Source organism: Chiloscyllium punctatum, chromosome 29 (genome assembly GCF_047496795.1).
Source record: "Chiloscyllium punctatum isolate Juve2018m chromosome 29, sChiPun1.3, whole genome shotgun sequence".
NCBI lineage: Eukaryota > Metazoa > Chordata > Chondrichthyes > Orectolobiformes > Hemiscylliidae > Chiloscyllium > Chiloscyllium punctatum.
This window is the reverse complement of record NC_092767.1, coordinates 20320741-20464919: the sequence shown is the minus strand read 5'-3', so window position 1 is coordinate 20464919 and position 144179 is coordinate 20320741.

Below are 144179 nucleotides of genomic sequence, written 5' to 3'. Positions count from 1 at the left end.
GTCTGCTGTCGGGATTATGGATAGCATGACCTTCATTGCAGGATCACGCACCAATTTAACTGCATTAATGTTGGGAGAGTTTATTAAAAAGCCTGAACATCTGTCTGACTGTCTGTCTCTCTCTCTCTGTCTAAGTCGAAATAGGGAATGGGGGTGGTTGAGTGGAACGTTCTCAGAGGCTCTTGAACTATCGAGAATCATGTAACCCCAGTGAAAAATAAGCCATGAAATTTATCAGCCTAACAGTGTCTTTTTAGAACATCATGAGTGATTGTCCACCCCCGTTAAGGTTCAGTGCAATCACCTTTTATTCTCTCACTGAGCTTCACTCACTGCTCAAGGTGCCATCACCCCAGGGATTAGTCTGATGAAACTTGAGAGATGGTATATCCACAGGTCCCCAAATACTGCCTCAACTACACTGTCAGGGATGATCGCAATAATCCTTTTCTCTCACTTTGTCATCGCATTTTCTTTCCTGAGCCACAAAAAGTCATGTCTTCTTTATGCACTACGACTAACATGGAATTTGTAAGTTCCTTACATCTGTACGTCATCAGCAATAAAACCATCACCAGAGATGCCTATGGAGATATTTATTACTTTCGGGGAGAATTTCAATGCGATTGAATACACCTCCAATAGGGGATGATCACCGACCTGAATAGAAATGAGCTGTATGAATACGGGAAACAAGCAGAGGAAGGGAGCCACCTTTACTTTTGTTCTTCTCTCACAGGTTGTATGCAGCCCTGTTCAGGGCAGCATGTAATGCTGACCTTGAACTGAGTGGCTAGTTTAGCTTTTCCACATGACCTTAAAGAGTAAAACACATTCCTGTGGATTTGTAGCATTACAACACAGGATAAATTATCCTGCTCAAGTAAAACTAGCAACAGAGAAAACGTTTTGTCCCATGCAGCAATATGTAATTCTATAGTCCAAAAGTATTTCATGTAAAAATTACAACTTTATATGTTGAAGTATAACAGAGAACAATAAACGAGCGACTATTTATAATTTCTTCCTCTAACCTATCTTTTACTTTCGCCCGCCACAATACTAGTCTGATAAGACTCCTAATCAAGATTGATAAAACAAAACTTGTTACCTCAAAACCAGAAAGGTTTCGGTTCTTCTCAATATTCCTGTCTTCTTTTCTTCTTGGGCATCCTGTTTCACCAGTTACTAATCAATAAAGGTACCTTTAACAGAACTATTTTTCAGGCAGTCTTTGCATGCCGATAACTTGGCAGTTCTCCTCTCACCTTTCAATTTCCCAGGGTCTTGTACTCCCCCCAAACCATAAGATTTTGTCATTGGCTTTTAAGTTTGTCAAGAGACTCAATTCAAACTTCATTGGAGATGGATATTTTGGATTATAATTAAAACTGTTTGGTTGAATTTGGTTTTATCTCGAGACAATGAGCGAATCGAGTTATTTGACCAAATGTTACATTATATCTATTATTCAGAACACTTGGTGCTGTGATGTAGTTATTGCTATTTCTTAATTCTCTTAAAGGTACATTACACACACATGTTCATCAAAGAAGTCACACGGAAATCTGACTACGGAAGCATGACACATTGACTTCCCTAAAGGACTTGAGGCAAGCAGATGGGTTTTTATAACAAATAATAATGGTTGCGTTTAAATTCCACGAAATTCCTTCATGAGATACTAACAGACCATTATTCTGTGTCTCTAGATTATGAGTCAATGGCTTGACCACCATAAACTGTCTTGCTTTATGTGCCGAGAACAAGTCAAACATTCGCAAGGGTAATTATTTAGTAACAGGCATGTGGTTAGAAGGAACTTGAAACTGTTGCATTCGGATTGAACAAAGGCGCAAGTCATGGTTTATTCAGAAGTTGCACTGAGACTGAGAAGGAGACTGGGATATCATGGTGGTGGTATTGGACAAGATTGGTGAGTTGGGAGGACATGGAGATTTAAATTTGTGGAGGACAAAATGGATTATGGAGTTTGAGAACAGTCTGTTTCAGTATCAGTGAGTAATTTATAAATAGTAGTTTCATAGTTATAATTTATAAGGGAAGGAACTGAAGACATTGAATTGCACTTTCCAAAATGTATATATCATGAGCAGAAATTCAGTTCAACCCGGTTTAGTAGACAAATATAATGACTTACCAGGAACACCAACTATAGCGAGGATGGGATAATAACCACCTTGAATAGTGAAAAGGATAGCCCGGATCCGATTTGTTAATGATAACCTAGGCAGGGAAAGCCAGAAAAGACCGAAAGATAAACTCCTGTCCATTGTTGTAACATTCCAGTCTAATGTTCTCAGATTCTGATCCATTGTTGGAACATTCCAGACTAATGTTCTCAGATTCTGATCCTCTGTTCGAACAATCCAGTCTACTGTTCTCAGATTCTGATCCATTGTTGGAACATTCCAATCCAAGGTCCTCAGATACTGAACCATTAATGTAACGTTCCACTAAGATGTTCTCAGATTCTGATCTCTCCTACCATTCTCTCTCGAGTTGCTGATCCCTGTTTGAGTCGTCAGTGTTCTCTTACTCATACCATAGAATAACACATTGACAGAGCCCATTTATCTTTCAATGATGGAAATTCTCTACTGGGATAACTAGGATCCACGGAGATTGACATTAATCACAGTCACTGAACAAATAGCTCCAGTTAACCCCTTTCAATTCACTACTGATTTTATTAAAATTCAAAGGAACGTTCAAAATGTATCCATTTTGCATGGGATATGTGGGGTCAACTGCGGGGAGGAATTTGGAGATAGTAGATTGATTGTGTGCAATCATTCAATCTGCCTTGGATATGGGAGTAATGTCAAAGGATTGTCAGAACATAACCAAGTTACTCCTTTTATGAATGGAAACATACAGCCTGTAACTACTGATCAGTGATTATAATGTCAATAAAATATGGAGAAACTTATTCTAGTCCATAATCTTCGACAGTAAAATGTGCCTATGACAGCATGAGTTATAACAGACAAATGGCATGGATATGTGAACAGAGAATATAATGTTACACACAATTCAGATGGTTACTGGAGGATCAGAGAGGGCAGGTGAGGATCATGCTGTTAATGTTATCGATGTCAATCAACTGTGATTAAGTACCATTCACTGGACTTCAATTGCAGTGTGATTATGATATTGGGAACATGGTTGCTCAGACTGGAGGGAGGGGATATGATATTTCCCAGTCATCAGTATTGGAATGTTGTTCTTTATAAATCATATGAATATTAAATTCCAGGATACATCTCCAATGAGGAATGAGGAGAGCCAATATTGACCATACGACCAGAAGACATTGTAGCAGAAATGTGGCCACTCAGCACATTGACATTGCTCCGCAATTCAATGATGGATGTTAAGCTTCTCAACCCCAACCTCCTGCTTTTTTGATCCCAACTTCAATCAATAATGTATCTGTCTCACTCTTAAATATAATCAATGACCTGCCCTCAACAGCCGTCTGTGGCAGTGAATTCCATAGATTCACCACTCTCTGGCTGAAGACGTTTCTCCTTATCTCTGTTCTAAAAGTCTCCTCTTTACTCTGTACCCTCGGGTCCTAGTCTCTCCTACCATTTGAAACATCTCCCAAAAATCCACACTGTCAAGCTCATTCAGTATTCTGCAAGTTTTAATTAGATCTCACAACATCCTTCTGAACTCTATCAAATATAGACCCAGCACCCTCAAATGTTCTTCATATGTTAAGCTTCTCTCTCCTGGGTCCACTCTCGTGAATCTCCTTTGAAAACACTCCAGAGCCAGTAGATCCTTCCTGAGATATGGGACCAACAACTGTGCACAATAATTCAAATGTGGCCTGACCAAAGCCTTATAAAGCCTCAGAAGTACATTCCTGCTTTTATATTCAAGCCCTCTTTAAATAAATGCCATCATTGTATTCATCTTCATAACTACTGACGACCTGCAAGATTACCGTTTGAGACTCCTGGACTAGAACTCCGTAGTCTTTTTGTATTTCAGACCTCTGAATTTGCTCGCTGTTTAGAAAATAATCCATGCCAGTATTCTTCCTGGCAAATTGCACGGCCTCACACTTTCACATGTTATATTCCATCTGCCACTTTTTTGCTCACTCCTCTAACCTGTGCACATCCTTCAGCAGAAGAAACTGAGGACCGCAGATGCTGGAGATCAGAGTCAAAAAGTGTGGTGCGAGAAAAGCACAATCAGGCGGCATCCGAGGAGCAGGAGATTCGACGTTTCAAGCATAACGTCTTCTTCAGCAATGACGGGGGTGGGTGAAAGGAGGCTGAGAGATAAATGGGAGCGGCTCTGGGCTGGGAGGAAGGTAGCTTGGAAGGCGATAGCTAGATGAAGATGGGTGGTGATAGTGATAGGTCAGAGTGGAAGGTGGAAGGAAGATGACAGGTATGACAGTTCGAGAGGGCGGGGGTGAGTTGGAGGGTTAGATCTGGGATAAGGTGGAGGGAGGGGAGACGAGAAAACTGGTGAAATTGCCCTTGATACCGTGTGGTTGGAGAGACCCAAGGCAGAAAATGGTGTGTACTTCCCACAGACGTCTGGTGAAAGAATTGGGCAGTGGAGGAGGCCAAATACTGGCATGTCCTTGGCGGTGTGGGAGGGTGAGTTGAAGTATTCCGCCACAGGGCAGTAGGGTTATTGTGTGTGTGTGTCCGAGAGTATTCCCTGAACCATTTTTCAAATCGACTTTATGTCTTCCCAGTGTAGAGGAGACCAGGAGCAATGGACAGAGTCGATGAGGTATTTGAATGCACAGGATGTTCTCTGCCTGATGTGGAAGGATTCTTTGGGGCCTTGGATGGAGGTGAGGTGGAAGGCGTTGGCACAAGTATCATACCTCTTGCAATGGCAAGGGAAGGTGCCGGGAGTCGATGGTGGCTTGTTGGGTGGGGGGGGGGGTGGAGGGAGTAGCCAGGCGTGAACCTAAGGAGGGAGTGGTGAAGGGAATGGTCTCTGTAGAATCCTGATGGGGTGGGAGGGAAGTATATCTCTGGTGGTGGAGTCCGACTCTTGGTGGCGGAAATGGCGGAGGATGATGCATTGTATCCTGAGGTTGGTGAAATGGAAGGTGAGCACCAGAGGGATTCTGTCTGTGTAGGAGCTGGAAGGTTGGAGTTCAAGGGTGCAGGAGTGGGAAGTTGAAGAGATGTACTAGAGCACGCTCCTGCAGCTGAACCACCGCTCCAATGCTACCTATCACTCTATTTTGCGCTGTTTGAAAACTCAGCCAGAATGCCGTCAGTTCTTTCATGTAGGTCATTAATGCACAAAGGGAATTGTTGTGGTCCCAACACTGAGTCTTGAAGAACACCACTTGTCACTGTCTGCCATCCTGAGAAGGAGACTTTTATTCCCAGTTTCTGGTTTCTATCAGACAGTCATGCTTGTATCCATGCTAACACCTTGCGTCTAACTCCAGGGGCACTTATTATTCTCAATAGCCGCCTGCGTGGCACCTTGTCAGAGGATTTTTGAGGAGCAGGTGGATAACATCTATTGGTCCTCCTTGGACTAGTCTGCTCGTTACTCCCTCAAAGTATTCTAGCAGATTTGTCAGGCATGACTTCCCCTTGATGAAACAATGCTGACTTTGCAATATTTTACTAAATACTTCCAAGTATTAAGAAATCCCATCCTTCACGATGGATTCCAGGATGTTACCCCAACCAAGGTTAGGCTAATCAGTCTGTAACTTTCTATCTTCAGCCTAACTCCCTTATTAAACGGGGTGTGACATTAGCAATTTTACAGCCTCTTGGCCCTTCCCTGATTTTAGTCATTTCTGAAAGATTACTACTTACACTTGCACTATCTCTTCAGCTATCTTCCTTAAAAGGCTGAGGTGTAGTCCATCTGCTCCAGGTCATTTATCCACATTCAGGCCATTCAGTTTTCTAACATGATCTTCTTGATGATGGCCGCCATACTCAGCTCTGCCCTCTTACTCTGCTTTTTTGGGAAATTACTCGTGTATTCCAACATGAAGACTGATGCAAATGTCCTTATTCATTTCTTTGTTTCCCACGACTGTCTCTCCAGCATCATTTCCCAGTGGTCCATATTCACTTATACCTCTCTTTTGCACTTTATATATCTAAAGAACATCTAACAATCTCCTTTCTATTACTGGTTAGCTTACCCCCAAATTTAATCTTCTTCATCCTTTTTTTGCCCTCTGTTAGTCGTTATAAATTTCCAAATTCTTTAGTTTCTCACTTCCCCTGACTACATTATACGCTTGCCCACTTGCTTGTATGCAATCCCTGACGTCCCTCGGCAGCCCTGGTTACTCATCCTCCCGTTACCATGCCTGTATTCCTCGGCAATAATCTCTGCTCTGGCTCCTGAATTAATCTTGGAATCTGCTGCCATTGCTGTTCCCCTGTCTTTTCTGCTTGATCCCTCTCCCAGTAAATTCGACCCAACTTCGCCCTTATGCCTCTGTAGTAGACTTTATTCAGCTGAAATACTGTTACCTCTAATTCTATCTTCTCTCTGTCAAACTGCAGAATAAATTCAACCATGTTCTGATCACTACTTCTGAAGATTTCCTTCACCCTAAGCTCCCTTATCTAGCCTGCCTCATTAAATTCAAGATCATTTGTTCCCGAATGGGCTCCACCATAAGCTGCTCCAAAAAGCCATCTCATAAACATTCCTGAAATTCCTTTTCTTGCGAACCACTACCAATCTGATTTTCCCATTTCCCTTGTATATTGAACTCACCCACGATTACTGTACTTTCCTTTCCAACACATCCTTTCTATCTCCTGGTGTATGTTGTGCGCCAGCTCCTGACTACTCTTTGGAGCCCTGTACAAGACTCCAACTGTGGTTGTCTTATCTTTGTGGTTCCTCAAATCTACCCACGCAGATTCTACTCCATCTGACCTTACTTCCTTTCTTACTATTTATTTAATTTAATTTCTTACTAATAATGCAAATCCACTCCCTCTGCCCATCTGCTTATATTTTCAGTAGGATGAATGTCCTTAAATATCCTGAGCCCGTTGCAGCCACTTCACCGTGACGCTCATCACCTCATACCTGCCGATGTCAATCTGTGCCACAAGCTCATTTACCTTATTCCTTATACAGCATGCATTCAGATATAACTCTGTCAGTCCTGTATTAACCGTTCCTCTTCTCATTGGCATTTGTTTGTCCAGTGTGCTTGAAGTTTAATTATTAAACATTTCCAGATGCTCTATCCTATTTGTGTCTGTGCTGGAGATTTTAATAACCTCTCCTGAATTCTGTACTCTTACTTCCTCTTTTAATTCGGCTTTTTTAATTAAACCCTATTACTGAAATCCCACTCCGCAGACACGCACTCCTGATCAGTTTAAAGCTCTGTCTATAGCCCTGGTTAGGATTCACTCGGACTCTGGTCCCAGCACGGATCAGATGAAGACACGCCATCGGAACAGGCTCTTTCTTCCTCCGTAATAAAATGTGTTTATTCAACACAAAATGCAAGAACAGAAAAAGCTTTTCTGTACACATCAAAATATGGAAACTACAAAAAGACAATATTGTTAATGCGCACTTACTATGTGAAGCTATATAAATTAAAATGTGAATTACAAAACCATGGAAGTGGTCGGCAAACTTTATAAATCACTATTTGACCCCCAGCTAAGTTCCTGATTTCCCCTCTGTCAGTGATCCCCCTCACTGAGATTCTCTCGCCCTGTCTCTCACGTATTGTCTAGCGAGGCTACAAGTTGATGTTGGCCCAGAATGTTTAAATTAATCCACCTTCTCCCTGGAACCAATCTATTGGTCTATTAGATTGTGGTTAGCTGTCAGCAACTCAGCTCTGGGATGTTATTGGTGATAAATGATCTGGGATGACAGCCAATATCAGCATGGTGCTCACAGGGTATGGCACTAGGCAAAGGGCTTACAGTCTGTGAGATTTTCTCAGAAAATTTTCTGTGTATTTCTCCTCATGCTGACTCCGTAGCTAACTTCACACTCGTCTGACCCCCCTTGTTCTCACTCACTCTGTCGCTTCTTTTTTTCACTCTGTTTATCTCACTTCACTTTCTTTCTCTCTGTTTATTTCTCTCTCTCCCTCTCAGTCTATCTCTGATCATTCTCTTTATTTTCAAGTTGTCAAGTTGGAGAGCTCGTGGACGCACGGTAGGCTGAATGGCCTCCTTCTGTACTGTATTAATTCTGAACTTCTCTGACCCACAATAAACACTTTAGGTGCCTGGAGAGACAAGCTGGTCCAGCAAAGAACACAGTGGACAATTAACCATTATCTCTTCCTGTTTTCTGACATGCAAAGACCTCGAATTATCTGTTCAAACAAACAGACCCCTCACATAAAAATCAGCACATTTCAGACTGCCAGGCCTATTGTGTTCAGTACCCTCTGCCTGTTTTTTGTTGGTCTTAGCTATACTGGTCTTAGTCTCCAACTTCTCCTCAGTCGATGCACCTATGGGCTTACTGCTGCGGTTCCCCACACCCCACCCAACAACACCCCTCCCACCCACCGCCAAACACTTGTTTAAAGCCTCATAAAGGACAATAGCAAACCTGCCTGCCAGGAGATTGCTGCCAGTTCAGGTCCGTCCTGTCCTTCTTGTGAATATCCTAATGAACTGGGAATCCCAATGATCCACATGTCGGAGATTGCTACCAGTTCAGGTCCATCCCGTCCTTCTTGTGTATATCCTACCGACCTGGAAATCCAAATGATCGACATATCGGAGGTATCTGCCAGTTCAGGTCAGTCCTGTCCTTCTTGTGTATATCGTATGGACCCGTGAATCCCAATGACCCACATATCAGAGATTGCTGCCTGTCATCCCAGATCTTTGGCCATTTATTTAACTGTGCTACCTTCCCATTCCTAACCTCACTCGCATGTGACATATTCCAATGTCTCCAAAATTCAAATATTCTTTAGCACAACTCCATCAAGGCCTTTTTAAAGTGGATAGACTGACTAATAAAAACTTAAGTTTGACGTCAGGAACGTGAGACTACTGAATCAGTCCAATGACTTCCGTATCTGATATCTAACCCCGCCACCAAACCTGTTTGACAAGGCCATCTATTGGCAGATGGACGATGATAAACAGAAGATTAGAAAATGTCAGAGCAGATGGATGTAATTCAGCCTGTTTACTCAGCTTTGCCATTCAACTGGATTCTAGTTATTCTCTTCTTTTTAATGCCAGGGTGTTTACCCAGCATCCCCAGCGGGTCAGAAGGTGCTCAATGTCATTGTGTGCACAGTCCTGCGAAGGAAGTATCCAGTACCAGGCAGTGGGGTGTGGGGAGTCCCAGGGGTGGCACAAGGAAAGGCTGTATGTAGTGAAGATGGACTGAGGGACTGAAAGAGATGGAATGGTTATCAAGGGACACTGCACTCTGACAAGTGACCGGGTAAGATTCCTAAACACCCAGGGAACCCGAGAACTACGGCTGCGTTTTCAAATACCTGTCACATTTGCTGCATTTCTCCATCAAACAAAAGGAAAAGATTCTGTAGATGGTAGAAATTCGAAGCAAATACAGAGACGTACTGTGGAGAGAGGAAGGTGTTAATGCTCCCACTGCAGACACGGGAAGAAAGTATAAAGTCCACTCAGACAGGTTCCAGAGATTGGAATTGAACCCGAGTCCCAAGTACTGTGAGGCAGCATTTCTGTTTCACCATGCTGCCCAATGATGGATAATTGGGATAGTATAGTTAGGGCATAGATACTGTTCTCCGTGACCGGGATTGAAAGTCCTGAAGGTTGTGTTTCCTACCTGGTACTCGGGTTTGGGATATGTCATTTGGTTTGCAGAACTTGGAGCAGGAGTTGAATGATCCAGTGGTCAGGGTCCATGTAGGTACCAACAACTAGACAAACATATGACATTGAGAAGAGCGATGGGTAATACAGGACTGAACAATTGTATCGGAATGCATACAGTATAAGGAATAAGGTAAATACGCTATGACTCATACACAAATTGGCAGGTACGACATGGTGGGCATCACAGTGACATCGCTGGAAGAGGATCAGGATTGGAAGCTGAGTATTGAAAGATACTCATCCTGTCGAAAAGATAGGTAGGTGTGCAGAGAGATAGAATTGTATCATTATTAAGGACAGGATCGAATCAGTAATCAATAATAAGAAATGAAGTAAGGTCAGACGGTGTAGAATCTGTGTCGGTAGAATTGAGGAATCAAAATCGAAAAAAAATGCAGTTGGAGTTATGTACAGGGAGATGTGGTGCAAGATACACCAGGAACTAGAATGATCTGTAGGAAAGACAAATTTACAGTGATCCTGTGACATTTCATTATGCAGGTGGACTGGGAATTCAGGGTGATAGTGGTGCGCAAGGAAAGGAATTTGTGGAATGGCTATGAGATGGCTATTTGGAGCAGGTTGTGCAGGCAGACTAGATGAGGAAGCTTCAAGGTGAAGGAAATCATAGGAGGCAATGATCATAATGTGATTGAATTTACTCTACAATTTCACATGGAGAAGTTAGAAACAGAAGTGTCGATATTACAGCTGAATAAAGACAATCACAGAGACATGAGGGAGGAGCTGTGTAAAACTGACTGACGGACCCAGCAGGAAAGACAGTGGAACAGCAATGGCAGGAGATTTTTGGAGTAATTCAGGATACAGCAGAGATTTATCTTGAGGAAATAAGTGGCATGTTATAGGGAGAATGAGACAACCACGGGTGACGAGGGGATTCAGGTATAGCACAAAGCAAACGAGAAAGGATATAATGTTGCAAAGTGCAGTGGGAAACCAGAGGATTGGGAAACTTACAAAGACAAAACAGAGGGCAAACAAAAACAATAAGTAGAGTGGAGATTATTGGATATGGCGGTAAACTCGCCAGTAATGTAAGTGAAGTCTTTAACAGTTTCTTTCGATATATAAAGTACAAAAGAGCGGCAAAAGTCAACATTGGACTACTGGAAAATGATATTGAAGCGATAGTAGTGGGGGAACGAGGAAATGGTCAAGGAATTGAATACTTACTTTGTATCAGCCTTCACTGTGGAAGACATGAATAAGAGCTTAACCATTCAAAAGATTTAGGGGCCAGAGCTGACTATGATGGCCCCCACATGGAGATCATGCTAGAAAAGATTGAATGGCTGAAGGTGCTTAAATAACCTTGACCAGATGGACTATCTCCCAGTATTATAAAGGAGATAGCTGAAGAGGGAGTGGATGCAATCGTGGTGATCTTTCAGGAATCACGAGAATAAGGAACAATCTCAGAACACTGAAAACTCATGAATGTAACACCCCTTTTTAACAAGGGAGTAAGGAAAAAGACAAAAATTCCACAATGATTACCTTAACCTCGGTCGTGGGTAAGATCCTGGAATCCATTGTGAAGGATGTGATTTCTGAAAACTGGGAAGTGTTTGGTAAAATAGGATAAAGTCAGCATGGTTCCATCAAGGGAAGGTCATGCATGAAAAATTTGTATGAATTCTTTGAAGAGGAATGAGCAGACTTGACCAAGCACAGTCAATGGATGTTATCTCCCTGGACTTCAATAATGCCTTGGATTAGGTGTCACACAGGAGATGACTGAGTACGATAAAGGTCCGTGGTGTTTGAGACAAAATAGTGGCATTGGTAGAAGCTTGGCTGTCTGGCAGAAAGCAGAGAGTGGGGATGAAATGGTCCTTACCAGGATGACAGTCGGTGACAAGTGGTGTTCAACAAGGCTCAGTGTTGGAATTGTAAACTTTTAGTCATTACATTAACAGTCTAGATCAGGGAATTGAGGGCACTCTGGCTAAGTTTGCAGACGATACAAAGAAAGGCTAATGGACAGGTCGTATTGTGGAGGGTTCCAGTGCAGGCTTCTCTCAAGGTAAGCTTGCAGGTTCAGGCAGTATTTAGGAGTGCAGCTGCATTTATTATGAGAGGATTTGAATATAAAACAGGTTGTATACGGCTCTGGTCAGACCACATTTGGACTATTGTCTGTAATTTTGAGCCGCATATCTAAGGAAGGATTACTGGCCCTGGAGTGTATTCACAAGATCTTCACGAGAGTAGTCGTAGGAATGAAAAGCTGATCGTATGAGGCATGTTTGAGGACTCTGGGTCTATACTCGATGAATTTTAGAAGGATGAGAGGGATTCTAATGGAAGCATGCAGAATACTGAATGATCTGGACAGAGTGGATGTTGGTAAGATGTTTGCCTTGGACGAGAAGCCAAGGGCACAGCCTTAGATGAAAGGGATCACCTTTTAGAACAGTAATAAGGAGAAATGTCTTTTAACAGGGAATGCGAATCTTTGACATTTATTGTTGAGACAGAGATGGATAAGTTTTTGATTATCCAGGGGATCAAGGGTTATAAGGAGAAGGTCGGAGAATGGGTTTGAGAAACCTATCAGATATGATTGAATGGCGGTGCAGACTCGATGGTGTAATGGGCCTAATTTCTGCTCCTATGTCTTATCGACTTATGGTTTAAACCTCAAGGAGACACCTTGCATCCTTGAGAAGATGGATTCATGTTCTTCCTGAAGGTCAGAAGTTGATGGGAATAGAACATAGAACATAGAACAATACAGCACAGTGCAGGCCCTTTGGCCGTCGATGTTGCGCCGATCCAAGCCCACCTAACCTACACTAGCCCACTGTCCTCCATATGCCTATCCAATGCCCGTTTAAATGCCCATAAAGAGGGAGAGTCCACCACTGCTACTGGCAGGGCATTCCATGAACTCACGACTCGCTGAGTAAAGAATCTACCCATAACATCTGTCCTATACCTACCACCCCTTAATTTAAAGCTATGCCCCCTCGTAATAGCTGACTCCATACGTGGAAAAAGGTTCTCATGGTCAACCCTATCCAAACCCCTAATCATCTTGTACGCCTCTATCAAGTCAACCCTAAACCTTCTTTTCTCCAATGAAAACAGCCCCAAGTGCCTCAGCCTTTCCTCATACGATCTTCCTACCATACCAGGCAACATCCTGGTAAACCTCCTCTGCACCCGTTCTCGTGCCTCGACATCCTTCCTATAGTATGGCGACCAAAACTGCACACAATACTCCAGATGCAGCCGCACCAGAGTTTTATACAACTGCAACATGACCTCAGGACTCCGGAACTCAATTCCTCAACCAATAAAAGCCATATGTCTTCTTCACGGCACTATTTACCTTGGGTGGCAACTTTCAGAGATCTGTGTACATGGACACCAAGATCCCTCTGCTCATCCACGCTACCATGTATCCGACCATTAGCCCAGTAGTCCATCTTTTTGTTACTCATACAAAAGTGAATCACCTCACACTTACCCACATTGAACTCCATTTGCCACCTTTCTGCCCAGCTCTGCAGCTTATCTATATCCTGCTGTAACCTGACACATCCTTCCTCACTGTTAACAACTCCACCGATTTTCGTATCATCTGCAAACCTGCTCACCCAATCTTCTAGCCCCTCCTCCACGTCATTTATAAAAATGCCAGCAGCAATGGTCCCAAAACAGATCCTTGCAGAACACGGCTATTAACTGCACTCCAAGATTAACCTTTACCATCAACTACTACCCTCTGTCTTCTTCCAGCCAGCCAATTCCTAATCCAAACCTCCAACTCACCCCCAATGCCATACCTCCGTATTGTTTGCAGTAGCCTACCATGGGGAAACTTATCAAACGCCTTACTAAAATCCATATACACCACATCTCCCGCTTTACCCTCATCCACCTCCGTGGTCACCTTCTCAAAGAATTCAATAAGATTTGTGAGGCACGATCTGCCCTTTACAAAACCATGCTGACTATCCTTGATCACATTATTCCTATCCAGATGTTCATAAATAGTTAACTGTTTTAGAATGAAGGTATTGTGGCTGCTGTCAGGGTGGTGGATAATATGATATTCAGTGCAGGATCACACGCCAACTGCACTGTATTAATGTGGGGACAGTTTGTTCAAAACTCTCTGTCTCTGTCAATAAACATGGGGAGTAGGGGATGGGGTGGGAGGGCGTAACGTCCTCAGAGGCACTTAAATTATCCCGAATCATGCATCCTGAGTGAAACACCAGACATGGAATTTATCACCTTCCCATTGTCTGTTTAGAATATAATGAATGTTTGTCCATCCCACTCAGTGTTGAATGCAATCACCTCGTATTCTCTCACAGTGCTCCCGATCAACTTTCACTCACTCCTCATGGCGCCATCATCCAGGGATTAATCTGATGGAACCCCGTTCACTCTGTCTGTGGTAAGGAGATCACTCCTTGCAAAGGAGAGAAAAATCTGCCCACAATGCCCCAAATACTGCCACAACTGCACTCACAGGTTTGATCGCAATAATTCATTTCTCTTACTTAGCTGGCTCCGGTTATTTTGTGCGAAATGGGAAAGCATTCATTTCCGATGCACTGTCACTGAGTCCGAATTTAAACCATCCTTACATCTTTAGGTCAGCATCAATAAAGGCAGCACCGGAGGTGCCTATCGAGAGGGACATCACTCTAGGCGAAAGACTCAATCGTAAAGAATCCATCTTAAACAGTGAATGGCCACCAACCTGAATGGCAATCATCTACAGGAATATCGGATACAGGTAGAGGAAGGGAGCTGTCTTTCCTTTTGTTCTGACCTCATGGGATGTGTGCAGCCCTGGTCAGGCCAGCATGTTATGCCGAGGTTGAACTGAGTGGCTAGTTCAACTGTTCCACTGGATAATAAAAAGTAGAACACAGTGCTGTGTGTTTACAATCACACAGAACCTGACCAGGGAAGGATGACCCATTGCTTTCTCTACTGGGCATGAGCAAAGGTGGTATCAACAGATTATTATTCTGTGGCTCTAGATTATGAATCAATGATGTGACCACCGTACACTGATTGTTATTCCAGAATCAGAGAGGGCAGGTGTGGGTCATGTTGTTGATGTTATCGATGCTAAAGAACTGTGATGAAGTGTCATTTACTGGACTTCATTGACATTGTCGTTATGACATCGGGGAAAAGAGAGAAGATGGAGAGGACTCCGTGACATGGCTGTTCAGTTTGGGCGGAGGGACAGTGATGTTCCCCAATCACTAGCATTGGAACGTTACTCTTTATAACTCATATGAAGAACAATGAGGAATTAGCAGAGACAATGTTAATGAGATGCTTTATGCAATACAAAATACAGGGAAAAAGAATGATTTTCTGTACAGACCGAAATGTGCAAACTGCACTCCTGATATGGAGCTATAAAAACTGAAATGTGGATTACGAAACTATGGAAGTTGTGTGCAATATTTATCTAACATTATTTGATCCACAGCTGAGATTATGATTTCCCCTCTGTCAGTGTAATGGAAAACTAACAAAATTAACGTTTTCTGAGAAACCTGAAATAGAATGTTCTGCTAATTCTAAAGCCTTTCTGAACTTTGCGAACAGTTTGCTGAATTCTACAGTTGAGGAGACACCTTGCCTTTGCTGAACTTTTTAAACATTCAAACTGGCCTGGCGAGCAGTCGAATTCAGCAGAAAAGTTAAGGAAAACATAAAGACAATTATGTGCACGGCAAGGGAATGAGAACTCTAATGTTTCCCAGCCCTTGTCCTTGAGTGTGTGATAAGAATAGTACAAAAGGAATACATGAATTTTGTTCAGGGCCCTTACACAAGTCGTTTTTGCCAAGTGTATTGGCTCCCTGCAGTGGTTAAAAATAAAGCTTTTTCTTTGCACTTGCTATTATCTGAGTTCAGTCAGCTTAATTTCCACGACAGTAAACTTGGGACTCGTCCAGGATCCCGCATTTGGGTGAGATTCTGAAGATTCCCAGGAGACACAGGTGCCAACGCATTCCGGTCTTTCGCCTCATCTCGAGCACTGAATTGGTCCCATTGCGTGAATGGACTGGGAATCTAGATTGTCCCTGCGATGGGATTCGAATCAAATGGGGTCGGGGTAAGGGTCGTGGCTTAAGTAATCCTATGTAGAGACTCACTCTAAGAGAATAAATGGATCAGGAAATGGGTTAAGTAAACCCTCGCAACATATTCGAGCAAAATTCAAGGGAAAGGATTGCTGTCTCGAGAGTGGTTAAGAGACAGTAGATTTAAGGGTGGTTTTAGACTTGGAACCACCATTGGCTGAGTTGGACTCGCCTAAGATGTACCAGGTACAACGTCATTTGGTTTACAAAAACCAAGGCATTGAGACGGACGCGCCCAATGCGAGAGGAGACCTCTGGAGGTAAAAGCAAGGCAAATGTAAAAGATAACGGTACTGCGCAAGACAACGAGAGCAAAAGATTTTTCCAGTAATGCAGAAAATTGGCTCCAGCAAGAGTAAACAAAAAGAGGGTCCACAAAGGTCTTCGAATGGCCAACCGAAAATACAGTACATGTTAACTAAATACGGTCCAGAGTCTGTACAGCAGTTAGAATTGTGGATCAAGGAATGTGGTTTTAGTAAAAGGCAGTTGGAAGTACTGAGGTTACAGTTGGAGGAGAGAGAGAAGGAGAAACAGAAGGGGAAAATAGAACCTGTGAATTGGAGTGCGTATAATATGTGCAAGGCTGATGCTGATATCAGAGAAAGGAAATTTCAAGTAAAGGACATATCAAATAGGCGTACAAACACTCGTGCACATGCAGACGTGTGCAGAAAACAGCCTAGCGAAGCTGTACAGTGACTTACGTCTGTTTCAGATCCTGACCGTGATGGCTGCCCTCCGAGACCATTAGTCCCCCGATGAGATCCGCCTGGCAAAGATCCCAAGTCAACGACCGTCGCTTCGGGGTCTGCTGTGTCACTGATAGCATGCCATAACCGCAACCAACTGAAGCAATAAACCCAAAAGAAGGACGGCCACTCCACGATGGGAAGGCATCCAGGATTTGTCCACCATCACCTCATGACGGATGATGAGTCAGACAGTGAGAGTATTGGCGGACGATCATCTAACCAGGTATTTCTGCAAGCATCAATGGTTGAAGTTGCAGGCCCAGAAGGGTGCCCAGTGTTCGTCCATCGACCATAGACCTCCTCATCTCCCACTCAGTTAGTCGCTGCTTTTTCTATTCTCTCTCAGATTTTCTCTCTTCACTTTCTTTCTCTCTGTTTATTTCTCTCTCACACAATCTATCTCCATATACTCTCTCTATCTCCATTTGTGCAGTTGGAGAGCTTGTGACCCCATGATGGGCTGACTGACATCCATTTGTGCTATAATGATTCTGAGGATCCCTGACACACAATGAATCTTCCAGTGCCTGGACAGACGCGCTGGACACGATTGTACCCTGCACAATCACCGATTATCTCTTCCTGTTCTTCTCTGATGTGCAGCTACCTTAAAATGTCTGTTCAAACAAAACAGACTGAATGAAATTCGGACAGTGGAGAGGACGATCTTCACCGTGTATTTCAATCAGGATTTACTGAAGGATGAGGTTCCAGGGTAACATAACAATGATAGAAAAACAGGGTAACACAATGAATAGCAGTTGAGTACACCATGTTGTTCCAAGTAGCCTCATGGTATTACCGCGAGATTATCAATCCAAAAAATCAGCTTCTGTTCTGTGGACCTAGGTTCGAATCCCGCCACTGCAGAGGGTGGCAATTCAATTCAATGTTTTAAAAATATCCCTGAAATTAAGAATCTTCCTATGAGAATGAAATCATTGCGGATTGTCAGAAAAATCCATCAGATTCACTGATATCCTTCAATGAAGGAATATTCAATCCCTCACCTGGTCTGGCCGGCAGTTGACTCCAGACCCAAAGCAATGTGATTGACTCTCAATCACCCTCTGAAATGGTTGAGACAGTCTTTCAGATGTACTACAAAATCGCAAAGAAATGAAACCGTATGAATTGACCTGGGCACTGGAGAAAGGAACATTAGAAACATCATTGTCGAGCCTGCAAAGTCCTCCTTACTAACAAATGAAGGCTCATGCCACAATAGGGACAACTGTTTTACAGACTAGTTAAGCAACAGCCTGACATATGCCTACTCACGGGATTTTACCTTACAGATAAAACCCAGACAGCACCATCACCATCCCTGGATATGTCCTGTCCCAAAGGAAGGACCAATCCAGCACAGCAGGCAGCTCAGTGCGATAGAGTCGGGCGGTAGATGCTATGGGAGTCCCTGTAACTTGTAATGTCATATGCCCATCATATCCCCCAATCAACCATTACCATCAAGGAGGAGGATTAACTCTGGTTCAATAGAGAGTGCAGGGGGGCAAGCCAGGAGCAGAACCAGTCATACATAAACATAAAATGTTAATCTGCTGAAGCTTCCAAACAGAACGACTTGCATGCCAAATTGCATAAAAAGCAAGGGGCAGAAAGAGCTAAGCGATCCCAGAACCAACAAATTAGATTTAAGCTCTGCCGTCCTGCCAATCTGATCGTGGATGGTGGTGGACAATTAAATAACTCAACGGAATAGGAGGCTCCACAAATATCCCCAACCTCAATGAAGGAAGAGCCCAGCACATTTCATAGAATTCTTCAGTTGGAAGTTTCGAGTGATGATCCATTTCGGCCTCCTCCCGTGGTCCCCATCATTACAGATAGCAGTCTTCAGAAGTTCAATTGACTGATACCAAGAAACAGAAAAAGGCACTGGATACTGCCAAGGCTATGGGCCCTGATAACATGTTGACAATAGTCCTGAAGACTTGTGCTCCAGAATCTCCCGCTCCCCGAGCCAAGCTGCTGCAATACGATTACAAACCGACAATGGGGAAAAATTGCTCTAGTGTGTTCTCTACATAAAAAACAGGACAAAGTCAACCCAGCCAAATACCACCTCATCAGTCTACTCCCCATTATCAGTAAAGTGATGGAAGCGGACATCAACAGTTTTATCAAGCAGCACCTGCTCAGCAATAACCTGCTCAGTGACATCTAGTTGGGGTTCCACCAGGGCCGCTCAGCTCCTGACCTCATTACAGCCTTGGTTCAAACTTAGAAAAAGGAACTGAAATCCAGCCCTTGACATCAAGGCAACAATCTTTCAAATGTGGTATCACAGAACCTGAGCAAAAAGAGTATTGCGGGCAAATACTTCATTAGTGGAGTCATACCTGACAGATAGGAAGATGGTCATTTCAGCGCCGGACCATTTCTGCTGTAGTTCCTCAGGATAATATGAACGTTGGTTTGCTCGCTGATCTGGAAGGTTCATTATCAGATATTTCATCACCATACTAGGTAACATCTTCAGTGACTCTTCAGATGAAGCCCTTCAGATAAAAGCATCTTCAGCTGCTTCATCAATGACCTTCCCTCCATCATAAGATCAATGTGGGGATATTCGACAATGACTGCACAATGATCAGCACCATTCACAAATGTTTAGATATGGAAGTAGTCCATGCCCAAATGCAACAAGATCTGGACAATATCTAAGCTTAGGCTGCCAAGTGGCAAGTAACATTCGCACCACACAGATGCCAGACAATGACAATCACCAATAAGAAACAATATAACAACTTGGTGTTCAGCAGCAATATCATCACTAAATTTCCCACTATCAATATCCTTGGGTTATCATTGACCAGAAACTCAACTGCACTCGCCACATAAATATCAGACCAGATCAAAGGCTAGGAATACTGTGCGAGTAACTCACCTCCTGACTTCCCAAAGCCTATCCACCATCTACAAGATCCAAGTCAGGAATGAGATGGAATTCTCCCACTTGCCTGAATGAGAGCAGCCACAACAACACTAAAGAAGCTTGACACCATCCAGGACAAAACAGTCCATTTGATTGGCATCACATCCACAGGCATTCACTTCCTCCACCACTGTCGCTCAGGAGCTGAAGTATGTACTATCTACAAGACACAATGCAGAAATTCTCCAAAGATCCTCAGAGAGCACCTTCCAATCCCACGAACACTTACATCTAGAATGACAAGGGCAGCAGACGTATGGGAATACCACCACTTACAAATTCGCTTCCAAACCAGTCAACATCCTGATGTCAAAATATATCGCCATTCCTTCACTCTTGTTAGGTAAAAACCCGTGAGGTCCCTCCTTAAAACACAACAGGTGGACTGTAGCGATCCAAGAAGGAAGCTCAGCACCACTTTCTCAAGGGGGCAATGAGGAACGGACAAGAAATGCTGGGCCCATCCAGCGGTGCCCACATCCAATAAAAGTTCCAAGTTGAGCCTCTCAATGAGAAATGTTATCTGATTTGAATATGAACAGAACATTATAGACGTTTATGTCATTAGAAGGGTGTTCAGTGTTCGATGACGTATTGTTGCTGTGTGCTGTGATATATTGCATCTGTTTTGTTAAATTCAACAACACTAGCTAACAAGATCGAACCTTCGAAAATATCAGACTGAAAATGACAATCATCGGAGAGACAATGCATTCCCGCCAGATGAGACTCACAGATACCTGTTTATATTCAACGTTTAATGGACTACTGGCCGACACTGAACCCTCCCACCGTGCATATCACAGGGGTAACTATTAAACAGAACGTGAAGTAAAATCAACGTACAAATACAAGGGTTAGAAGCGCAGGTCAGAGACTTACAATTCTGCACTGAATAATAGACAGTATGACCATAAATGCATGAGATCTGGCTATCGATTTAGGCCATTCTGCCCATCCCTTCTCTCTGAAACTGTCATTTTATCATAGTGATATGACTATGATATATCACTATGATATATCATATGACTAGTGGACATATCTTCTACACACTGACTGTATCAATCTTTGCAGTAATCAATCAGTTTCTATCAGATACCTCGCCTCTCCTTCTTCTAAATTCCATCGAGTACACACACTGCCACCCATATGACAAATCACCATCACCAGGATGGATCACCTCCAACACCAGCAGATCTTTCCCCAGAGATAGTGCCCAAAACAACTTCGAATATTCCAAATGCTGTCTGACCAAAGCCCATTACATTCTCAGCAGTATGTCTCCTCTCTAATATGCTAGCTCTCTTGAAATGAATGCTAACATTGCATTTGTTTTCCTAACTGCCATCTGAACCTGCACATTAACCATTAGAGAGGGCAAGTGCTTCAAAATCCTTTTGTACTTCAGATTCCATAGATCCTATTAGAACATAGTGTCTCCATCTATTCCGCCTACCAAAGTGCATAATCTCACACGATCCCATATTGCGTTCTATCAGCCACGTGTTTTCCCACAGTCCTAAACTATCTAAGCTTTTCTGCAGCCTCCCCACTTCATGAATATCACCTGCCCATCCAACCATCACTGTATCATCTCCAAACTTAGCAAACTGCCTTCAGGTCCTTTGTTCAGGTGGTTCATGTAAATGGCACATCCTGACTCCCTCAGGACTGTCCACATTGAATGGGCACAACACTCAACGTCCTTAACTCCATTCAGGTGAAAGCAGTGGCTTGACTGGAATTATACCTTTACAATCTTCACTTACCATGCACCACTGACACCCAGTAGAAGCAAACCCTGCCCCGTTTTGTTGTGAATTTGCCCTGTTATGGTGACACAGAACTTGATGGCGCACAGTCCCAATCTCATGATGTCACTCTGTCTCAACACTAACTGTGTGTTGCTCACAACAACAAATGACACTCTGTGTTGATGATGACGGAGGGAGGTGGGGGAGGGAATATCGATGATGAATGATTGTGACTGCCAGCATGAAACCTGCCCCGACAGCCTCGGATGGACTTGTGCCCGCTGTCAGCACTGCAGGCATGATCATTCTTCCTGCAGGTCAAGTCAAGGAAAGCGACAGGCCTGGAGAGTGTTCCCGGCTGAGCACTCAGATCCGATGAGGACCAACTGGCAGAGGTATTTACAAACAACTTCAACCTCTCCCTCCTGAAGCCGAAATCCCAACCTGCTTCCAGACGACCACCATCATCCTTATGTGAAAGCACATGCAACGTTTCTTAATGACTACTGACCAGTGGCTCTGACTTCAATAAACATGAAGTGCTTTGAGACTCTGGTTATGGCCCACACCACCTCCAGTCTCCCAGCCTGATCTGCTGTCATATAATGTGCCATCTGATGTAACGGGCTCATCATGGATGCCATATACCTGCCCGGCCTTCATCCATGGAACATCTGGACAACAAGGATGCCTACACCAGACTCCTGGTCATTGAATACAGCTCGACCTTCAACATTATTATCCCCACCAGGCTGATCTCAATTCTCCGTGACCTTGATCAAGGCTCCACACTCTGCAACAGGATCCCCCGGTTTCTGACAATCTGTGAAGATAGGTATTTGCACATTCTCCACAATAAAACACAACACTGGAACTCCTGGAAGATGTGTTCTCAGCCTCCTATTGTACTCCCCGTGCACACACAGCAGTGTCCTCAGCCCCCTACTGCACTCCCTGTATACTCACGGCTGTGCCCTCAGCCCCTACTGTATTCCCTGTACACCCATGGCTGTGTCCTCAGCTCCCTACTGTACTCCCTGTACACCCATGGCTGTGTCCTCAGCCGCCACTCTACTCCTGTATACCACAGCTTTGCCTTCAGCCCCAAGTGTACGCCCTGTACACCCACAACTGTGCACTCAGCCCCCTACTATACTTCTTGTACACCCACGGCTGTGTCCTCAACCCCCTACTGTACTCACTGTACACATGCGGCTGTGCCCTCAGCACTGGATTAGTGGTGCTGGAAGAGCACAGCAGTTCAGGCAGCATCCAACGAGCAGCGAAATCGACGTGTCGGGCAAAAGCCCTTCATCAGGAATAAAGGCAGTGAGCCTGAAGCATGGCGAGATAAGCTAGAGGAGGGTGGGGGTGGGGATAGAGTAGGATAGAGTACAATGGGTGAGTGGGGGAGGAGATGAAGGTGATAGGTCAAGGTGGAGAGGGTGGAGTGGATAGGTGGAAAAGAAGATAGCCAGGTCGGACAAGTCAAGGAGACAGTAACTGAGCTGAAAGTTTGAAACTAGGATGAGGTGGGGGAAGGGGAAATGAGGAAGCTGTTGCAGTCCACATTGATGCCCTGGGGTTGAAGTGTTCCGAGGCGGAAGATCAGGCGTTCTTCCTCCAGACGTCTGATGGTGAGGGAGCGGCGGTGAAGGAGGCCCAGGACCTCCATGTCCTCGGCAGAGTGGGAGGGGAAGTTGAAATGTTGGGCCACGGGGCGGTTTGGTTGATTGGTGCGGGTGTCCCGGAGATGTTCCCTAAAGCGCTCTGCTAGGAGGCGCCCAGTCTCCCTACTGTAGAGGAGACCACATTGGGAGCAACGGATACAATAAATGATATTGGTGGATGTGCAGGTGAAACTTTGATGGATGTGGAAGGCTCCTTTAGGGCCTTGGATAGAGGTGAGGGAGAAGGTGTGGGCACAGTTTTTACTGTTCCTGCGGTGGCAGGGGAAAGTGCCAGAATGGGAGGGTCGGTCGTAGGGGGGTGTGGACCTGACCAGGTAGTCACGGAGGGAACGGTCTTTGCGGAAGGCGGAAAGGGGTGGGGAGGGAAATTTCCTGTACACCCACGTCTGTGTCATCAATCCCCTACTGTACTCCCTGTACACCTACGTCTGTGTCCTCAGCCCCCTACGGTACTCCCTGTGCATCCACGGCTGTGCCCTCAGCCCTCTACTGTACTCCCTGTACTCCCATGGCTGTGTCCTCAGCCCCCTACTGTACTCCGTGTACACACACGGCTGTGCCCTCAGCCCCCTACTGTACTCAGTGTACTCCCACGGCTGTGTCCTCAGCCTCATACTGTACTCCCTGTACACACGCGGCTGTGCCCCCAGCCCCCTACTGTACTCCTTGTACTCCCATGTCTGTGTCCTCAGCCCCCTACTGTACTCCTGTAATCACATGGCTGTGTCCTCAGCCCCCTACTGTACTCCCTGTGCACATGCAGCAGTGTTGCCAAATTCTGAACAACGCCAGCTACAAGTTCGCTGATGACATCACCAAATCAGGAGGGATATCAAACAACGATGAGTCAGAATACAGAAAGGAGATCAAGGACTTGGTGGCATGGTGTAATGATAATAACTCTTTCAAATTCGGCAATAGTAAGGAACTGATCATTGACTTCAGAAAGAATGGAGAGGAACACACCGTCATTTACAGCAATGGTTGGGAAAGTGCAGAGATTCAGGTTCCTCGGAGTGATGATAACTGTCAACCTACCCTTGATTTCTCATATAGGTGTGACAGTCAAGAAGGCTCAACAACGTCTCTCCTTCCTCACTCGGCTCAGGATGTTTAGCATGTACTACTTCTACAGATGCACTATTGTGAACGTACTGTCTGGGTGTGTAATGGCCTGGTACAGCAACACTCTGCCCAGGACCATAGGAAACTACAGAAGATTGTGTTCACAGTTAGACTATGACGGGCTCCAATCTCCCAACCATTGACTCTATTTACAAGGCTCGTTGCCATAGAAAGGCTGCCAACATCTATCCAAAATTACTGAGGGAAGGGAGAGAGGAAATAGCTGGGGCCTTAACAGATATCTTTGTAGGATCCTTGAACACAACTGAAGTCCTGTAGCTTAAAAATGCGTTGCTGGAAAAGTGCAGCAGGTAAGGCAGCATCAAATGAGAAGGAGAATCGACGTTTCGGAAATAAACCCTTCTTCAGGACTTGAAAGTTGCTAATCCCTTGTTTTAAAAAGGGTAGCATGAAGAAGCCAGTTAATTGTTGACCAGTGGGAGCTTGTCATCAGGGGTAGGGAAGTTGCTAGAGAAGATACTGAGGGATAGGATTTATTCTCATTTGAATTAAAATGGTCTTATCAGTGAGAGGCAACATGGTTAATGCTGGGAAGGTCATGTCTTTCCAACTTAATAGAACTCTTTGAGGAAGTGACAAAGTTGATTGATGAGGGAGGGGCAGTAGATGTCATGTACATGGAATCCAGGAAGGCGTTTGATAAGTTTTCCCGTGGTCGTGTTATGGAGAAAGATAAGTCACATGGTTTCCAGGGTGTGCTGGCTACAAGGATAAAGAACTGGCTGGGCAATAGGGCACAGAGCACAGAAGGGGAAGGAAGTTTCTGAAAATGGAGAACTGTGACCAGTGGTGCTCCATTTAAGATGTTTCTGGAAAGATACATGAATGGGTCAGGAGCAAAGGGCCACAGACCCTTAGAAAATAGGCGACGGAATTTGATAGAGGATCTGGATTGGCGCAGGCTTGGAGCGCCGAGTAGCTTGTTCCTGTACTGGAATTTTCTTAGATCTAACATTACCAAAGACCCATCACATGCCTGTGAAGATCTCCCACAACCTCTTCCATCAGGCTAAAAGGTACAGAAGCTTGAAAACGCAGATCAGCTGGTTCAGTAACAGCTTCTTCCTGGCTGTTATTAGACTGATGAATGGACTCTTTAATCTCAGATAATGCTGATCTTGTACTTCTTGATCTCGCCTAGCGAACACCGGTGCAGCATAACCTATATGCCTCCCAGACATGTTTTACAGCCATTGTTCTGTACATTATTGCTTACTATGATCTGTCTGGACATCTTGGTCCAGGTCAAAATAAATCCTCACCTCCCTCCTCCCAGCTCCCACCAGTGTTCACTCCCAGATCTCTCTGGTCCTCACCCTCAGCACCTCCAATTCCCCACCCCAGCTCACTGTGACCCCATCCCCAGCTCCCTGTGTGCTTTGTATCTCACTTCCCTGCTCCCTGCCCATGTGACTGTTTATTTCCTTATTTTGTTTCCATTCTCTCTTTCACTGACTGTCCATCTGTTTCCCTCGCTGCGTTCTCTCTCTCTCCTTCCCTTTGTGTCTGTCTCTTTCTCCAGCGTTGAGATAGTATTGGCTTCTCTATTCGTTTGACGCAGGTGATGGCTCATTGGCTCGGTGTTGGCGATACAATTAACTCAACTAGGATTTGCTATCGTGGACACAATTTAAATTTATCGGTAAAATTTCAATTGTTGTCAAAACAGCAACCAGAACGTGGGTATCCATTTAACAGCCAATTGTTACATCTAACTATTTTGGAACCGCCCGTCTCCCACATGCTCTGTATACTGGCAACTCAAAGCATTCTATTCGGGTGCATATTGGACTTACATGGTAACTGCTCTGCCCAGGACCATACGAAACTACAGACGGTTGTGTGAACAGCCCAGACCATCACAGAAGATAGCCTTCCATCCATTTATACTTGTCATTGTCGCAGAACGGCTGGCAACATCAAAGATCTCTTCCAAACCAGTAATGATCTCCGACAACCTCTTCCAACAGGGAAGAGACACAGAGGCTTGAAAACATGGACCAATATGCTCAGGAACACTTCCTTCCCTCCCATTATTAGACTGACGAATTAACATCTCTAACTTTTCATGTAATATTAATCTTGCTTTGTCCACTTCCTGTGAAGCTGCAACCTTGTATGAATCACTCTGCCTAAGTACCCGATGATCTCTGTTTTCTTGTTTACCATCATCTACCTGCACTCTTTGCGAAACAACCCTTTCCATTGTACATTTGATTACATTGAATCAAATCAAACACGTGGACTGCAGTGGCTCACGGTCTTCTCAAGGGCAACTGGCAAAGTGGACTAATGCTGGCACAGTCAGAGAACCCATATCCTATTAATGAATATAAGAAGATGACCACACTCAGGGAAGACCGACAGGGGTGTCAAATCGATTTAAACATGATCTTAGATTAATGCAGGTTTCCCTCGCTATCTGTAAGTAGAGTAGAGTGTTCCTAAGATATGGTGAAAAGAGCAGTTGCACTAATTTGTATGGGAAAAATTCGCCTTTCTTCGTAAAAGTGAAAATCCTCTTCGGATTTCTTTTGGTTAACAAAACAAGGCTCTGATGTAGGTCATTCAGAAAGGGAAATGGCGAAAATCAAACTTTTGAAAAGCAGGAGGTATACCTGTATTTACGGGGAAAGTGGGGAAAGCAGCAGTAGCCAGATTGGTGGTACTACCACTGGCTCTGGGGCACAGCGGGAAAGGGTAAAGGTAATCAGAACGTTCGAGATAGTAGGGTAGATTGTTAAAGAGAGGCAGATCGGAGATTCTGTGGCCACAAACGGGAATCCAGGATGGTGGGTTACCTCCCAGGTGCTAAGGTCCAGGATGTCTCCAAGTGGCTGCAGAACATTCTCAAGGGGTTGGGTGAGAATCCAGAAATCATTATGCACGTTGGCACAAATGATACCAGTAGAAATAGGGACGACGCCAGGCGGAGTGATTGCAGAGCTCTATGAGAAACATTTTTTAAAAAAAACCTTAACAGTGGTAACCTCCGGAGAGGGAGATTACTGTCTGAGACTTGCACTGGAGGGGGCACCAATATCTTGGCGTCCAGTTTTGCTGGTGTTACAAGGGAGTGTTTAAAATAGATTGGCAGGGGGTGGTATGCTCAAGAGCAGGGAGGCAAGTGCAGGGCTGAAAGGAGATACAGTAATCCGAAAACAGTAAGATTAAGCTCGAAAACGAATAAGAAAAAGTACAGCCTTTTGGATTAACTTGCATCTATTTCAATGCAGGAAGGCCTACAGGTAAGGCCGATGAACTCAGGACGTGGATAGATAGGTGGGACTGGTATATTATAGCCATTACAGAAATATGGCTAAGTGGTGGATAGGACTGACCGCTTAATGTGCCAGGGTACATGTGCTTGAACAAGACAGAGATGGTGGAAGGAGGGGAGGGGAGTTGCACTTCTGATTAAGGGGTGTACAACAACAGTAATCAGAGATAAAATAACTGATGGATCACCCAGTGAGGCTTTGTGGGTGGAGGTAAGAAATAGGAAGGTGATGGTGACGTCATTGGGGTTGTACTATCGGCCCCCAAATAGTCAACAGGAATGAGAGTAACAAATATGCAGGGAGAGAAGGGAGACCTGCAGGAGCAATAGGGTTATCCTAATAGGAGATTTTTTTTTCTAACATAGACTGGAACTGCCTGAGCGTTAAGGGATTTGATGAGATAAAATCTGTAAATACATCAGGAAAGTTTACAAGCAGTATTTAGAGTGTCCTACTCGGGAAGGGGCAAAATTCAAAATTTTCTTAGGAAATAGGGCAGGACAGGTAACTGAGTTAATCGTGGGGGACCACTTTGGGACAGTAACTACAGTTATATTAATCTTCAAGTAGTTATGGAGAGGGACAAAACAAGTCCACAGATTCATGTTCAAACTTGGTGCGTGGCTCAGGTACAAGCAGCTTGGATCAAGGGAACCACTGGATGTTTATAAGAGATACAGGAATCTATGGAAGAAGGATATCAGTAGGGTGAAAAGGGGGCAATAAATAGGCTTGGCTGAGAAGATTAGAATGAATCCAAAAACGTACTTTAAATATATTAAAAGAAAAAGCAATAGTTCCAGAGAAAATAAAACCCCTCGAAGATCAAAGTGTACAAGTACATGTGAAATGATAAGAGATGGGTGAAGTCCTCAATGAATATTTCTACTCTACGGTTACCGTGGAGAAATGCATGAATACTTGGGAACTTGAGGAAGTTAGTCGTGATATCTTAGGGACAACCAATATCAAAGTAGAGAAGATTTTGGGAGCAATTTCTCTTTAATGCCCAATTCCTTGCAGCCCTCGGCTCTCAGATGTGTCAAAATCCATTGACACCCACTCGCAGCCCCCAAACATTTCAGTGATGTAGTCTCCCCTAACTGTCTGGTTCCAACCCTCACTACCCTCTGAGAAAAGGAAACACTCCTCACACATATACCTTGGCCAATTGACATGAACAGAAGATGTGAACACACCATCAGAGTGAATGGCCCTGATATCATGGCAGTAATTGACTGAGCAAGGTGTCAAGGAGACTGAACAAAATTGAATTTGATGGAAATCAGTTGTAAACTCCCCACTGGTTGGATCATTCAGAGCACAATGGGGCTGGTGGATATCAATCCTCTCAGTCCCTGAATATCTCTGTGGACAATCGCAGGCTAGCTTCTTCGGCACAAACATCGTCAGATGCTTCATCAATGTCTTTCTCTCTGTCATACAATCAGAGATGGGGATGTTCTGTGAAGATTATATAATGTCCAGAACAATGAGTCACCTCCTCAGGTATGAAAGTATCAAATCTGACCAACATTCAAGCTTGTGCTGTTAATGTATAGGTAACATTAATCAAAAGTACTGCTGGGCACTAAACATTTCCACGGTTAAAAAGATGGAACCCTTTTTGCAACTCTAGCTGGTTTAACAGTAATATAAGAAAGCCATTCAGCCCATCAAAACTATTGGATAAAAACACAGGTGGACCACATTCCCTCTCTCCTGCCTCTTCCACAAGAAGACAATTTAAAAAATACAGCTTCTGTTGGAATCCAAAATAGACACGCAGGAGGCTGGAAGAAGAGAATAAGCAAGGCAGCGTCAAGATGTTGAGAAGTTAAAGCCTAGGATATAACCCTTCGTCAGGACTGTGCTTAGGAGTAAGGGAGTCTATAGATAAAGGGGAGGGTGGGGGAGGAGGAGGCAGAGTGGCGAGATGGGCATAAGTGAACACAGATAAAGGGTATCAGCCGGTTGGTGATGGGAGGACTGAATCCAGTTGGTAGCTGGATCAAGTGTTGATCAGAGGAAGGCAAGGAGGGGAAGGCCTGGGAAGGGAATCTTAGGATTAGAAGGAAGGTTATTTTAAGTTGGAGAATTCAATGTTGAGTCCCCGGGGTGTAGGCTGCACAGGTGACAAATGAGGTCTTGTTCCTTTAATTTATGGTTTGGTTCATTGTGGCAATGGACGAACCAAGGATGGCCATGTCAGAAAGGAATTGGGAGGGAGAACTGAAATAGGAAGTAATTGGGAGGTCAGGTCAGCGCTTAGAAGCCTGTCTGCAATATTCAGCAAATTATTCACTTAATTTACATTTGGTATTCCTGATGCAGTGAAGACCACATCGAGTGCACCAGATGCAGTAAACTATGTTTGGATCCCACCACCTGGCACATCTCACACAAGACTGTCCCCTTCGTTATCGTGCAACACTCCCCACCAATCTCCCCCTTAACCCCCAGGTACCTTCTCTTGCAACCGTAAAAGATGCATCACCTGCTGGCACTCCACCTCCTCCACCTCTTTATAGGGCTTCAATCAGTACTTGCAGGTCAGACAGAGGTTCACCTGCCTTTCTTCCAACTGGGTTTACTGGACCAGATGCTCCTGATGTGTTTTTTTCTACACTGGGGAGACCGAACATAAACTAAGGACACATTTCACTGAGCATCACAGCTGGGCCTGCATGGGCCAACCTGACCTCCCAGTCACCGCCCATTTGAATTCACCTTCCCACTCCCTTTCCGACATAACCACCCCTATCCTCCTCCGTTGCTTTGGTGAGGCAGACCACAAATTGGAGGAACAACACCTCATCGGCCTGTCAAGCCTATCACCTGGAAGATGTAACATTGAGTTCTCCAATTTGAAATAATCTTACTACCCATACCCTTACTCCATTTCTGCCCATACTACTCCCTTCCATTCCACCTATCGACCCCGCCTTCCAGCTCCCAACTGGATTCATCCCTCCCAACCAGTTTGCATCCACCACTTGTGTCCACGTATCCGTACCTCACCACCCCGCTGCTCTCCCGGCTCCAACCACTCTCTTCCCTCTTTATCTGCAGCCCCCACTACCTCGCACTTTCAGTCCTGAAGAACTGTTATACCTTAAACGTTGACTTTCATACCTCATGATGCTGCCTGGCTTGCTGTGTTCTTCCCACCTCCTGTTTGTCTCCTGTAACTCAGGAAGATAGAATCGAGTCAGCACAACGTGCTGGTAGGCAGGAACCATGGGTTGCCCATTGAAGTCCTTGAACCTCTGCCCTCAGGCCAGGAGTAAGACATTTAGTCACTCGAGACACTGACTCATGAGCAGAAGAGGCCATTCAGTCCCTCCTAACTGTTACATGGAAATACGAGGATGTCATTAATTCTGCAACATGACAAACCAATGAGGCATAGACTGCAAAAACAGACTGCTCCATGTTTTCCGCCTGGCTCCATTGCCATTGGTACACATGTGTTATGTTAACATGGTTTGCTGACCACGAGGGGGGAAAGTGATTGGCTTGTATCAAGTCCCAACGAGGCATCTTCCATCTTCGAGATATTATGGACTAGGCTAGACCACTCAGAACATTTTTAAGCAGGCAGTCCAGAGCATAACTTTAAAAATTGTGTCGTTAAGTGTACAATGAAAATTTCCCGGAGTACTTGAACTAGGTTGACTACCAGATTTTAAAACAGACAAAAACTTTATTCATAAAATTACACAATGAAACACAAAGAGCAGAATAAAGAACCCCGACAGAATTCAACCTATTCAACGAGACTTAATTATGCTATTCAGAATATACACAACTCCCATTGCAATAAGCAAACTCCCATTAAAAACCAGTACAAATGGAACACATGCTTCCAGGTTGAAGTTGAAGGTCAGAAAAGAGAAACAGTTTCCACACAGCTCCCATTTGAACTTCCCAGTTCAAGACTCAGCTGAAAACTGCTCAGTTCAGCTCAGCTAGTTCAGCTAAAAAATCTCACGGCTCTGTCGTTCATTATACAGGCCACTTATAAAGCACGACCACTTTGGCCTGACGTCTCATCTGTTTACATTTTCTGGCAATAGTCCCTCAGGAGTGCATATCTCCTCCTCCCTCAGCATTACAGACTGAGAAGATCCTGTGCCCCTTAATATTGAACCTCCTTAACAATTACTGCTGGCCTATGTGAATAAACTTTACCCTTGCATGTATATTTGTTAAGCAGATCTGGCACGTCTTCCTTGAACAACTCCTGATCATCCTGTACACTCTGAGGCATTTGTCTAACTTCCCTTGTGTTTTTTGTTACTTTCGAACAAAACTCCCAGGCTTGACTGGTTTTCCGACATCTGGTTTTCTCCTCGCCCACCAACATTGTGATTTTGTGTCGTCCACTTTATTACAATGAAAACACCGGAGCCTTTGAACTTCTTTGTCCCCATCAAGGGTTTCTTTTTTGACCCTGTGGTAATTATCCTAATGATCTTCACTGTGATCTACTTTTCCCTTTCCACGTGAGGATATCTCTTTGCTCCAATTTGTATTCCTCTTGGACTGAAATCGAGTCTGGAAGCCAAGCCGAGTTTATGGACCAGTTCATAATCATCAGCCCGTCAGCTGCTAACCTTGATGTTATCACTCTCTGCTCTTCCACAGGAGTTCGCATTACTTCAGGCAGTGAATTTTTGAGTCCATCCAAAATTTTTTCCTCTCTGAGGGCATCGTGGGTTTGCTTGATTTTTAAAGCTCTTATCCATCTATCGAAATTACGCTGTTTGATCCATTCAAACTCAACAGAGTTTGACCAGGATCCCACCTTAGATTCCTGAAAGGTAGTCTATAACCTTTTGGTACAAGCTCAGTTAAAATGGGCTTTTTTACCTCCTCATACTCCCCAGATACCTCCACTGATCGAGATACGAATACCTCATTAGCTCTACCTTCAAATTTCATTTAGATCATTAAACCCACATTGCCTCTGCCCTCTGCATTTGTTTAGCCACCTTGTCAAATGATTTGAAAAATACTTCCACATCCTTCTCATCAAATTTAGGCAATGCTTGAACACACTTAAACACTAGGCTTCTGACTACCAGTGTCTTGCTCATCCTCACTCTCTAAATGACGAAGTATAACCTCAGCCTTTAACTCCAGCCTTTTAAGCTGACTTTCCTTTTAAAGTGTTTTTTTTTTGCTGTTCAAAAGCTCTGTCTTTCTTTCTCCTCTGATGCTCTCTCTTCTTGTCTCTCTTCTGCTGTTCTCTTTTTTTTACTGTTCTGCTGCTCTCTCTTGTTCCCCCTCTTCTGCTTTTAATCGTAATTCAAACTGTTTCATTTCTGCTGCCCTTTCCTTATCCCTCGCCGCTAACTCATGCCGCTTCATTTGCAATTGAATTCTTGCTAGCTCTTTAGATTCTGATGGTTTCTTCAGCATGTTTAATTGATGATCTCCTGCTGTAATTATCTCTCCTTTCCTCACAGAAGCAGTCAGTTCCAATTCCAGCTTCACTGCCAATTCTTGCAACTTTGTCTCATTCACCTATTGTAAAACTTTCAAAGTCACTGCGCCCACATCCAGAAAACTTTTGGCGAGTGAAAGAACCAATTACTATCCCAAGCTTTGTCTACTCAACGAAACCAATACACGAAATAAAGACACTAGCACCCACCATTCACTGTTTAATATACCACAAAGAGTCCCCAATATGTTAAGGAGTCGGCTAGACCACTCAAAACATTTTAAAGCAAGCAGCTAAGAGCATAACTTTGCAACTTGTTTATAAGTTTCAATGAAAATTACCCGGAGTAAGATAGCTAGGTTGTATACTAGATTTTAAAACAGACAAAACCTTTATATTCACAAAATTATACAATGAAACACAAAGAACAGAATTTAAAAAACCCGACGAATCTCAACCTAACCAGCTAGACTTAATTATCCTGTTCCGAATACACCCAACAGTCCCAATAATCAAATTCCCTTTAAAACCCAGTATAAATGGTACACATGCTTGCAGTTTGAAGTTGAAGAGCAGAAAAGAGAGAGAGTTTCCACATAGCTCCCTGTTGAACTTCCCAGTTCAAGACAAAACGGAAAACTGCTCAGCTCCGCGAGTTCAGCTGAAAGAGCTGACCACTCCTCTTCCGTTATCTCGGTCACATCTAAGGCATAACCAATTTGGCCTGAAGCCTCTTCTGTTTACATATAAACAGAAGGCCTCTGGAAATCCTTTTCATGTATGTACCAAACCAGACTGATCGGAGTCAGGTCCTGTTTTATTGCCCCTCCGAAAAAAGACAAGGACACTGTCTCCTTGAGCCAAGGAACACCTTTTATATATAAAAAAGACTAGCTTTGTGATAGAGAAGACAGGCTAGTGTTCTGTATGGAGGTCAGAAGCTGGTGGGAATGGGTAACAGTATCACAGGGTGGCTGCTGACAGATTTGTGAACAACATCACGTTCAATACAGGGGAACACATCAACTACACTTTGAGACGATGAGAGTTCATTCAGAACCTTGAGCTCTCTCGCAACCAACATGGGGGCTCCACAGAGCTACATAAACTATCATAGTGTCAAAGAAATGAATTGACAACACATACCATCCTTTAGCCCAAACTGGTTCATGTTGACCAAAATGTTCATCCATGCTCACCCCGTTTCCCTGCACCTGGCCCATATCCTTCTAAACATTTCCTATCTATATATTGCCCAAATGTAAAGACATGTATCGCGGAAAACATGTTATATTTGTTTTGGAAATAATGAATGTTGGTCCATAACGCTCAAGTTTTAATGCAATCAGTTTTTACTCTTTTGTAGCATTATAGATTAACACTCATTTCCTTCACACATGGTACCATCACTGCAGGGATTAGTGTGGTGTAACTCCTTTAAACTGTCTCTCTGTATCAAGGAGATCATTCGTTATATTGGAGAGAAAATCTCTTCACAGTGACCAAAGTAATGCCTCAATAACACTCTACAACTGCAGGAAGGTATCTTCACTCTTATACTTTAATCACTTTGCATGAAGGACACCACACATTAACTGAGCTGATTACTTTCTGCTCCGTATGAATTCTGTCAGTGACTGATGACCAAGGACATCCAGCTCCTTCTCACCAAGAGCACTTCCCACTTTCTCGCCTTCTCATAAATACAAAATGAGAAGGATGGTATGTTTTGTCAATTCATTTCTTTGCCTTATGAAGCAAAGCCACACCAACGGCAACATTACTATTGCCAGTGGAGACGGTTGGAGATGCTGAGGAGGTGATGGTCAAGCTGTATTGTCTCTGGAATATTAATCCAGGGACCCAGGTGATGACCAAGACCCCGAATTCGAATCCCACCACAGCAAGTGTTGGAATTTGAATTCAATAGAATATCAGGAATTAAGCATCAAATAAAAGAATGAAACCATTGTCAATTGTCATACCTGGCACCCTCATTCCCTTCAGGGAAGGAAATCTGCCATCTTCACCTGGTCAGGCCTACGTGTGACTCCAGGCCCACAGTAATGTGGTTAACGCTCAGTTGCAGTTTGAAATGGCCAAGCCAGCCACTCAGTTATATCACTCACTATAAACTCCCAAAGAAATGTAACCAGTCAGAAGTAAGCACTGACTACTCTGAGCCCACAGACACTGGTTCATGTTGACCAGTGTCAACATCTTCTCAAGGACAATGAAGAAAGGGAATTAAATACTATCTTTGCATCCATTAATGAATAAAATTGGCTTATCCCACTCAGAGAAGACAGACAAAAGGACATAACTCACTTTAAACTGTGACTTTGATGTATACACTACAGGGTTACGATTTTAAGCAATATGGGAACAGGAGAAAAATAAATAAGATTAATCTCTTTTTTTTTATTTCCATACCAGCTGTTCATCAACAATCCCTTTGTTTGCTTCTTTCTCTCTCTCTCTTTCTCAATCTGTCAACACAGTCCGTCTCCCCTTCACAACAGATATCACTGTTACCAACATCAATTACACTATTTCCCAGCTGTGTTCCGTTGTGATGTATGGCCATTGGACTGAAAATGCCAATTCTGTTTTTCTCTCGACCCGAGGCTTCCAAATCTGCTGTTTTTTTGGCACTTTCACTTTCTTTTTGTTTCCAATCTCGAGCATCATTCTTTGTTTTATTTAACTTTTAATGTTGTTACTACATGGGATGCCCGGATCACTAACAGGGGCAGCATTTGTCGACCTCACGAAATACCCTTTACTGTGAGGTCATTCTTTCAGACATTATACAGCCAAGCACATTGCTGTTGGTCTGATGTCAGTCTTCAGGCAGACCAGGTAATAATGCGGGATTTCTTTACCAAAGGACATCATTGAGATAGATAAACGTATTGATAAAGTACTGGTGATGTTATGGTTGCTATTAGTGAAATTCACTTTTATTTCCAATTCCTGTCATTTGGATTCAGGTTCTGACGTCATCTGTGGTAGGATGTGAAACAGTTTCTTTCGTGTAATAACCTGTGCCTCTGAATTACATGGCCAGCAGCATTATTATTCCAACACAGTGTCCGTATCAAGATTTTGCTTTAGAGACCCGACCAAGGTTGTAATGGAAATATTTGCAACTGAAAGAGTGCTTAAAAGAGAGCTGGAAACATGAAATCTGAATGTTACCAAGGCCGAGATAATGGTTTATTTAGCAACAGCAGTGAAGCCAAAATGGGGACAGAGGATATTATAGAGCGGGTAGTGGATAGGTTTGGTGATGGAGAGAATACCGAGACATAAAACAATTCAGGGCAAAATAGGAGATCATGATTGTGAACATTCTTGTTCTTAGATGTTTGTGAGAATGGTGGTCGGGTGGGGGGGGGGGGTGGGGGTGGGCGCAGTGGTGGAATTCTGGTGATGAGTGGAGTTTGTAATTGAAACTGAAAAGAATAATTTCCGTATTTGCAAAATATAGATAACAGAATTAGCAATGAAGTTCACCATGGTTTATGAGATTAATACTTGGATAGGGATGGGAGACTTAACAGGTACACAAACAGTAGCGATCAGGGGATAGTAACCTGCCTGAATAATCATCAGAACACCTAATATCCACCACGGTAATGATGTCCAAGGCGCGTAGAGATAGTAAAGACTCCAGGATATACTCCTGTCCATTGTTGTAACATTCCAGTCTAATGTTCGCAGATTCTGATCAATTATTGTAAAATTCCTGTCTATGGTTCTCAGATTCTGATCTCTCCACTCCCTGTCTATATAGCTGTTGATCCCTGTTAGTCTCAGAGTTCATGCATCTGCTGCTACAATGGAATACACATTGAAATAATACCCTTAATAATAGGAGACGGAATTCCTGCAGTGACATAATTAGAATCCATGCAGACTGACATCAACCACTGAACAAACAGTTATAGTTAACCCCTTTAGGTATGGTAACTGGACTGGATTGAATGCTGACATCACTGATGATTGGTCGCATCTCCCATCATGAATTGTTCTTGTGAAGTCAGTTGTGAGGGAGTTTGATGGATGTTTCTTAGTGCAGGCTAGATCATTCTGCTGTGTTGTCTGTTTGCAACACTGTAACCACCTGAACCCACATCCCTGCCCCCACCAAAAAAAAACACAATCAAGACGTTACGGTGCTGATCTCTCCTCCACTAAAACGGGTACCAACCAATAGATTTCCAGTGAGCATATTTGCAATCCAATACACAAGAAGTGTGGATTTGCCTGGGCATTTCTGTCGTTGCAATAAGGCAATTTTGTATCTTCAACACACAATGCGTTTCTGCACTGTTTTATATAAATTCACAAACACATTATTACATTTGATTGGCTTATTTCAATAAGTCTTACATCTTTTTAACTCAGTCCAAAGCCAAATGTGACATGTTGTCACAAAGCCGGTCCCTTTACAAGGTTTTGTTGTCCTTGATTTTCTTTTCCCAGAGACGTTCTAAACGACCCAATTTTCCAACATGCCTGAATTTTGAATGTTTCACTTGGGGGCCTTTTGTTTATAGCGAACAGATAATTCCTCAAGCAGAAGGCTTTCAAATCTTTAAAGTAAAACTGATACAATGAAGGGCGCGTGGCCAGCTCTCTGGTTGCGCAGGTCAGTTCAGTTCAGGGGTTAGTTGAGTCAGGGTCACTGTTGAAACTGGACGCTATCCCTCTCCTTCTGCCCTTCCGATTTTGTAACATGTAAGCTTTTTGAGCCATTTTTACTCTTTATGCTAAGGGGTTTGTTTTTTGGGATTGTTGCATGTACTTTGGAAAAGCATCCTTAAGTGGGGATAACCTGTCAGGTTCGGATAGGATGAGTTGTTTGGTATTCTGTTTTTGGTTCATTTTGTTTCATTCCATAATTTCGTAAATAAATGCTGTTTGTTAAAAACTCGGCAGTGTGACCAGCTAATTCCCTCATTGAATATGCACTATGCACTTACCCTCAAATACCACATTTCTGGTCTGGGTTACATGCTTCAAAATATTTGAGGGGTGTGGCCTTGTCCTTAACAATGTGCAATAGCCTTGTTCATTAAAACCCAAGGATTAATACGTCAGGGATGGAGCGAATCTGATATTGGCTGCTGGGAGGCAGAAAGGACTGGAACCAGTGGCTGAGCAGACTTGAGGGGAGTACAGTAACATCTCCCAGTCAACCCTCACTCTTTATCACAAATGGAACGAAATGCAATGCAGAGTGATAGAACAGATGACATTTGGGCGATAGAATGCTGAACGACAATGTGAAGAGAAAAGGCAATTTTAAACGTGATGGATGGAATTATAATTTACAGATAGAGTATTCAATCATAGGCTATACAGGTTGATAAGATTGTTTATCTGAACAGGATACTCAGAATTAAAAAAACAGACACATAAAACCATGAGTGGGTTTACAGGGAGATACAACAGAATAAGAGTTGGTATATTGCTCATTCCGAACTGGTATTGCGATAATAGTCTGAGTGACCACCACCTTTGCAGTAATTAATCTGCGAAAAGCTTTCAGAGCATGTGGGGACAAGCTTATTAATAAATGACACGAATGATGTTATCGTCAATAATCTATTCCTGTTGTTTCATAAAGTGTGGAAGTGAGGACTGCAGATGCTGGAGATCAGAGCTTAAAATGTGTTGCTGGAAAAGGGCTTATGCCTGAAACGTCGATTCTCCTGCTCCATTGATGCTGCCTGACCTGCTGCGCTTTTCCAGCAACACATTTTTTGTTTCATAAAGTGAAGCTATCTCTAAAAACGTCTTTCAAATCAAAATAAATGTGTTGAGATTCGCACATTTAAGTGGACCTTGGCAAAAAGAGTTATTTTTAGATCTTGAAGAAGAAACAGAATCCAGTTTAATACGAGTGTCACCGGCACAAGTCACGGGAACAGGAATGGAGCAAATTGTTCAAATATAATATCTAGACCCTTCCAGAAAAGCAACACATTAGAGATAATGGAAATCAGACATACAGGCACAAAATGATCGAGAAGTGCAACAGATAAGGCAGGATATGGAGAGAGAAACAATGTTAACATATTGAGGCCGATACGAACCTGTTCTGAGCAAGTCATACTAGACTCAAGACAGTTAATTTTGTTTCTCTCTGTTCCAATGCTGCCAGAACTGCTGAGTTTATCTCCAACACTTTCAATTGGCATCATAACAGGCCACAGAGAGGAATGGTGGGTGGTTGCTTTTCAGACTGAGGCATGTGACCAGCAGTGTTCCACAGAGGTTCATTCTGGGTTTTCATTGTTCGGTCATTTATGTAAATGATTTGGATGACAATATAAAGAGCATGGTTAGTAAGTTTGTGGATGACACCAAAACTGGTGGCACAGTGGACAGTGAAGAAGCCTTTCTAAGATTACAAAAGGATCTTGATCAAATGGGTCAATCGGCTGACAAATAGCAGAGAGAGTTCAATCTGGAAGATTGTTAGGTGAAGACTATAGTGTGTGCTTGCTGCTGTCTGATGCACTGGGACTAGAATGATTTTATTCCCCATCTGCTGTGGTACAACACAAAGATGTCCTCCTTAATCTTTAAGAGGCCTTGCCCTCTCCCTGGTTACCCTCTTGCTCTTAACGTATTTGTACAATATATTTAGTTTATTCTGAACTTTATCTGTCCATGCTATCTCATGTCCCCTTTTTGCGTTCCTCATTTCTCTCTAAGTAATGTCCAACACGCTTTATATAGTTTAAGAGATTCGATTGATTAATGTTGTCTATATCTAAATTAAGATTCCCTTTTATTCTTGAGTAGAACTTCAATACCTTTAGTCATCCATTTTTCCTTATTCTTACCAGAGTTACCCTTCACACTAACAAGAACATAATGCCTCTCAGTTCTCATCATCGTACATTTGAATGTCTTCCACTAGTCACACGTTCTCTCACCTGCTAACAATCTCCTTCAATCAAACTTGGAAGGTCATTGTCTCATGCCATTAAAGTTTATGGTACTCCACTTTTCCATAACCATTCTGAAATGAATAGAGTTATGTTCGCAACAGCCATCATATTCCCCCACTTTTACTTCAGTCACTTGCCCTGATATTGCACAATATAAGGTCTAGTTTTGTTCCTTCTCTAGTAGGAGCAACTACATATTGATAAAGAAAATTTTCTTGAACACATTTGACAAATTCTTCATCGTCCAAACCTTTAACAGGAAGGTAGTAACAGTCAAGTTTTGGAAATTTAAAATCCCCTCATTATTACAATCTTATTAAGTTTACATATATCTGAGATCTCCCTACATATTTGTTCTTAATTTCTTCCTTACTATTGGGGAGCATAGAGTACAATTCCATCAACGTGTTATTTTCTTTCTGATTTTTAATTTCTACCAATATATTTGCACTGGACGATTTGTCACAAACGAACACTTCGCACAGTCTCTTCGAAGTGTTCTTTACTTTCTTATCTTAAATTTCTACCCATATATTTTAACTGAACGCATTTTTAGTAATATCTCCGGCATTTAGAGCAATAATTTATTCCTTAATCAAAATTGACAGCCTTGCCCCCCACTGCTCCTCCACCCCTTGTCTCCTTTTCTGTCCTTTCTGTAGCATCTAACACCTGGAAGATTGAATTACCACTCTTAGAACAAAAAGCATACATCATGGAATACAGCGCAGAATCGGCCATTAGGCCCTCTATGATGCGCCGACCTTTGAAGTATTCTCAGCTCGTCCCCTACACTATTCCAAAATCATCCCTGTGCTTATCTAAGGATGGTTTAAATCCCCCTAATGTGGCTGAGTTGATTACATTAGCAGGTAGGGCATTCCACGCCCTTATGTCGCTCTGTGAAACAAACCTGTCTCTGATATCTGTCTGAAATCTATCACCCCTCAATTTGTAGCTATGGCCCCTCATATATGCTGGCGTCAACATCCGAGCAAAAAGGCTTTAACTGTCTACCCATCTCATCCTCTGATCATCTTGTATGTCTCTAACAAATTCCTTCTTAGCCTTCTTTTTTCCAATGAGAACAGACTCAAGTCTCTCAGCCTTTCCTCATGCGACCTTCCCTCCAGACCAGGCAGCATCCTGATATATCTCCTCTGCACCTTTTCCAAGACATCCACATCCTTTTTGTAATGGGGCTACCAGAACTGAACACAATATTCCAAGTATAGCCGCACCAGCGTTCTGTATAGTTGCAGCATGATATTGTGGCTCCGGAACTCAATCCCACTACGAATGAAACCTAACAAACCGTATGCCGCCTTAACAGTATTATCAACCTGGGTGGCAACTTTCAGGGATCTATTTACATGGACTCCAAGATCACTCTGCACATCCACACTACCAAGAATCTTTCCATTAACCCAGTACTCTGCCTTTCTGTTATTCTTCCCAAAGTACATCACCTCACATTTAGCTGGATTGAACTCTATTTGCCACCTCTCAGCCCAATTCTGCTGTTTATCCAAGCCCCCTGCAACCTGTAACATTCTTCCAAACTGCCCACAACTTCACTGACTTTAGTGTCGTCTGCAAATTTACTAATTCATTCACCTGTGCCTGCCTCTAAGTCATTTATAAAAATGACAAACATTAGTGGTCCCAAATCAGACTTGTGGCACATCACTAGTAACCGGACTCCAGGCTGAATATTTTCTATCAACCACCTCTCGCTGCCTTCTTTCAGAAAGCTAGTTTCAAATCCAAACTGCTAAATCACCGTCGATTCCACGCCTCTGACTTTTCTCCAACAGCATACCATGTGGAACGTTATCAAAGGCTTTACTGAAGTCCATGTATACGTCAACTGCCTTACCCTCACCTACATGGTTGGTCACCTTCTCAAACAAAAATCAATAAGATTTGTGAGAAATGACCTGCTTTTGATGAAACCATATTGACTATCTGAAATCAAATTGTCGCTTACCAGATGATTATTAATCTTATCTCTTATAATCCTTTCCAAAACATTTCCTACAACAGAAGCAAGGCTCACTGGTCTATAATTGCTTGGGTCATCTCTACTACCCTTCGTGAACAAGGGCACAACATTTGCAATCCTCCAGTCCTCTGGTGCCAAACCTGTAGACAATGATGACTCAAATATCAAAGCCAAAGGCTCTGCTATCTCCTCCCTAGCTTCCCAGAGAATCCTTCGATAAATCCCATTCGGTCCAGGGGGTTTCTCTATTTTCACTCCTTCCAGAATTGATAACATCTGTTCGTAACTAACCTCGATTCTTTCTAGTCTAATATCTCATACTTCATTCTAGTCCTCGACAATCTTCTCCTTTTCCTGAGTGAAAACCGATGAGAAATGTTCAATTAGCAACTCTCTGATCTCCACAAGGTCCACACTCAACTTCCCGCTTCTTTCTTTGACTGGCCATATTCCCACCCTAATCATCCTTTTATTCCTCACATACCTCTAGAAAGCTTTAGGGTTCTCCTCTATTCTATTTGCTAAAGACTGCTAGTGTCATCTCTATTCTCTTCTTAACTCTCTCTTTAAATCCTTCCGAGCTGATCTGTAACTCTCCATCGCCTCATCTGAACCATATTGCCTCATCAACACATAAGCCTCCTTCTTCTTCTTAACAAAAGATACAATTTTTGTTGTAAACCACGGTTCCCTTACCTTATCACTTCTTCCCTGTATGACAGGGACATACCTATCAAGGACACACAATAACTGTTCCTGAAACCAGCTCCACATTTCCACTCTCTGCATCCCCTGTATTTTGCTACCCCATTCTATGCATCCTAATTCTTGCCTAATCACATTATAATTGCCCTTACCCATCGATAACTCTTGACCTTTGGCATGCACTTATCCCTTTCCATCGCTAAACTAAACATAACTGAATTATGCTCACTCTCTCCAAAGTGTTCAACTACAACTAAATCAAACACTTGGTCTGGCTCACTGCCAAGCACCAGATCCATTGTGGCCTCCCCTCTTGTCGGCCCTTCGACATACTGTGTCAGGAAACTCTCCTGTACACATTGGTCAATTACTGATCCATCCAACGTACTAGAGTTATAGCATTTCCAGTCAATGTTTGGAAAGTTAAAGACCCCCATAATGACCACCTTGTTCCTTTCACTCCTACCCAGAATAATTTTGATAATCCTTTCTTCCACCTCCCTGGAACTCTGCGGAGGCTATTAAAACATCTCCAAGCAGTGTGACCTCTCCTCTCCTGTTTCTAATCTCAGCCCACACTACATCAGTTGACGAGTCCTCAGCAAAAGTTCTCAGAGCCAGTATTATACGACCCTTGGCTAAAAAGACCACACCTCCTCCTCTTTTACCGTCTTGCCTGTTCTTATTGGAAGATCTTGAACATCTTTCACCCAAGTTCCTATAATAGCTATGATGTCCCAATCCCATGTTCTGAAACATGCGCTGAGTAGATTAGCCTTCCCTGTAAATCCCATTACACTAAAGTAAATGCATTTTAGTTCTTCAGAATTACTATATAATCTGATTCTCTCATCTTTCTTTTCTAACTGGCATGTTCTCATCATATTCAGAGATTTCTCCATCCATCCAACAATTTACACTGCGACTTAGAGTACCTCCACTTGCATCGTCTGTCAATATAAAGTCTGCCATTATAGGGTGAGCAAATCTCCCTGCTAAGATATCGATGGCTTTCCGGTTTAGATTAGATCAATCCTTTTGGAACAGGTCTTTTCTATTCCAAAAGACATTCCAATCTCCCAAAAATCTGAATCTGTCAACAACACAGCAGCTCTTCATGCCATTGATTTTTTCTCCTTTAACCTTTATTTTCCCTTCCCTGCTTGAATTTATCATTGGGAGCAAACCAGAAATTGCTATTTTAAGGTTTTCTTTTTAATCCTCTACATCACCTCTTTAATTCCCTCCGGTCTGTTTTAATCTTTTCCCTAAAAATGTTATTCATACCAATATATACAATAATTTCTGGCTTCTAAATCACACCTTTAACAATATGCTTCAGACCTTCGGAGACGTTCTTAATCCTAGTACCGGGAAACCAATAAACTATCCTAAATTTTCGCTCACTGCCACAGAATCTCCTGTTTATGCCCTTGAAAGGAGAGATCCCTGTCCCAATAATTATACAAAATCTTCTCAATCGCTGCCTAGGCATAAGAATTTTTCCAACAGTCCAATAACCAATGGCTCTTCCATTTTCCTCAGAGAGACTCACCCCTTCATCAATTCCAAAAGCTGGACATCTGTTTGATAGAGGAATAGCCACCGGAGATTGTTGAACTACCTTCTTACCTGTCCTGACAGTCACTCAGCTATCTGACTGATTTTGTTGCATAACAACTTCCAGCTATCTCCCTCTCTAACTTATATATCTGGCCTTAATATTATTATGCCTATAAACAGAATTTTTCATGACATTAAAATAGAAAATACATCCGTATACTTATCAAACATATAAAAAATAAATAATATCAACCATTTGGAAAACTAACTCAACAAAAAATATTCCTCTTCTATAAATTTCTCGAAGAAAAAGGTCTTCTCCAGAGCTGAACGCGTGTCAGACTCTCCAGAATAAAGGCACATCTTCCGATTTAAAAATAGTTTTTGAAACAAAAAAATACTTTTGCATTTAAAACTAAAGAAGAAGACTTTTGAAACATATATAGACTTTTCTAGTTTGTTTTGTAAATCCCCCCCCCCCTTGAAAATCTCGTTAAAACAATGTTCGTTCGAGAAAAAAATTATTTTGCTTGTTTTTTTTGGTTTGTTTTTGAATTTTAATAAAACAAAATGGAAAAATAATCTTATATTAATAAACTATATGAACTACATTAAATTGAATAAAAAACTATAATTAATCTTTAGCTATGCTTGCAATCCGAAGAGCAGCTGTAAGATCCATACTGCTCTAAGAACACGTATTAAACTTTTTTTTACAATTTAAAGAAGAGTGGGCATATGTTCTAATAATTTGTTTAAAATGCAGGGTAGACTTGGCGATATGATTTGATCTACTACCGTGTGTATATGTGCAGCATTTAATTGAATCTTTATCCTCATCTCTCCAGCTCTTTCAAGCAATCATATGAGCCCGTCCTGCAGATGAAAAATTTCTTCAGCTCTGAGTATTGCAGGGAATATTACAAAGAACATTATCCAGGTCCACGTAAAATACAAATGTTGTGGATGAAGTAAGCCCGACCTAGTCCAATATTAAACACATGCAAGCATTATGAATGAAACATCCAGAGAAGAATAGGATAAAAGGAGAATTCAGCTGCATGTCCAAAACAAATCTGTGGCTCTCTCATAAACGGACCTCAACTGCATCATGCCGTAAATTCACCAAAAATAGGAAGAACAAGAGACTGAAATTCTTAATTCTTCTCGTTTGAACAACATCTGAAGAACAGAAGACATAAGACAAGTCTTATCTGTGAGCTTCATAAGTGATGATGATGAGAATGTGAGGGATGGATTTTGGGGGGAATGATAAATAATGTAATGGATGACACAAAGGTTAGGTGGGTGGTTCACAGTGAGGAGGAACATGTTAATTTAAAGATGATATAAATGGTTTGTTCAGGTGGTTAGTTCAATGGCTGATGAGATTTGACTGATAAATGTGAGGTGATACATTTCAGAAGTAACAAGACAAGAGAGAATACTCAAACTATGATGAGGGGTTGTGATGATTTTGAAGCAGAGGAGGTTGAGAGGGGTTCCTGATTGAGGCATTTATGAGCATGAGGTTTATGAACAGTTTGAACAGAGAGCAGCTCTTCCCCTTACTCGAGTGCTCAATACAAAGGAGACATAATTTCGAAGTGAAAGTGATCTCACCATTAAACTGTAAAGCTTAATTGCAGATTGATGTTGAATTTAGATTTCAGCATTTGCAATGGTGGCATTTGAATCTGAGTTCCTAGAATATTATCTTGATCGCTGAATCAGCAGTTGGCGATAATACCACCAGGACATCACTTTCATCTTATCATAATCTTCTTTGTTAAGGTATGAATGACGTTTTATCTTTTTTTACAATTCCTCTTCCACTCAGGAATAAACTTTAAATGATGTGTTTATACTATCTTCCTAAGTATTTGCCATTGTTCTTCAAATGTTCTGCCCTTCAATGTTATTTTTTCGAGTCCACTCAGGCGAATCCTTCCACATAATTATCACTGCCCGATACTAAAACCCTTGTATCCTTGAATCTGAATGTGAAACTCCAGCATGTTACGGTCACTCTTTCTAGAGGATCCTCTACTATAAGATGATTTATCACTCCTTCCTCATTATTCACACCAAATCTAAAAGCCAGTTTTCTGATTTGTTGTTCTAAGAAATAATCCCTCATACATTCTGCGCATCGTTATTTGAGGCTACCCTTGCCAAATTGAGTAATTAAGCCAATATGCATACACAGATTGCTCACTCTTGTGCCCTTCTCACAAGCCATTGGTATTCCCTGGTTTTTGAAAGTATGTTTGGAGGATGGGAGTATTGTGGCATGAAATTACTCCTAGAAACAGGTTTGCTTCCATGTGCTTTATTTGGATCCAAACTGATTTGTCATTTTGGTCCCTCGTGCTAATGTCATTTCAATGCAGCCTTGATATCATTCTTAATCAATGCAGCAACTCAACCTGCTGTACGTTCTTGTCTGAGTAATGAGTACCCTTGGGCATTTCACTTCCCAACACTGACCTTCCTGTAACCACCTTTCTGTAAGCCCCACCAGACCGTATCTTTTTAACTCTGTGCTTACATTTTTTCCAAATATTCCATGCATTTAGGTACAAGGTATTGACGTAAGTTCTATTGGATTGGTTTATCTCCTTTAATACTTTTGGCGCACTCCACACATTCCATTCTTATTTTTTGATCTCCGATAATAATGAACCTATCATTTCCACTCACATTTTTAAAATTGCTATGATTATTTTCCTCAGCATAGTCATGAGACTGGCCCTGCCTGTCTATTCTATTAAACTCTAATTTCAGCTCGCTTGATGTCCTGCTGCTCTGGTTTTCAGTCTCCTGCATTATTCATTGAACTCCACCCAAGATGCATCATCAAACCTCCCTGCCAGGATGTTGGTGTCCCTCCAGTTAAAATGGACCCTACCCTTTTTTACAGGTCGCACCTGCCCTGGACAAAATCCCAACAAGCCATAAATCTGAAACCCTCTTCCTGAACCAGTTCTTCAACCACATATTAAAGTTTTCTCTCTTCATCTTCCTTATCCCACTTCCACCTAGCACGAGGAGTAACCCAAGATTACAACCCTGGATATCCTGCGTTTCCACTCAGGCCAATCTTGTCACATTTCCTGCCAATGTTATTGATACCAATGCGTACCACTGGCTGTAAACCCTCCCCTTCAGTATGCCCCGAGACTTCTCGGAGACATCCCTGATCCTCACACCAAAATAACTTTTTATGAAGAATGCATAGAATCGTCGAATCCCTATATTATGGAAATAGGCCATTTGGGCCAATATGCCCACACTGACCCTCCAAAGATTAACCCACCCAGACCCGTTAGCCTATTCTCATACTCTACATTTACCCCTGACTAATACACCTAACCTACACATCCCTGAACACTATGAGCGTAGTTTCCTGGCCAGAGCCAGTCTCCGACCATATATTGATTCTGCTTTCGCACCACAGATATTGCCAGTACTTCGGAGCATTCCCAGTAACTTCTGGTTTTGACACCAATGACGATCACATACTGATCAAAACGTATCCAACTCAGATCTGAAAAGAAACCTGAATTTATTTTCTCATTAAAAATCCAAATATTTAGTAATTCAAGAATCACAGCAAATATCCATTAAATTATTTTTGTTTGGTCCATAATTGTCATTTGTTCACTTTGCCAATCCATGAATAAAAGGCATGTTTGCATGTTTTGTGCATTATCTTTTGGGAGGAGTTAGAGAGAGGTGGGGGGCGGGGGGTGAGGGGCTGGGACCAGGGGGTTGCTGGGAAGGTTAATTTCCCACTAAAAACAGACTTACCTGGAGCATTAGGCCTCCATTTGCAGCAGCGGTGAGAGTGAGGAGCGGAGTGCGAGAGGACGAATTGTGCGCTGGGAGGGTTAGTGATCTGACATATTTTGCCAGCGATTGAACGTGAGACACTACACGTGTAATGTCTCCCACCCCGAACTCCTCATCTAACCAAAGCAAAAGAACTCTGTACTGTGTTGATAAGGTGCTTCTCTTCTTTTTTTTTAATCCTGTGATTGGTTAAAGAAAACCCTTTCCTTTTCCGTTTATCTAATTTAAGACCAAGTTAAGCTTGAGAGTAAAAGTGACAGGAGATCTCAGAGCCATGTTATGCTCCACTTGCTCAATGTGGGAGCTCAGGGACACAGCTACTGTCCCTGTTCTCGTGCAGGACGTGTGTCCATATCCCTGCACTCTCCTTGCAGGATCTTGTCACGTTTCCTGCCAATGTCATTGGTACCAATGTGTACCACAGCCGCTGGCTGTTGAGCCTCCCCTTCAGTATGGCCTGAGCATGCTCGGAGACATCCCTGATCCTCGCACCAAAGACACTTCTTATGAAGAACGCATAGACGGGATGATGGCTCTGAAGCGGCGGATGGACTCACCTTGGAGCACACACAATGCAGAGGAGGTTGTAGACAGCACATTCAGTGAACTGATCACATCACAGATTAGGATTGCTGAAGGAGAAAGGGAATTGGTGACCAAAAGGCAGAGAAAGAGCAGGAAGGCACTGCAGGTGTCCCCTGCCGTCACCTCTCTCCTTAGCAGGTATACTGCTTTGGATACTGTTTGGAGAGATGGCTCACCTGGAGAAGACAGCAGTAGCCCTGTTAAATGCACCGTGGTTGGACCTGCTGTTCAGAAGGGCGGGAAAAATACTGGAAGGGCTAAGTCATAGGGGATTCAATTGTAAAAGGAGTAGATAAGCATTTTTCTGTTCGAAGTCAAGACTCCAGAATGGTATGTTGCCTTCCAGGTGCAACGGACAGTAATGCCTTGGGTCGACTGCAGAACATTCTGAAGGGGAAGGGTGAATATCCAGTTTTCATGGTGCATGTAGACACCAATGATATAGATTTTAAAAATCAGGATGAGCTCCTACAAACAGAATTTAAGGATTTAGGAGTCAAGTAAAGAAGTAGGACCTCAGAGGTTGTAAGCTCAGGATTGCTACTAATGCCACGTGCTCGTCAGAGTAGGAATGAAAGATGGTGCAGGAGGGAGGAGTTCTAATTTTTGGGACATTGGGACTGGTTATCTGGGAGGTGGGACTATTACAAATTGGACAGCCTACACCTGAGCTGGAATGGAAATAATGTCGTTCGGGGTACTTTCACTAATGCTGCTTCAGAGGGTTCAAACCAATGTTGGAGAGGGATGGGAACCAAATGAGGAGCTTAGTCGTATATTAAGGAAATAACAACTGCAGCCTGTAAGGAAATAGATAATGAAGTCAGCGTGAGTAAGGGGAAGAGTCGGCAGGGAGTAGATGATAAACACAAAGGGACAGGTTATCTGAGGTGCATTTGTTTTAATGCAAGAAGTGTAGTATGTGCAGATAAACACAGGGCTTGGATTAGTACCTTGGAGTTGATATTATTGCTATTAATGATACTTGGTTGAGGGAAGAGCATGATTGGCAAGTAAATATCCCAGGATATCAATGCTTCAGGTGGGATAAACGGAGGGGGGGGGGGGAAGGGGTATAGGAGTTGCACTACTGGTCAAAGAGGATACCACAGCTGTGCTGAAGGAGGGCACTCTGGAGGACTCAAACAGTAAGGCAATAAGGGTAGACCTCTGAAATAGGAAGGGTGCAGCAACAATGTTGGGGCCTCCCAACAATGAGCATGAGATGAAAGTACAAATATGTAAACAGATCATGGAAAGATGTGGGAGCAACATGGTGGTGGTGAAAGGCGATTTTATTTTCGCAACATTGACTGGGGTTCACTTAATATTAGAGGACTGGATGGAGCAGAATTTGTAAGGAGCAGCCAGGAGGGTTTTTTGAGCAGTATATAAACAGTCCAACTCAGGAAAGGGCCATTTTTGTCCTGATGCTGGGGAATGAGCCTGGCCAGGTGGTTGAAGTTTCAGTTGGGGATAACTTTGGGACTATTGATCACAATTCCATACGTTATAGAATACGCAAAGACAACAGTTGTCCTAAAGGAAGAGTGCTAAATTGGGGGAAGGCCAACTATACCAAAATTCAGCAGAAGTTGAGGAATATAGATTGGGAGCAGTTGTTTGAAGGTAAATCCACATTTGATACGTGGGAAGCTTTTAAAGAGAGGTTGATTAGAGTTGGGGTCAGATATGCTTCTGTGGAAATGAGGGGTAGGAATGGCAAGATTAGGGAACCATGGATGACAGGTGAAAATGTGAGACTAGCTTAGTGGAAAAAGGAAGTGTACATAAGATCTAGACGACTGAAGACAGACAAAGCTTAGGAAGAAAATCGGGAATGTAGGACCAATATGAAACAAGGAATTAAGAGGACTAAAAGGGGTCATGAGATATATTTAGCAAACATGATTTTGGAAAATCCCAAAGACTTTAATTCATATATCAGTAGCAAGAGGGTAACTAGAGGAAGGGTTGGACCATTCAAGGACAAAGGAGGAAAGTTATGCATGGAGTCAGAGGAAATGGGTGAGATGATTAATGAGCACGTTGTATCAGTATTCACCAAGAAGAAATGTTGAGATTAGGTATGGATGCTTGATTCCTCTAGGTCAAGCTGAAATAAGGAAGTGTTGGTTATTCTAAAAGACATTAAGGTACCAGGTTTCCAGGTCCGGATGGGATCTTGGATGAGAGAGGAAACAGGTTGGACCATAGCAGATATCTTTGCAGCATCTTTGAACACGGGTGAAATCCCGTAGTACGGAAAATTGCTAATGGTGTTCCCTTGTTTCAGAATGGCGACCCTGACATTAGTGGCAAGGAAGCTGCTGGAGAAATACTGAGGGATAGGATGTATTCCCAGTTGGAAGAAAATGTGCTCATCTGTGATAGGCAACATAGTTTTGAGCAGGGAATGTCATGTCTTGCCAACTTAACAGAATTCTTTGAGGAAGTGACAAAGTTTCTTGTTGAGTGACGGTCATTCGATGTCATATACATGGACTTTAGTAAGGCGTTTGATAGGGTTCCCCATGTTAAGCTGATTGAGAACGTAAAGTCACATACGGTCCAGGCTGTACTAGTTAGATGGATAGTCTAGTCCCCTATTCCCTTTCTTCTTCTTGGCTGTCATGTCTGCAGGGTGATCTGCTCTCTGTGTGAGCTATTCACCTAACTCTCAGCGTCACAGATGCCCCATAGAGTCTCTAGTTACTATCTGAGTTCCATGACTAAGTGTTCATCTAGGACACGAGCAGGGGCTATGACTTCCCAACGGAACAGAACATATTTTCCATGTAACAAACATGTCTTTGTCATGTCTTAAAATGCAACATGTATAGAGTAACTTAATTAATTACTTAGAATTAAATTAACATCAGAGGCAAAAACAATATGGTTAACTCCCTTAGACAACTGTGGCTTACTCAGTTTATTATAAATATTGGCTCAGAATTTCACTTCTCCCTCTTATTTCTGAGTTCAACCCTTATTTCAGAAGTTGAAAAAATAAATTTGCTAACTTCTATCAATTCACTGACAGGCGCTAATAACGGTGTATTATCTGCCGATGAATTTACAGCCTTTTCTGTGAAGGCTCTTGTACTTCTTCCAAACTCAGTGCAGGCCCATCCCAGCAGCAGAAAGTTATCTGTGTGACTCCCAGGTACGTGTATTCCTTCAGCTCCCACTCCACTCTGCTCCCTCACAGGGTCACCATCTCTGTGACTCCCAGGGACGTGTAATCCTCCAGCTCCACCTCCACTCTGCTCCCTCACAGGGTCACTGTCTCTGTGACTCCCAGGTATGATTAGGCCATGATCTTCAGTGCTGATTTCTATCCTCCCACTTTGCTGCCTCTGTAACTACCAGGTGTGAGTGACGCTCATGCTCCTGCTCCATGTTGGTCCCTCACATGGTCACTCCCTCTGTGACTCGGTGCTGATTTCGAGCCTCCTGTTCTGCTGTTTCTCCAATTCCAAGTCCTCGTCGACCTCGATCCTCGCTACTGATTTATATTCTCCCGCTCTGTGCTGCTCTCTCTCAGGTTCTCTCCCTTTGTGACTCCCAGGTAATGATAGGCCTCAAGCCTCAGCTAAGATTTATAACATCCCATTCCGCACTGCTGCTTTACAGAATCGCTGTTGTGCCTGGAAGACAGTGGGAAAAAGGAGGATTAGACAGAGTAGAGGGTGTTACAGTGATTGAGCGAGCTATATGGGATGGAACAGGTTATCTGGGGAGCTCGGCAGACCTGCAGTGTCGAAAGCAGGTTATTGGAAGATGCAGTGAGAGTTGCAGACACTGAAGAAGGTGAAGGAAATAGAGATCGTAGCTTGTTCATGACGGAGCTATGTAGAGTCAAAAGTGCTTTCTCTGTGCTGAAAAAAGAGATGTGTAGACTTCAACAAATACAAATTGAGAGCCAGCAAGTGTTGTATGGTAGTGGAGACTGTTGGATGTTACAGAGTTCGAAGACTTGCAGTAACTGGGGGGGAATATAAACTTTTGGAGCACTGGTGGTGTTCAAGGACCCTCAGGACATTAGGAGGTGCAGAGAATGGGAGCATTCCAAAAAGTGGGATTGTGGGGGTTGGAAGTCCCGAGATGGATAAGGAGGAAGAAAAGTTCCAATTTACCACACGCAACCATTGTAATTATATTGATTTAAGGAAGGGAACCTGTGCTGTCATTAATTACAGCTATATGGAGAGTTACAGAAACTGAAGAGGTTACAAATTTAGAAAGGGAGAGATTTTAGGTGATCAGAAATTTAAACAAGAATAAAGAAATTTTAGAGATCTCTAACACAGATGGGAATGGATGAGGTGAGATATTGTGAGGAACTACAAGAGTTGTAAGTCGGGGAGGATGTCAGATATAAAAGGGAGAGCTGCATTGTCTGTATGCATTAGAGACATGAGGAGTGTTGTAGCGCCTGCTGGAGGGGACACAGATAACAACAGTTCCAACAGCTGGTGCAGTGGTTCAGGAAGGCAGCTCACCACCACCTTCTCAGGGACAACTCCAAATCAATAATAAATGCTGGCTCAGCCAACAAAGCTCATGTTCACCAATGAATGAAGGAATAAAAGATCTACAAGTAGCACTGAGATCACTCAGGCACGCCTTTCCAACAGCATTTCATAAACCCGGAACCACTATACCCTGGAAGGACAGGAGCTCCAGGTGCACGGGAATAATAGCATTTACAAGGTGCCCTCCAAGCCATGCTCCACCCTCCCAGCACTGTGTCTGTCCCTACACCCAAAGGAGTGCAATGGGTCAGGAAGGCAGCTCCTCACCACCTTCTCCAGGGAATTACAGATGGGAAGGTAATGCGGAAACTCTGCTGTTTACAGCCAGACAGAAAAATAAATCCAGCAGTGCGTGTGAAATGACATTTCCATTTCAGAACAACATGCTGAGCATGGATAGAGGATTTGTCTGATTGGCACAAGGCAGAGATTGTGAAGAAAGGGCAATTTTTCACGATTGGAACTGGTGATGGGGGGAGTACCGCAGGGGTCAGTGTTGGGACTACACTCTACACGTTATTCATTCAGAGTCTGAACAAAGGATGTGAAGCGGTACGAGAAATGGGTTTCCAAGAAAGATTTCAGGGATGAAATTCGTGGCATATGAGGAGCAGGTGAAGTCTCTGGGTGTTGCACTTGATGAAGTTTCAGAGGCGGCGGCAGAATCTCATTCAACCTTACAGAATACTGAGGGGCCTGGATGGAGTGGACGTGGGCAAGATGTTTCCACGAGCAGGAGAGACCAGAGGCCAAGGGCACAGCTTCAGAGTGAAGGGATGACCCTTTAGAATACAGATGTGGAGGAATTTATTCAGCCAGATGGTGATGGATCTGTGGAACTCACTGCCTCATGGGGCTGTGGATGCTAAGTGATTCAGTGTATCTTCCTCAGAGATAAGCAGGTTCTGGGTGAATAAGGAGATCAAGGGTTACAGGGAGTGAGACAGTGGGGTTGAGAAACAATTCATACACAATCGAATAGTGGAATAGACCTGATGGATTGAATGGTCTAATTCTATCCCTATACATGATGATCTTATGGACTGCGCTTATTCCATAGGTTTCTAAGTGTGCAGTTAGTATTTCTGGCAAATCGTTTAACATACATTCCAGCACTTTCGTGATTATTGCTGTCAGCCCTTGGTTTCAGATCAACTGCAGAAAGCTATGCGATGGCGTAATGTGGAAATCTTGGTGTAAAAACCTCAGAAAGGTAGCATACAGGGTCAGCATGACAAAGAGAATGTAAATGAAACGCTGGCATTGATTTCAAAGGGAGTGGAGAATAAAAATATGCAAGGCTTGTAATAAATATAGAGGACTCCTGTCAGCCCGCACTGAGAATACTGTGGACAGGTTTGGTCCCCTATCTGGAGGGAAAATGTCCTTACATTGGAGGCAGCCCAGAGAAGGTTCACCAGGCTGGTCTTCAAAATGGAGGGATATTGAAAAGAAGAGGTGAAGAAGGTTGAACTTGCAGTCGTTAAAATTTAGAAAATGAGGCAAATTTATTGATACACCAAAGATTCTTGTGTTCTTACAGATTCGGTACTGAGACATTGTTTCATTGAGCAAGGATCTGTAACCGGAGATAAAGAGGAATGCAGACACCAGAGAAGCAGCTAACAGACAAAAGCTGGGCTGTAGAGACTGGGGGACGTTACAGAGTTTGGTGGTTTGAGATCACTGTTAGTGGTTAGAGATCAGATGGTTGGCGGGCTGAGAGATGTCAAGGAGAGTTACAGGATTATCAGTTCTGAAGGATTTACAGAGAACGGAGGAATATAGAGACTGGAGATTACATAGTAGTAGTTGGAGCTACAGAAGTTTTTAGAGAAAGGGAGTGTTATACGCACTGGAGAGTAGGTAGATGGGGTGGTATTGGAGCTACAGGATTTTATAGAGAAGAGGAGGATTGGAGGGACTGGAGAGTACACAGGTAGGGGTGGTAGTTGGAGCTGCAGGAGTTTATAGAGACCGGGAGGATTGTTGGTGCTGGTAATTACACTGACATGGACAAGAGTTGGAGCTGCAGGAGTGAGTGAGATAGGCAGGTTTGAAGGGGCTGGATCAGTTCACACAGCCAGGGAGAAGTGTAGGGATTGGAGGAGTTAGAGATGCTGAGGGTTGTAGGGCTGCAGGAGTTCAGAGAGTTACTGAGGACTGTGAAGGCAGGTTTACAGCATTCTCATCAGTTACACAGAGATGTGGAGTGCTGTTCTAGACGGGGTTACGGAAATCAACAGGGTTGCAGATACTGGAAGATATGACAAAGACAGTGAGCTGTAATATTTGAGGAGGTTACAGCAACAGGAAGCGTTGAGGAGTTGGAGGCTGCTACAGGTGTTAAACATGCTGCAAGGGATCAAAACCTTACATCGATCAGGGGGATTGTAAGCTCTGGAGATAAAGAATGAGAAGTACAGTAACTGAAGAACATCACAGAGATGGGGAGTAACATATGAGTTAGAGGAATTCTAACATGAGATGGGCTGTATTCAATGGAGTCAGGGAAGATACAGGGAGATCTGAAGGGACGACAGGTGATCAAAAGGACGGTGAGGCTTCTCACTGTCGGATTGGGTCAGTTTACGCAGGCATGGGGTATTTTATGGAAATGTGCTACTTACAGAGATAAAGAGAGTTGTATAGAATTGAGGAAAGAACAGCGATATGGAAGGCTGTAGTTTATGAAAACTTTTGTTGATGTCAGATGCTGAGGTTCTGGAAAGTATATGGACCGGAAAGCTGTACAATCTGTCAGTGCTTACAGAGACAGGAACAGCAATAGAGATCCTGGAGACATAAACACAGATAAGGAGTATTAAAGACACTGGAGGAGGTTTCTGCTTTAGGGATGGTTGTAGAGGAGGGAAACGTTTACACACATAGGGGTGTAGAAGTTGGAGAAGGTTATGGAGATGATTAGATTGGTGGGGGGACTGGAGGAGCTTACATTGACAGGGCGGGTGATAGCGACGGGAGAATGTTACATAGATAGTAAGTCTTGTAGAAACTGATCGGGAGAGTCACAAGCATTGGAGTTGGTTCCACAGATTGGGGGTTTTACAGGGTCCTGAGAGAATTACGCAGATAGGGAGGTTTGTAGGATGTCCACATTTTCCGAGTGATTCAGGACTGGAAAAGGTTACACAGTTAAGGAGGGATGTTGGAGCTGTGGGAGTTCACAGAGACTTGGGGCTGATTATGGATAGATTTAGGGACAGTAATATGGAATGCAGAGGGAGAGTTTAGATTAGATTCCCTACAGCATGAGAACAGGTACCTCGGTCCAACGAGTCCACACCAACTCTCCAAAGAGTAATCCACCCAGACCCACTTCTCTCCGACAATACACCTAACACGATGGACCATTGAGCATGGCAGATTCACCTGACCTGACACATCTTTGGACTGTGGGAGGAAACCCACACAGACACAGGGAGAAGGATCAACCTCCACACAGGCAGACAGTCACCTAACGCTGGAATCCAAACTGGGACCCGGGCACTGTGAGGCACCATCGCTCACCACTGAGCCACCGTGCTGCACAAGTTGCAGAATTACACGAAGAAAGTGTGTTTGAGGTGCTGGGAGGACTGTATGGAGTGGACGAGCAACAGAGATGTGGAGTGCTACTGTGGCTTGAAAAGTGTCTGGAGGTGTTCATATCGATAAGGAGGTCGGTAGGATTGGGAGAAGGTTACTGTGGTCGTGTTGTACTATAGTCCAGGAGGCAGGAGTGTGATCTGGCCTGCAGAAGGTTACAGTGATATCATGTTTTCTTGGGGCTTGAGGAAAGTACACAGGTAGGTGTTTTGCCTCAGGCTGGAGGATTTTACAGAGACGGGGGCACTGTAAGTATTGTGCAAAACGACAGAAATGGAAATTATTGTACTGAGTGCAGGATGAGATTACTGAGATTGGGCATGTTATCGACATTGGAGCAATTTACATACAGGGAGAGTCGTCAGCATTGGAGCAGGTTTTAAATATACACCGGGAATTTGGGAGGGGTGGAGGTTACAGAAATAGGAAAGTTTCTGTGAATTACAAGCATTCAAGACATTGGTACAAACAAGTTAGACCGAAGGGCATGTTTCCTTGCTGTATGAGTATCACATGACAAGAGACAGTGTGATTGGGAGAATATAGAACAGAAAGATCCCAGGTTTCAATACCATCTCCTTGGGGGGAGGCTTGCTTTCCCCTCTGTTGTACTGATCCTCACTAAGACAGCACAGGCCTGGATTGATAACTGTCAACTTACTGTATTGACATAGGAAGGCTCAGTACAGCAGAGATGAAAATTAACAAGAGGGTGGGGTTTGAGCCTGGGACCATCATGCTCTGTGCTTACCCTTCAACACTGGATGTGTCATGTCTTCTGGACCAAAGTTCGATCCCTTAAATACACTCTGCTCTGTTCATTGTGAGTGATCTTACCTGGCTGCAGGATTTACTGAAGGCTCCAGATCTCACTCTCCATCTCTCTGGCTGACCAACTGTCTTCAGTGTGGTGATGGGTGAGACAGGAATTGGGAATTCTGTTGAGTCAAGAGCATCCTGAGTATCTTCAGGAGATAGAGAAACAGACAGAATGGGAAATTAGACTGATGCAGTGAGGGTTACACATGGAGAATGGCACTGAGTCCCACAGAGATCTGGAAAATCCCAGTCTCCATCCCTGGTCTGTGTTGCCTCATCTCCCTGGATTGGAGAATTCTGTTGGCTCAGGATCTGGAGTAGCTGCAAAAGGTGCAGTCACCGGCATCAATTAGACCCTCACAGTGACAGATACCACATGGAGAGAGACTGTGTGATAGCACCAGAGTGCAGGAAGGTATCAGGATCAAATCACGGTCAGGAAGAAGGTGCACTGGGATCAGTACTCAGGGATGAGGGAGCTATTAGTGGACCAGGCAATGACCTCGTGTTACTCTCACTAGACTGTTCATCCAGAATTTAATGCCAGAGTCAGGGATACACATCTAACCGCTTAATAATACCCTTTCAGTAAGCAAATCTATTATAGACTGCCTGTCTGGCCTACATATGAATCCAGACCAAGGGCAATGGGATTGACGCTCAAATGCCCACTGTAATGATCTGGGAAGCCACTCAGCTCTAAGGCTGGTCAGGGTGGGCATGCGATGCTGGCCAGCCAGAGACAGCAACATCCATTGAGTGATTTAAAATCAACCCTGCTGGGAGCAGTGTCCTGGCCAATCATGTCGGTAGGTTTATGGACAGGGCTTTAAACTAACAGAGAGGACGCAGGGACAGGGTTCAGGTGAAAGGAGCTTTCCAAATCCAAAGAGAAAATGTGACGCCTCAGAACAGCGAGGGAATGTGACTGAAGACAAGCAGAAAGGAACAGGAAGGGACAGAGTTTAACTAAAACTGTACATCAATGAATCGGTTTGTGACAGGACATTGTGGGGAAGAGGAAATTATAATATTGTTTTGATTTGGAATGGACAAAGTATCTACAATAAGGTAATAGACTTGCGACACAGAGATAAATGAGACTTAGTCACCAGACAGACGTGGTTACAGTTTGAACAAAAGGTGGAACATAAATATTCAACAGTAAACAACCTTACAGGATCTCAGGCAGAATGGAAAAGCAAGATGGGAACCCTGACACTAATGGATAACAAACACATTACAGAGAAAGCATTTGGCCTCAGATTATGCAGCTGAAACAGCCTGAATGCAAGTTCTGGGTGCTATGTCAAAAACACAAGCAGGAGAACAGTTTTTATGCTGGTAAAAACAATGACTGCCGATGCTGGAAACCAGATTCTGGATTAGTGGTGCTGGAAGAGCACAGCAGTTCAGGCAGCATCCAACGAGCAGAGAAATCGACGTTTCGGGCAAAAGCCCTTCATCAGGAATAAAGGCAGTGAGCCTGAAGCTTGGAGACATAAGCTAGGGGAAGGTGGGGGTGTGGAGAGAGTAGCATAGAGCACAATGGGTGAGTGGGGGAGGAGATGAAGGTGACAGTTCAGGGAGGAGAGGGTGGAGTGGATAGGTGGAAAAGGAGCTAGGCAGGTCGCACAAGTCCGGACAAGTCAAGGGGACAGTGCTGAGCTGGAAGTTTGAAACTAGGATGAGGTGGGGGAAGGGGAAATGAGGAAGCTGTTGCAGTCCACATTGATGCCCTGGGGTGAAGTATTCCGAGGCGGAAGATGAGGCAGCCATCCTCCAGGCGTCTGGTGGTGAGGGAGCGGCGGTGAAGGAGGCCGAGGACCTCCATATCCTCGGCAGAGTGGGACGGCGAGTTGAAATGTTGGGCCACGGGACGGTTTGGTTGATTGATGCGGGTGTCTCGGAGATGCTGCCTTGCAGTTTTTTATTGCTCATCCCTGCATTAAACAGGAATTCATTAGAAATTGTCGCAAAGGTGATGTGATAATTTTTGAAGACTTCAATCTTTGTATAATCTGGGACAGACACATTGGCAAGAGTGATATTATCCGAGATCCTCCTTGAATGTTTTTGTCAATGTTTCTTTGAACAACGCATTGTGCAAATAGCTAGGGATGTAACTATCTCAGATCGACCGTTGGGTGATGAAGCTGAGTGAATGAGTAATATCACACCGAGATCCTCCAAGAAATTATACCGGAATTCAAAGAGATTATGACATTTTTAAGTGACCATAAAGCACACCCGAGCATCAGTAAAAAAGACCATTATATGATTTTGAAAGAGAACTGACCAAGGTTCACAGGGGAAACAGACTGAAATGTCAGGCTGTAAATGAACAGTGGAAAACATTTAGAGCCAGAGAGACCTAGAGACGTACAGCACATAAACGGACCCTTCGGTCCAACTCGTCCACGCCGACCAGATATCCTTTCCTCATCTCGTCCCATCTGCCAGCACTTGGCCCATATCCCAATAAACCCTGTTTATTCATATACCAATCCAGATGCCTTTTGAATGCTGCAATTGTACCAGCCTCCACCACTTCCTCTGGCAGTACATTCCCTACATAACCACACTCTGCGTGAAAAGGTTTCCCCTTAGGTCCCTTTTAAATCTTTCATCTCTCACCTTAAACCTACGCCCTCCATTTCTGGTCTCCACTACCCGAGGGAAATGACCTTGTCTGTTTATCCTATCCATGCCCCTCATGATTTTATAAACCTCAGGAATGTCACCCCCTTAGCCTCTGACGCTCCACGGAAAACAGTCTCAGTCGTTTCAGCCTCTCCCGATCGCTCAAATCCTCCAATCCTGGCAACATCCTTGTAAAACTTTTCTGAACAGTTTCAAGTTTCACAACATCCTTCCAATAGGAAAAAGACCAGAACTGCATGCGATATCCCAAAAGTGCCCTAGACAGTGTGCTGTACAGCTGCAACATGACCTCCAAACTCCTATAATCAATGCTCTGACCAATAAAGGAAAGCATACCAAACACCTTCTTCACTATCCACTTACCTGTGTAACACTTACGGGGGCATGGGTATGGACATGGACATGGATTGGACGGTGGGTGTGGTGGGTGGGGGGCGGTGTTGAACGGGTTTGGAGACGGGCTGAGGGTGATGTCGGATATGTCTGGGAAGTGGGGGCAGGCGTCGGGTGGAGGGTGGTGTCGGACGGTTTTTGGGGCAGGATTCACTGTTGGGTCTGTTTGGAGGGGTGACGTTGAGGGGCGGGTGGGGGCGGTGTTGGATGGGTTTGGAGGTGAACGGGGTGTGTTTTTGGGGTCTGACAGGGTGTGGGGGCTCGCTCATGGCTTGCTGCTGCCTAGTCACCTGAACAGGGAGCAGACTGAACTGAAAACTCCGAGCCCCAGAGGAAAGGTACTGAATCGATTAACCGAATAATCAATTATCCGAACGAAATAGTGCCCGCCCATCTCGTTCAGATAATCGAGGTTCCTCTGTAAACCATCTGGACTATACCCTCGTGTTGTGTGAGGTTTAGCTTCACCCAATCAACCCCAGCTCGATCCTGCTGAATGGTCCCAATATTGGTCCAGTTCCAGTTTAAGACCTAAATCTGTCAACCTGCCTGATCTTTTTCCACAACTATGTTAATACAAAGACAGTTGTGGTGACTGGACGCAATGTGCTCTCCGACTGATACTTCAGTCACTTGCCTGACCTCGTTTTCTGATGACAGGCCCAGTGTTGCACCCGCCTGAGTAGCATAGAGCCCTCTACGTCTTGGTTTAGGAAACTTTCTTGGACACATTTTACAAATGCCACCCAGTGCGGGCCTTTTACCCTCTGGGTGACCCAGTCAATCCAGGGGAAGTTAAAATCTCCATCCAATACTACTCTATTATTTTCATAGGTATCTGCAAACTCACTATATATTTGCTCCTCTCGTACCTGCTGGCTATTTGAGGGTCTAGAACACGATTCCAGCAGACTGACCATCCCCTCTTTGTTTCTAACTTTTAAATTTATGACCTCATTTGATGACTGCTAAACAGAATTGTCTCGATGCACAGGTTTTATGTCCTTTCTAATCAAAAGGACAACTCTCCCTCCTCACTTACTTGTCCTTCTGTCAAGCCTGTAGTTTCTTTATCCTGGAACACTGAGCTGCCAGTCCTGCCCTTCTCTCAGCCATGATTCTGTTATGGCTATAATATCTCAGTCCCCAGAGCTAATCCATGCTCTGAGCTCGTCTGCCTTACCAGTCAGGCCTCGTGTGTTGAAATAAATGCCCATTAAACCAGATATCTTTCCCTCCCTCGACTGTGCCCCTGGATATCCTGAATAGGTAACTTGCTCTTGATGGCTGATGTATTTCCCCTGACTTTTCGATGGTTCCTCTCCTCACTCAGAGTCTCAACTCCCTGCCAAACTAGTTTAAATCCTCCTGGGTTACACTAGCAAATCTCCTCCCAGGGATACTTGTGCCTATTTGCTTCAAGTCCTTTGCACCGGTCCCCTCTACCCCAGAAGAGATCCCAATGACCCATGAACTGAAAACACTGCCCTCTACACCAGCTCCTCAGCCACACATCCATCCGGCCGACCTTTCTATTTCTATCCTCAGAGACATCCTTGACCCTGGTACCTGGGAGGCAGCACACCATCCTGGGGTCTCTTCTGGATCCACACAGTCTCCTGTCTGACCCCTCACAACTGTGCCTCCTATCAGTATCACGATCATTACAGAGGATCTGGCAAACATAGACTGGGCGGAACTCCCTGCAGTTGGGTCCATATTAGGAAAGTGGAGTATTTTAAAGTGATGCAGTGAGAACGCAGGGCCAGTGTGCTCCTTGAAGAGTGAATAGTGAAGGCAGCAAGTCCAGGGAATACTGATCAAGTGATATCGTGAGTTTGATAAAGAAAATACAGTGCAATAAAATCAGGTGAAGCCCTTCACAAGTAGAGAGAGTGCAAGGGGATTGTGGAAAATGAGGGACAAACAATGGTCATGAAATATATTTGGCAGATACAATTGCGTAAAAGTCACAGGTATTTTATCAGCATCATGAGAGTAAGAGGATTCCCAGCGAAAAGAGGAAGGCCTGTGAGAAAGCAAAGGGACAATCTGTGCATGGAGTCAGAGAAAGCAGGTCTTCAATGAATACTTCCCATCTGTATTCACACAGGAGAAGGCATTGTAGCTGGGGATTTCAGTTGGGGTGGTGAGGTTCCAGAACATATTAAGATCGATAAAGGGGAGCTATTAAATGTTTTCACAGGGAGAAGGCTGGAGAAATCGCCAGTGCCCAATGAAATGTATAGAACATAGATAAAACATAGATCAATACAGCACAGAGAAGGCCCTTCGGCCAACGGTGTTGTGCCGAACATTTGTCCTAGCTTAAGCACCCATCCATGTACCGATCCAATTGCCGCTTAAAGGTCACCAATGATTCTGACTCTGCCACTCCCACAGGCAGCACATTCCATGCCCCCACCACTCTCTGGGTAAAGAACCTACCCCTGACATCCCCCCATACCGTCCACCCTTCACCTTAAATTTATGTCCCCTTTTAACACTCTGTTGTACCCGGGAAAAAAGTTTCTGACTGTCTACTCTATCTATTCCTCTGATCATCTAATAAACCTCTATCAAGTCACCCGTCATCCTTCGCCATTCCAATGAGAAAAGGCCTAGCACTCTCAACCTATCCTCGTATGACCTATTCTCCATTCCAGGCAACATCCTGGTAAATCTTCTCTGCACCCTCTCCACCGCTTTCACCTCTTTCCTAAAGTGAGGCGACCAGAACTGCACACAGTACTCCAAATGTGGCCTTACTAAGATCCTGTACAGCTGCAACATCACTTCACGACTATTGAATTCAATCCCTCTGCTAATGAACGATAATACACCATAGGCCTTTTTACAACTCTATCCACCTGAGTGGCAACTTTCAAAGATCGATGAACATAGACCCCAAGATCCCTCTGCTCCTCCGCCTTACTAAGAACCCTACCGTTAACCCTTTATTCCGCGTTCTTATTTGTCCTTCCAAAATGGACAACCTCACACTTGACAGGGTTGAACTCCATCTGCCACTCCTCAGCCCAGCTCTGAATCATATCTAAGTCCCTTTTCAGCCGACAACAGCCCTCCTCACTATCCACAGCTCCACCAATCTTCGTATCATCTGCAAATTTACTGACCCACCCGTCGACTCCCTCTTCCAAGACATTAATAAAAATTACAAACAGCAGAGGACCCAGAACTGATCCCTGCGGAACTCCACTTGTAACTGGGCTCCAGGCTGAATATTTACCATCTACCACCACTCTCTGACTTCGACCAGTTAGCCAGTTTTCTATCCAATTGGCCAAATTTCCCTCTATCCCATGCCTCCTGACTTTCCGCATAAGCCTACCATGGGGAACCTTATCAAATGCCTTACTAAAATCCATGTATACTACATCCACTGCTCTACCCTCATCCACAGGATTGGTCACCTCCTCAAAGAATTCAATAAGACTTTTAAGGCAAGACCTACCCCTCACAAATCCGTCCTGGCTGTCCCTAATCAAGCAGTGTCTTTCCAGATACTCATAAATCCGATCCCTCAGTACACTTTCCATAAGTTTGCCTACCACCAAAGTAAGACTAACTGGCCTGTAATTCCCGGGGTTATCCCTATTCCCTTTTTTGAACAGGGGTACAACATTCGCCACTCTCCAGTCCCTGGTACCACCCCCATTCATAGTGAAGATGAAAAGATCATTGCCAATGGCTCTGCAATTTCCTCTCTTGCTTCCCACATAATCCTAGGATATATCCCATCAGGCCTGGTGGACTTGTCTGTCCTCAAGTTTTTCAAAATGCCCAACACATCTTCCTTTCTAACAAGTATCTCTTCAAGCTTACCAGTCCGTTTCACACTCTCTTCTTTAACAATATGGTCCCTCTCATTTGTAAATACTGAAGACAAGTACTCATTCAAGACCTCTCCTATCTCTTCCGACTCAATACACAGTCTCCCACTACTGTCCTTGATCGGACCTACCCTCGTTCTCGTCATTCTCATGTTTCTCATATATGCATAAAAAGGCCTTGGGGTTATCCTTGATCCTACCTGCCAAAGATTTTTCATGCCCTCTCTTAGCTCTCCTGATCCCTTTCTTCATCTCCCTTCTGGCTATCCTGTATCCCTTCAACGCTCTGTCTGAACCTTGTTTCCTCAACCTTATTTAAGCCTCCTTCTTCCTCTTTACAAAACATTCAACCTTCCTCGTCAACCATTACGGAGACATGGGTAGAACAGGGACAGGATTGGCTGTTGCAGGTTCCAGGGCTTAAATGTTTTAGTAGGGTCAGAGGTCGGGGTAAAAGAGGGGGAGGTGTGGCATTGCTCGTCAAAGATAGTATTACAGCGGTGGAAAGGACGATGGATGAAGACTCGCCATCTGAGGTAGTTTGGGCTGAGGAAAGATGAGGTCACCCTGTTAGGAGTTTTCTACAGGCCTCCTAATAGTCCTGGAGACGTAGAAGAAAGGATTGCGAGGATGATTCATTGGAAGAATGAAAGTAATAGCGTGGTTTTTACGGGGTCTTTAACTTTCCTGATATTGACTGGGAAAGCTATAGCTCGAATTCGTTAATTGGGTCGGTGTTTGTCCAATGTGTGCAGGAGGGTTTCCTGACACAATATGCAGGCAGGCCAACAAGAGGTGAGGCCATACTGGATTTGGTTCTGGGTAACGAACCAGGCCAGGTATTAGAATTGGCGGTAGGTGAGCACTTTGGGGACAGTGACCACAATTCGGTGACGTGAAGGAGAGGGATAAGTGTGCACTGCTGGGCAAGAGTTATAGCTGGGGGCAGGGAAGTTATGATGCGGTGAGGCAAGACGTAGGATGCGTGGCTTGGAAAAGTAGGTTTCAAGGCATGGGCACAATTGATATGTGTTGCTTGTTCAAGGAGCAACTATTGAGTGTCCTTGATAAGTATGTACCAGTCAGGCAGGGAGGAAAGGGTGGTGTGAGGGAGCCGTGGTTTAATAAGGAATTGGAATCCCTTGTTAAAGAGAAGAGGGAGGCCTATGTAAAGATGAGTTGTGAAGGTTCAATTGGGGCGATTGAGAGTTATAAGGTAGCCAGGAAGGATCTGAAGAGAGAGCTAAGAGCAGCAAGGAGGGGACATGAAAAGTCCTCAGTTGGTAGGATTAGGGAAAACCCAAAGGCTTTCTATAGGTATGTCAGGAATAAAAGAATGACTAGGGTAGGAATAGGTCCAGTCAAGGATAGTAGTGGGAAGTTGCGTGTGGAGGCTGAAGAGATTGTGGAGACACTGAATGAATACTTGTCGTCAGTAGTCACTCGCAACAGGACATTGTTGCCGATGTCAATATTGAGTCACAATTAATCAGAATGGATGGCTTTGAGGTATGTAGGGAAGAGGTGTTGGAAATTCTGGCAAGGGTGAAAATAGATAAGTCCCCTGGGCCTGATGGTATTTATCCTAGGATTGTCTGGGAAGCTGGGGAGGAGATTGCAAAGCCATTGGCCTTAATGTTTATGTCCTCGTTGTCTACAGGAATAGTGCCAGAAGACTGGAGGAGAGCAAATGTGGTTCCCTTGTTCAAGAAGAGGAGTAGGGATAACCCTAGTAAGTCTAGGCCGGTGAGTCTCACTTCTGTTGTGGGCAAAGTCTTAGAGAGAATTGTAAGGGATAGGATTTATGAATATCTGGATAGGAATAATGTGATCAAGGATAGTCAGCATAGTTTTGTGAAGGGCAGGTCGTGCCTCACAAACCTTATTGAATTCTTTGAGAAGGTGACTAAGGCGGTGGACGAGGGTAAAGCGGTAGATGTGGTGTATATGGATTTTATTAAGGCGTTTGATAACGTTCCCCATAGTAGGCTACTGCAAAAAATACGGAGGAATGGCATTGAGGGTGAGTTGGAGGTTTGGATTAGGAATTAGCTGGCTGGAAGAAGACAGAGGGTAGTCGTTGATGGTAAAGGTTCATCTTGTTACTACAGGTGTTCCGCAAGGATCTATTTTGGGACCATTGCTGTTTATCATTTTTAAATATGACCTGGAGGAGGGGTTAGAAGGTTGGGTGAGCAAGTTTGCGGATGATACGAAAGTCGGTGGAGTTGTTGACAGTGAGGAAGGATGTGTCAGGTTACAGCGGGATATCGATAAGCTGCAGAGCTGGGCAGAAAGGTGGCAAATGGAGTTCAATGTGGGTAAGTGTGAGGTGATTCACTTTGGTATGAGTAACAAAAAGATGGGGTACTGGGCTAATGGTCAGATACTTGGTAGTGTGAATGAGCAGAGGGATCTTGGTGTCCATGTACACAGATCTCTGAAAGTTGCCACCCAGGTACATAGTGCAGTGAAGGAGGCATGTGGCGTACTGGCTTTTATTGGTAGAGGAATTGAGTTCCGGAGTCCTGAGGTCATGCTGCAGTTGCATAAGACTGTGGTGCGGCCGCATCTAGAGTATTGTGTGCAGTTTTGGTCGCCATACTATAGGAAGGATGTGGAGGCACTGGAACGGGTGCAGAGGAGGTTTACCAGGATGTTGCCTGGCATGGTAGGAAGATCGTATGAGGAAAGGCTGAGGCACTTGGGGCTGTTTTCATTGGAGAAAAGAAGGTTTAGGGGTGACTTGATAGAGGTGCACAAGATAATTAGGGGATTATATAGGGTTGAGCATGAGAACCTTTTTCCACGTATGGAGTCCAGCTATTACAAAGGGGCACAGCTTTAAATTAAGGGGTGGTAGGTATAGGACAGATTTTAGGGGTAGATTCTTTACTCAGCGAGTCGTGAGTTTATGGAATGCGCTGCCAGTAGCAGTGGTGGACTCTCCCTCTTTATGGGCATTTAAACGGGCATTGGATAGGCATATGGAGGATAGTGGACTAGTGTAGGTTAGGTGGGCTTGGATCGGCGCAACATCGAGGGCCAAAGGGCCTGTACTGCGCTGTATTTTTCTATGTTCTATGTTCTATGCCTGACAGGTACATACATATCAAGGACACGTCAGAAATGTTCCTTGAAAAAGTTCCACATTTCCACGACATCCTTCCCTGACAGCCTATGCTCCCAACTTATGCTCCTCAGATCCTGTCTTACAGCATCGTATTTACCCTTCTCCCAATTGTAAAACCTACCCTGTTGCACTCACATATCTCTTTCCATAACCAAGGTGAAAGTCACAGAATTGTGGTCATGATCACCAAAATGTTCACACACGAACAAGCCCATCACTTATCTCGGTTCGTTACCAAGTACCAAATCCAATATGGCCTCCCCTCTGGTTGGACAATCTACATACTGAGTTGGAAAAGCTTCCTGGACACACTGCACAAACACTGCTGCAGGTATCCCAGGCTTCTATGTCATTCAGAGAAGGACATCTGCCCATCCTCATATGATCTGCACGACATTGCCACAGCAAAGTATTTGCCTCCCAATTACCCTCTTCAAAGGCCAAGCAAGTTACTCAGTTCAAGGGCAGCTAGGACTGGGCAAGAAAGGCTGGTCAGCCAGAGACACCCACATCCCATACCTGATTTAATAAATAATCCATTCGGATGGTCCCACTGGAACCGTGCTGGGACCAGGGTCCTGGCCGATCATGTCGGTAGGTTTATGGACAGGGCTTTAAACTGACAGAGAGGATGCTGGGACAGGCTTCAGGTGAAAGGAACTTTCCAAATCCAAAGAGAAAAGGCGAAGCAAGGGAACAGCATGGGGATGTGGCTGAAGATAAGCAGAAAGGAACAGGAAGGGACAGAGTTTAACTAAAATTGTATATCAGCGAAAAGATTTGTGACAGAAAATTGTGGGAAAGAGTAAGTTATGTTTTTTTAATGGACAATGTCACTGCAATAAGGTAGATGGATTTGTGACACAGAGATAGAAGAGATTTAGACACAATGGATACAGGGTGAACAAAAATATTCAATGGTTCACAATCTTGTGCAAACTCAGGAAAAATGGGTAACACTAAAAATAATGGATAACAAAGGCATCACAGAGAAAGCATTTGGCTGCAGATCATGAAGTAGAGTCAGTCTGAATGTAAATTCTGGCTACTACTTGCCAAGGACACAAGCAGCAGAACAGTTTTAGCCACTGAACAGTATGCCATTGCTCATCATTGCATTACACAGGAACTCATTGGAACTTTTTAACAAAGGCATGGTGATAATTTTGGAAAACTTCAATATTCGTATAATCTGGGACAATCACACGGTCAACATTGATACTGGAATAGGACTTCGCTTAATTTTTTTTCAGTGTTTCTTTGAAAAACACATTGTGCAAATGGCTAGGGACATAACTGTCGCAGAGCGACCGGATGATGAAACTTAGTGAATGAGTCATGCCACCGGGAGAGATCCTTTGGGAAATTGTGATAAAGTGCAGTTTAAAGAAATATAAAGTTTTGAAGTGATTCGCAGAAAGGACATGCTACAACTAGAAACAAAAATAGCCAATTACATGTGTGTGAGAGGAGAAATGACCAATGTAAACAGGCTAAACAGACTGAAACATGTGTCTGTAAATGGACAGCAGAAAACATTTGAAGGAACAGTGTAAAACACTCAACAGAAGGACATTCCACTGAAACAGTATAAACCTGAGCAAGAAATCCCCACTGATCCCTCACTCAGGACAAAAGGGATCATACTAGATTATGAGGCTGAGAAGATCACCAAAAAGTACTTAAAATCCTGAAGTGAGAGAGTGTTTTAGGAGTAAATATTAAATAGATTGCAAAGGGTATGCTAGCAGGAGGAAGGCAGTGGGAAGGGCGACCATGATCAGGGTTTATTGACACGATACGAACATGGGGAGGTGAAGGTGCTGGAGGTGGTGAGAGTGTTACAGAGAGTGGTCAGGGTCTGAACGGTGTTACAAAGCCAGTACGGATTGCTGCAGCTGGAGGGGTTTGCAGATGTAGGGAGGGACATATGTATTTTTATTTATTCATTCATGGGATGTGGGTGTCACTGCCTGGACTAACATTCTTTGACCCAACTGCTAATTACCCAGAGGGTAGCTCAGGGTCAGACATATTGCTGTGGGTCTGGAGTCAAATGTTGGCCAGACCAGGTTAGAATATTTAATGCCCTTCCTTAAAGGAAGCAAGTAACTAGAGGAGTTCTTCCTACTGATCAACAATGTTTTTATGATGGCCCCACCAATGTCCTGTGCAGCCACAACATGACATTCCAACTCTTACTCTCAGTGCTCTCCCCAATGAAGGTAACCATCCCAAACGCCTGCTTCACCAGCCTGTCTACCTGTGACACCACATTCAATGAACTGTGTACCTGCATCCCTGGGTCACTGATTGACAACACTACCCAGGGCCCGAACATTAACTGTACAAGACCCACCCTGGTTTGTTTCACCAAAATGGAACACTTCACGTTTGTCTAATTAAACTCCATCTGCTATTCTGCAGCCCACTATCCCAGCAGTACTGTTAATCTTGTTGTATCTCAGATAACCTTCTTCACTGTCCACTTTACCACCAATTTCAGTGACACCCAAGAAGCTTACTTACCAGGAAACCTATATTCACATCTAAACTATTTATCCAAATGACAAACAACAGGGGACCCACTTCACCGCTGGTCACATGCCTCCAGTCAGAAAAACAACATGTCTCCCACCACCCTCTGTCTACAACCATCAAGCAAATTTTGTATCCAGTTCACAAGCTCCTCCTGAAAGCCATATCCTTTTTACACTGATCTGAGCTTATTACCCAGTTTACCAGATAGAACGTAGAATACAGAACACTACAGCACAAGACCCTTCGGCCATGATGCTATGCCAGCCTTTTATCCGACTGTAAGATCAAACGAACCTACATACCCTTCATTTTATTACTATCCATGTGTCTGTCCAAGAGTTCATTAAATGTCCCGAATGTTTCTAATTTTACTCCCTCCATTGGCAGTCCATCCAACCACCTACCATTCTCTATCCTCTTATTCATCTTCCAATCACCTTAAAATTATGCCGCCTTGTAACAGCCATTTAAGCCATAGGAGGAAAAGTCTCTGACTATTCACTCACTCTGTGCCTCTCATCACCTTGTTCACCTCCAGAAAGTCGCCCCGCCCCCTTCTTCACTCCAATGAGAAAAGCCTTAGCTCCCTCAAACGTTCTCCATAAGAACTGCCCTCCATTCCAGGCAGCATCCTGGTAAATCACCTATATACGCTCTCTTAAACTTGCACATCCTTCCTATAAAGATGGGACAAGAACTGAACACAATATTCCAAGTGTGGTCTCAAAAGGACGCTATAAAGATGCAGTAAAACCTCACGGCTCTTGAAATCAATCCCCTTGCTAAGGAAAGCCAACACAACATATGACTTTTTTGCAACCCTATCAATGTGCATGGCAACTTTGAGGGATCTATGGACATGGACGCCATGATCTCTCTGTTCCTCCACAATGCCAAGTATTTTGCCTTTTAACGCTGTATTCTATATTCAGGTTCAACCTTCCAGAATGAATCACTTCACACTTTTCCAGATTGAACTCCATCTGCCACTTCCAGCCCAGCTCTGCGTCCTGTCAATGTCCCATTGCAACCTATAACAGGCCTCCACATTACCCACAACTCCAACAACCTTAGTGTGATTGGCAAAATTACTTACCCACTCTCCAACATCCACATCCAAGTCATTTACAAAAATCCCAAAGAGCAGAGTCCAAGAGCCGATTGTTACTGAACCCCACTGGTCACTGAGCTCCAGGCTCAATACTGTCCATCTGCTGCCACCCTCTGTCTTCTCTGGGCCATCCAATTCTGCATCCAGACAGACAGATTTCCCTGTATGCCAATCATCCTTCTTTTCTGAATGAGACATCAACATAATCTGTCATATCCTCAAAGAATTCAATGAGTTTTGTGAGGCATGACCTGCCCCTCACAAACGCATGCTGTCTCTAATTTAACAATGGCTTTCCAAGTAGGCATAAATCCTTTCTTTAGAGTCCTCGCCAATAATCTGCACACCACATACAATAGACCAAATCTGTAATTTCCATAAATCTACCACTGTATTATGGTCCAGATGCTACAAATCTTCCCTCCTCTGCCATGTTCCCCAGAAGGGCACTGGAGCGTGGTGGGGATTACAGAGTCTGGAAGGGATATCAGGACAGGAGGATTTTGCAGACATTAGGAGGGTTGCAATGCCAAAAGGAGGCTTCAGTAATTGTGAGGTTTCATGGTGATGAAGGCATTTGAGGAGGGAGGGAGGGAGGATTGTAGGGAAATGAGAGGTTTCACAATTTAGGTGCTTTGTTAGGACAGAAACAGGTTACTGAGTCAAGGAGGTTTAAGCAGTGGTGGATACTACATAAACATGTGGTTTTGGTTGCAATGCAGGAAGAGGATTCAGGAAGCTGGAGAGTATGGGGTCTGAACGAGGTTACATAAATGGGAAGAGTTGTCAGGAGTGGAGGTGTTTACAGAGACAGCAATGGTCTGATCTGGAGCAGAGGACCCAGACTGGGAGGGATATGGGGACTGGAGGTGGTTTCACAGGGAAGCAGGACGATAGGCTCACAGGAGGTTACAGAAATGTGGAAAGCTGTAGGGATGACGGGTTCATGGAGTTGGGAATGTTGGGAGGGATGGAGAAGTTTCCAGGGATAAGGATGTTTGTAGGACAGGGCTGGATTACACAGACAGGGACTGTTTTAGGGAGCTGAGCAGATTACAGAGATAAAGATGTTAGTATCATCTGGCGGAACAAACAGAGATATGGAGGGTCATCGTGACTGAAGGTGTTTTTAGATATAGGAAGGCTTAGGTTCTGGGGGTTATTTAGACATAGAGGCTGTGGAATCTGGATTCTTTTTTGAGAGATTGGGTAGCAAGATTGGTTGGAGACAGTTTCACAGATAAGGGAGCATACCACAAACAGGAGGAAGTTATTGCGGTAGGGAGGGTTGGAGGGAAGAGTGATGTTTACACAGATAGGGGTAAGAGCTGGAGAAGGTTATGGAGTTGAGTAAATGTTTGGAGGTACAGGAGGAGCTTATACTGACAGGGTGGGTAATAGTGACGGGAGGATGTTACATTGTAAATGAGTCTTGTAGGAACAGGACCGAGAGAGGCACAGGCATTGGAGTGGGATCGACAGATCAGGAGTGTTGCAGGGACCTGAGAGGATAACACAGATAGGGATGGTGGTAGGGTCTCCACAGACTGATGGTGTTTTAGGGACTGGAAGAGGTTTGGTCGATAGGGAGGGCTGTAAGAGCGGCAGGAGCTTATGGAGAGTTGAAGAGTTGGAGCAGTTCACACAGGGAGGGTTCTCCGACAGGTGTAGGTCACAGACAGTGAGGGATGTGTGGCCTGAGAAAGTTAAAGAGAGGGGAGTTTTCGGGACTGGAAGATATTACACTGACAGGGACAGTTGAAGAGACTGTAGCAAAAATGCATGGAGTAGCTTACACAGATAGAGAGGTGAGTAGGGACTGAAGGTGAATACACAGACATGGAGGGTTGTATTGTTAAACTGAGCTTAGAAGGATAGGGACTGGTGTAGGGATTTACACAGATAGGGAAGTTTGTGTTTTTGGAGAAGGTTACAATGATACAGACAGTGTTAAAGAGTGTTGAATGGATTACAGAGGAGCTCAGAGAAAATGAATTATGAGGACTGGAGGAGATTACAGACACAGAGATGGCTATCGGTTTGAAAAGAGCTTCTACAGATCCTCAGTGCTGGAAGGCTGAAGGGAGGTTGCAATAATAAGAGTTACCTACACTTAATGACTTTTTTGATAAAGAGAAAGTCTCAGAACGGGATTGTCAAAAGGAAGTATAAACAGTCCAGATGAGTTTAGAGATATAAATGTTTTTGGTGGTTTCAGGATGGAACAGTGATTGGGAGTGATGTAACAAATGGCAATAGTTATTGGGATTGTTCTAAAAGCAGGAAGAGGTGACAGTCATATCGGTCTTGGTAAGGACTGGAGAAGCTTACATCGCCAAGGAGTGTTTAAGAAACTGTTGGAGATTACACATGCAAGGAGAGTTTTGGGGATGAGGCAAGGTTCAAGAGACAGGGATGGTTGACAGGACTGAACAATAACTTGAATAGAATCTCCACAGTGTGGAAACCGGCCATTCGGCCCAACAAGTCCACACCAACCCCTCTAAAGAGTATCCTAACCAGACCCATCCCTCTTCCTATCCAATAAACTCTGCATTCCTCATGGTGAACTCACCGAAACCACACTTGCCTGAATACTACAGTCAATTTATGATGGCCAATCACGTATCGTGCAAATGTTGGACTATGGCAGGAAACCAGAGCACCCAGAAGAAACCCATACAGTCGGGGCGAGAACATGCAAAGTCCACACAGAGAGTCGGCCAAGGCTGGAATTGAAGCCAGGTTCCAGGCACAGTGAGGCTGATTCAGCAGCTTCTGCAGCTGTACAGGGCCCTGGTGAGACCACACCTGGAGTACTGTGTACAGTTCTGGTCTCCAAATTTGAAGAAAGACATTCTGGCTATTGAGGGAGTGCAGCGTAGGTTCACGAGGTCAATTCCTGGAATGGCAGGATTGCCTTACAAAGAAAGACTGAAGCGACTGGGCTTGTATACCCTTGAGTTTAGAAGACTGAGAGGGGATCTGATTGAAACGTATAGGATTATGAAAGGATTGGACACTCTGGCAGGAGGAAACATATTTCCGCTGATGGTGGAGTGCCGAACCAGAGGACACAACTTTAAAATACGGGGTAGACCATTTAGGACAGAGATGAGGAGAAACTACTTCACCCAGAGAGTGGTGGCTGTGTGGAATGCTCTGCCCCAGAGGGCAGTGGAGGCCCAGTCTCTGGATTCATTTAAGAAAGAATTGGATAGAGCTCTTAAAAATAGTGGAGTCAAGGGTTATGGAGATAAGGCTGGAACAGGATACTGATTAGGAATGATCAGCCATGATGATATTGAATGGTGGTGCAGGCTCGAAGGGCTGAATGGCCTACTCCTGCATCTATTGTCTATTGTCTATTATACAGAGCACTGCAGAGATTGGACTTGGTCACAAAGTTCACAAGGGTTTATTGGAACAGGAGGAAAATATAGTCAGGAACAGGAGAGGCTTACATAGATGGTGTTCATGAGAGGGACTGGAGGAGGTTAACGCAACAGAGAGGGTTGTGCATTCTCTCGACAATTAGAGATAGGGACTGTTAGGGAGACTGGATGAAGTTAGTCATACTCAGAGTTGTACACACTCTGAGTAGTGGCAGATGGAGTTTATTCCTGATCACTGTGAGGTAATCACTGTGGGATGTCTCATAAGCGAAGGATATACATCATGAAGGGTAGGTCCTCCTGGAGAACTGAGTAACACCGGGACCTTGGTGGCCAAGTCCCTGGATGTCTGAAGGTGTCAGCAGAGGTTGACAGTGTGGGGAAGGCACCTGGACTGGGAGCAGGAGGGGGACCCACATCCTGATGGGGCGAATTGTTCGAGCTGCTTGAGAGGATATAATCTAATCTGGCAGGGTGTTGCACCTTAAACAGTCATAAGGCCAGAATGAAGATTGAGGTTGGTGCATAAGTTAAAGACAGCGATTTCAGCAGACAAGGCAGGCAAGAATATAGCAGGAAATGGGGGAGGGGGAACTGATGATTAAACTGCATTTATTTCAATGCAAGGGACCTGACAGCTAAGGAAGACGAACTCAGGGCATGGATTGGAACATGGGACTGGGATATTATAGTTATTACAGAAACACAGCTGAGGGAGGGACAGGACGGGCAGTTCATTGTTTCAAGGTGGAGATGGTACAGGAAGCATCGAAGGGGAGGGAAGAGAGGACGCGTGGTGGTGGGTTTTCATTGCATGAATCATTACATCAGTACCTGGAGAGGATATTCTTTTGGGATCACTCAGTGACACTGTGTTAGTGGAACTGAGAAATAAGAATGCGTCATCACTCTGACACGATTGTCCTACTGACCCCGAATAATCAGTGGCAGACTGAGGAACAAACATATCAGGAGATCTCACATTATCAATCATAATAATAGGGCTGTTATGGTTGGGGGTTTTAAATTTTCCAAACCTAGACTGGGACTGCCAGTGTTCAGTGTTTGCAAGGGAGGAATTTGGTAATTGTGTTCCAGAAAACTCCCAATCAATATGTAAATGGCCTGAAAAGAGAAAGGGGCAAAACCTGACCTCCCCTTGGGAAAGAAGGTAGGAAAAGGGACTGAGGTGTGAGTGGGAAAGCATTTTGCAAAAATGACTCAAGTCTATTCGTTTGAAAATAGTGATGGAAAAGGACAGGGCCAGACTAATCTTGATAATATTAGCCAGGAACTCTCAAAAGGTGATTGGGGAGTCTATTTGCAAGGAAAGGGAAGTCTGGCAAGTGAGAATATTTTAAAAGTGAGATAAATTGATCAGTCACCACCAGCATTTTCCTGTTCGTGTGCAGCTCAATGCAGACAGCATTCGGAAACACTGACTGTCTGGTCAAGGAAAAGGGGGCACATGTCAGGTATAGCCAGCTGGATCATGGGAATCCCTGAGGATCACAGGGACTTTAGGAATACACTTTGGGTAGAAATCAGGATTGCAGAAAGTGTACATGCATTAACCTTGGCAGAGAATGATCAGGAGAATCCAAAAGTGATTGTATAAATATATTGAGTAAAAGAGTAACTCGAGACAAAATGCTGTCCCTTAAAGATCAATGAGATCATGGTGTGTGGAACCACAGGATATGGCTAAGACCTTAAACACATTGTTTTAACTCCAGAACTTATTGTGGACAAAGACTGGGGAACTCAGGGAACAAGAGTAATATGTTAGACCACATTTGGAGTTCTCTGCAATTCCAGTATCCCTGCTACAGGAAGAATGTTGTGAAAGTTGAAAGTGTTCAGAAAAGATTGACAAGATGTTGCCAGGATTGTTGCTGAATAAGCTGGGGTTATTTTCCCTGGAGCATCGGAGACTGAGGGGTGACCTGACAGAGGTTTATATAAACATGAGGGGTATGGATTGGGTAAACATTCAAGGTCTTTTCCCAGGGGTTCGAGAGTCTAAATCTAGAGGGCATAGGTTTAAGGTTAAAGGGGAAAGGTTTAAACGGCACTGAAGGGACAGCTTTTTTATGCACACGGTGGTGTGTGTATGAAATGAGCTGAGAGAGAAAGTCGCAGATACTGATATTATGACAGCATTTAAAAGGTATCTGGATGGGTATATGAAAAATAAGGGTTTAGAGGTACATGGGCCAAATGCTGGGAAATGGGATGTATTTATTTACATCTTCTGCTCAGCATCGATGAGTTGGACCGAGGGTCTGTTTCCATGCTGTACATCTCTATGACTTGAAAAGAGTGCATGTTATCGAAGGTTTTAAAACACAAAGCTATGGAAAGCCCAAGGACCTGATTAAGTGTATCACAGAACATTGTGGAGCCCTGACCAAAGATATTTGTACCATTTGTAGCCATGTGTGATGTGCTGGAAAGGCTGGAGGGTGGCATCGTGGACAGTGAAGACGTTGTAATCGAGGATAAAGCGGATGGCCCTCAGGAAAACTCCATACAACCCTGTCACGGTGGACACTGCAAGACGTGTCAGATTGTGGATATAGATACCACTATTACGTGTGGGAAAACCTCCCACCTTGTACATGGCAGGTACTCATGGCAGGTGCTCATACTCAGCCAACGTTGTCTATCTTATACATTGCAGGCAAGGATGCCCTGAGGCATGGTACATTGTGGAAACTGAGCAAAGGCTACGACAATGGATGAATGGGCACCACACAACAATCAACAGACAGGAGGGTTCCCTTCCAGTTGGGGAACATTTCAGTGGTCCAGGATATTCAGCCTCGGACCTTCGGGTGACCATCCTCCAAGGTGGACTTCGGGACAGGCAGCAGAGAAAAGTCGCCGAGCAGAGGCTGATAGCTAAGTTCGGTACCTATAGGGAGGGCCTCAACCGGGACCTTGAGTTCATATCACATTACAGGTGATCACCATTGCACTACACACACACACAGATATTCCTACACACATACACTCTCACACGGACACAGGTACACACAGACGCGCACACAGACACCCACACACAACCTTATAGACACACACACTCCCACACTCACACATGCATCCCCTCACAGACTTAAGACACTCTGCACTCACTACACACACACTTTCTCACACTCACAACCCCCACCCCAGACAGACACACACAGACAGACAAAGACCCACAGACACACATATATTTTGTGGGGTGAATTTGTACTTGCAGGATTACGTTGTACTTTGCTCAAAAACTGCATGAATTTATGTCAAACCCTTATCTCACTTTTTAGATTAGAATCAATCTAAATATCATGGCATAGACAGAGAACACAGGGGGCTAACACCTTCAACATATTGTCTAGCTATCACCATTGTTAACTGCTAACCCGAGAATGCAACTTTAAAAAAAAGTTTTGTGATTTACACATGAAAGAAGTGAAACTATCACTGTATTCTAAACGATGAAAGGCTTAACAGACAATCAATTTTTCAATGTATAATGTCAGTTATATCACACTGTAAATTTTTGTTATAAATTCTGTGTTACGATCGAGCGCTCCACTATCACCTGATGAAGGAGCGTCGTTGCGAAAGCTAGTGTGCTTCCAATTAAACCTGTTGGACTATAACCTGGTGTTGTGTGATTTTAAACTCTCTTCAATAAGGTAGATTGATTTGTGACACAGAGATAAAAGAAATTTGGACACCAGAGAGACGTGGGTTACAGGGCGAACAAAAGGTGGACAGGAATACTCAATGGATCACAACCTTGTAAAAACTCAGGCAAAATGGGTAACGCTAACAATAATGGATACCAAAGGCAGTGCAGAGAAATCATTTGACCTCAGACCATGAAGTAGAGTCAGTCTGAATGTAAATTCTGGCTACTACTTGCCAAGGACACAAGGAGCAGAACAGTTTTAGCCACCGAACAGCATTCCATTGCTCATCACTGCATTACACAGGAACTCATTGGAATTTCTTAACAAACACTTTGTGATAATTTTGGGAAACTTCAACATTCCCATAATCTGGGACAGTCACACGAACAACAGTGATATTGGAAGAGTAGTTCAGAAAATTTTTTTTCAGTGTTTCTTTGAATAACAAATTGTGCAACTGGCTAGGGACATAACTATCACAGAGCAATCGTCGTGTGATCAAACTTAGTGAATATGTAATGTCACCTGGAGAGATCCTTCGGGAAATTGTGATAAAGTGCAGTTTAAAGAAATATAAAGTTTTAAAGTGAATCACAGAAAGGACATGCTACAACTAGAAACAAAAAGAGCCAATGACATGGGTTTGAGATAACTGACCAAGGTAAAGAGGTGAAACAGACTGAAATATGTGCCTGTAAATGAACAGTGGAAAACATTTGAAAGGACAGTGTAAATCACTCAACAAAAGAACATTCCACTGAAACAGACAAAACAACAGCAAGAAATTCCCACCGGCCCCTCACTGAGGACAAAATGTATCATATTAGATTATGAGTCTTAGAAGATCACCAAAAAGTACTTAAAATCCTGAAGTGAGAGAGTGTTTTAGGAGTAAGTGTTAAAGGGATTGCAAAGGGTCAGCTCGCAGGAGTTGGGCAGTGGGAAGGGGAAACAGTGTCAGGGTTCGATGTCACAAAAGGAACAGGAAGAGGTGAAGGTGCTGGAGGTGGTGAGAGTGTTACTGAGAGTGGGCAGTGCCTGAACGATGTTACAAAACCAGTACGGATTGCTGCAGCTGGAGGGGTTTGCAGAGGTAGAGAGGGACATATGTATTTTTATTTATTCATTCATGGGATATGGGTGTCACTGTTAATTACCCAGAGGACAGCTCAGAGTTAGCCATATTGCAATGGGTCTGGAGTCACATACTGGATTAGTGGTGCTGGAAGAGCACAGCAGTTCAGGCAGCATCCAACGAGCAGCGAAATCAACATTTCGGGCAAAAGCCCTTCATCAGGAATAAAGGCAGTGAGCCTGAAGCATGGAGAGATAAGCTAGAGGAGGGTGGGGGTGGGGAGAGAGTAGCATAGAGTACAATGGGTGAGTGGGGGAGGAGATGAAGGTGATAGGTCAAGGAGGAGAGGGTGTAGAGGAAATGACCTGGGAGTTGCAGTGGGAGATAGAGGAAATGGTTACCTGGAGTCACATGTTAGCCAGGCCAGGTTAAAATGTCAGATGTTCTACACAAAAGGAGGTCAGTGAACCAGATGAGTTCTTCCCACTGATCAACAATGGTTTTATGGTGACCGGACCAATATCTTGTACAGATACAACATGACATCCCAAATCCTACTCTCAATTCTCTCCCATAGGAGGTAACCATCCCAAACACCTGCTTCACCAGCCTGTCTACCTGTGACACCACTTTCAAAGAACTGTGTACCTGCATCCCTGGGTCTCTGACTGACAACACTACCCAGGGCCCGAACATTAACTGTACAAGTCCCGCCCTGGTTTGTTTCACCAAAATGGAACACGTCACATTCATCTAATTAAACTTCATCTGCTATTCTTCAGCTCACTATCCCAGCAGTATTGTTCATCCTGTTGTATCTCAGATAACCTTCATCACTGTCTAGTTTACCACCAATTTCAGTGTCACCCAAAAATCTTATTTAACTTACGGAACAATATTCCCATCCAAACCATTTATCCAAATGACAAACACCAGTGGACCCACTTTACCGCTGGTCACATGTCTCCAGTCAGAAAAACAACATGTCCCCTATCACCCTCTGTCTCCAACCATCAAGCCCAATTTTCTGTCCAGTTGACTAACTCCTCCTGAACGCCATAACCTTTTACACTGATCTGAGCGTATTACCCAGCTTACCATATGACACATATAACACAGAACAGTACAGAACAAGACCCTTCGGCCGTGATGACATGCCAATCTTTTATCCGACTGGAAGATCAAAAATAAAAGTGGCAGATAGAGTTTAATTCAGATAATGGCGAGGTGCTGCATTTTGGGAAGTCAAATCTTAACAGGACTTACACACTTAATGGTAAGGGCCTATGGAGTGTTGCTGAACCAAGAGACCTTGAGGTGCAGGTTCATAACACCTTGAAAGTGGAGTCGCAGATAGATATGATAGTGAAGAAGGCATTTGTTATGCTTTCCTTTATTGGTCCGAGTATCGAGTACAGGAGTTGGGAGGTCATGTTGCGACAGTACAACACATTGGTTCGGCCACTGTTGTAATATTGCGTGTAATTTTGGTTTCCTTCCTATCGGAAAGATGTTGAGAAACTTGAAAGGCTTCAGAAAAGATTTACAAGTATGTTGCCAGGGCTGGAGGATTTGAGCTATAGGGAGAGACTGAACAGGCTGGGGCTGTTTTCCTTGGAGCGTCGGAGGCTAAGGGGTGACCTTATAGAGGTTTAAAAAATTATGAGGGGCATGGATAGGGTAAATAAACAAAGTCTTTTCCCTGGTGTTGGGGTGTCCAGAACTAGAGAGCAGAGGTTATGGATGAAAGGGGAAAGATATAAAAGAGACCTAAGGGGCAACTTTTTCATGCAGAGGATGGAATGTGTATGGAATGAGCTGCCAGAAGAAGTGGTGGAGACTGGTACAATTACAACATTTAAGAGGTATTTGGATGGGTATATGAATAGTAGGAGTTTGGAGGGATATGGACCGGGTGCTGGCAGGTGGGACTAGATTGAGTTAGGATATGTGCTCAGCATGGACAGGTTGGACTGAAGTGTCTGTTTCGATGTTGTTCATCTCCATGACACTAACTTCCATACCCTTCGTTTTATTATCATCCATGTGCCTATCCAGAAGGATATTAAATGTCCCTAATACATTGAATTTTACCGCCACTGCTGGCAGTGCATTCCACTCAACCACCACTCTGTATGTAACGAACCTACCTCTGAAATCTCCCCTTAACCATCCACTAATCACCCGAAAATTATGCCCCCTTGTAATAACTATTTATATGAGGGTAAAAAATATGTCTCTATTCACTCTATCTATGACTCTCATCACCTTGTTCACCTCTGCCAAGTCACACCTCACCTTTCTTCACTCCAATGAGAAAAGCCTTAGTTCTCTCAACCTTTCTTCATAAGACATGCTCTCCAGTACAGGCAGCATCCTGGTAAATCTCCTCTTTACCCTCTCTAATGCTTCCACGTCCTTCCTGCAATAAAGGGACCAAAACTGAACACAATATTCCAAGTGGGGTCGAACTAGGGCTCTATCGAACTGCAGCATAACCTCACAGCTTTAAAACTCAATCCCCAAACTAATAAAATCCCAGACAATATATTGCTTCTTAACAAGCCAATCAGCTTGGGTGGCTACTTTGAGGGATCTATGGACTTGAAACCCAAGATCCCTCTGTTCCTCCACACTGCCAAAGATCCTGCCTTTATCCCTGAATTCTGCATTCAAATTCAATCTTCAAAATGAATGACTTCACACCTTTCCAGATTGAACTCCATCTGCCACTTCTCAGCCCAACTCTGCATTCTGTCAATGTCCCATTGCAACCTACAACAGCCCTCCACATTCCCCACCACTCCACCAACCTTCGTGTCTTTGGGAAACTTACTGAACTCTCTTTCAATCATACATCCAAGTCATTCATAAACTCACAAAGAGCAGAGGGTCCTGTAACCTCTCCCTGCAGAAAACCACTGGTCACTGAGCACTAGGATGAATGCTTACCATCAATCATCACCCTCTGTCTTCTGTGGGCCAGTAATCCTGTATCCAGACAGACAGGTTTCCCTGTACCCCATGCCTCTGTACTTTCTGAATGAGCCATAAAGATGTTTTGTCACATTCTCTAAAGATTCAATAAGACTTGTAAGGCATGTCCTGCCCCTTCCAAAACCATGCTGACTATCTCTAATCAAACTGTGGTTTTCCAAGGAATCATCAATCCTGTCTCCCAGAGACCTCTCCAATAATCTGCACACCACAGACATAAGACTGACAGCTGTGCAATTCCCAGGATTATCCCTATTCCCTTTCATGAACAAGGGAATAATACTTTCCTGCCTCCAATCATCTGGTCCGACTCTAGTGGACAGTGAGGCTGCAAAGGTCCTCACCAGGTGCTCAGCAATCTACTCCCTCAGTTGCTGTAGTAACTTTGGACGCATCCAGTCTGGTTCAGTGAATTATGTATCCTTATCTTTTCCAAAATTCTCAGCACATCCTCCTTCTTAACATCCACCTTTTCACGTACATCAGCCTGTTTCACGCTGTCCTCACAAACGACAAGACTCTTCTCAGCAGTGAATACTGAGGCATAGTATTCATTAAGGACCTCCCCTACCTCCTGTGACTCCAGGCACAAGTTCCTTCCACTATCCCAGATTGACCTTATCCTAACTCTGGCGTTGCTCTTGTTCCTCGCATAAGTGAAGAATGCCTCACGGTTTTCCTTAATCATTCCCAACAATGTTTTTTCATGCACCCTTCTAGTTGCCCTCAGTCCATCTCTTGGTTCCTTCCTGTTACCTTCAGAGAATCCCTACAGTGTGGAAACGGGCCATTTGGACCAACAACTCCATACCAACCCTCCAAATAGAATTCAACCCAGCCCTACTACTCTCCATTTGCCCTGACTAATGCACCAAACCTACCCATCCCTGAACATTATGGGTAATTTAGCATGGCTAAGCCACCAAACTGGCACATCTTTGCGCTGTGGGGGTGGGGGGGGGGCGGGGAAACCGGAGCACCTGGAGGAAACCCACAGGGAGAAGGCGCAAACACCCCACAGACAGTCGCCTGAGGCTGGAATCGAAATGGAGTCCGTGGTGCTGTGAGTTAGCAGTGCTAACCACTGAGACACCGTGCCATCCAATGTAACTCTCTGGAGCCCTGTCTGATCCTTGCTTCCTCGACCTTAAGTAAGCATCCTTCTTCCTCTTGATTAGATGCTAAAGTCCATGTGGACAACGTTGACTGCTCTGCCTTCACCTATCTTTGGCCTCCTCTTCGAAGAGTCAATCCAGTTTGTGAAACGTGGTTTTCCACTCGCAAAGCCATGCTGACCATCTCGAATCAGCCCTTGCCTTTGTAAATGTAAGGATCACTTTTCTCTCAGAATCTCCTCCAACAACTTCCCCATCACTGGGCTCATGGGGCTTTAATTTCCTGGCTTTTCCCTGCAGTACTTCAGTGATGGAACAGCATTAGCCAACCTCCAGTCTTCCAACATCTTATTGTGTCTGTTGATAGTATATATATCTCTTTTAGGGATATTGCAATCTCTTCCCTAGCTTCCCACAATATTCTCGGATTGACGTAATGAGCTACTGAGAATTGATCTAGCTTTATTTGTTTTAAGATTCCAGCACTTTCTCTTCTCTGCTGAGGATTCTTTCCAAGACATCACTATTTATTTCCCCAAGTTCCCGAGCTTCCATGTCTTTCTCCACAGTAAATACTGATAACACTATTTTGTCTAATATCTCACCCCATCTCCTCTGGTTCCACACATAGGCGACCTTATTAATCTTTAAGGGGCACTATTCTCTCCCAAGTTACTCTTTAGCCCTTATTGAAACTTGCATAATAGGCTTCTGATAATTCAAATACACCATATTCCCTACACCACAACACCCCTCCTACACCCTTACAATTCAGCAATTTATATTCACACCAACAAATTCAATCCAACAGGCTCGTTGCTGTATCAGTCGGCATGGAGACCACTGTCCCACAAAGTTACTGTACTGCCCTTGCCATAAGTACATTCAGTGTCCCGACTGTAACCATATTGACATTCCCATCACTGTTTGGTGCCTACAAAAGAATTCCTGCTAACGGTTGCTGCTGCTTGCTTATTCTCAGCTCAACTTTTCATATTCAGATCCACATGACTGTCTCATTAATGCATTAACCTCATCCTTCCTTCATAACTTGTTGGCTTTTTGCCTAGTCTGCATATTGGGACTAGGTTTGGTTGGGATATCTGCACAGCGTGGATGGGTTGGACCGAAGGGTCGGTTTCCATGCTGTACATCTCTCTGACTCTATGACTCTATTAAAACAACCCTTCAATATTCCCTTCCCAGCGATGGTCATTCTGCAGCTACATCTCCGGAATGACAGTTCTATCATACCTGTTCACGGTCATTCCATCTTCCTTATGGTGAATACGGGGAGTCATTCCTCAGTAGTGGGTGGTTGAACAGATAGGTAGAGGTTACAGAGATAGGGAGGCCTACAGGGACCCGAGGATGTTTGAGTTAAACAGAGTTACATCTGGTCAAGAAAGTCTGTGGGACAAAGGGGTTTGGGGATTGGAGGAATTTACAGAGATAGAGGGAGCTGGATTAGATTCTGGAGATAGGAATAGGGATGGAGATAGGAAGAGGCAGGCAGACTGAGAGGCACAGACAGGGGGCTGTTTCATCGAGGAGATTATTGTGTATACTAACAGAGATATGGAAGGTTGACGTGACTGAGGACATTTACAGATATAAGAAGGCTTCTAGGCTCTGGAGGCTACAGAGATAGGAAGGCAATGGAGAATGCCAGGTTACTGGGTTGGAGACAGTTACACAGATGGGGAGGGTTGCACAAACTGAAAGAGGTTCCTGTGGTCGGGAGGGGTATGGTGTGGGAATGAGGGTGAAATTTAACAAGATAAAGATCAAAGAATTGGAGAAGGATAAGGAGATTACAAATTTTTCACAGCTAAGGAAGGGGTGTAGGAGCTGGAGAAGATTACATAGATAGGGACGGATGGAGAGGTTAAAACCAAATAAATTGACATGGAGGGTGGTATTGGTGGGAGAAGCTTACAGCGATAGACAGGACTGTCAGTATTTACAGGGATGAAGGAATTTAGTATCTATTTCGTAGGTTAGGGATCAGGGTGTTAGGGACTGGAGAACCTGACAGAGACAGAGACAGAGACAGAGACAGAGACAGAGAGAATGATGTGGACTAGAGGAGATTCCAAACAGAGGAAGGATTATCGGGACTGGAGGATATTACAGAGATCACTAACAAAGCATGGGCCAGGATTGATGCCTGCGATCCCCTGTGCTGTCGCATTGAGGACCAGTACAGCAGAGGTGAAAGCAGGACCCTCACAAGATGGTGGGAATGAGGCCTAGAATGTTACTATTCCCTCCCAGCTCTGTATCTATATCCGGTCTTCCAGGTCTGAATATAGAAGTCTACTACCTCCACCCTGTGCTGTTCACTGTGAGTGATCTTACCGGCTGCAGGAATTCTGAAGGCTCCAGATCTCCCTCTCCATCTCCATCTCTCTCTGGCTGACCAACCAGTTTCAATGAGGTGATGGATGAGACAGAAGTTAGGAACATCCTGATGAGCTGCATGAAACAGAAATAGACAGAATGGGAAATTAGACTGATGCAATGAGGATAACACATGCAGAGTGGCACTGAGTCCAGCAGAGATCTCGATAATCCCAGCCTCCATCCCTTGCCTGTGCTGCTGCATCTCTCTGGAATGGACAATTCTGTTGACTCAGGATCTCAGACCATCTGTAAGAGGGAGAAATGCTGACAGAGGCAGTAAATAGACCGACACAGTGAGGGATACCAGATGGACAGATAGTGAGTAATAGCACATTATTAGACACTGTATTAACAGGGAATTGTTTGAATTTGTAACAAAGGCACTGGGATAATTGTGAGGGCATTCAACCTTCCTATCTCATCATCTCTTTGGCAGTGGCTCACAGACGAAGCTGTCTCTCTCCCACTCTCAGTGAGGGTGGGGGTGTCTGGAGTTGGCTGTACAGATCGATGTGGCCTTCCACAGACTCTGTTACACTTGATGCAGAAGGTGGACATGGAAAGGGAGTGGGTGGGGCGTTGATATGACAGCGCGCTCCTTGTGCTGTTTTCTCCTGGATTCCCGTTTTCCCCACAGAAAGTCTCGAGGTACTCGCCACCTTCCCAATGCTCCTTCCCACTTCAGACGGTCTTGACCGATTTGTTTAAGAGATGAAAAAAAACGGGTCAATTCTGAAGTAACCAACATTTAGATATGTGGAGGAGTGCAGTAGGAAGAGGAAACATTGTCAGTGTTTAATCAGAGTAGCGGAACAGGGACAATTGAAGGTGCTGGAGGTGGTGAGAGTGTTGCAGAGAGGGGCAAAGGCCTGAACAACATTACAAAGCCAGTACGGATTGTTGCAGCGAGAGCTGTTTGCAAAGATAGGGATAGACATATGTATTTTTCATTGATTCATTCACGGCCTAACGATGTCACCGGTTGGACCAGCATCCATTGCCCTCCTGCTAATTGCCCAGAGGCAGCTCAGAGTCAGCCATGCTGCTGTGGGAGTGGAGTCACATGTGAGCCAGACTAGGTAAGAATATCAGATATCCCTCCCTAAAGGACATACGTAAACAAGTTGATTTTTACCAGATAATCAACAATGTTTATACAGAGGCCTCACTAATGTCCTGTACCGATACACCATGACATCCCAACTCCTACTCTCAGTGCTCTGCCCAATGAAGGGTAACCCTCCCAAACGCCTGCTTCACCAGGCTGTCTACCCGTGACACTACTTTCAAAAAACTGTCCCTGCGTCCCTGGGTCACTGAAATGATTGACAACAGTACCCAGGGCCCGAACATTAATTGTACAAGTCCAGCCTGGTCTGCTTTACCACAATACAACATCTTGCATTTCTCCACCTGTTATTCCTAACCTCACTTGTCCAGCAATAGTGTTGATCCCATTGTACTCTTCGATAACCCTCTTCACTGTCTACTTTATCACCAATTTCAGTCTCACTCACAAACTTGCTAACCATGGCGCCTGTATTATCATCCAAAATGTTGATATAAATGATGCACAACAGTGACCCAGCACCGAACCCCATGACACACCATTGGTCACAGCCTGCAGTTTGAGCAGTAACCCTCTATGAACATGCTCTGTCTCCTACCGTCAATCCTGTTTTGTATCCAGTTCGTGAGTGCTCCCTGGTTATGTGTGATCTAAACTTTCTAATCAGTCTGCCATGCAGAACCTTGTCAAAGACCTTGATAAAGTTCATGTGGACATCGTGTCCTGCTCTGCTTTGACCTCTCACTTGTCTACCTCCACACTCAGGTTTGAGGCATGATTTCCCATACACAAAGCCATGCTGACGATCATTAATCTGTCCTGACCTTTCCAAATGCACGATGATCGTTTCTCTCAGAATCTCCTCCAACAACTTACCACCCTGCCATCAGTCTCACTGGTCCGTAGTAGCTGTCGATGATACAAATATCTCTGGAAGGGGCCCTGTAATTTCTTCCCTCGCTTCTCACAAGGCGCTGGGATATATCTAACCATGTCCCAACGTTTTATCTAACTTTTTGCATTTTAAAACATCCAGCACCTCCTGCTCTCCGATGTGAACTCTTTTCAAGACATCACTATGTATTTTCCGAAGTTCCCGAGCTTCCATGTCTTTCTCCACAGTAAATCTTAACGCAAAATATGTGTTCAGTATCTCACCCATCAGCACTGATTCAACATAAACAGCCTCATTGATCTTTCAGGGGCCCTATTCTCTCAAGAGCTAAGTTTTAGCCCTTGTTGAAACTTGTCAAAATGCTTCTGAAAGTTCAAATATCCCTCTACCGCAACTAGCCTCCCCCACCCTTATCTATTCTGCCATTTAAGGTCACACCAAAATATAGAATCCAACAGATTTAAAAATATTCCCCTTTTATAAAATCATACATCTCCCATTCTTTCCAAACGTCCAGTTATCATTTATTGTCATATCCTTTATAACGCATTCCAGCACGTTCCCGACTTACTGTCAGGCTAACACCGTTTGGTTTCAGACTGACTGCACAAAGGCTTTTGGGAATCCATGTGAATCAATCTGAAAAAAGGTAACTTACAGGATCAGCAGGGCATAGAGAAGGCAAAGGGAATGGAGTCTAAAAATAGGGAGGTCTTGCTAAAACGATGCAAGGTACAAGTCAGGCCACACCTAGATTATAATGAACAGTATGCGTGCCCTAAGGAAAGACATTCTTGGGGCAGACCAGGGAAGGTTCACTCGGCTGATCCTGGTGATGGCGGGATTTTCCAATGTGAAGAGGTGGAGTAGATTGACCTTGAACCTAATGGGGTTTTGAAGAATGGGAGAGAAATTGAATGAAACATCCAGGATTCGGAGGGGTTTTGACAGGGTGGATGCCGTGAAGTTAGAAACTAGAACAGTACAGCACAGAATATGGCCCTTTGGCCCACCATGGCTGTGCTGACCATGCTGCTACTCTAAACTAATCCCATTTGCCTGCACATGGGCGATATCCCTCTATTCTCTCCCTGTTGATGTTTCTGTCTAAATGTCACTTCAAAACTGAGAGACAGTCTGTAGAGAGCAACAGAATCCACGAATCCCCATTGCATGTGTCATGGTCAATGACAAAAGTTTCATTATTTTAAAAATGACAACTCCTCAATTCCTGCATCTCATAAAACTGCCATTTAAAAATATTAAAATAAAGAACATTCTAAATGAAGGTTTTGATGAGGTGACCTCTGGTCAGTCCTGTAGATCTGTTTGTTACAAGATGCACGGAGAGTGCTTTTTACCAGAGCACCACCAGGTCAGTGTCAGGCACACAGAGAGAACGGGCAAATAGATTCACACCTGAATTCATATCTTCCAGCCTGGCAATCTTAAACTGTGCTCACCATTCCGGTAACGATCTCTGGAAACAGGACATCAGAACCAGAAGACTGGAGGTTGGCTATCGTGTTGCTACTATTTAACAAAGGCAGAAAGGAAAAGCCATGGAACGATAGACTGGTGAGCCTGACATCGGTGTGTACGTTGTTGGAGGGAGTCGTGAGGGACAGGATGTACATGTATTTGGAAAGGCAAGGACTGATTAGGGATAGTCAATATTTCTTTTTGAGTCGGAAATCATATCTCACAAACTTCATTGAGTTTTTTGAAGAAGTAACAGAGAAGATTGATGAGGGCAGAGCGGTGGATGTGATCTATATGGAATTCAGTAAGGCGATCAACAAGGTTTCCCATTGGAGACTGGTTAGCAAGGTTAGATCTCACGGAATACAGGGAGAAGTAGCCAGTTGGTAAAGAACTGGATCACAGGTAGAAGACAAAGAGTGGTGGTGGAGGGTTGGTTTGCAAACTGGAGGTCTGTGACCAGTGGAGTGCCACAAGAATCGGTGCTGGGTCCAATATTTTGCATTGTTTTCATAAACGATCTGAATGTGAGCATAAGAGGTATAGTTAGTAAGTTTGCAGATGACAACAAAATTGGAGGTGTAGTGGCCAGCGAAAGATGTTACTTCCAATTACAAAGGAATCTTGATCAGATGGGCCAATGCGCTGAGAAGTGGCAGATGGATATTAATTCAGATAAATGCGAGGTGCTGTATTTTGCAAAAGCAAATCTTTGCTGGACTTATACATTTCATGGTAAGTTTTGACAGAGTGTTGCTGAACATAGAGATATTGGAGTGCAGGTTCATAGCTCTTGAAAGCAGAGTCGCAGGTAGGTAGGATAGTGAAGAAGGCATTTGGTATGCTTTCTTTTATTGGTCAGAGTATTGAGTACAGGAGTTGTGAGGTCATGTTGTGGCTGTACAGGACATTGCTTAGGTCATTTTTGGAATACTGTGTGCAATTCTGGTCACCTTCCCATCAGAAGGATGTTGTGAAACTTGAAATGGTTCAGAAAAGACTTACAAGGATGTTGCCAGGATTGGAGGGTTTGTGCTATAGAGAGGTTGAATAGGCTGGTGCTGTTTTCCCTGGAGCATCGAAGGCTGAGGGGTGATCTTATAGAGATTTATAAAATCATGAGGGGGCAACCATATAGAGCTTTATAAAGCCAGATAGAGCTTGATAAAAGAGGGGCATGGAGGGGCTAAAGAGACAAAGTCTTCACCCTCGGGAATGGGAGTCCAGAACTGGAGGACACAGGTTTACGGTTAGAGGAGAGAGATATAAAAGAGACTTAAGGGGCTTTTTTTCACGCAGAGGGAAGTACGTGTATAGAATGAGCTGTCAGAGTAAGTGGTGGAGGCTGATACAAAAATATCTGGATGGGTATATGAATAGGAAGGGTTTGCAAGAATATGGGCCAAATGCTGGTAGGTGGGACTGGATTGGGTTGGGATATCTGGTTGGCATGGACAGGTTAGACCGACGGGTCTGCTTCCATGCTGTACATCTCTTTGACTCTAAGACCGGCTGAATGGTCCAATCAAAGATGATATGTGGTTCAAATATTAACATCCTTCAGGGTCCACAACCCATTCTTGGTCCCATCCTGCAGGCTCTATGAATCCAACACTGTCTAACCTCCTGCAGGATCCACATTCCTTCCTACATTAGTACCATCCTCCAGGTTCTGCAGCCTTTCTTACCTCCGTAACATGGCCCGGTCTCTACAAATTTTCCTTCCTCTGCAATGTTCCCCAGAAAGGCACTGGAGGATGGTGGCATTTACAGAGTTAGGGAGGGATATCGGGATTGGAGGATTTTGCAGGCATTAGGAATATAGGGACTTGAGGAGATTTCACAGTTTATGAGTGTTATATGGACTGTAGGAAGTTACAAAGATAGGGATGGTTTCAGATTGGAAGATTCTGCAGAAAATGTTTACATGGTTAAAGGCAGGAACCTTAGCAGTGTGCACGAACAGAGTGATCATATGTACCTGAAGTTACCACCCAAGTTGAGAGGTGTTAAGAATGCGTATGGTGTGTTGGCTTTCATTAGCAGGTATGGCTCAGACTCTAAACAATTTTTTCCCTCCAGAACTTATGTGTGGACAAAGACTGGGGAACGCAGAGAACAAGAGTAATACATTCGACCACAATTGGAGTTCTCTGCAATTCCAACCTCCCTGTTATAGGAAGGATGCTGTGATACTTGACAGGGCTCAGAAAAGCTTAACAAGATTTTGCCAGGGTTGTTGCTGAATAAGCTGGGGCTATTTTCCCTGGAGCGTCGGAGACTGAGGGGTGACCTTACAGAGGTTTATATAAACATGAAGGACATGGATTTGTTAAACATTCAAGGTCTTTTCCCAGGGGGTGGGAGCCCAAAACTAGAGGACATGGGTTTAGGGTTAGAGGGCAAAGGTTTAAAAAGGGACTGAAGGGACAACATTTTCATGCACATGGTGATGCGTGTATGGAATAAGCTGAGAGAGAATGTAATGGAGACTAACCTTTTAAATGTTGTAATTGTATCTGGATGGATATATGGATAGTCAGAGTTTAGCGGTACATGGGCCAAATGCTGGTAAATGGGATGAATTTATTTACATATTCTAGTCAGCATGGATGAGTTGGACTGAAGGCTCTGTTTCCATGCTGTACACCTCTATTACTTGAAAAGAGTGTATGTTATAGAAGAGGTGTTGCTGGTGGTTTTAAAACACAGGACATTGTGCCATGCAAGGGAAGAAATTGTGGAGCTACTCGCAAGGGTATTTGTACCACTGACAGCCATGTGTGATCGGCTGGAAGGTTGGAGGGTGGCATAGTGGATTTCTAAGATTCCAAAGGGCTCTTGATGAAATGGTTGAATGGGCTGAAAATCTGCAGATTGAATTCAATCTGAATAAATGCGACGTAATGCATTTGGTAAAACAAACAAGAGTAGAGCTTATACAATTAATATTCGGGCCTCGGTTAGTGTTTTAGAGCAGAGGGACCTCCAGGTTCAGGCACATAATTCTTGAAGTTTGCATCACAGGATGGATAAGACAGTGCTTGGCATGCCTGACTATGGCTCAGTCCATTGAGTATAGGATTTGGGAGGTCATCTTGAGATTGTGCAGACATTTGTGAGGCCTGTTCTGCAATACTCCATCCAGTTCTGGTCGCCCAGTTATAGGGAGGATGTTTTTTAACCTGAAGGGTGTTCATGACATTGCTGGGTATGGAAGGCTTGAGTTCTGAAAAATGGCTGGATATGCAGAGTTTTTTTTCATTGGAGCCGGGAGGTTGAGAGGTGACCTTATAGAAGTTTAAGAAAAAAAAAATTGGGATATAGATAGAGTCAGTGGAAGCTGCCTTTTCCTTCGGATGACGGAGTCTCAAGTGGAGGGGCCTCATTTTTCAGGTTAGAGGGGAGAGATGTTCAAAAAAAAAGGATATAATGGGCAAATTGTTACACAGAGGGTAATTTTGGTTGTGGACTGAACTTCCTGAGGTGGATGTCGGTACAATTACAACGTTTAGTAAAGTACATGAATAGGAAAGGGTTGGAGGGATATAGGCCAGCAACAGGCAGCTGGGACGAGTTTCGTTTGTGATTATGGTTGGTATCAACTGAAGGGTCAGTTTCCATGCTGTACAGCTCTGACAACAATATGGTTTTGATTCATTATTTAAGAAAGGCTGCAAGAGAAAGCCAGGGAACTGAAAACCAATTAGCCCAACGTCAGTGGTGGGTTAGTTGTGAAAGTGATTCTGCCAACTGGAGTTACATTCGTTTGTAAAGGCAAGGATTGATGAAAGATAGTCAGCATACAAAGTCAAGTCTCACTAACTTGATGGCTTGTGTTGAATTGGTGACCAGACATTGTCTACACCAACGTCAGCAGGGCCTTTGACGGGATTTAGCATGATTTATGGTGTAGGTTTGCTCACTGAGCTGCAGGTCTGATATCCAGATGTTTCGTTACCTGGTACAGTAACATCATCAGTGGCGACCTCCAAGTGAAGCGAAGCTGTTGTCTCCTGCTTGCTATTTATATCCTTCTCCTGGATGGGGTTCCTGGGGTTTGTGGTGAAAGAGAAAGCAGGAGACAACTGCTTCGCTTCACTTGGAGGTTGCCACTGATGATGTTACCGTGCCAGGTAACGAAACATCTGGATATCAAACCTACAGCTCAACGAGCAAACCTACATCCTAAACCTCAATCAGAGCAACAAACCTTCATAAACCTTGCATTTAGCATGATATACTGGTTCGTATGATTAGATCACATGTGATCATGGAGAGCTAGTCAACTGGATGCAAAATTGGCTTGAAAGTAGGAGACAGGGTTTGGTGGGAGAGGGTTGTTGTTCAGACTGGAGGCCTGTGACCAGCGGTTTGCTACAAGGATCAGGGGTGGGACCACTGATGTGCATCATCTACATAAACAATTTGGTTGAGAATATTGGAGTCATTGTTAGTAATTTTGTGGATGATCAAATGAATGGTGTATTGGGCAGTCAATACGGTTATCAAAGGGGATCTCGACCAACTGGGCCAGTGGACCAAGGAATGAAAGATGGATTTTAATTCAGGTATTGAGTTCACACAGTTAATGGTACAGCCTGGGTAGTGTTGTCGAACAGAGAGACCAAGAGGTGCAGTTACATTGTTCTTTGGAAGTAGCATCACAGGTGGACAGGGTGGGCAAAGCGGTACTTGGCACACTTGCTGTCATTGGCCAGCACTTTGATACATGAGTTGGAGATATTTGTAACATTGTCTTCAATATTTCCCTTGGACAGAGCAGGCTTATAAGGGGTGACCTTATAAAGGTTTATAAAACCATACGGAGAGTAAGAATGGTGAATAGCCAAGGGTAAGTGAGTCCAAAACTAGAGGGTATAAACGTGAGGTGAGAGAACAAAGAGGGAGCTGAGGGGCAACATCCACAGAGGATGGTGCATAGACAGAACGAACTGCTAGGGGCACATGAGAGAAACAAGAACAATTACAACACGGAAAAGAAATTTAGGCAGGCACATGGAGAGGGGAAGTTTTGAAGGGATATGGGCCAAACACAGGCAAATGCGACTCGTTCAGGTTTGGGGAAAATAGTCAGCATTGATGACTTGGACTGAAGGTTCTGTTTTCATGCAGCATGACCCTGTACCCAGTTAAAGAGGAGGAGAATACGGAGATAAGGCATGTTGTCGACACTGAAGCAAGGTATAGTAATAGGGATGGTAGTCTGCAATGCAGTACATTTCAAATATGCGGAGGGCCTATATGGAAAGAAGGAGGTTACAGAGATAGTAACTGTTATAGGAGTTAAAAGTTATTGAAGACACTGATCCACAAGACATACCATAGGTACAGTGTTGGAGAAGGTACACAGAACAGAAAGATCTCAGGCAGCATTCCCACCCTCTCGTCGGAGGCATGCTTTCCCCTTTGTTGTACTGATGCTCAGTTAGAGACACAGGCCTGTATTGATAACTGTGAACTCTCTATGTTGTCTCAGTACAACGTAAGTTAAAGTAGACGTGGTCATTGAGCCAGAGTTGTGTCTGTACTGTGCTCCCCCTCCAGCACGGTATCTATGTCATGTCCTGTTAGCTGATGTTTGGATCCCTCACATTGCTCTCTGCTCTATGCATTGTGAGTGATCTTACCTCACTGCAGGATTTATTGAAGGCTCTAGATCTCCCTGCACTTTGTCTCTCTGGCTGACCAACCATCTTCAATGAGGTGATGGATGGAACACCCAGCAGCTGGGAAGTCTATCGAATCTCCCTGAGTACCTACAGGAGAGAGACAGATAGACAGAATGGAAAATTACACTGATGTAGTGAAGGTTACACATGTAGAATGGCACTGAGTCCCACAGAGATCTGTAAAATCCCAGTCTCCACCCCTGGCCTGTGCTGTTGCATCTCTCTGGAATGGAGAATTCTGTTGGCTCAGGATCTGGAGTAGCTGCAAAAGTGAGAGACACTGACAGAGGCAGCAATGAGACCCACACAGTAAGGGATACCACATGGAGAGATACTGAGTGATATCACCAGAGTTCAGGAAGGTGTCAGGATCAAACAATTGTGACAGAAGAAGATGTTTAGCTTCATGATGCACTGGTATCAGTGCTCAGGCAGGAGCAACGTGCGAGCAGGTGAAATGATGGCCTAGTGGAATTATTGTTAGAGCATGTATCCAAAACCTCAGCTAATGTTCAGGGGAGACTGGTTTGAATCCCACCATCTGAAGTGGTGGAATTTGAAATCAATAAATTCAAATATTATCATTAACCATCCATAAATATGTATGAAACCATTCCTGATGTACAAAAAACCAAAACACTTGTCCTTTCGAGAATGACATCTGCCCATACTCACATGGTCTGCACGACATACCCACAGCAAAGTGTTTTCCAAATCCAAATAGAAAAAGGTGATGCATCGGAACAGCATGGGGATGTGGCTGAAGACAAGCAGAAAGGATCAGGATGGGCCAGAGTTTAACTAAAAAAAACTACATTAACGAAATGGATTGTGATAGGAAATTGTGGAAAAGAGAACAGAAACTTTTTTTTCCGCATAGACAAAGTATCTTCAATAAGTTAGCTGGATTTGTGACACAGCTGAAAGAGATTTAGATCCCAGAGAGATGTGGTTACAGGGTAAACAAAATGTGGAACATAAACATTCAATGGTTCACAACCTTGTGGAAACTCAGGCAAAATGGACAACGCTAACAAATATGGGTAACAAAGGAGTTAGATAGAAAGCGCGGGGGGTGGGGGTCGGGGGGTCCTTAAAAATCAAAGGGCAAACAATGGTCACAAAATATCCTTAGCAGATAATGTTAAGGATAAGCCACTAGATATTTAATAACTACTGTTAGCGTAAAAGGATCTCCAACTAAGCAGTGGGGTCTGTTAGAATCCAAAGGGACAATCTGTGCATGGAACCAGAGGAAGTAGGTGAGGTCTTCAATGAAAACTTCCCATCTGTATTCACACAGGAGAAAGGCTTTGTAGCCTGGGATTTCAGTTGGGATGGTGAGGTTCTGCAACATCTTATGATCAATGAGAAGGAGGCGTTAAATGTATTCACAGGCAAAAAGGTGGAGAAATTCCCAGTAACAATAAAATATATCCCAGGCAGTTATGGGAAGTAAGGGAGGAGATTGCTGGGGCCCTGGCGGGTACATTTAATACTTTGCTGGCCACAGGTGAAGTGCTGAATGACTGGAGGATGGTGAATGTGGTTCCTTTGTTCAAGAGCAGCAGTGATAGGCCAGGGAATTACAGAGAAGATAATCTGACAGCAGGGGGAGGCAAATTATTGGAAACAATTGTGAGGGGCAAGATGAATCAGCATGTGAAAGGACAGGAATGCATGAGGGATTGTCTGTATGGATTTGGTAGAGGACTGTCCTCGGATATTGATGAGGGCAGTGCAGATGATGTGGTAACATGGTGTGTATTAATGTCTTTGACAAGGTCTCACATGGAAGGCCGGTCCAAAAGGAAAGAGCCCATGGAATCCAAGGCAAGTTGGCAAATTGGATCCATAATTGGTGGAGCAGGTTTTTCACGACTGGAAAACTTTGCCCAGCGGGTGTACCACAGGGTTCTGTACAGGAACCATTGCTGGTTATTATGTACATTAATATCTCGGATGTGAAAGCAGAAGGTATCATTGGTAGGTTTGCAGATGACTTGAAAGGTGAGGGTGTTCTCCACAGTGAGGGGGGTGGACTCAGGCTGTCGTCTGATATTGATCAGATGATAAACTGAGCAGAGTAATGGCAGATGGAATTTACTGTGAGGTAATGTGCTGTGGGAAGTCTAGTCAGTGAATGAGATCCATCAAGAATAGGTAGGTCCGCCTGGAGTACGAAGGAATACAGGGACCTTGGTGGACAAGTCCCTGGATGTCTGAAGGTGTCTGCACAGGTCGACAGGGTGGGGAATACACCTGAACTGGGAGCAGGAGGGGGACCCATATCCTGGTAGGGAGAGTTGCTGGAGCTGCTCGAGAGGATTTAAACTCGTCTGGCAGGGATGTGGGACCACAAACAGTCGTACAGCCAGAAAGAAGTTTGAGGCTGGTATAAATGTTCAAGAGAGCAATTTAAATAGACAAGACAGGCACGAACATAGCAGACAATGAGGGAAAATTGATTAATTAAACTGCATTTATTTCAATGCAAGGGGCTGCACAGAGCATGGAAGGGAACATGGGACTGGGATACCGTAGATATTACAGAAACACAGATAAGAGAGGGACAGAACTGGCAACTCAATGTTCCACGGGACAGAGGCTACAGGAAGGATAGAACAGGAGGCAAAACAGGAGGAGAGCTGGTGGTTTTGATTGGGGGAAAACATCACATCAGTACCGAGAGAGAATATTCATTCAGGATCGCCCAGTTAAGACCATAAGACATAGGAGTGGAAGTAAGGCCATTCGGCCCATCGAGTCCACTCTGCCATTCAATCATAGCTGATGGGCATTTCAACTCCACTTACCCGCATTCTCCCCATAGTCCTTAATTCCTCAAGACAACAAGAATCTATCAATCTCTGCCTTGAAGACATTTAGCGTCCCGGCCTCCACTGCACTCTGCCGCAATGAATTCCACAGGCCCACCACTCTCTTCCTGAAGAAATGTCTCTGCATTTCTGTTCTGAATTGACTCCCTCTAATTTTAAGGCTGTGTCCACGGGTCCTAGTCTCAATGATATCATATTAGTGGAATGATATAAGTGGAACTGAGAAATAAAAATTGGTCATCAGTTTGCTACGATTGTACTACAGCGATAGGCAATGGGAGATGAAGGAGAAAATATGTCAGGAGATCTCAGATATCTGTTAGAATGATAGCGTCGTAATGGTAGGGGATTTTAACCTTTCCAAACCTGGACTGGGATTGCTACTGTGTTAAGCAGAAATTCCCAGTCATTATGTAAAAGGCCCAACTGGAGAATGGGGCTAAAGCTGACCTCCCCTTGGGAAACAAGGTCGGGAACGGGACTGAGGTGTTAGTGGGGGAGCGCTTTGGAAAGTCACCAGAATTGTATTAGCTTGAAAATAGCGATGGAAAAGGACAGGCCTGGTCCACAAGTTCAAGTTATACAATGGAGCAAGATAGACATGAATTTTTAAAGTAGATCTGCGGAGGCTATTTGCAGGCAAAGGGAAGTGTGGCAAGTAGGAATATTTTAAAACCGAGATAAAAGGAGCGATCAGCACCAGAGTGTTCCTGTTAGTGTGCAGCTCAATGCTGACTGAATTAGGAAACACTGGCTGAGTTTCGAGGCTCCGGTCAAGAAGAAAGGGGGCACATGTCAGATATAACTGGCTGACTCAAGGAAATCCCTTCAGGAGCATCAGGGCTGTAGAAATCCATTTAGGATGGAAATCAGGAATGTAAAAAGGGGACACGAGATTGCTTTGGCAGAGAAAGTTAAGGAGAATCCAAAGAGACTCTACAAGTGTATTAAGAGCTCGGGACAAACCCGGTCTCCTTAATGATCAATAAAGGCAACGATGTGTGAAACTACAAGATCCAAAACAAATATTTCACTTCGGAACTTACTGTGGATAAAGACTGGGGCGCTCAGGGAACTAAACAGTGTTTGGCCTGACTACTATTTGAATACTGTTTGCAGTTCTGGTCTCAATGCTGTGGATGTTGTGGAACCTGAAAGGGTTCAGATGACCCAGGATTTGCCAGGGTTGGAGGGTTTGCGCTGCAGGGAAAAACTGCATAAGCTGGGGCTGAATTCACTTGAACATGGGAGGCTGAGGAGTTACCTGATAAAGGTGTTTAAAATCATGATGGTCATCGATAGGGTGAATAGACAAGGTCTTTTTCCCAGGTTGGGGGGATTGCAAACCGATAGGCCATAGCTTTAAAATGCAAGGGGAAATTTTCAAAGGGACCTAAAGGGCAATTGGTTCCGGCAGATTGTATGGAATAAGCTGCCAGAGGAAATAGTGCAGGCTGATAGAAATACATTTAAAAGGCATGAGGATGGGTATATGAATAGGAAGGGTTTAGAGGGATATTGGCAAAATTCTTGCAAATGGGACTGGATACGTCATGCAGGAGTTGGTCTGAACGTTCTGCTTCTGTGCTGTACATCTCTGTGACTCAATGTCCTGAAATGAGTCCACATTATAGAAAAGGAGGTGATGGAGGTTTTAATACACAAAGGTAGATAATTCCCCAGGACTTTATCAAATGTACATTAGGACATTGTGGGAAGCTGGCGAAGAAATTGTCGGGGCCCTAGCAGAAATATTTGTACCATAGAGTGCTATGTGTGATAGGTAGGTAAACTGGAGGGTGGCATTGTGGATAGTGAAGAAGGTTTTCTAAGATTACAAAGGGATCCTGATGAAATGTGTGAATGGCTGAAAAATAGTAGATGGAGTTCAATCTGAATAAATGTGAGGTAATGCATTTGGCACAACAAACACGGTCAGGACTCATACAATTAATGATGGAATCATCGGTAGTGTGTTGTAGAACTCGGGGTTTAAGTACATAATTCTTTGAAGCATGCAACATGGAGAGACAGGATGGTCAAAAAAGGTGCTTGCCTCACTTTCTTTCATTGCTCAGTCCTTTGGATATAGGAGTTGGGAAGTCACATTGAGATTATACAGGCCATTGCTGAGACCTCTTCTGGAATACTGTGTCCAGTTCTGGTCGCCCAGGATATCGGAAGGATATTATTAAGCTGGAGAGGGTTCAGAGGAGATTTACTGGGACGTGGATGGTTATGGAAGGTTTCAGTTATAAAGAAAGGCTGGAGAGATTGGTATTTTTTCATTGAAACCTGAACGTTGACAGATGACCTTATAAAAGTTTATAAAATCGTGAGGGGGATAGATAGAGTTAATGGGAGTTATATTTTCCCATGGACATTGGAGTTTCAAGACAACGCACAACATTTTTAAGTTTAGAGGAGAGACATGAAAAAAAATGGGGGCACATTATTACACAGAGGGTAGGTTGTGTGTGGAATGAACTTCCCAAGGAAGGAGTGAACATGGGGAAAATTACAATGTTTAAAAGACGTTTGGATTACTCCAGGAATAGGAAAGGTTTGAAGGAATATGATCCAGAAACAGGCAGGTGGGACGAGATCAGTTTTAGAGTATGGTTAGCACTAACCAACAGTGTGGTATGACTGTCTGACTGTGATTATAATATTGTGTCATTAATTAAGGAAGGATGCAAGAGAAAGCCAGGGGTGTACAGACTGGTGAGTCAGACATCAGGGTGGGTCAGTTGTTGAAGGTCACTCTGAGAGATATGACTTACTTGCAGTGGGAAAGATAAGGACTGATTACAGCCAGCCAGCATGGCTTTGCTCGTGGGAAAACATGGGAAAAACAATGACTGCAGATGCTGAAAACCAAATACTGGATTAGTGGTGCTGGAAGAGCACAGCAGTTCAGGCAGCAGATTTCGCTGCGCGTGGGAAAACATGTCTCACAAACTTGAATGGAGTTTGTTCAAGATGTGACCCAGAAGATAGATGAAGGCAGAGCAACAGACGTCACGGTGTAGCATGATCCATTGGTAAGTAAGGGGAGATCACAAGGGATCAGGGAGAGCTCACCAACTTGATACACAATGGGATGACAGTGGGAGACAGAGGGAGGAGGGAGAGGGTTGTTGTTCAGACTGGAGGCCTCTGACCAGCAGTCTGCTTTCAGGATTGGTGCACCATTTACATAAACAATCTGAGTGAAAATCTAGCAGTCTCTGTTAGTCTGTTTGTGGATACTAAGATTAGTGGAAGAGTGGGCAGGGAATATAGTCATCGAAGGGGATGTTAATCAACTGGGCCCGTGGGCCAAGGAATGAAAGATGGAATTTAATTTCAGGTGCTGGATTTAATTAAGTCAAACCAGGGAGGACTAATACAGTTAATGGTCGGGCCCTGGACTGTGTTGTCAAACAGGGAGAGACCAAGGGGTGCAGTAACGTGGTTAGTTGGAATTGGCATCACAGGTGGACAGAGTGGTGGGGAAAGCAGCATTTGGCACACTTGTCTTCATTGGTCAGAGCAATGCGTACATGAGTTGGAGATATTTGTAACATTGTCGTCAATATTTCTCCTGGGCAGAGGAGGCCACTGGGTGACTTTATAAAGGCGAATGAAACCATGTAGGGCCTAAGTAAGGTGAATAGCCACGGGTAGGTGAGTCCAAAGCTAGAGGCATAAACAGGAGGTGACAGAGCAAGTATTTAAAGAGGGAGCTGAGGGGCAACATTATCCACAGAGGATGGTGCATAGACGGAATGGACTGCCAGAGGAAATGGTAAAAACAAATACAATTACAACATGGAAAAGACACTTGGACAGGTACATGAAGAGTAGAAGATTTGAAGGGACATGGGCCAAACACAGGCAAATGTGACTCATTCCATTTTGGAAACCTCAGCCGAAGAGTCATGCCGCACAGAAACAGACCCTGTGTCTCCAGTTTTTGGAGGAGGAGACTATCGAGACAAGGCATGTTCGAGAGACTAAAGCAAGTTACAGCGATACGGATGGTCATCTGGACTGGAGGTTTGAAATATGTGAAATAATTGGTGAGGGGGAGGAGAAGACAGAGATAGGAACTGTTATAGGAGTTAGAATGATTGAAGACACTGGTCCACAAGACAAGCCATAGAAACAGTGTTGGAGAGGGAATAGGGAATAGGAAGATCCCAGGAAGCATTAACACCATCTCGTGGGAGGCCTGCTTTCCCCTCTGTTGTCCTGATGTTCACCAAGACAGCACATGCCTGGATTGAAAACTGGGAACTCTTGATGCTGTCTCAATACAAAACCAAACTTAAAGTAAAGGTGGTGACTGAGCCTGGTGTGGGTCTGGACTGTACTCACCCTCCAGTACTATATTTATGTTATGTCTTGTTAGCTGATGTTTGGAGCCCTCTCATTGCTCTGTGCTCTGTGCACCGGAATGATCTCACCTGGCGGCAGGATTTATTGAAGGCTCCCGCCTCCCTGACCTTTGTCTCTCTGGCAAACCAACCATCTTCCCAACCAGCAGTTGGCAAGTCTATTGAGTCATGAACTCCCTGAGTACCCGCAGAAGACACATAAATAGGCAGAATGGGAAATTAGAATGATGCTGTGAGGGTTACACATGTAGAATGGCATTGAGCCCCACAGAGATCTTGAAAATCCCAGTCTCCAATCCTGGCTTGTGCTGCCTCATCTCTCTGGAATGGAGAATTCTGTTGGCTCAGGATCTGGAGTAGCTGCAAGAGTGAGAGGCGCTGACAGAAGCAGCAATTAGACCCACACAGTGGGCGATACCACATGGAGAGATACTGAGTCATATCACCAGAGTGCAGGATCAAACAATTGTGCAGGAAGAAAGGGTTTTGATTCATGTTGCAGTGGAATGGGCAACCTGTGAGCAGGCGAAATAACAGCCTAATGGCATTATTGTGAGACAATTAATGCAGAAACTCAGCAAATGTTCTCTGGAGACAGGTTCATTTCCCACGATTGCTAATGTTCGGATTTTAATTAAATGTTTCAGAAATGATTACATAAAAAACCTATAAATGAGTATTAAATAATTGCTGATGTTAAGAAATATCCATAGAGTGCATTGAAGTCTTAAGTGAAGTAATCTAAGATGGGACTGGGATATCACAGGTATTACAGAACAACAGCTGAGGGAGGGACAGGACAGGCAGCTCAATGCTCCAGGGGACAGATGCTGCAGGAAGGACAGAAGGGGAGCTGAGAGAGGAGGAGAGCTGCTCGTTCTGATTGGGTGAAACATCACAGCAGGACTGAGAGAGGATATTCCTGCAGGACCGCCCAGTGAAGCTGTGTTCGTGGAATTAATTGCTGGAAAAGCGCAGCAGGTCAGGCAGCATCCAAGGAATCCTGAAGAAGGGCTTATGCCCGAAACGTCGATTCTCTGTTCCTTGGATGCTGCCTGACCTGCTGCGCTTTTCCAGCAACACAATTTCAGCTCTGATCTGCAGCATCTGCAGTCCTGACATTCTCTTCGTGGAATTAATCAATAACAATGGGTCTTCCCTTTCCTCTGATTGGTCCACAGACCCCGAGAGCCCCGCCCTCCTGCACCTTGACCTTCGCAAGATGGCGACCCTCAGGCCCGTGTTCCCTCATCCCTCAAACAAATGGCGGCCGTGATCCTGGACCGTTTCCCTGATCAGAGACCGCCACCTCCCCACCCGGGCCTGAAGGGTCTTTTTCGGGGTTTTTAACCTTTACTTGGGACTTGTGAGTTCTCTCCGCTCCTTTCTCCCAAAGAGGCTCCCACACACCGGCTCTGAGCGCCGCTCTTTGAAGCCGATCGCAGCCACTGCCGGAGAAAGTCGCTCCATGTCTCTCTGTCCTGGTCAATGTGACACTGCGCATGCTCCACATAGAAAGCAAACTACGCGTGCGTCTGAAGTTATCAATGAGTTTACAGAGAATATTCATACCCGCACAGAATCATGGGCGAAATATTAGTCATTAACAATTGCTCTGTCGAGTTATAGTCATGGCGCTATCTAGCATGTAAGTAGACTGGTCGCTTCAATTTAACCATACCGGCCAGGTATGTAAATTACCAATTGTTCTGAGAGTTTGAAAAGAGGTTTCTTACTCGAGTTGTGCAAATCGTTTGGAAATATGTACGTTATCAGATTTGCATCTCAACTGTTTGTTAAAATTTCACATAGATGTTTGAGAGAGTTTTAATGCTCCACTATGTTAATGAGAATTATCAATCCTGCAGAACAGTTTGCTCTCTGACCAATCTTGAAGCGTTTACTCCCCGAGAATGCTTTGGCCCCGCTCCTCACTCACTTCTGGTTGGAGGACCGGCCGCTGCTCGGTCATCAGTTCCGGCCCTTCCTCCCAATTGCAGAGTTGATTCAGACCTGACTCAGCAGGCTCAGCACAAGAAACAATAAGGGACAAGGGAAGTTAGAGTCGATGTCTTGTGATGTAGTGAAAATATCCCGAATCTTGGATCGAGAGGCTTGAGTTCAATTCACAGCTAGTGCAGGTGTGTGTAATAATTACTTTGAACAGGTTCATTAGGAAAAACAAGGGAAGTTAGGAACAGAGGAAAAAATATAGAAAATACATACAATGTGGTGGGGCTCTCAATGCTCAGAAGATTTCCGTCTTTACCAAGTGTTTCAGAGCCCCATTGGTCCCAATACATACTGTTGCACTCCTCCTTGTGCACAGCCAGATACCACGATTGTGGGGCAAAGTGTGGGGTGGGATATGGAGGTGCTTTCGTGGAATTTCCTCAGTTTTAGAGGTGAAAATGGGTGAGAAGGTGTAGTGTTTTGTATGGAGTTACCTATTCCCCTCCTGTTGCAGCATCATATTATTGCCCTGACTCTACCTCGTACATTGTTGGCAGAGATCGCTGACATTTTGAAAGCCCACAATACAAAGTCCATCACTCTGTTTAAGACAGCAGAAATCTCTTGTAGCACTATAGTCATAGAACAATACAGTGCAGAACAGGCCCTTCGGTCCTTGATATTGCGCCGACCTGTGAATTATTCTCAGCTCGTCCCCCTACATTATCCCAAAATCACCCATGTGCTTAAGTAAAGGATTGTTTAAATTTCCCTAATGTGGCTGAGTTAACGACATTAGCAGGTAGTGCATTCCATACCCTAACCACTCTCTGAGTAAAGACACTGCCTCTGACATCTGTTTAAATCTATCACCCCTCAATTTGTAGTTGTACCCTCCACACACGCTAGCGTCATCATCCTCGGAAAAAGACTTTCACTGTCTACCCCATCTAATCCTCTGACCATCTTGTATGTCTCTATCAAATCCCCTCTTAGTCGCTTCTTGCCAATGCGAACAGGTTCAAGTATCTCGACCTTTCCTCATAAGACCTTCCATCCAAACCAGGCAACATCCTGGTAAATCTCCTCTGCACTTTTTCAAATGCTTCCACATCCTTCCCATATTATGGGCGCCAGAACTGCACACAATATTCCAAGTATGGCCGCACCAGCATTTTGTTCAGTTGCAGCATGATATTGCAGCTCCGGAACTCAATCCCTCGATGAATGAAACCTTACACACCGAATACTGCCTTAACAGTACTATCCACATTGGTGGCAACTTTCAGGCATCTATGTACATGGACTCCAACATCCCTCTGCACACCCACACTACCAAGAATCTTTCCATTAACCCAGTACACTGCCTTCCTGTTATTCTTCTCAACGGCATCACCTCACATTTAGCTGCATTTAACTCCATTTGCCACCTCTCAGCATAATTCTGCAGTTTATCCAAGTCCACCTGCAATCTGTAACATTCTTCCACACTGTCCACTCCACGGACTTTAGTGTCGTTTGCAAGTTTACTGATTCAGCCACCTATGCCTGCATCTACGTCATTTATAAAAATGGCAAACAGCAGTGGTGCCAAAAGGGATCCTTGTGGCACACCACTACTAACCTGAGTCCAGGCTGAATATTTTCCATCAGCCACCACTCGCTGCCTTCTTTCAGAAAGCCAGTTTCGAATCCAAACTCCTATATCACACTCCGTTTCATGTCTTTGCATTTTCTCCAACAGCCTACCATGTGGAACCTTATCAAAGGCTTTACTGAAATCCATGTACCCTCATCTACATGCTTGGTCACCTTCTCAAAAAACTCAGAGGTTTGTGAGACATGACCTGCCCTTGAGGAAACCATGTTGACTATCTGAAATCAAATTGTTGTTTGCTCGTTGACTATAAATCTTATCTCTTATAATCCTTTCCAAAACCTTTCCTACAACAGAAGTAAGGCTCACTGGTCTATAATTACCTGGGTCATCTCCATTGCCCTTCTTGATCAAGGGCACAACATTTGCAATCCTTCAGTCCTCTAGTTCCAAACCTGTAGAGAATGACGACTCAAATATCAAAGCCAAGGTCTCTGTTATCTCCTCCCTAGCTTCCCAGAGAATCCTCAGATAAATCCCATCCAGCCCAGGGGACTTGTCTAATTTCTGGAATTGATAACACCTGATCGTAACTAACCTCGATCCTTTCTAGTCTAATATGTTGTACCTCCTTCTTCTCCTCTACAATATTCTCCTTTTCCTGAGTGAAAGCTTATGAGAAATGTTCATTTAGCACCTCACCGATCTCCACAGGGTCCAAACTGAACTTCCCACTTCTGTCTTTGACTGGCCATATTCCTCCACTCTGCTTTTGTTTCTCACATACCTATAGAAATCTTTAGGGTTCTCCTTTATTCTATTCACTGAAGACTGCTCGTGTCCTCTCTTTGCTCTTAATTCTCTCTTTAAATCCTTCCTATCTGATATGTAACTCTCCATTGCCTCATCTGTACCATCTTGCCTCATCAATAGATAAGCCTCCTTCTTCTTCTGAACAAGAGATGCAATTTCCGCAGTAAACCATGGTTCCCCTACCTTATCACTTCCTTTCTGCCTGACAGGGACATACCTGTCAAGGACATGTAATATCTGTTCATTAAACCAGCTCCACATTTCAATAGTCTGCATCCCCTGCATTTTGCTCTCCCATTCTATGCATCCTAATTCTTGCTGAATCGCATTATATTTGCCCCGCCCCATCGATAAGGAGGAGGTTAATTAGGTTGTTTGCGGAGATGAGGGGTTTAGCTTAACAGTAGATTCGTAATATATTCATTGGAATTCAGAAGAATGGAAAAATATAAAATAATGAATGGAACGGATAAAATAGAAGTAGAGAGGATGTTGCCACTGACAGGTGATGCTAGCACAAGAGGGATCATCTCAAGATTTGAGGCAGCAAATTTAAGACTGAATTCAGAAGGAACTTCTTGACCTCTACGGAATTCATTGCCCAGGGAAGTAGTTGATGCTAGTCCAGTAAACATTTATAAAGGTAAGGTAGGTTTTTAAAAAAAAAAATAATTAATTAAGGGATATGGTGAGAATGTGAGTAAATGGTTCTGCATCCACAAAATGATCAGCCATGGTCACATTGAATGGCAGAGCAGGCTCAAAGGGCAGGATGGCCTTCTCCTGTTCCTAGTTCTTTTGTTATGTTATGCATTCCTCCCTCACTCGACTTGGAAGTGCTGTTTCTGGATTAGTGGTGCTGGAAGAGCACTGTAGTTCAGGCAGCATCTGAGGAGCAGTAAAATCGACGTTTCGGGCAAAAACCCTCCATCAGGAATAAAGGCAGAGAGCCTGAAGTGTGGAGAGGTAAGCAAGAAGAAGGTGGCGAGAAAGTAGCATAGAGTACAATAGGTGAGTGGGGGAGGGGATGAAGGTGATAGTTCAGGGAGGAGGGTGGAGTGGATAGGAGGAAAAGAAGATAGGCAAGTGGGACAAGTCATGGGGACAGTGCTGAGCCAGAATTTTGGAACTAGGGTGAGGTGGGGGAATGGGGAAATGAGGAAACAGTTGAAGTCCACATTGTTGCCCTGGGGTTGAAATGTGGACTTCAACAGTTTCCTCATTTCCCCTTCCCACACCTCACCCTAGTTACAAACGTCCAGCTCAGCAGTGTCTCCTTGACTTGTCCTACCTGCCTATCTTCTTTTCCACCTATCCGCTCCACCCTCCCTCCGCCCCATCACCTTCATCCCCTCCCCCACTCAACTATTGTACTCTATGCTACTTTCTCCCCACCCCCACCCTCCTCGAGCTTATCTCTCCACGCTTCAGGGTCTCTGCCTTTATTCCTGATGAAGGGCTTTTGCCTGAAATGTCGAGTTGACTGCTTCTCGGATGCTGCCTGAACTGCTGTGCTCTTCCATCACCACTAATCCCGAATCTAGTTTCCAGCTTCTGCAGTCATTGTTTTTACCATGGAGGTGCTGGTGTTGGATTAGGATGGACAAAATTCAAATTCACAGAACACCATGTTATAGTCTAATGGGTTCATTTGGAAGTACGAGCTTTGCTGCTTCTTCATCAGATGGTTGTGTGATTTTTAACTTTGTCACTCACTCTTGTAACTGATAAACAGCAACAAAAGTCATGAAGCAGTGCGTATGCTCTAGCCAACAATCGGGCCCGGGTGGGAGGAGGTTGAGCAATTCATCAACTTCACCAACAAATTTCACCCTGACCTTAAATTTACCTGGACCACCTCTGACACCTCCCTCTCCTTCCTGGACCTCTCCATCTCTATTAATGACTACCGACTTGACACTGACATTTTTTTTACAAACCCACCGACTCCCACAGCTACCTGGATTATACTTCTTCCCACCCTACCTCTTGCAAAAATGCCATCCCATATTCAAAATTCCTCCGCCTCCGCCGTGTCTGATCCCAGGACGACCAGTTCCACCACAGAACACACCAGATGGCTCCTTCTTTAGAGACCGCAATTTCCCTTCCCACGTGGTTAAGGCTGCTCTCCAATGCATCTCGTCCACATCCCGCACCTCCGCCGTCAGACCCCACCCCTCCAACCATAACAATGACAGAATGCCCCTGGTGCTCACCTTCCACCCTACCAACCTTCGCATAAACCAAATCATCCATCAACATTTCCGCCACCTCCAAACAGACCCCACCACCAGGGATATATTTCCCTCCCCACCCCTTTCCGCCTTCTGCAGAACCGTTCCCTCCGTGACTACCTGGTCAGGTCCACGCCCCCCTAAAACCCACCCTCCCATCCTGGCACTTTCCCCTGCCACCGCAGGAACTGTAAAACCTGTGCCCACACCACCTCCCTCACCTCTATCCAAGGCCCTAAACGAGCCTTCCACATCCAAAGTTTTACTTGCACATCCATCAATATCATTTATGGTATCCGTTGCTCCCGATGTGGTCTCCTCTACATTGGAGAGACTGGGGCCTCCGAGCAGAGCACTTTAGGGAATATCTGCGGGACACCCGCGCCAATCAACCACACCGCCCCGTGACCCAACATTTCAACTCCCCCTACCACTCTGCCGAGGACATGGAGGTCCTGGGCCTCCTTCAACATCGCTCCCTTACCATCAGACGCCTGGAGGAAGAACGCCTCATCTTCCGCTTCAGAAAACTTCAACCCGAGGGCATCAATGTGGACTTCAACAGTTTCCTCATTTCCCCTTCCCCCACCTCACCCTAGTTCCAAACTTCCAGCTCAGCACTGTCCCCATGACTTGTCCTACCTGCCTATCTCCTTTTCCACCTATCCACTTCACCCTCTCCTCCCTGACCTATCACCTTCATCCCCTCCTCCACTCCACCATTGTACTCTATGCTACTTTCTCCCCACCCCCACCCTCCTCTAGCTTATCTCTCCCCGCTTCAGGCTCACTGCCTGTATTCGGGCTTTTGCCCAAAACGTCGATTTCGAAGCTACTTGGATGCTACCTGAACTGCTGTGCTCTTCCAGCACCACTAATCCAGAATCTGGTTTCCAGCATCTGCAGTCATTGTTTTTACCCCAGTTAATGATGTCAGTGGTGGACCAATGGAAAGGCAGGGTAGAGCTGGAGGACCTGGTGGGGCAGTTGGTCCTCCAGTCAATCAGTGAATGAGGGGCGGGGCTTAAATATACCACGTGATCATCTTCGCGGTCTGCGCAGATGTTGGGGATGTATGTGCGGAGTGCTGTCGGTAAGGAAAGAAATAAAAAGCCGGAAGTGGGAGAGAAATGGTGTTGGTATGATCTGAGAGGTTTTACAATCATTTGGTACACATCCGAAAATACAAATTTGAAACTTCCAGTCTCATTTTTGAAGCAAACGGGAAAATGCCTCGTTGAGCAATCGGCCCGAGTGAGCGCCGCCATCTTTATTCGGGGCAACGATTCACTGGACACGTGCGCGGCCGCCAGCTTTGTAGGGGGCAAAGGGTGCAGCCTTCCCTGGTAAAAAGAGTCATAGGGCAGGATTAACACAGAGCACATTCAAACCCAGAGAAATGGACTTTTTTCTGGATTTGTTTCGTCATTCATTTAAATGATTTAGATGTGAACAGAGGCCGTATAGTTAGTAAGTTTGCAGGTGACACCAAAATTGGAGGTATTGTGGACAATGAAGAAGGTTATCTCAGAGTGCAGTGGGATATTGATCAGATGGGCCAATGGGCTGAGGAGTGGCAGATAGGATTTAATTTAAATAGATTAGGTTAGCATATCTGGTTGCCATAGGTTGGACCGAAGAAGTCTGTTTCTGTGCTAGACATCTTTGACTGTGGGGTCATAAAAGTGAGCTCTGCTCTGGTTCACCTCTGGGTTCTCTGATGTCCACTTGTTCATTATCTAGCTTCCTCAGTCTCTCATGGGTATATTTTTGCTCTGTTAGTATTGTACTATTACTTTCACAGCTGCTTTGTAAAGGAATTGAAAAATGTAGAGCTGGAAAAACCCAGCAGGCCAGGCAGCATCCAAGGAGCAGGAGAATCGACGTTTTGGGCATAAGCCCTTCTTCAGGAATGTAAATGAATTGTCCACTGAGGCCTGGCTCCTGACCCAACGCTGTTCCATTATCAGTTTATTTTTTCCACAATATCTTTGACAGTCAAGAATTCTTTTTTCCAATAAGCGAGTGCACTTTCCTTCAATTTCTGACAGTCAAATTCTGCACCATTTTCATTCCCTGTAATTCATATTGCACTCCCTGAAACATCAACTGTGTATTTCTCCTTCCACAGAAACCATCGATCAATGCCAAAGCCTTGTTGCCTGTGGAGAGGGTGATGTTTGACTTCCTTGTCCTGCTGCAGTTTGTACGGTGAAGGTGATCCCACAACGTGGTTGGGTAAGAGACATTACAGATTATTCATTCAGCGATATTGAAGAGTAGAAGATATCTGTACAAATCATCATGGTTTTAATTTCACAAAAATATTATTGAGAAGTTTTGACATAAGGCTACAGATGGAGAATATTGTGTCCAGTGACCAAAACCATTGCCAAATAAGCAGTTTTTCAAGAATGCCTTAAAGGAAGAAACCTTAGAGGGTTAGAGTGGGGATTCCAGACCATGTTCCCTTGGAGTCTACAGAAACAGTCACACAGGTGAACTCAAAAATAAACACATCATTGAAAGTCTGAACTAAAATGAGTTATTGAGATATGAAAGGTTGTGTGGTGCAGGGAGATAGGAATGATTACAGCCAGGAATTAATTCAAAGGTACGAAAGTAAATTGTTGTTGCTTATAAATGGGAGTATTTTGATTGATCAGAAAGTTTTGGTACAAGTGAGCACTTCGGCAGTAGAGGTTTCAATATTCTTGAGATTATTGGGAAGGTGAATGTGGGATGCTGGCCAGGAGTGGGTTTAGACAATGAAATCTAGAGTCAACAAAAGGTGTGAATGAGAGTTTCAGCAAATGAGCTGAAACTGTGGTGAGGTCAGGTGATATCACTGAAGTCGAAAAAGTGGTCTTGGAGTGGGTCTGGCCTGTCATCCTCACCTCATTCAGCTGTTTGTCAGTTTGTGAATCAAGTCTATAACAAGCTCAGGAACTGAGTGGCCCAGGCAGAACCCAAACTGGGCATCGCTGAGCAGGTTATTGCTGAGTATGTGCTTGACAGCACTGTTGATGACACCTTCCATCACTTCACTGCTGAGCGAGTGTGGACTGATGGAGGGGAATTGGCTGAGTTGGATGTGTCCTGCGTTTTTGTGTTGAAACATCCCTGACCAAACTTCCACAAAGTCAGTAAGTGCCAGTGCTGGAGAGGTAATTGCCTTGTTGGGCAGCAGGTTCTGGAGCACAGCCAACAGTATAATTGCCAGAATATTGGCAGGGCCCATACCTTTACACTGCTTATCCATTCCTTGATCTGATTGGAAATGAGTTTTCAAACAAGTCGATTCATATCTGTGATGTCAGGGACCAATGGGGAAGGCTCATCCACTTGGCACTGCTGGCTGAAAATCGCTGCTAATGCTGTCCTCTTATCTGTTGCATGAATGTTTGAGACCCCTCCATAGGTAAGGGTGGGGATATCTATGATGCTTCCTCCAGTGAGTTGTTTAATTGGCCATCACTATTCTTGACTAGGTGTGGCAGAACTGCAGAATTCTGATCTAATCTGTTGGTTATGGGATCACTTAGTTCTATTTGGTGTTGCCTGTGCTGTTTGGCATGCCGGTTTGGTAGCTGCACCAGGTTGGCACCTCATTTTGTTGTCTGCCTTGTACTGCTCCTGACATGCCCTCCTGCATTCACCATTGAACCAGGGTTGATTCCCCTGGCTTGATGTTAATGGTTGAGTGGGGGATATCAGGCCATGAGATTTCAGATTGGCTGGAGTCCAGTTCTGCTGTTGTTGGCCCACAGTGAGGCAGTAGTTGCAGGGTCAAGAGGGCTGATTGTGTGATTGTATTTTCCAGTGCATTGGTAGATGTAATGTGGTCCATCCAGTTTCATTCCTTTGTTGAGACTGTGCAGTGATTAATACAATGAGAGACTTGATGGGCCACTGTCGGGTTTCTTACGCTCAAGGACATTGTCAATGGCAGAAAAACATCCCCAATGGTTCCATGGCAAACAGTAGATTCTTCATTCCAGTTGTTTTTTTTCTTGAATTCAGAGCCAACCTCTACCGATTTGGGATCAAACCTGAACTTCAGTTGTATATTTTAATGTTCTTGATAAATGATAAATATGACCGGTTTGTTCACTTATTTTTTGAATCTCTATCATAGGTTTTGTTTATTGTTTTCGAGATAAAAACACTGTCCAATATCCTGACTCCTCCATCCTCCCCTCCAACACCAAGAGTGAGCAGCACACGGAGTTTCTCTGTCCATAACATTGAGATAATCCGATCAGCTGCCTCTGCTTCTTTCTTCCCTCTCCACTCGCCCACCGAGCCAAACTGCCTCACAAGGGTGCTCCTCATTTTAGTCCTAAACTTGCATTTCCTCGAGTCCCTTGTCAAGCCTTATTAGAGGTCATCTTGACCATTTACCCTAGTGTAGCTAAATCATGGACATTCCAAATCTCTCCCTCATCCTCCTGCTTGTCACCACACTCTGCCCCCACGCCCCCCCCCCCCTCCACCCACCTTTGCAATTCACAGATATTGTTCCATGATCTATCTGTCTGTCTGTCTTTTCTGGTTATGTCCTTCTCTCCCATTCTGCAAAAACCTAATATTTGACCTCACGGTTGTTGGAAAATCCTGCTCCATCTCTACTCTCCCTTTCCTTTCTGAGTTCATTGTATTTGGTGTCCCTCCAGGATCTATCCTTGGCCCGTCCTGTTTCTCACCTGCACACTGCCAGGAGGTAACATCGCCCAAAAGCACAGTGTTAGGTTTCACATGTACACTGACAATGTCCAGCTCTCCCTCCCCATCATCCCTCTCCATTACTCCACTATTACTCAGGTTTCAAACTGCTTACCACGCTTCGATTATCTGCAATTGACTCCAATGAAACACTGTAATTGTTAAACCCATTGCCTTCAGTTGCAATTCCAAATTCATTTCCCTTCCTGCTGTGTCCCTCCCTCTCACTGGGAAGTGTCTGAGGCAGAACTACATTCTTCAGAATATTGCTTTCATAGTTGACCCCAAGGTGACCTTCTGATCAGACATCCACACAATCACAAACACCACGAATTCCAATCTCTAAAACGTTGCTTGTCTCCTTCTCACCCCAGCTCCATTGCTACTGAAACCCTAACCTGTGTCGGTGTTGCCTTTAACTTGACAAATCTGAAACAGATCCCTTGATTCTGCGACTGACCCAGAATCTGGTTCAAGACTCACCCGTAATGGGACACATCCTCTCCAAATTTTCCCTGCCAAACCTTGACAGAATCCTGTATGTTTCAAAGAGATCTCCTCTCATTCTTCCAAAGTCCAGTTAGTTTATTCCCAACTTATTCAGCCTTTGCTTCCAGGATAATCCCTGCAAAACAGGGATCATCCCAATGGATCTTCTCTGAAATGCCTCCAATAAACTGCTCTATTTCATGAACTAAAGTGACCAAATCTGTTCACGATACTCCAGATGTGGTCTCACTCGCCATTTGTTTAGTTGCCCTAAGGTATATACTCCAAACTCTTATATTGCAAACTCTTTGAAATAAGGGACAGCATTCCATTCCCCTTCCTGATTCCATGTTGTAACTGTGTGCTCGCTTTCTGTGTTTCCTGCTCATTTTCCCCCAGTCCCTTTGTGGTGCAGCTTTCTACAGTTTATCCCAAGTTATAGTCTATTTGCCAACTTGTTGCCCACGTTTCCTGTGAATATCTCTCTGTAAACTGTTTATAATCCCTTTGGAAATTTCCTGTTATGCCTTTTCGAGGAGATTTTCCCCCCTCATTATTTGAAACATGCACTGTGAGCACTGGGCAGTCGGAAGCATGCTCACTTGCTATCTTTCAGGGATACTCTGTTTCATGACTGGGAGGAGCTTGCTGCCCATTGGTCAGAATGAAGACATCTTGACCATCAAGCTGCATGAGCCTTTCACATCCCATGTCTTATTGTAGAGGCACAGCGGCAGAATGGAAGGAAAGAAAAGGAAGCAAATCCTGCTCTCCATATCTCACTGAATCTTGGGACATTATGTCCCATGTTCAGTCAAATGAAATCCCAAGGTGGAAACTCATAGAAACCTGCATAGATTTGCCCTTGAAGTGCCTGCTAACCTCCACCAGGGGTAATGTGTACAGTCCTCGTGGGCCAGGAGGAGGGTATTGTATGAGTTTCAAACTTGAACTGACAGTGACGGATTTTATAAACTTGTATTACAGGCAGATATTCAGATGGTAATCTCAGTCATTGTAACGCCAAACTCTGAAAGAATTACTCAACACATCAGGCCCTGGATATTCGTATTGTGTGAGAGTATTGTGTTCCAGATCAAGACCATTTGCTGAATAAAAGTTCTCCTTTGAATCAAACCATCCTCTCAGTAGATCTTCCCAAATCTTTAACATGTGTCCTGTAATCCTTGTATAATGAGCTGATGGGTATAATGTTTATTATTATAATGTGTAACTTTTGTAAACCGCTTTGTCACAGCTCCCCAAATTTCATTTGCTACAATGAGAATACTCTCAGTTTTTTCCAAACCGCTGATTCCCCAATGCCTGTTTACTCTCTATAAGGTACACATCAGGGTTGTGTTGGAACATTCTCCACTTGCCTGCATCAATGCACCACCCCCCCCCAACAATATTAAAGAAAGTGAACATCCTCCAGGATAAAGTACTGTACCTGAGTGATTTCCCATCCACCACCTTCAGCATTCCCTCTCCCCACCCTAGAGGCACAGTGGCATCACTGTGTAAAAGATCAAGTCAGCATTGTCCTCCCCGACCACAGGACTGCTCTCTCATTAGAGAGAGATGTCTGGTAGTGGTTAACCTGAATATTACCACAGCACAGGCAAGGGGAGAGGTTGAAAAGGAGAGTCCATTAATTGCGGATGGTTATTCTTGATGTATATTAGCAACACACATGTCACGTGAACAATTAATGTTAAAAAAGGCCCACAAATTCTGCAACTAAAATCCCCCATTCCTTGAACCATCCTGGTAAATCTCCAGTGCCCCCTGTCAGGGACCCTGCCATCCTTCCCAATGTGTGGGCGATCTCTGGTTCGCACAAACCGTGCTGCTCTGAACCCTGTGGATGATAGCATCGAGCAACAGTTGCATTAAACCTCACTGTATGGAAGAGAGTGAGAGACAGAAATCCTGAAGGCATTTAAAATCTATTTAGGAACACACTTGCAAGGCCACGGCTCACAGGTCGATGGGCTCTGTGCTGGAAAATGGGATTAAAATAGTTAGCTGGGAGATTTCTTTACAGCATAAATCCAATGGACCACAAAACCGTTTTCTGTCATGTAGACCACAAACGCGTAATATAGGAATATTCTATAGGAGGTTACTCTGAACGGGAGGGTCGTTGGGTCAGGATGAGATTATGGAGATAGGGAGGGTCGTGGGGCCTTTTGGAGGTTATGGAGTGAGGGAGGTTTGTGGGGAATGATTCAGCTTACGTGGATAGGAAGAGTCGTGGGGACTGAAGGAGTTTATGGAGATAGGGAGGGCTGTGGGGACTGAAGGAGGTTATATAGATAGTAAGTTGAGAGAGAAGCACAGAAAAGAAGAGCAGGTATCGACCATTTGATCAGAGTAGGTCCCACTATTCAATATGATCACAGAATGCATCAAACCGGTTCAGTATTCAGGCCCAAACAGCATTTTTATCCAGGCAACAGTTCAAATGCTGCCAATTAACTTAAAACGGCACTTGGAGATTAAGGATCCATTTTAGCGTTAACAATATGAAACCAATCATATACTAAGAATTTCTTGTGTCAAGGAGGTATATATAACAGAGAGGCAATTGGACGAGGGGAAGAGTCCACTGCTAGCTGAAAAAACGATGACAGGGAAGTGTCATCTGTGAAAGAAATATTGGGGTCTCACAAAAAATCTCCATGCTCTGCCGAAAAAGCTCTATCCATCAATAAAGGTACACAACACGCTGAGCAAATATTCTTGAAACCAAAAAACAACTGAGAAGGCATTTCAGACAGAGAAAGACGAGAGAATAAGATACAGAAATTTCGAGACAGTCCGTACTGGATGAACTTTGAGAGACTAAGTTTTAATTTTACTCTTAGTAATAATGGATTTATGAATGGAATCCGCATTAGTGAAACCGCATATCAGGAAAATCTTGGGTTTTTTTTCCGGAAAACGTAATTAGTTACAGAGAGATTGTTCAGTTTGTAAGTGATTCGGTCAGTTAAAGTTAGAATCATATAATACGTAGAGTAGGGAAACAGGTCCTTCAGACGAACAAGGATCACACTGACCCTCCAAAGAGTAAACCACTCAGATGCATTCCTCTACACTATTGACTATATTTACCCCTGACTAACGCACCTAACTTACACATCCGTGAACACTATGGGCAATTTGGCATGCCCAATTGAAGTAACCTGCACATCATTGGATTGTGAGAGGAAACAGGAGCACGTGTTTGAGCCCACGCAGACACGAGTAGAATGTGATAACTCCACAGAGACAGTTGCCCGAGGTTGGAATCAAGCCTGGGTCCTTGGCACTATGAGGCAGCAGTGCTAGCCCCTGAGGCACGGTGTCACCCTTAGACAAGCAAATAGTACTTGTTAATTACAGAATGCGTGAAAGGATTCCATTTCATTGAACCATTCCTTTATAACAAACTGGGTTGTCAAAAAGGAGGTGGGTTACATCACTTGTCACACTCTCTTCGCTGGGTTCATTGCTTTTAATTATCAGATGGATGTTGACCTCCACTTCATTATATTATAGAGAGTTCGAAGTTGGTCAAGTGAATGATATATTGGTATATGGGGCATAGCAGGAAACATGTGTCTTTGTTTTAATAGATTGATGATTTGAATGAAAAACAGTGTATTAATCCAATGGAGAGATTGCAAAGCTGAGGCACAGAGGAATCAGACACGTGGATAACAAAAAAAACACGTTGCGTGCACATCATAGGGAGGCGATATAACTTTGCAAACCTTTTGAAAGAGAATACATTCAGGAGTAGGGAAGATATCCTACAGTTGTGTAGGGTACGGTGAGCTGAGGGCCCAATGACATGAAAAGCAGTCCGGAGAAGATTCACTCAACTGATTCCTGTGAGGAGCATTTATCTCTGGAAGAACATTGTCAGATTGGCCTTGGATCAGTTGGGGTTTAGGCAAATGACGCATGATCCCTTTTAAACCCATAATATTCTGAGTAGTCTATTCAAGTTGAATGCTGAAACAATATTTCAATTTGTGCGAGAGATTTCCAGAAATGGATGGACTCCTGGAAACTGGAGAATATCCCAGTGAAGGAGTTGGTGATTGTTTTAACCACCTCAGAGGGTTCTGCGTCTGTGGGAACTTCCCTCCCAGAGAGTGATGAAAGGTAAGACAATGAATATTCTAAGACACAGTCAGACAGTTTATTGGCTATGAATTATGAATTAAAGTTATAGGGCATAGCCACAATCAGATCATCCATGATCTTATCACATGGCAGACTTGGTTCAAGTTGTCCAATTACTTACTCCTGATCTTAGATTCTTTGTTGCTATTGCCTTTAGATACTGACAAATAATAAAAGCAAACTCAAGTGCAAAAAGGCTCTCCCTTTCAGAATGATGAGCACAACTTGCAAATGTGATTTTTAATCATCACTGTGAAAACACTCGTGGAAGTTTCATGGAGTTACAGAAAGATCAGATGCTTAGGTCAAAGTAAAAGCCTCATTAAAACTGCGTTAGAAATCAGATAGGTTAGAATGGATGCCGTTAATTGAGAAGATTCCTGTCAGTTGTTCTTGTAAAGTGAATTCCGTTAGCAAGACCAGCATTTATTGCCTATGTCTAATTTCCATTCAGAATATGGTGGTGAACCGCAGTGATCCTCGTGGTGCAGGGACACTAACTGATATGTTTCAAAGAGAGCCATAGAATTCTAAACAAATGACAGTGAAGGGACAATGATATTGTTTCAAGCCAGGATGCTGTGTAATCTTGGAGATTGTATTCCTCCCCACATGATGCTCACAGCGATAGAAATAGTGGGACAATCTCTTGCTGTTCTTATTTTGGGGAATTTACAGAGTGATGTAGTTAAGGTCATTTCTGATGGAGCCTGAAGTAGCATTTTGAACACAGAGCTGAACTCTCCTTTTACGTACGCTCTGCCAGCTCTGCATGTTTTATTTATAAACCTTGTGAATAATTTAGGATGAAAATGTGTTGCTGAAAAAGCGCAGCAGGTCAGGCAGCATCCAAGAAGCAGGAGAATCGACATTTCGGGCATAAGCCCTTCTTCAGGAATGTGGAAAGTGTGCCAAGCAGGCTAAGATAAAAGGTAGGGAGGAGGGACTTGCGGGAGGGGCGCTGGAAATGCGATAGGTGGAAGGAGGTTAAGGTGAGGGTGATAGGCCAGAGTGGGGGTGGGGGCGGAGAGGTCAGGAAGAAGATTGCAGGTTAGGAAGGTGGTGCTGAGTTCGAGGGTTGGGACTGAAACAAGTTGGGGTGAGGGGAAATGAGGAAACTGGAGAAATCAGAGTTCATCCCTTGTGGTTGGAGGGTTCCTATGCGGAAGGTGAGGCGCACTTCCTCCAGCCGTCGTGTTGCTATGGTCTGGCGATGGAGGAGTCCAAGGACCTGCATGTCCTTGGTGGAGTGGGAGGGGAAGTTGAAGTGTTGAGCCACGGGGTGGTTGGGTTGGTTGGTCCGGGTGTCCCAAAGGTGTTCTCTGAAACGTTCCTCAAGTAGGCGGCCTGTCTCCCCAATATAGAATAGGCCACATCGGGTGCAGCGGATGCAGTAAATGATATGTGTGGAGGTGCAGTTGAATTTGTGGCGAATATGGAAGGATCCCTTGGGACCTAGCAATTAGACTTTCTCATTGCTCGGACTAAATCTAAAGTTGCCCAATCTCTAATGGATTATGCTATGGTAAATTTAAACTGAGGGGTTGTGGGTGGTATTAATTGCATACTTGTCATTGTACGTTCCCACTTTTGAACTTATGATGGAGGGAAGGACATTGATGAAGCAGCTGGAGATGGCTTGGCCTGGGATATTTCGCTGCAGAACTGGGCCCTTGTAATGCAGTACTTGGAGGTGCATAGTAAAATAGGGCTGAGTCAGTATGACTTCGTCAAGGAGAGGTCTCGCTGACAAGTCTATCAGAATTCTTTCAGATGATAATGTGCAAGTTTGACAAGGAAGGATGTGATTTAATTGGCTAATTGGGACTCTGCGAGATATGAATCTGCCTAAAATTGAATTTTGTTCATCTATTGGTTACAAGTTGCATAAGTAGAGATATAAAAACATTTAAAAATAAAAAAAAAACCCACAAATTCAGCACTAGCTAAATACAATAACGATGGTGGGTCGGGGGATGTGTTATTTCTGCAATCCTAACCTGCGGTGTGACCAGTTCACGAAATGTGCTATCCACTCCCTCCTCAGCATCGCGGATACTCCACAGTGAGTCCATCCGCAGCTCCAGAACCGTCATGCGGTCAAACAACAGCTGCAGCTGGACACATTTCTTCCAAGTGTAAGAGTCAGGAACGACAGACACGTTCCTAAGCTCCCACATCAAGCAATAGTCACAGGGCACGTGTCTGAGGTCCCCTGCCATTGTAAGCTTAACTTTATATGAACTAACTAAAACCAAACAATGCACTTAAATAAATGAAAAAGATAGATAAGTTATAAAAGCCTTGCCTTACAGGATCGTTTTCTTCTGGTTAGTGGAGGGGGGAGTTAGGGAGATATACGTGTAGTATCTCGGTATAACAACAGCCCAGATATAAATTAAGCCCTAACCTTCCCATCAGCCCTCGCTTCACTCCTCCTCCTCTCCCCGCCGCTCTGGAAAAATGGAGGTCGTTGTCAAGCAGGTTTGGTGGAGGTGATAGATATCAGATCCTGTAATCACTGGACTGATTCAGAGGACTCCTCTTTCCCAGTTAATGAACTCACTCTTAAGTATTTATTGTCAAGTCTGTCCATTTTAAAGACAATGTAATTGCCGGAGTTGTGCTGAAGTGATATTTACATTTTCATGCGACAAGATTATTCAATGCGCCAATGAGGTTAGGAATAGGATGGAGGTAGAGTTAAATACATTGGGCAAAGAACTGGTAGAGGAGGCAGCACTTCCGATATGTGTATCATTGGGATTCCCGAGTCCCTCTCTCAAATAAATCTCTATAATATTAACATAGCAGTGATATATACTCACCCAAGCTCCAAGTTCATCCGTCTTGCCTGTCATACTCCTCACATTATAATCAGCGCACTTCAGACTGCCAGGCTCATTGTGTTCAGTAACCTCTGTCTGTTTGCTGTTGGTCTTAGCTGTACTGGGATTAGTCACCAACCCGCCTCAGTCGTGTACTTGTGGACCTACTGCTCTGGTTCCCACTGTTCCCCCCTCCCCCCTACGACCACACTATCTTAAACCCTTCTGTTTGACAACAGCAAACCTGCCTGCCAGGAGATTGCTGCCAGTTCAGGTCCATCCCTTCCTTCTTGCGAACATCCTACCCCCGCCTGCAAATCCCAATGATCCACATCTCGGAGATTGCTGCCAATTAAGGTCCATCCCGTCCTGCTTGTGTATATCCTTTCGACTCAGGATCTGATGGCATTGGGCTGAATTGTGTTTATGTCAACGCAATGATTATTATGGGTAAGGCAGATGAGCTTACAGCCTGATTCAATACGTGGGACCGTAATGTTGCAGCTATGACAGGCATTTAGTTTGGAGAGGGACAGGACTGGGCGTTCAACATTCCAGGGTATTGTTGTGTTAGATGAGATTTAAAGAAAGGTAAAAGAGGTGGAGGATCTGTAATACTAATCAGGGATCATGTTGCATTTGCACTGAGAGAGGTAGTACTGGAGGACTCATCCACTGAGGCAATATGAGTAGAGCACAAAAATAAGATTGATGCAATTACTGTGTGCGGATTATACTATAGTCCGTACAACAGCCACCTAGACTTTGAGAACAAATGTGTGGACCAGTTATGGAAAGGTGTAATAAAAACAGAGTTGTCATTTTGAGTGACTTCAAAATCACCAATATTAACTGGGACTCCCTTAGACCAAGTGGATTAGACGGGGCAGAATTTGGTGCATCCAAGCAGGTTACTTGAATCGGTATGTGGATAGTCCACTACAGGAAGGGCCATACTGGACCTCGTATTGGCTAATGAGCCTGGACAGTTGACTGGCATTTCAGGGGGATAGCATTGTGGAATCATTTTGGAAACTCCTTCAGTTTTATGATAGCTAAGAACATGGATAAGTCAGGACCTTTTGAGAAGCTATGGAATTGGAGTAAGGCAAGTTATGTCAGTATCAGGCAGGAGCTAGGGGGTGTTAATTGGGAGGAGTAGCTATCAGGCAAATCCACATTTTGTATGTGGCAACAGTTTATTAAATCCTGATTGCAATATCATCTGGCGAACGTCCTCTCGACTGTTCGAATTTCAATCTATTTTATTTGAACAGATATTTCGAAGTCGCTGTATACCAGAGAACAGAAAGAGATAATGGATGATTGTGACCTGTGTCCTTCACTGAATCGGATTGTCTCGACAGGCACCTAATATTTTTATTGTGGGTCAGAGCACAACAGAATTAATAGAGCACAGATGGAAGCCATTCAGTCCTTCGTACATCCACGAGCTCTCCAACTATGCAATCAGAAAGCAGAGAGAGTTATTGGAGATAGACAGAAAGAGAGAGAGAGAGAGAGAGAGAATGAAATAGAAAGAAAGAATGTGAAGGGAGATGAACAGAGAGGAGAGAAAATGGAGTGACAGGGTGAGTGAGAAATGAAGGGGTGTGAAATGGGGATGAAATTATGTAGATCAGGAGACAGCATGAGGAGACATAGACAGAACATGGATGTTTTATTTAAACATTCCCCTGAACCAAAGGCTCTTTGTTTGGGAGCAATACCCTGTGAGCACCATGGTGATACTGGTTGTGACCCCCGATCATTTATCTCCTATAATATCACAGATTTGAGTGGCTGACAGCTAAACAGAATCCAATAGACCAATTGACTGGCTCCAGAGAGAAGGTGGATTAATTTAACTAGACTGTACCAAAGGTAGCAGAACTGATAACCCCCTGAGACACTGTGCGAGTGACTGAGCCAGAGAATCTCAGTGAGGGGATCACTGTCAGAGGGGCAATCAGCATCTCAGCTGGAGGTCAAGTAATGACTGAAAAGGTTTGCACCCCACTTCCATGGTTTAGTAATCCACATTTCACTTCATACAGCTCGATATCATGAGGGTATTTGAACAATCTTATCTCTTTGTACATTTCATATTTTGGTTTGTCGAGAAAATCATTTTGACCCTATATTTTGTGTTGAATAAACACATCTCATTTCTGGGGAAGAAAGGACCTGTTCTGATGGGACAGCCTTTATCAGATCCATGTTGGGACCAGAGTCCGAATGAATCGCTTAAATAGGGCGATAGGCAGAGATGTGAATGGAATAGGAGTGGGGGAACGGGAATCAGTTATAGGGGTAATTAGAATCCTGAATTAAAAGAGGAGGTAAGAGTGCACAATTCAGGATAGTTTATTAAAATCTCCATCACAGACATAAATAGGAGAGAGTATCTAGAAATGATTAACAAACAAACTTCAAGCACACTGGAATACGAATGACAATGAGAGGAGAGATGGTTAATACAGGACTGACAGCGTTATATCTGAATGCATGCAGTATGAGGAATAGGGTAAATGAATTCGTGACCCAGATCGAAATTGGCAGGTATGGCGTGATGGGCATCACGGAGATATAGCTGCAAGGGGATCAGGATTGGGAGCTAAGTATTCCAGGATATGCACCCTATCCAAAAGATGCGCTGGTGGGCTGATGAGGTGGGGAAGCCTTATCAATAAAAAATGAAATTAAATCAATAGCAAGAAATAACATAAGGTCAGATGGTGTAGCATCTGCATATGTAAAATTGAGGAAGCACAATGTTAAAACAACGACAGTTGGAGTCTTATACAGGCCTCCAAACAGTAGTATATATATCTCAGATATATCAGGAGATAGAAAAGATGTGTAGGAAAAGCAAGGTTACAGTGATCATGGGCGATGTCAATATTCAGGGGGGAATGGGAAAATCAGATTGGGAGTGGATTGTAAGAAAAGAAATTCATGAAATGTCTACAAGATTTTTTTTGAGTAGCTTGTGGTGCAATCCACGAGGGAACAGGCAATACTGGATTTAGTGTTGTTCGAAGAGGCAGACTAGATAAAGGATCTTAAATTGAAGCAAGCCGTTGGAAGCAGCGATCATAACATGGTTGAATTTATACTGCAATTTGAGAGGCAGAAGATAAAATCAGAGGCAACAATACTTCAGCTGAATAAAGGCAACTGCAGAGGCATAAGGGAGAAGGTGGGGAGAATTGACTGGGAGAGTAGGCTTGCAGAAAAGACAGTAGAACAGCAATGGCAGGAGGCTCTAAGAGTAATTTAGGAGACACAGCAGAGATACATTGCAAGGACAAAGAGGCATGGTACAGGGAGGATGAGGCAACTATGGCTGACGCGGGAAGTTAGGGATAACATCAAAGCAAAGGAGAGAAGTATATAATGTGGTGAAGGGCAGTGTGAAACTAAAGTATTGGGATGCTTATAAAGACCAACAGAGGGCAACAAAAATGTTTCAGAAGGGAGAAAATTAAATAAGGAGGTAAGCGAGCCACTTGGATATATAAAGTGCAAAAGGGAGGCAAAAGTAGATATTGGAAATGATGCCAGAGACGTCTTGGTGGGAAACAAACGAATGGCTGAGGAACTTTGCGTCAGTCTTCACAGTGGAAGACAGGATTACTTTCCCAAAAAAATCAACAGAGTGAGAGGAAGAACAGCGTATGGTGGTCATTACCAAAGAGAACGGGTTAGAAAACTGAATTGCCAGAATGCAGATAAATCATCTGGACCAGATGGACTACACCCAAGCCTTGTAAGGGAGATAGCTGAAGGTGTAGTGCAAGCGTTATTAGTGATCTTTCAGGAATGACTAGAATCAGGAAAGGGCAAAGTGGACTGGAAAATCTGTAACGTGACACCCCGTTTAACAAGGGAGTAAGGCAGAAGACAGAAAATTACAGACTGATTAACCTAACCTCAGTTGTGAGTAAGATTCTGAAATCCATCATGAAGGATGGGATTTCTGAATACTTGGATGTAGATGGTAAAATAGGGCAGAGTTAGCATGGTTTCATCAAGGGGCAGTCATGCCTGACAAACATACTAGAATGTTTTGAGGAAGTACTGAGCGGATTAAGAGAGCCAATGGATATTATTACCTAATCCTCACGACGTCCTTTGACAAATTGCTACACTGGAGGCTATAGAGAAAGGGGACCCATGGTGTCAGAGGCAACGTGCTAGCATCGATTGAAGCCAACAGAGAGTAAGCATAAAATCTGCCATCTCACGATGGCAGTCAGTGACAAGCATTTCCACAAGGCTCAGTGTTGGGAGCACCAAATTTCACCTTATACAGCTAACGATCTACATGAAGGATCAGAGGGCACCTTTGCTAATTTTTAGTATTAGAATCACTACAGTGTGGAAACAGGCCTTTGGCAAAATAAGTCCTACACCAACCCTCCGAAGAGTAATCCAAGCAGACCCATTTTCTGCTGACAAATAATGTAATATCTGGGCAATGTAACATACCCATTTCACCTAATCTGCACATGCTTGGACTGCAGCAGGAAACCAGAATACCCGCAGGGAACCCACGCAGATATGGGGAGAATACAGAAACTCCAAACTAGTCTTGACCCGAAGTGGGAATCGACCCTGTGTCCCTGAGACTGAACTAACCTCTAAGCCACCGTGCCACCGACAGCTTGATGCTCAGACAGTACAAAGATATGAAGAGGGTCAGATAGCATTGAAGAGGTAGTGAGCTTGCGGAAAGTTGCTCCACCGATTCTCCTCAGCTTGCCAAACCTCTGTACTTGAACCCCACCCTTCCTACCACAACAAGGATAGACCGCCATGGTCCTTAACTTCCACCCCACCAACCTCCAGATAGAATCATCATCCTCAACTATTTCTGCCACCTCCAGGCAGACCCTACCACCAGAGATATATTTCTCTCCCACCCCTATCAGCATTCTGCGGAGACCATTCCCTCCACAACTCCCTCATTAGGTCCAAGCCCCAACCCCACAACCAAGCCATCATCCATTCCCAGCACCTTCCCTTGCCATCCCAAGTTGTGTAAAACATGCACCGACATCTTCCCCCTCAACTCCATCAAAGGTCCCAAAGGATCCTTCCACACCCCGTAGACATTGTACTTTGTCTATTGTTCCCTGTCTCCTTTACATTGAGGAGACAGTATGTCAACTTTTGGAACGTTTCAGGGAGCATCACTGGGACACACACACACACACACACACACACACACACACACACACACACACACACACACACACACACACACACACACACACACAATGACCCTACCACCCTATGGCCGAAAACTTAAACTCTCCCTCCCAATCCGCCAAAGACATGCCAGTCTTGGGGCTGCTCCACTGCCAAACCCAAGTCACCGAACACCTGGAGGAACAACATCTCATCTTCCACTTTGGGACCGTGCAACCACACGGTATTAATGTCAATTTCACCAATTTCCTCATCTCACCTTCCCCACCTTATCTTACATCTAACACTCCAACTTCGAACAGTCCCTTTGAATTGTCCAATCTCTCAATCTTCCCTGTCCTTCACGATCACAATCCACCTTCGTCGAACTATCGCCTTCCACGCTAACATTCACCTCTCCTATTTATCTTTCAGTACTCTTTCGCCCACCCTGTTCAATCCTGACAAAGAGCTTATGCCTGAAACGTCACACGTCCTGCTCCTTGGATGTTGCCTGACCGGCTGTGCTTTTCTAGAACCACACTTTTGGGCTGTGATCTCTTGCATCTGCAGTCCTCACCTTTCTCTGCAGAAGGATGTGGGCAGTTTGGGAGATTGGGTAAAGAACTGGTCAATAGAGTACAGTGTGCAAAAGAGTGTGGTCGTGTTCTTTGCCAGAAAGACAAGAGGAATGGACTATTATCAATATTATGAGTAAAATCAGAAGTCTGAAGTGCAGAGACTTGGGAGTTCTAGTCCAGGAGTCTCTCAAGGTCGACTTGCAGGTTGTCACTAGTAAGGAAAGCAAATACAATGAAGCTATTCATTTCATAAGTGTTTGAATATAAAAGCAGGGATATACTTCTGAGGCTGCATAAGGCTCTGGTCAGACTATATTTGAAGCATTGTGCGCAGTTTTGGGCCCCGTATCTCCGGAAGGATGCACTGACACTGCAGGATGTTCAGAGAAGATTCATAGGAGTGGTTTTCGAATGAAAAGCTTAACATATGTGTATCATTTGAGGACTCTGGGTCAGTATCTGATGGAGTTTAGCATTATCTGGGGCATCTAATTGAAATTTCCCAAATACTGAATGACGTGGACAGACAGGATGTTGGAAAGATGTTTCTATTGATAAGAGAGACTAGGACTCGAGATCCCAGCATAAAGGGAAGACTTTTTAGAAAAGAGATAAGGAGAAACTTCTTCAGCCAGACAGTCGGGGATCTGTGGAATTCACGGCCACAGAAGATGGAGAGACCAGGTCATTATGTATATTTAAGACTGAGCTCGATAGGTTCTTGATTGTCAAGGAAACCAAGGGTTATGGGGAGAAAGCGGGAGAGTGATGTTGAGAAGCTTAACAGATATAATCAAATGGCCACATTTCTGCTCCTATGTCTTCTGGTCTTATGGTTAATGTTGGCTGTCCTCATCCCTCACTATAGATTCATCATGATTCTGACCTAATGATTTACAAAGAGGCACGTTTCAATACAGATGACTGGCAAAATCATTATCTCTCCCTCCAGTCGCAGCAGCAATTTCCTCCAATTCTCTCTGATTTCTGTCTCCTCCCCAATGCCATAATCACACAGTAATTGAAGTCTAATATATGATACTTTATCAGAGTTCATTGACATCAATAACATCAACAGCATGACCCTTACTTGCCCCTTCTAATCTTCAAATAACAATCTGAATTGTATTTGTCACGTACAATTCTCTGTTCACGTACACATATCCATCCAGTTTGCCTGTTATAATCCATGTTATATTAAGCACATTTTCCCATCAGATTTTGGACTATAAAAGTTAATTCATCAATATAATCACTGATCAATAATGTCAGGCTATAATTTCCATTTATAAATGGAGAAACTGGTTTATGTTCCAACAATTCTCTGTGATTACTCTCATATCCAAGGCAGATTGAATGATTACACAAAAACAATCTGCCATCTCCAACATCCCTTCCCTCAGTCACTTCAACATATCCCATGCGCACTGTGAAAATTTTAAACGTTATTTTGAATTTTAATAAAATTAATATTGAATTGAAAGGGTTTAACTGGAGCTAATTGTTCACTGACTGTGATTATTGTCAATCTCTGTGGATTCTAATTATCCCAGTGGAGGGTTTCCATCTTTAAACGGTAAATGGGCTCTGTCAATGCATTATCCCATCGTGTGAGATGGTGTATCACGGACAGCACTAACAGGGATCAGCAGCTCCAAAGGGAAGGGAGGAGAGATTAAAATCTGTGAACATTACACTCGAATGTTCCAACAGTGGATCAGAATCTGAGAGCATTAGACTGGAATGTTCCAACAACGAACAGGAGTTTATCCTTGGGTCTTTACTATCTTTCTCAGCCTTGGATATTATTAGCATGGCGGATCCAGGAAATCCTTTGGATTATTCAAGGTGGTTACTATCCCATCCTCGCTATAGTTGGTGTTCCTAGTAAGTCATTCTCTTTGACTGTGAAACTGGGTTAAACTGAATTTCTGCTAATGATATGTAAATATTAGGAAATGGCAATCAATGTCTTCAGTTTCAATCAAAAATTCCTTTCCTGATAAAATATAAAAAGGAAATTACTATTTACAAATTACTCACTGATATGCGAGAAGGAACCGGACTGTTCTCAAACTCTATAATCCTTTCTGTCCGCCACAAATTTACATTTCCATATGCTCCCTACCCACCAATCCTGTCCAATACCACCATTATGATATCCCAGTCGCCTCCTTAGCCTCAGTGCAATTCCTGAATGAACCATCGTTTGTGTTTTGTTAAATCTGATGCAGCTGTTTCTTCAAGTCTCTTCAAACCACGTGTTCACCACAAAATAATTGCACTTAAGATGTTTAACTTGTTCTCTGAACAGAATCTGTCAGATGTAAGACAGTGTATAGTACTCAAGTCAATGACGCTTAACCTACTGCCATCGAATAATAATCCATTGACATCTCATGAAAGAAATTGATATAATTAAAATGAAACCATTATCATTTGTGAGAAAAGGCCCATCTGCTTGCCTCATGACCTTATGAGAAGACAATGGGTCATCCTTGCCTGGACAGGTCTCCGTGTGACTGTAATCCCACAGCAATGTAGTTTACTCTTTACTGTCCTGTGGAACAGCTGAACCAGCCACCCAGTTTCAGATTGGTATAACATGTTGGTCTGACCAGGGCTGCACACATCCCGTGAGGGAAGAACAAAGGAAAGATAGCTTCTAGCTCTGCCTGTTTACCATATTCCCACAGCTCATTTCCACTGGAGTAGGTGACCATTCCTTGTTTTAGGTGTATTCTATCTCTTTGAAGTTCTTCACAAGGGGTGATGTTCATCTCCATCTCTGGTGTTGGCTTTATTGGTGTTGATGTACAGACTGAAGGAACTTGTAAATTTCACGTCAGTCTCAGGGCATAGAGAAGGTATGGCTTTTTCACACCACAGGAAAGAAACAGAGACAGAAAAGTGAGGGAATTCAATTATTGTGATAATCTCTGAGAGTGTTGTTGAGGCATTATTAAGGGTATTGTGAGCAGATTTTCTCTCCTTTATAAGGAATTATCTCCTCCTCACAGAGAGAGTGTGAAAGAGTGTCAACAGACTAATCACTGGGATCATGGTACCATGAGGAGTGAGTGAAGATTAATCTGTAGCGCTGTGACAGAATAAGAGGTGATTGCATTGAAACTTGAGGGGAATGGACAAAAACTCATTATGTTCTAAACAGACACTAAGAACGTGATAAATTCCATTGTTTGGTTTTTTTTACGCGGGTTATAATTCTCGATAGTTTAAGTGCCTCTGAGAACATTTCTCCTACTTCAGCCCCACTCTCCATGTCGATTGACAGAGACAGGTTCAGGGTTTGCATACAGTCTCCGACATTAATATAGTGCATTCGGTATGAGTGATTTCTGCACAGAACGACATGTTACACACAATCCCGACAGCAGCTAAAATACCTTCACTCTAAAACAGTTAACTATCCCCAACAGCTTCTGTCCTGGATGAAGAACATGGGTCTGTCTTCTCGGAGGGGGAAGATGTCTCCTTGAGACTTCGCACAAAATATTTGTCTTCTCTCCTCACCGCCAGGAAACTATGTTAAAATGGCACACGTTCCACATGCAATGGGGCTACGAGGAACATCATGGAGCCGTCTCTGAGTGCAGTCGCTGCTCCTTTTGTTTGTCACATTGGAGCATCAATGACATCCTCCTTTTTCTACATAAGCCCTTGAGGGGATGAATGTTCTCATCCAGGTCACATGGAACACGCTAAACGGTCTGATTGGACTTTTCACGTTCCTGTTTAGCAGTTAGATGCACTGACGAGACTGCTTCTTTTCTCGTGGAACAGGCAGAAGGGTTGAATGGTTTGTCCCTCTTCTTGTTCATTCGTTTCGATGGCCTGAATTACTTCCTCATATCCGGGTGCAACCACATTGAGATGCTGAATGAGCTCCTATTTTAATTGTGGAAATGTGCAGTATCTGGCCGTGCTGTATCATGAATGTTACCGACACTTTAACAGCACAAGCCTGAATGTTGTCTGGGTCTTGCTGCACATGGACGCAGACTGGTTCAGGAGCTGACAGTGTACAAAATGTCCTGAATATTGTCTGATCTTCAGTGACCATCACAACTTCTGATCTTATGGTGGTGGAAAGGATTGATGCAGCAGCTGGAGCTGTTTGTGTTAAGGAAGCTCCCCTGAGGATGTCTTGAAGTGATGCCCTGGAACTGAAAGGATTGATGTTCACAAACCACGCATATCTTCCGTTGTGCTATTGATGACCCCAACCAGAAGAGATATTGTGGCTAATGGCCACTAAATTTAATTTAGTCAGCGTTCCTTGATACCATACTGAGTCAACTCCGGTCTTCATATCAGGGTCTGCCACTCTTAGCTGGGCTCCTGTGTTCACCTCTTTTGAACTCATCAATAGGTTATTGTGTCTGTGTGGGGAGTGTTTTCTTCTCACAGAATGCAATGCATGTCAGAAACTATATGGATGAGAGAGTTCGGGGATCTAGATCACTGAAAGTATTTACAGTGGAGGTAGATTGATTTTTGCCCACTATCATTTTGTTGAAGGGTGTGAAGAATTGCGAATTGAATGGAATTGCTACCAACAGTGGATCAGTCATCATGGTATACAATGGCACAGCAGGATTGACTGGCCGAATTACATCATCCTGTTCCTTATGTTCTGATATATTGTATCTGGAAAGTTAATGGCTGTAATTTTCCTGAATGTTGCAGTCAGAGAGCGCAAATTATTTTGTGTATCATCGCTGAGTGATGTCTGTGGGCTGAATTCAATCTGGGCTGTAATCTGGGTCCACTACATGACCAAACAATGAACCGCAGGTTGCTGAGCGGAAACACTCTGTAAAGAGACCAGAGGCGTTTTTCAAACCCAGCTTGAATTACGCAATAGCATTTTCCAACCCACACCGTACTGTGTGTGTCAGTCTGGATGAACTGAATGATATCCTGTGTTACTGTGAACCAGGTATTTGGTGCAAGTGGCCTCCATCTGTTCCTGTGCGGGGCTGAATAGAACATTGGAACATTTGAGTGAGGAGCAGGAGTGGGACATTAACCACTTTGCCACAGCTGTACCAGGTACTAAGTTCGTAGCTGATCTGGTTGTGGGCTTAAAAGGACTTTTCTGGATGCACCATTTCCATTCATTCATTTCTCTGCTCAATACAGACACCTAGACATCACATACTCCTGGGAAAGGGAATTCCCACTTTTACAGCTCTTTCAGAGTTTCTCATTCGTGTTCCAACCAATGTTACAGGGTCACTGATTCCTTTTGCAGTCACACTCCTCCACTGGTTACAAGAAATCTCAAAGTTTAGTGATAAGGCCAATGATATAAGTGTCAGCCTGGCTCACCTTCTAGAGAAATGTGACAAACACACAAACGTGCCGCTGTATGCACACATGAACACACACATTTTCAGACCAAACAAAAAAAGAAAGCTTTCCAGAGTTCTTTAATAGCTGAACTCTTAACAAATGGAAAGATGACAGAATGTCCCAAATGTTATTCGGTTCTCTGAAGTTCTTCCGCTCACACAAGCTGCTTGAAATGGGCTATCTCCCCGGAACAGTTGGATTTGGTTCAATTCACTTTACGTCAGATAGTGGAAAGATGCCAAAGAATCTTTCATCAGGAAACCTACACGATTGGTAAAGATGACGCAGGATTTTTGTTTCTCTTGTCAGGTGGAAGGAAATGAGAGAGGGGGGCACGAGGCTGCTGCTTCTGTGGCAGGTAACATTTTTATCCCTCCCTGTGTTAAACTATGCAATAATGCCAACTGAACACCAAAAAGGACCACGTGTGATTTCCTTGAAAATTCTCTGCAATGAATGATAAGATCCTATTTACAAATGCATCATTACTGCTGTTGTACACAGTACCTTTTCTGAGCAAAAAGAAAGCAAAATCCAAGCTGCATAATTTGATGGCATGTTTATATGTGTCTGCATAATTTTAAGAAATCGGTTGATGTCTTCATTATATCTGCGTTAAAATCAATGTTACGACAGAGTGTGAAGCCCTTCTGCGAATTTAAACCAGACAAACAGAAAAAAATCACCTCGCCTCATAGTCTGTAAAAGTGTGAGTGACAAAGAATACCAAATCCCTCTATCTATCGAAAGCAATAATAGTTTATTCTTTAACTCCAAGAAAAAAAAGAGAACATTAAACAACAACTTTCTACACTGTACTCATCCTGGTCTGATCAGTTTATCTACTTCCCACTCTACAGCAATGTACTGATCCAATAAAATCATCCGATTAATATTTACAAAAAAAAAATTGAACTTCAAAACCCCCAGTGAGTTATGTCGATTTTCCTGTGTATCTTCATCTGTAGGTTTTCCCGGGTCTTTTCTTCGGTCTTCAACTGCACAGATTTCATAGAAACAGGTACCTTCCAAAGAGCGATTCTGCAGGCAGTCTGCATTTATTAGTGCTTTTTGCCGCCCTGGCTAACTGTTCAAAATGCCCGATTTTATACAACAAAACACCAGAATGTCTCATTGGTTTTATAGCATTAAAATTCAAATTTGTTTGGATTTTGGTTTCTTTGGGCGTAAGTTAAACTGATCGGCCTAAATCGAATTTGTTGTATATCATAGCACTCAGCTCAACTGTTTCTTTCAGTCAAATGTTACTTTTTAAAAAATATTCAGCACGCTCTGTGTTTGTTAAGTCCTAAGCATTTTTATCAATCAACACATTTTATTCTCAACACTTATTCTGTAGTTTCAAACACCCTAACAAGATAAAATATGTATCCAGCTAATTTTTTAACAAAATCGTGTATGGTTCAAAAAGATTTCGCATTTAATACCTAAACTGGTAATGCTTCTTATCAAAAGTCCTCCCAGGAACGTGTGTACCGGGAGAAGGAGAGGCATGTTTCGGGCACATTCCTGATGAAGGGCGTATGCCCGAAACATTGACTTTCCTGCTCCTCGGATGCTGCCTGAACTGCTGTGCTTTTCCATGGCAACATTTATCGACTCTGACCTCCAGCATCTGCAGTCTCGCTGTCCAGATGCAGTAAAACATTTCTATGATTAAACCCGATACCCTTTCCCAGAAACAACATCATTTCATCCCACTTGCTACATCTGCAGACTAACTTAATGGATCGGAGCGGAAGTTGGCCATTCGGCTGCATCATTCAGAATGCTCAGGGCTGATCTGAATGTTCTGACCATGTGTCTCTGGTCTGTTCCCAATAAACATTGACCCTCCTGTCCAGGAAAGATCATTCGAGGTCAGCCTTGAATAGCTTAAAAAACCGCGTCTTTTCTACTCTCTGAGGAAAAGGGCACCACGGATAGCATAACCCGAAAGGGAAAGGAACGTCCTTATTTCATTGCACGACCCATTATTTTAAAACTGGGTTAAACTAACAGGAAATTGCCACCTTTTTTGAAACATAAAGACAGAATAATTCGGAATAGACATCGACTATACAGCATTCTAAACCTGTCCAACATTACCACTGACTCTTTCCAATCAAATATGTATTAAACTCATTCTCCACTCCTGTCCCAGAAAGAGAATACCAGATAGCATAACACCACACGAGAATTAAAAAAAGGAGAAGAATTAGGCAATTCGGCCCATCGAAGCTGAATGTCATTTAATATTGGTTTAGAGGTTTCTGAACATCATGCTAGTGACTTCTCTCGATAACGCTTGGTACCCTTATTCATCAAAAACCTATCTATCTCTGGCTTATAGACACAGTGCCTGCGTTTTTGTGTATCTGCATGCGTGCGTGTGTGTTTGTTCGTGTGTTTGTGTGTCGGTGTATTTGTGTGTATACATTTGTTCTTCCGTGTATTAGCCTCTGTGTGTTATCTGTTTAAGTCTGTTTGTGTGTGACTGTGTTTGTCTCTGCATGCCTCTACATGTGTGCGGGTCCATTTCGTTACATGTGCTGTGAGTGTTAGTATATTGTGGTGTTTACATATGTCTCTCAGTATTTCTGTGTCTGCATCTTTCTGCAATGAGATATTTGTTGTTTTGGGAGGGAAAGAAGTAGCGGAAAAGACAGAGTGGTTAAAGTGAGAATTGCCCTCCATGAAACATTGCTTCTTACTCAGTTGGTAGGAGGTGGATATTACAGAATCTCCATACGATTCACTCGGTGCTCTCCAGCTCGTGCAAGGGTCCTACCAACATGGCGGGGAGAGGGGAGGGGGGAAAGCGAACGGATATCGGACACTCCACCACCTGGCTTGGCCCTTTCTGTCTTTTTCCAGGCTGTTTATCCTGGAATGGGAGAAAGGGAAGTGGGGAATGAGCTGTTCGTACTGTTGTAGGTGGTGGTGGTGGTGGTGGTGGGGGGGGTGTTGCTGAATGGTGAGGTGACTGGAGGGAGTCAGTCCACAGTGCAGAATCCATAAGGTGTTATTGGTGTGGGTGTATTGCATGAGCGACAGACAAAATGATGGAAGGAAGGTGCTGAATTCAACAGTGAGATTGGAAGTACATGAACTTTATTTGGAGATAGAGCATAAGCCTTGTTCGGGGGTAGGTGCGATAACAGATATACCGTGAGTGTGAGGGAACAGGGAGAATATGGTTATACTTATCCTGGTAGAACGAGGATACAGAACGTCCTGGACATTTCTTCAGATCATCTCAGCGTCGAGGTGAGCCTCAATGAACGTCTTCTCTAAGTCTGTCACTAATAATGCCACCGACCCTGTCCCTCAGATCCCACAGAATCGGTTTGGGAGGATCTTAGTAATGAGATACAAGCATTGGTGTTTTCTGCCGTGCAAATTTTGTATATCTTATGCTGTGGAAAATTGGTAATGTTCGTGCTGCAGTAATATTGAATTATCTCACGTTACATCTAAACTGCATAAACTAGGTGACTGCTAATGCTGTGAAAAATACATTACACAAGTGTGTATCAGGCAGCTGGAAGAGTGTGTTGTAATCCAAACTAGAGACAAGATTAGTTTGGATTTGGTGATGTGTGCTCAGAAGGACTAATTAATAATCTTGTTCTGAGGAAATGTGACATTAATATGCTGCATTTTACACGGCATCAGCATATAATATCGAATGTTGAACATGGTTGTCAAACATCAGGGAAGCCTGTAGGGTGGAGGGTCAAGTTCGCTCCAGTGAATTGGGAAAGTACAATATGACATTCAGTGGGAGACAAGCAATGGTTGTTAGAGTCATAGAGTCCTAAAGCACAACGGCAGACCGTTTGGTCCAAACTGGCCCATTCCGACCAAAATGTGCATTCAGACTAACCCCATCTCCCTGCCATTGCCCCGTAACCTTCTAATCCTTTCCTATACATTAAACTGTATGGAATAGCTCCACAGTAAGCTGGAATTCAAACCAAAACTTTTGGTTGAGACTTTGACACACGATGATGCACAGTAAAAACCAGGCACTTTGTTCACTTGTGAACCTGCTGTTGTTTCAGGAGGTTGGATTTCACATAAAATCTCCTCCCACAGCAGTGCAGGTGAACAGCCTCTCCCCACAGTGAGATGGCACGTGCACAGAGAGTCCAATTAACCACTTTAATCCAGGTCCAGTTTGGGAGCAAATGAAGTTTCTCATCAGTGTCAACATATTGATGGGTCAACAGATTTGCAGAGATTTTATGCCGCTTCCCATGTTCAGGGCATTTAAAAGACATTTCTGCTATGCGGACTTGCTGTTGTTATAACAACGTAGTGGATCAAGTGAATTCTGTCCCACACTCGAAACAGACGAATGGCCTTTCCCTCGTCTCACTGTATTTATGTTCTGACTAGGCAGATGATCTGGTGAAGCCCTGCCCACACGTACAACACGTGTACAGTTTCTCCAGACTGTGAATGATGCTTTTCCCTTTCATGTTCAAAAGCGAATCATATTCAGGCAACAATCAACTGGACAACACCATCAGATACTGAAGTGATATTTGGTTTTTAGCCCTCGCACTGTAAACCTTCTTCTTCTAATGCCTGGTAAATTCATTGATAAAGGAAAAACAGAAGCAATTGAAAGCCCAGAAAGGAAAGATAATAAGATGCAAGAGCAGAAGTCGTCAATTAAACCTGTGCAGTCTGCTCTCAGCCTTCAGTGTGATTGCAGCTGATCTGATAATCCTCAGATTCAAGTTCCTGCAATAGCACCTAACCTTTGAATACCTTGCTGATTAAAATCTGTTTCTCACAGTCTTAGAACATGGAACATAGAACAATACAGCACAGAACAGGCCCTTCGGCCCACAATGTTGTGCCGAACATTTGTCTTAGTTTAAGCACCTATCCATGTGTTTATCCAATTGCCGCTTAAAGGTCACCAATGATTCTGACTCTACCACTCCCTCAGGCAGCGCATTCCATGCCCCCACCACTCTCTGGGTAAACAACCTACCCCTGACATCCCCCCTACACCTTCCACCCTTAACCTTAAATTTATGTCCCCTTGTAACACTCTGTTGTACCCGGGGAAAAAGTCTCTGACTATCTATTCTACCTATTCCCCTGATCATCTTATAAACTTCTATCAAATCACCCATCATCCATCGCCTTTCCAATGAGAAAAGGTCAGCACTCTCAACCTATCCTCGTACGACCTATTCTCTATTCCAGGCAACATCCTGGTAAATCTCCTCTGCACCCTCTCCAAAGCTTCCACATCTTTCCTAAAGTAAAGCGACCAGAACTGCACACAGTACTCCAAATGTTGCCTTACAAAGGTCATTTACAGCTGCAACATCACCTCACGACTCTTGAAGTCAATCCCTCTGCTAATTAACGCTAATACACCAGAGGCCTTCTTACAAGCTCTATTCACCTGAGTGGCAACTTTCAAAGAGCTATGAACATAGACACCAATATCCCTCTCGTCCTCCACCTTACTCAGAAGCCTATCGTTAACCCTGTATTCCACGTTCTTATTTGTCCTTCCAAAATGGACAACCTCATACTTGACAGGGTTGAACTCCATCTGCCACTCCTCAGCCCAGCTCTGCATCATATCTAAGTCCCTTTGCAGCCGACAACAGCTCTCCTCCCTATCCACAACTCCAACAATCTTTGTATCATCTGCAAATTTAGTGACCCACCCTTCGACTCCCTCTTCCAAGTCATTAATAAAAATTACAAGCAGCAGAGGACCCAGAACTGATCTCTGCGGAACTCCACTTGTAACTGGGCTCCAGGCGGAATATTTACCATCTACCACCACTCTTTGACTTCGAGCGGTTAGCCAGTTCTCTATCCAACTGGCCAAATTTCCCACTATCCCATGTCTCCTGACTTTCTGTGTAAGCCTACAATGGGGAACCTTATCAAATGCCTTGCTAAAAGCCATGTACACTACATCCACTGCTGTACCCTCATACATATGCTTGGTCACCTCCTCAAATAATTCAATAAGACTCGTAAAGCAAGACCTACCCCTCACAAATCCGTGCTGCCTGTCCCTAATCGAGCAGTGTCTTTCCAGATACTCATAAATCCTATCCCTCAATACCCTTTCCATTACTTTGCCTTCCACCGAAGTAAGACTAACTGGCCTGTAATTCCCGGGGTTATCCCTATTCACGTTTTTGAACAGGGCAACAACATTCACCACTCTCCAGTCCCTTGGTACCACCCCGTTGACAGTGAAGACGAAAAGCTAATTGCCAACGGCTCTGCAATTTCCTCTCTTGCTTCCCACATAATCCTAGAATATATCCCGTCAAGCCCGGGGGACTTGTCTGTTCTCAGGTTTTTCAAAATGCCCAACACATCTTCCTTCCTAACAAGTATCTCCTCTAGCTTGCCAGTCCATTTCACACTCTCCTCTTCAACAATAGCAGCAGAGATATGGAGAAACAGATTGGGAAACAGATTTTGGAAAAGTACAGAAGCCACAGGGTAGTAGTCATGGGCGATTGCAACTTCCCAAATATTGATTGGAAGCTCTTTAGATCAAGTAGATTGGACGGGGCGGTGTTTGTGCAGTGCTTCCAGGAAGCTTTTCTAACTCAGTATGTGCATTGTCCGACCAGAGGGGAGGCCATATTGGATACGGTCCCTCTCATTTGTAAATACTGTAGAAAAGTATTGATTCAAGACCTCTCCTATCTCTTCCGACTCAATACAAGTCTCCCACTACTGTCCTTGATCGGACCTATACTCGTTGCCGTCATTCTCATGTTTCTCATATGCGCATAAAAGGCCTTGGGGTTATCCTTGATCCTACCCACCAAAGATTTTTCATGCCCTCTCTTAGCTCTCCTAATCCCTTTTTTCAGCTCCCTCCTGGCTACCCTGTATCCCTCCAACGCTCTGTCTGAACCTTGTTTCCTCAGCCTTATGTCAGCGTCCTTCTTCCTCTTTACTAGTTATTCAACCTCCCTCGTCAACCAAGGTTCCCTCACACGACCATCTCTTTCCTGCCTGACAGGTACATACATATCAACGACACGTCGTACCTGTTCCTTGAAAAAGTTCCACATTCCAATGACATCCTTCCCTGACATCCTATGCTCCCAACTTATGCTCCTCAGATCCTATCTTGCAGCATCGTATTTACCCTTCCCCCAATTGTAAAACCTACTCTGTTGCACGCACCTATCTCTCTCCATAACCAAGGTGAAAGTCACAGAATTGTCGTCACCATCAACAAAATGCTCACCCACTAACAAGCCCATCACTTGTCCCGGTTCGTTACCGAGTACCAAATCCAATATGGCCTCCCCTCTGGTCATAGTGCAAAGCAGAGGGCTGTGAAGAGATTCTTGGAAAATTTTGCCAATTGGCGGATGGGGAAACTGTCAAGACGCAAAGCAGAAATCCTCGTCTCGAGTTTTTTGAATCTTTATATATTCCTTGGGAAGCGGATCCAGAGGCGAATGAACGATGAACTGTTCGACTGTGCAGACACAGGTTAGAAATCTTTCCGTGCTTGTGGAGGCCAGTGCTTTCACTCTGATGCTCTCCGGATATGAACTGATCTGTGACATTGAAAAGATTCTCGTTCCTGCACGTCAGGACGTCAAATCTCATTTCAGCCCCGGGACAATGAGAAAACACGGTCACAGACAAGACACTGAAAGGCTGGAAGAGTCACAGTCCCGGTTGGAGGAGAACTGGTTCCTGGTGTCATGGTTATGTCTTTAGAGGGTGGGAGCAGACTATTCCCATGTCCTCAGAATGAATTTCCAAAGATTTATTTTCGAAAGGTAAAGCTAATTAAGGAGTACTTTCTATGGGGGAGGAGCAGACTAAAGCTTGCATTGGGAGATCAGTGACGCCGTTGGCTCATCAGTCTATGTGGCGATGTTAGTCAGTGCGTTCGGCTCTTCACTCACAAGTGCTGTTCTCCCACGACCTAGGAAGGGAGCGACAATCACACCATCCTTTTTTCTTCAGCTGCACAGTTCCGTGGTTTTGCCGTGGTCAGGAAATTGTTCGTCATGAGGCACGAAGGGAGTAGGTCCCGGTTTTAGGAGAGCTGGTTCCCGGTGACATGACTGTGTCGGCAAGGCGTGGGATCAGACTGTTCCCATTTTCCACAAGGAATGCCCCAGGATTCATTTTGGAAACGTCAAACCAATCGAGGGCAATTGTCATTCTACGAAGGGCAGGCGAATTCTTGAAATTCGCTCAGAGTCTTCTTTATGAGATCCTGCAAGGTGCTTGCGACAAGGAATCCCCCAGTCTCTGTGGAGCAATTAATTCTCTCGTTCGGCTGTTAACCGATAGGGTGTTGCCACGCATGGAGCGGTCGCTGCTTCCTATCCATCCGAATCCTTTTGTAGGTTCGGGAATATGCTCCCAATCGGAAAACCTATCCAGTGTGGAACGAGAAATGTGTTTCTTTATTGATTAAAGGCTAGTAAAGTGCTGCGGATGCTGGGAATCTCTGACAAAAACAAAAACTGCTCAAGGAACTCGGCAGGAATGAAAGACCCTGTGAGAAAAACAGAGTTCTGAGAAACTCCTGAAGAAGAGCTGAATCGTTTTCTCAGTTTCTCTATCTCCAGATGCTGCCAGACATGCTTAGTTTATCTTGTAATCTCTGTCTTTGCTTCCAAATGAATGATAATTTGAAATATCGAGATTGATTACACAGACCAAACATATCTTGACATTTTACCCTGTCGAAGTTGTGGTTATTCAATTCAAACAAACCTAACAATGATTGCCTGTTCCTCAGCTCCACAGGGAGGGAGAACTTGACACCAGTGTCTGCCTCTGTGTTTGAACATGTGAATACTTTCCTCAAAGGTGTTGCAACCCAGTCAACCGTCAGTACCATTGCTGTGTCATTTAAGCTCACAGAGCGAATCTCATTGACATTTTCCCTGGAAAGTCAGAACACTCAAAGTTATGGGGCAAATGCTGCAAACTGGGACGAGAATAGATGGCCGTCTGATAACCTGGTCTGTACGATGGACTGATGGCCCTTCACTGTCCCGCCCCAACCCCACTCCCCCACGCTTTAAAAACTCGAGGACAGAGAGAGGAATTGACCTGACGAGAAAATCTCTTCACAATCTTCCATCACCTTTTTATTGTTCCTTTTCCGACAAATTTTGAAAATTACTTACGACGCTTTTTATCTTCTCACCTAAATCATTTATTTAAATTTTTAAAAATGAATGTGGGCTAAACATCGATCCTTGTGGGACATCGGTAATAGTTCTCCAGTCTGAAAGCTACTTTCCACGGCTATTCCCAGCTTCCTGCTGTTAATCTAATTTTATATCGAATTGGAAATCTCCTCAAACTCTCTGTGATCTCACTTTTTGAATCAGGCAAACATGTGGAACCTTGAAAAAGGTTTTTATTAATGTTCAAGTGAGCAATATCTACCACTTTGTCCGGATCAATCATATTAATTATGCCCTCGAAAACTCAGTCATGTTTGTGAGATACAACTTCCCTCGCGCAAAAGTTTTCTGGTTATTCCTATTTATTCCTTGTAACTCCAAATGCATTTAAATCCAATCGTTTAGAATTGCATCCAACAACTTACATAAGACCACGGTCAGAAACACAGGTCTATCGTTCCCAGGATTCTCCATGTAACCCTTTCTTCACAAAAGCACAAAATTAGCAACTCCCCATTTCTTTGGCGCCTCACTCATAGTAATAGCTTACACAATTATTTCTACGAAAGCCCCAACAGTTTCATTCCCTAACGTGCCACAAATTTCTGGGATACATGAGATCAAATCCCAGAGAAATATCCTTCTTCATATTTTCCAAGTCCTCCAGCACTTGCCCTTTACAATGGAAACGACTTTATAAACGTCAATCTTTAGTTGTAGGGTTCATTTCGTTCTCCACGAAGTGAACATTATATATCTCTCCATCTGCTGTGGTTAAAAACAAAAGTGAGCTCTTTCAACTTAAAGTGGTCCTATTTCGTCTCTAGTTCTTAATGTACTTGTGGAATCTCTTTAGATTATATCCTTAACTTTACGTGCTAAGGTGATCTGACATTCTCGCTTGACCTTTATGATGTCCTCTTTAAGAATGCCCATCCCCTCCTTATATCATTCAACAGATTCAATTGAAATCATATGTTTATATGGAAATTGTGACCTTTTTAAAAAAAAAGAAATTCATATGACAAAAGCCTTAATCCTTGCGATCAACCTTGTCCTAATAAAATACCTGCAATGTGGAAACAGGCCATTCTGCCCAGGAAGATTCCTTTAATCCTGCAACGGACATCACACCCAAACTCACACCTCTACCCAATTCCTGTAACTCTGCATTCCACATGGCCAAAGAAGGTCACCGACACATCTTTTGTCTGGGGAGGAAATTCAGGCAGAAACGGAGAGGATGTGGAAACTCCAAACACACCGTCGTCTAAAGTAGAAGTTGCCGATTATTGAGCAGTTCGTCATACTGCACCTCGCCAAAAGCCTTTTGGAAATTCCAGCTGGTCACCTCCACAGGGTCGACTTCGTCTTACTTGCTCATTATCTCCTCACAGATGTCTAATATATTTTTCAGAAATTACTTCCCCCTGAGAACCTGTGCTGATGCTTCAAATACACGTTAAACCCATCCTTCCAATGACATTTGACAATGAATTTAATACAAAGCTGATTTATTTGATTTTTATCCAGAATATCAAAACTTTGCTTACAGATCTGAATATGATGAACAACAAGGTTAAATCGCAGTTGAGCGGGGTCGATGAGAGAGTGAATTATTTCCCTTAGTGGGATCCCTCTTTTGTCTCAGCAGGGTCGATGAATGAGCTTACTGTGTTTCTCACATGGAGCAATTAAATGCTTTCTGCCCACTGCAAACTTGCTGGTGTACTGAGAGTTGAGATGAACGCTTGAGCCTATTCCTAGAATAACTACATTTGGAACGTCTCCCACATTGTGAAAATGTCGAAGGGACATCAGTTCTACAGAGACTGTTAAGCACATGCCACGGACTATACATTTGATAGGTCTCTCTTCAATGTGAAGACGTTAAAAATAAACTGCCACCTGGAACTTTGAGAGTGAATATGTCTTTCCACAGCGTGAACACGTTGATGACACGTTCGTCTCCAGGAACTTGTGCAGCACTTCCTGCAGTCAGGGCATTTAGAAAAACACGTTAATACCGTGAGAAAGGTGATGAGCCATCCGGTCACTAGGACTTTTACAGCAGGTCCCATCGACTTGGAAACGAAGATGTCTCTCCTCCCGGGTGACCACATAGATCAGACGGCACGTCTCCAGAATTCTTAAAAGGTCTCTCATTCATGTGAGCATATTTCTCAGAGATGAAGCACACAGAGGTTTGATAACATTTTCCAAAGTCTGGCGAGATGAAAGGTTTCTAATTAGTATGAGCGTTGTGCTAGACGTTTTAAAGCATTTTAGGCAGTCCAGACTTTGAAATGGTTTCTCCTCATTTTGAACGAGCAGGTGCTGCAGCAGGTCAGAGACAGAATGAATCCCTTTCCACACTCTTAGCAGGTGAATCGCTTCTTCCTGGAATCTTTGCCTCCATGGGAATTCAGCTCAGACAAGGAAATGAATACGCACATTTCCATAGACTTTCCTTAGTATGACTGCATTTGTGGTTTGTGAGCTCTGATGATGGGTAGAACCATTGTCCACACACACAATAAGAGAACGATGTCTCTCTCACTG